The sequence below is a fragment of the Natator depressus genome, chromosome 8 (assembly GCF_965152275.1).
Source record: "Natator depressus isolate rNatDep1 chromosome 8, rNatDep2.hap1, whole genome shotgun sequence".
In the NCBI taxonomy this organism is placed as follows: Eukaryota; Metazoa; Chordata; order Testudines; family Cheloniidae; genus Natator; species Natator depressus.
The window spans coordinates 85,726,108-85,831,969 of NC_134241.1; the positions used below are offsets into that span (position 1 = coordinate 85,726,108).

At 43.0% G+C, this 105,862-nt stretch overlaps 1 protein-coding gene and 1 pseudogene across 1 annotated transcript; one reads left to right on the top strand and one right to left on the bottom strand.

Annotated features, from left to right (window-relative positions):
• The first annotated feature begins 3,369 nt into the window (after window positions 1–3,369).
• On the top strand, window positions 3,370–3,900 carry LOC141993020 (tubulin alpha chain-like; annotated as a pseudogene).
• A 51,072-nt stretch (window positions 3,901–54,972) lies between these two features.
• CTH (cystathionine gamma-lyase) lies at window positions 54,973–97,783 on the bottom strand. The gene is made up of 12 exons (XM_074961541.1): window positions 97,567–97,783; window positions 92,436–92,517; window positions 91,874–91,969; window positions 82,000–82,109; window positions 81,128–81,259; window positions 78,838–78,895; window positions 77,120–77,197; window positions 74,317–74,469; window positions 73,937–74,058; window positions 72,071–72,123; window positions 62,905–63,043; window positions 54,973–55,894 (listed from the first exon to the last, which is right to left on the bottom strand). Exons 1-12 carry the CDS (start codon window positions 97,732–97,734, stop codon window positions 55,868–55,870), a joined length of 1,218 nt encoding a protein of 405 aa, XP_074817642.1. The 5' UTR covers window positions 97,735–97,783; the 3' UTR covers window positions 54,973–55,867.
• Window positions 97,784–105,862: the final 8,079 nt, after the last annotated feature.

The following is a 105,862-nucleotide window of genomic DNA, read 5'->3' on the forward strand; positions in this document are numbered from 1 at the left end:
GGGATTGAGACTAAATTAAGATGAACAACTAGTGGGTGAAACACATGGTGGGAGTCAGGGAGATAGCTGGAGGGTAACAGTGCTAAGAACACAAGAAAGATTAATTAGAAATCCTTATTGGCCTGCTGCCAACACCAGCTGAGGTGGAAGAAGTTGGGATTATGGCATCATCCTTGCTCCTCCTGGAATCAGTCTTCTGGGGCTGTTAGTCCTGGTGGCTGCACTAACTACTCCCCCCAGCCCTACATTCCCTAGTGCTACAGCCAGATTTTGGCTGCCCCCTTCAAAGATGTACTGGGGCGGGGCGGGGCGGGGGGGTAAAGGGCTCCCCTTATCTTTTCCAGCTTGCCCCAGGTAAACCATCATCTGGTCCATAAAGGGGAAATGATCATTACTTTTTCCATGGGGAAAATAAATCACTCACATTATTGATAAACTCAAAAACAATATACTTGTTTCGTAAGATGTGAATTTCTTCCACACTCACAAACATGTTAGAATGAAAAATTCTTGTTTTGGAAATTATTTCACTGGGTTCCTTTATCTGGGGGGACCTGTCACTGTGCACAGGAAATAATGAAAATAAATCCCATGGCGTTTATAAAATGGTGTCATGCAAAAGGTGGGCCCTAAATACATTTGTACAATTAAAGCTGACAAGACCCAGGAGGAGAAAAGATGAGAAAATGAAGAGGTGGATTGAATCTTTGTTTCGCAGACAGTTAAGTGTTACTTTTTTACACCTATGAAGAGCAAAAACCATATACATTCAGTCTGAATGGTTTTTATTTTAGAATAAAGGAACCATAAGAGTCAAATCTCTGTGACAGAACACAGGGCATCCTAACACCCTACAGCACTTTACTTCATAAAAATGGAAGTTGACCCTACAGACAGCAGGCTCCATAAAGTGCTAAGATGTTGAATGCTGAAAACAGTTACACAGCTACATATAGAACAGTTAGTCTATGAGGCTCGCTTAAATCAATACTGGTTAAAGAGATATTTGATATGCAATAGTCAAATATAGTAATGCAGCAAAGCCCTTTAAAATGCATCTTTGATATGGTAGTAAGCCACATGTTCAAAATACATTTCCATTACCCCAAAAGTTAAAATAGAAAGTCACTCAAAATGAACGTCAGTGGAAACTGCCAAGTTTCATATGACTGTGACAAAGCTTCAAATTTCACATGATTTTGGTGGAACCCATAATGTACAGAAATGGACACATATTCATTGGAAAGTTTAGTGAACCTTTCAGCACTGAGTTACAAGTTTGTCACAAAATCAGAAACCAGGTGAGCTGTATATTGTTAGGGGTTTTGTGTAGCAAGAGGCATGAACCACAAAGATCCAAATATGGATTTCCCTAAAATTTACATCCAAGGTTTTGGCTCAGGCTGCTGTAGGAGACAGAGGACAAGAGCTAAGTTCAGAACTAGAGAAGTCCCTCAGAGTTAAAAGTAGGTCAGCGCAGGACACTGGAGGTTTGGTTCTGGCACATCTAGGGTTTGTTGCAAATATTTTGTACTGCCCCAGTTTCTCTTTTAACAAGATATTTGTATTGCCAAGATTCATAGATACCAAGGCCAGAAGGGACCATTGTGATCATCTAGTCTGACCTCCAGGTCATAGAACTTCCCCGAAATAATTCCTAAAACATATCCCCACGTTGTTGTTGGTTTTTTGAGTCACTGTTTTCCAAGACAGAGTCCTCCCATCCTGCAAGTATGATGTGCATTTTTTTGTTCCTAGATGTATACATTCACATTTAGCCATATTAAAAACATATTGTTTGCTTGTGCCCAGCTTACAAATTGATCCAGATTGCTCTGTATCGGTGACTTTGAGTACTTCATTATTTAGCACTCTCCCAATTTTGGGGTCATCTGCAGAGGCTCGTTCACCCGCACATCTACCAATGTGATATATGCCATCATGTGCCAGCAATGCCCCTCTGCCATGTACATTGGCCAAACCGGACAGTCTCTACGTAAAAGAATAAATGGACACAAATCAGATGTCAAGAATTAGAACATTCAAAAACCAGTCGGAGAACACTTCAATCTCTTTGGTCACTCGATTACAGACCTAAAAGTCACAATGTTACAACAAAAAAAACTTCAAAAACAGACTCCAATGAGAGACTGCTGAATTGGAATTAATTTGCAAACTGGACACCATTAAATTAGGCTTCAATCAAGACTGGGAGTGGATGTGTCATTACACAAAGTAAAACTATTTCCCCCATGTTTAATCCCCCACATACACACTGTTCCTCACACGTTCTTGTCAACTGCTGGAAATGGCCCACCTTGATGATCACTACAAAAGGTTTCCCCCGCTCCTCCCTTCCCCCGCTCTCCTGCTGGTAATAGCTCACCTTAAGTGATCACTCTTGTTACAGTGTGTATGGTAACACCCATTGTTTCATGTTCTCTGTGTATATAAAATCCCCCTACTGTATTTTCCACTGCATGCATCCAATAAAGTGAGCTGTAGCTCAAGAAAGCTTATGCTCAAATAAATTTGTTAGTCTCTAAGGTGCCACAAGTACTCCTTTTCTTTTTGAAAACTTTCAGTTATGTTTTCTTCCAGGTCATTGATAAAAATGTTAAAAAGAAAGTCAAGAATTGATCCCTGCAAGACCCCACTAAAAATACTCCCACTCAAATGATTCCCCATTTATAGTTACATTTTAAGATCTAGCAGACAGTTTTTAATTCATTTAATGTGGGCCATATTAAATTGGTTAGTCTCTAAGGTGCCACAAGTACTCCTTTTCTTTTTGTGAATACAGACTAACACGGCTGTTACTCTGAAACCTGTCATTAATTTTATATCATTCTAGGATTCGGGTTCTGTTTTTCTTAATCAAAATGTCACGTGGTACCAAGTCAAATGCTTTACAGAAATCTAAATATATTCCATGAATACTATTACCTTTGTCAACCAATTTTAATCTCATCTAAAGAAAAAAGTTAGTTTTTCAGGATCTATTGTCCATAAGCACTTGTTGATGAGAATTAATTATCTTACCTTCCTTTAATTCTTTATTAATTGAGTCCCATATCAGCTGCTCCATTATCTTTTCCAAGATCAATAGACTGACAAGCCTATAATTAGCCAGGTCATCCTGTTTATCCTTTTTAAGTATTGGGACAACATTAGCTTTCTTCCAGTCTTTTGGAACTTTCCCTGTGTTCCAAGACTTGACAAAACAAAACAAAACAAAACAAACATTAATGATCCAGCAAGCTCCTCCAGCAGCTTTTTTAAAATTCTTGGATGCACTTTATCTGGACCTGCTGGTAGCAGCTGTTTAAACATCCTCCTGAGATACTAGTGGAACAGAAAAGGTAAGTCATGTCCTCCATCACCACCTCCATCTGATTTTATGGTGCCCTGAATGTTCCAGACCAACTTGGTGCCCTACCCCCATATGCACTTCCCTCTGGCCATCTATGCCTTAGTCATCTCTGCTGAGAAAGTTTACCAAGAGCATCTGACTGTAGCAGAGATCACAAATGCTTGCTTTGAGCCAGCCAACCAGATGGCAAATTGTGACCCTCACCACAGCAAATACATGGCCTGCAGCCTGTTGTACCGTGGTGATACAGGTCCCAAAGATGTCAGTACTGCTATTGCCACCATATATGCCACCATCAAGACCAAGCATAGCATCCAGTTTGTGGACTGGTGCCTAACAGGCTTCAAGGTTGGAATCAACTGTTAGTGACCTGCCCAAGGTGCAGCAGGCTCTGTGTATGCTGAACACCACAGCTGTTGTGGAGGCCTAGGCTCATCTGAGCCACAAGTTTGACCAGAGGTATTCCAAGTATGCCTTTTTTCCACTGGTAATTAGGGGAGCGTATGGAAGGAGGAGAGTTCTTTTAGTAAGTAATATAGCTAGGTATGTTTTAGATTATGATTTCTTTAAATGGCTGAGAAAAGAACTGTGCTGAATAGAATGACTATTCCTGTCTGTGTGTCTTTTTTGTAATTTAAGGTTTTGCCTAGAGGGATTCTCTATGTTTTGAATCTAATTACCCTGTAAGGTATCTACCATCCTGATTTTACAGAGGTGATTCCTTTACTTCTATTAGAAGTCTTGTAAGAAAACTGAATGCTTTTTCATTGTTCTAAGATCCAAGGGTTTGGGTCTGTGGTTACCTATGCAAATTGGTGAGGATTTTTACCAAACCTTTCCTAGGAAGTGGGGTGCAAGGGTTGGGAGGATTTTGGGGGGAAAGACGTGTCCAAACCACGTTTTCCCAGTAATCCCAGTTAAAGTTTGGTGGTGGCAGTGGAAATTCCAAGGGCAAAGGGTAAAATTAATTTGTACCTTGGGGAAGTTTTAACCTAAGCTGGTAAAAGTAAGCTTAGGACGTTTTCATGCAGGTCCCCACATCTATACCCTAGAGTTCAGAGTGGGGAAGGAACCTTGACAAGGCACTTAGCTACTTCTTATGATTGTCTGAATGAAGGATGGCTATCACACCCACCAGCAACCAGGTTTCACCTAACCTCTATTATAACAATACGTGCTCTTTGATTTATGGTGCTCAAGAGACAAGATGCTGCATGAGGCACCAGCCATAATTTCCTTAAGATCTTCTTCCTAAGCCAAGCTAGAGTGAAAGTGTTGCTTAGATCTCTAAGGACAGAGTTAAAAAACTAGATGAACCTAGATTAAATGATCTCAGGGTAAAACTAATTTAGATGCTTTCTCAACTTGAGCCTTTTTAGTCCACTACATAGAGTTTACTGGATGCCTTGCAATATAATAAAATAAAAGGGCTTCCACGTGTTGGTGAATTAAATGGCCAGTTGCAAAACCTATTTCCTAGGAACTGAGATTTATTTATTACATTGTGACCTTATTCAGAAGGCCAAATTGTTACTTAATTTTAAGCCATTCTTAAAGCAAAAAAAAATCTGATGCCCATTTTCGGGAAGATAGTAAAAGATCAGTGCACCTAAATATTTCATGGCTGTGGAGAATTATTGTTTCATTATCTGTTTCAGAGACTCCTTATAGTAATTTCCATCTCCTTTATTAACAGAATCAATAAAAACGGTTCTGTGTAGGTAGAAAAATCGCCTGGGTCCCACTTACATGAATGTAGACAGTTAATGACTACCAGTTCTTATTTTGCCCTTTATAGCCCCTTACATTTCATGACTGGATTATCTAGATTAGGTATATCCTTACCTGGGTAGCTCATGTGAACAATACCTTTTAGAAAATAATGGAACAGATGGCACTGTTCCCAATAAGAGTGGCACTACCCTTTATGAAGAACAGATGTGTAACTGAACAAACACCACACTTAAATTGCATAGTGACTGACACCAGAAGGATTTGAAAAGCTATTTCAAAGCTCTTGAAGGAGGATACATTAGCCACACTACTCACCAGTCTTTTGTGCTTCAAAATCGTGCCATGGTCTTTTGTTTTGACTACATTTTTGAAATATGGCACAAGTTAAAATTAAACCTTGGTAATAAATGGTACTATTCATTCTTTTGAGACTCTGGAGAAGTTGTCATTAATTTAATTGGGCCAAATGGGCAAGTAAATGGGAATTTTGCTTGAAGAAAGAAAGTTAGCTAAGGATTTCAAGATTCAACCCATATCATAGAAATGTAGGTCTGGAAGGAGCTTCAAGAGGTCATCTAGTCCACCCCCCTCGTGTTGAGGCAGGACCAACTATACCTAGGCCATCTGTGATAGGGGTTTGTCTAACCTGTTTTTAAAAACCCTCAATGATGAGGATTCATCAACCTCCCTTGGAAGCCTATTCCAGGGCTTAACTATCCTTAGAGTAGATATTAAGAAAAATTTCTAACTTGAAATCTCCTTTGCAGCAGACTAAGCCCATTACTTCTTGTCCTACCTTCAATGAACGCAGAGAAAAAAATAGTCACCATCCTCTTTATAACAGCCCTTCATACATTTGAGGCTGTATGTCCATCCTCAATCATTTCTTCTCTAGACTAAACATGGCCAGTTCTTTCAACTTTTCCTCACAGGTCATGTTTTCTAAATGTCTTTTTGTTGTTACTTTCCTCTGGACTCTCTTCAGTTTTGTCCACATCTTTCTTAAAGTATAGTGCCCATTTCTGGACACCATACTCTAGCTGACAGACCCATCTGAGTGTATTGTGTGGCCAGGTATCTGGATAGAGTTGGTCATGCATGGTGTTATGTCTTGTGGTTTCTAGAAAAGCAACTTTTAAAAAAAATAATAATGTGGCCACATTCTGGTTTCAGAATACATCTGCATCACTAACACTAAACTGAGAGGGAGCTACAAAGGCATATCGGAAGACAAACTACTGGTGTGTCTTATCCCCATGAGCTTTACTGTACCTTTCTCTGAACCATCTGGTTCTGGACACTGTCTGAAATAGGATAAACTAGAAGAATCAAATCTGACTGTATAACCAATTTCTAAGACTAACTTTTTAATTTAGTCACCAACCAACCAGAATTCAACTACTTTGGGGGCTTTACTTCAGCTTGATTCATTAGCACAATTAGATTTGCTGTTACGGAATTCATGAGGGTCTCTGATTCTATTCTGCTTTGGGAACCAAAATAAAAGTAGGATCAAATCATGCAATTACAATCAAAATCTATAGAGAATAGATGCCTGCTTTATTTGATGCAGGAGAAGCTGAAAGTGGTACAACAGCAAGATAGTCAGGGACGAGACCAACTAGGACCAGCTGCTGGCCTGCTCCCTAACTGTGCTGCTAGGCAACCAGTAAGCCCAGCTGCACGGTCTCTCAGGCTGGTCCCAGCTCCTGATCTGCTGCTGGTTTAGCATTCCTGCCTATCAGCCTAGTTTCCACAGCAGTTCAGAGGTTGCTCAACGGATACCATGCCTGCAGCTGTGCTTGCCCTTGCTCCTGCTCATTTCAGCCCCCACTCTCCTCTGGTTTCAGACTTCTGGCTGTGATCCCCACCCCACCCCACCCCACCCCGGTTTGCCTCTGGCTTAAAACTCTGGTTGACCCTCTGATTCTGGCATTCCACTTCTGTTTCTCCAGTACTAATCCCCTGGTCTGCCTGTGGCTTACAACTACAGTTTACTCCCCGCACCCTAGCACTTGGTTTTTGCCCCCTCCAGTACTGGTCCTAGGCTCATTTCCTGGATTCTGCCCACCCTGGACCCAGTTCTAACTGGCAGGCTGAACTCTTGCCACCTGGGCCATGGGCAGTCAGGCCTAGTGGTGAAGGCAACAAAGATTTAGAACTACTACTTATGAACTCTTTCAGATGCTGGATAGTGAACAGGGCAATGATACTGAAATGCAGTGAGTTTTCCAAGTTATGTAATATGCTCTAATGCACCTGCTCTCATTTCTGACCCATCTCAAAATCTCCCAATTTTCTTACAAGGAATTCATGGGAAAGATGGTGGTCCCTGACTTATCATGAATGGTTGAAAAACACCACATATGCTTTCTACCAGAGAGGTAATTTAGTGGGTAGGTGAGGGAGGGGGAGAACCAAAGATGTTGTACTATATTTTTAACTTCCTATCTGCTTGAATTTCCAGATATTGCAGTTCTAACCACAATTAAAATACACAGGGGTGAACAGTTGAGAAGAAAACATGTCAAATGGGGCTTCAAGCTAGCTAGACCTCAGTGTTTAAGTCTTTGGGAAAGATTTCATTCTCGGAATTAAAACTATTTCAATAGAATTCTATGAAAATACCAGCAATTAGAACCTAGGGTAGTTAAGACAGTACAGAGCCTACTGTACCTAGGGTTGTCAACTGTCTAAGCACACAAACCCAAATACCCTTGCCCCACCCCTGGGCTGAGGCCCCGCTCCTTCATCGAGGCCTGTCCCACTCACTCCATCCCCCCTCCCTCCGTCGCTCACTCTCCCCCACCCTCACTCACTTTCCCCAGGCTGGGGCAAGGGGTTGGGGTGCAGGCTCTGGACTGGGGCCCGAGGGGTTCAGAGTGTGGGGGGGGGGCCTCTGGGCTGAGGCAGGGGTTTGGGGTGCAAGAGGGGCTGAGGGCTCTGGCACAGCGAGGCTAAGGCAGGCTCCTTGTCTGCCCTGGCCCAGCGCCACTCCCAGAAGTGGCTGGCATGTCCCTGCAGCCCTGGGGAGGCAGGGGTCTCTGCGTGCTGCCCGCACCCCAAGCATCAACTCCGCAGCTCCCATTGCCCAGGAACTGCGGCCAGTGGAAGCTCCGGGGGCAGAGCCTACCTTGCTGCACCACCGACTGGGAGCTGCCCCAGGTAAGCAGGGCCAGGGGGCTCCAAGCGTTGCTCCCTCCGTGCGCCACGCCCAGAAGCAGCCAGCACATCCCTACAGCCCCTGAGGGGGGGCGGGCAGGGAGCTCCAGGCACCGCCCCCACAGTTCTGATTGGCTGCACTTCCTGGACAATGGGAGTTGTGGAGTCAGCACTCGTGGCATGGGCAGACCCGTGTCCCCCCGTGCCCCCCAAGGGCCACTTCTGGAAGCAGTGCAGAGCCAGGGCAGGCAAGGAGCCTGCCTTATCCCCGCCAGACTTTTAGTAGCTTAAAATCTCCCGGTTTGGCTTCAGTAGCCTCCGGGAGATAGAGCCTGATTCTGGGAGACTCCCAGCAAAACCGGGAGGGTTGGCAACCCTAATTGTACCAAGTGCTAACAAACAGATTGAATTCCCTAATCTTAAGTATTTGGGGAAGGACGAGGGCTGTTTAAGGGGAACATCGGAGTAGTCCAAACAGGAAGTTTCCCCATGCCTAACACTTCTGTCATATTAATCACCTTGCAACCATTAATGGAAGTAAAATGTATGTCTACTCCTGCCAGCTTTAATGTTACCCTTGTGAAACATGTACGGTCTTTCAAAATAATTTTGAAGTCCTCAAGTAGTAGTTTTGTTAATAAATGTGTCACAGGCAAAACAGAACAGTCATCCTCTTACAAGACACATACAGAAATAGAAACACTACAGAAAATATAACTTGATAAAGAACTTTTCTAGTCCAAGGTAAAATTAGAAGAGAACCATACCACACTCTGATCTGTTTCACATTATAGGATTCAGTTCCACAATTTAGATAGAATTCTGTTTCTCAGAGACATACTATACTAGCGATTATATATAATCCCATACTGATTTCTTTGTTCTGAATTAAATGCATTTATAGAAACTTTGTGTTTAAACCTAGGACATATCTGAGGTTTTTGTTCCAGTTATTTCATTCAGCAGCCCTCTTTCTTGATTATTTATCTCATTTTAAGCCAGCAGCATTCTACATACTTCAAAGCTGTTCTTTGATGGCTGCTGAAAAATGGTTCACAAGATAATTTTATATTTGTGTTTGACAGAGAAAAAAATTACATGACAAAAAGCAACTCAGTAAATCAGTGAGAATAAGCCAAAAGGAAAACGAAAATACCTCCCTACAAGTATGAACTTAATTACTACTAGAAAGAAGTAGCAGAAAATGTTTCCACAGATGTTATTTTGAATGCAGATTTCAATTTGACCACATCTGCGACCCTTTCATGTTTACATGCTGCGAACATTCCTTTGCTTGAGTTTTCCTGCTGTGAAAACTCATGAAAAGCTTGTTTTAAATCCAAGTGCTTGAATAGTTGCTGAACACCTTTTTTTAAATTGTATATTCAGTTGTAATATTCAAAAGTACACGTTTCACATTGTGCTTGTTAATGACCTACACAACTCATCTAATCCAGGTACAGAAATGTAACATGATTTGTGTACAATCCCTGATAAAGACTGGAGTTACGGTTGAGTACATAGCAATAACAAAGGATAAAAATATTACAGGGGTGTTGTAGTTATCCCCAACACCCATTACAAACTCAGGAAATTCAGCATTAATGGTTAAGCTTAAAAGTTGGGCAGCCGATTAATTGCAGTTAACTTTCGCACTTTTAAACAATAGAATACCAATTGAAATTTATTAAATATTTTCAGATGTTTTTCTACATTTTCAAATATATTGATTTCTATTACAACACAGACTACAAAGTGCACAGTGCTCACTTTATATTATTTTTATTACAAATATTTGCACTGTAAAAATGATATAGTATTTTTCAATTCACCCCATACAAGTACTGTAGTGCAATCTCTTTATCATGAAAGTTAAACTTAGAAGTGTAGACTTTTTTCTGTTACATAACTTCTCTCAAAAACAAAACATTGTAAAACTTTAGTGCCTACAAGTCCACTCAGTCCTACTTCTTGTTCAGCCAATTGCTAAGACAAACAAGTTTGTTTACATTTACAGGAGATGCTGCTGCCTGCTTATTTACAGTGTCACCTGAAAGTGAAAACAGGCCTTTGCATGGCACTTTTGTAGCCAGCATTGCAAGATATTTATGTGCCAGATATGCTAAACATTCGTATGCCCCTTCATGCTTCGGCCACCATTCCAAAGGACATGCTTCCATGCTGATGATGCTCATTAAAAAAATAATGTGTTAATTAAATTTGTGACTGAACTCCTCGGGGGAGCCGAAGACATACAGTTCTCCATTTTACCTGCATTCTGCCATATATTTCATCTTATAGTGTCTTGGATGATGACCCAGCACATGTTCGTTTTAAGAACACTTTCACAGCAGATTTGACAAAATGCAAAGAAGATACCTATATGAGATTTCTAAAAATAGCTACAGTACTCAACCCAAGGTTTAAGAATCTGAAGAGGCTTCCAAAATCTGAGAGGAATGAGGTGTGGAGCATGCTTTCAAATGTCTTAAAAGAGCAACACTCCAATGCAGAAACTACAGAACCCGAACCACCAAAAAATAAAATCAACCTTCTGCTGGTGGCATCTGACTCAGATGATGAAAATGAACATGCATCGGTCCACTCTGCTTTGGATTGTTATTGAGCAGAACCCATCATCAGTACGGACACATGTCCTATGGAGTGGTGGTTGAAGATGAAGGGGCATATGAATCTTTAGTGCATCTGGCATCTAAATATCTTGCGACGCCAGTTACAACAGTGCCATGCGAACGCCTGTTCTCGCTTTCAGGTGACATTGTAAACAAGACGTAGGCAGTATTATCTCCTGCAAATTGTAACCAAACTTGTTTGTTTGAGCAATTGGCTGAAGTAGGACTGAGTGGACTTGAAGGTTCTAAAGTTTTACATTGTTTTATTTTTCAATGCAGTTTTTTACATAAATTCTACATTTGTAAGTTCAACTTTCATGACAAAGAGATTGCACTACAGTACTTGTATTAAGTGAATTGAAAAATACTATTTCTATTGAAAAATACTATCTTTTGTTATTTACAGAGAAAGTATTTGTAATAAAAATTAATAAAGTGAGAACTGTACACTTTGTATTCTGTGTTATAATTTAAATATATTTGAAAATGTAGAAAACATCCAAAAATATTTAAATAAATGGTATTCTATTGTTGTTTAATCACACGATTAATTTTTTTAATCGCTTGACAAGCCTACTTAAAAGAAATCCAAACAAGTTAAGATATGGAAATGCACAGTTAAGGGCTAAATAGTCTGACAACAGTATGGTGTGTGTCCTTTGCCAGTTGGCATAAAGAGGCAGTTACTGAACAATCTACTCATGCTACGTTCCCCCTAATGAAGCAGAGACACTTGTAAAAACTTACAGTGAAAACAGTTTCCAGTGTGCAGAGTCACCTGTCCAACAACTGTGTTGACAGCAAAGAGTGAAATTTCGGTGCAAAGTGCGGAGCACTTTCTGAGGGTGTCTAACACCTCACTGGATTGGCCACTTAATGAGCAGAGTTTCTGTTGCTCCCATTGACATGGATGGTAAAATTCCCAGTCTGAGTAGCTGGTATGAAACTGGAACTTAAATCACATGGGCCAATCCTGAAATATTTACTCATCAGATTCTCCATTGACTTTAGTAATAAATGAAGTCTAGGATTTTTAAAGGAATCCAAGGAAATTAAGGTTCCCAATTCCCTTGGGAGTTGGGCACGGAACTTTATTAGGCAACTCTGAAAATCCTAGCCCAAGTTATTTGTTTCAGGGTCTCTTTCGTAGAGATTGCACAACACATACAGGTCACTTATTCAAGGCATGCGGGTGTGAGGGAGAGGGTGGAGTGTTTCCGCACGATTTCTTCCACATTTGAGGTCAAATGCTGCATGCCTTACTCATATAGTTACTTACTGAAGTTAATGGGACTACTTGTTTTCTAGATTTGCAAAATGCCTCATTCTCCAGAATAAAGCATCTCTTGGGACAGAACTGACTTGCATTTTGCTGGTACTGTCCCGGATTTCAAGAAATACTGATAATCCCCCAATGACTTAATCCATTGCAGGCCAGCTGGAACTGATGATTAAACTCAAACTAAGGAATGATAATATCTACATAGCTCCCTAATTCTCCATAGAAGAGAGAATAAAGGAGGGTAAATATACATGAATCTAAATTAATAAGAGCTGGACCTCTCCTGCAATCCTTTTTCACATGCAAAATCTTTTCTTGTATGTCTGTTTCTTTTTGAGTTTAGACATATACAAATAGCAGAGTATGTATAAGGCCTCTATTACCATAGTATCTGAGCACTTCACAATCTTAAACATATTTATTTATTGTCACAACTCCACTGTAAGGTAGTGAAACACTTTTATCTGCATCTTACAGATTGGGAACTGAGGCCCAGAGAAGCTAACTGGCTTGTCTTAGGTCACACACAAAGTCTCTAGCAGAGCAGGGACTTGAACCCAGGTCACCCAAGTAGTAGAGTAGTGCCCTAACCATTGTACCTCCCTTCCTTGACAAGTTAGTAATATTCAGATCCCTATGTGAAGTGACATCTTTACTTCATCCTATCCTCACAAATAAAAGATAAATTTATTTTGGACATTAACTGAAGAGAGACAATAATAGATGTTGAGAATCAGTCTAGCAGGGTGAGTCTTGACACTCTATGCAAAACCACCATCTGCAAAGATGTATGTGAACATGTGCAATTCCCTAGCATTGTGTGCTTTATATGTTTTTGAGTTCTGTTCAGAATTAATAGTATTTTGAAATACAGCTGTAAAAACAGCTTTATGTAATACGGAGGAAGGCAGCTACCTTCTCCAGCTAACTGTACCTTCCCCCCTTGTAATTTTATTGAATTGAATATTAGCCATTTCCATAGAATGTATTTCCCTCTGAACACTGCAGTAGTCTTTTATCACTTGGAATTTATCTGAAGTATAATATCTGAAAGAGCATTTTAGCAGAACATTCAGACAAACCATTACATTAATCATTGGTTCAGGTACAGGTGTACATTAGTTAAATCTAATCTGCAACTACAAACACTTATGTGCTAATTAATCATGGTTACTTGGTTATTGCATAGTGTCACTACAGGGCAGAGTTATGGGTGTTTGGGTGCACTTAACTGTGCATTTAGAGACAAACAATTTCTGCAAGTGCCCAGTGAACAGAACTGGATGCTGCAGAAAGACGTACCTGAGGTTCACTGATTGATATCTGCAAGGCAAGGTTAAGACAGGCAGAGTCTTGAGGAGTTGGCTAGTGAGGTGGATAGACTATGGTGCCCAGCAGCCGTCTCACAGAGTAAGCTCCAGCAAAACTCTCTCTCTCTCTCTCTCTCTAAGAGGTGGCTCAGGGTTCCCAGAGGAGAACCCCACAGTAACAGATAGTAAAGAAATGAGCTGCAGAAGGGCCATGATGCTGTGCTGCAGTGGGCTACTCTAACCTGTTCAGTTTTTTTTCCCCCACCAGACCACGTTCTCTCTTCCTCTATCACTAGGTAACTTCATACATTTCATGGGGTTTTACAGAGTTTATATTTTAGGCGACTGTATTAAGATCTATAAACAGGAGAACAAACAAACTGCCTTTTTTAATATAAAGCAGACCATAAATTGGAATATTGTCCTAGATTCACATGGCCATTTCTACCAAGCAACTGCAGTCCTTGACTCTGTTTTCTCTGTAAAGTATCTTAAACTAATTATTACATGGTTCTGGGAAATTGGCAGAGTCCCCTGCTACCCATCAACTGGCATGACACTCCTTTGTACATTGAGGGAGCAGAAGGATTTATAGTATGAAACACTTGCCTTGCCAGAACAGCTCCAATAACGTAACAAAGTTCACGCAGTACTCAATCACTTAGAGCTCAGTCATGAGCCTGGCTGCCACACCTTTGTAGGAGAGCAAGGGGCTTTAGGGGGAACTACCCACATCAGACCCAGTATGAGTGGGAGAACAGCTGTCTCTGGGCTGAAACTCCCCTTCCCATGCCGGTGGGCAGCAATGGAGAATAAGAAGAACTTTCTATGGTAATTAAGTGCCTAAATACCTTTGAGGATCTGGGCCTTTGTGCTTTGGAGTCCAGAGCCCAGCCAGTGCAGCTGACCTGGCACAAAAGGAAGAAATAAGCTTGGGGGCTGGTGCAGCTTACTTCTCCTGTGGAGCAATAGGGAAGCTAGGAGCAAACTGAAACTGGAGTTACAACTCTGTCCTTGCGCTGCCCCTGACTTGCAGAGTGCCCAGAGGGAATTCCTGACCACTTTCAATAGCACTGATGATGATTAGATATTCTGAGATCTCTTTAAGTCACCTGCTTCTAACTACCCAATTAGCCCATAATGACCACAGCAATGTTTTGAAGAGAGCCAAAAACCAGAATGACTAAGACTAATGTAATTGTAATAAAAGAGAATCTATGGCATTAGTTACTGGCTCTGCATAGTGTATTTTTTAGTTTTGATTTTCTAAAAAGAACTAAAGTCAAATCTGTTGGTAAAATGCACTTGTTCTTCATGTCTAAAAAGGAATACATGTACAAGCACCAATCCTGGAGGGATAAAAAATACTTACTTCCTGAGAGGGATAAAAATCCAAAAAGAGAGAGAGACTAATTGTTACAACACCCAAGTAGCTATAGTTCACAGCTTTCAGTCAAGGGTATCGGTAAATGATCCCAATAAACTGTCATACATTTTTTTCAACTGAAATCATTAAGACACTTTTCCTAAATTCTGTTTCCTCCCCTCCATCATTTGAGCATTTGTTACAGTGTGCTTGACTGTGAACTAGCATCCACTCTAAGTTGTATGTGCAATTAGGACATATATAGCTCCTGGGCAAGGTGAATGTAAGAGTTTAGCACATAAGAAATTAGGGTTGCCAACCATCCAGGATTGTCCTGGAGTCTCCAGGAATTAAAGATTATGTCATGTGATGAAACCTCCAGGAATACGTCCAACCAAAACTGGCGACCCTGTAAGAAATTAAAAGAGCAAGAGCCAGTTTTTCTCTGTCATTGGAAATCACCTAGCACATTTTGGACAGTACAAAAATAAGTACAGCACATGCAAATGAATTATTTTAAACTTTTACCACATTACAAGCAGGCATCCAGTATTTATATTTTGACTAGATGCATTCTAAACGTCTACCCTTATGATAAGTAAGGAATATTTTCAAGTGTAGTTAATTCTACAATAGAATGAAAATATTGCGGTGTTAAATGTTGTACAATTTCCTTCTTACAAAACCACCCAAAATTAAACTCAATGAAAACCCCAAAAGGGTGTTTAAGAAAGTCATATGAACACCTTTGCAAGCAGCAATCATGTCTACGGTTATGGAAGAGAATGGCATAGATCCTAATACGCCATTTGGCACCAAAAGTGAATTTCTGCTTACCCACTTAGTAACAAATTAATGCATCAGGAGAGAGATCTAGATGAAAATTTAATCATTCTGGTGTTTAATCATTTGAAAAAAATCTATTTTAATAGATTATCTAGATTACTCCCCCTCCAAATTAGCACTGTTACCCTATTCTCTACATGTTGTTAATAATCTCCACCTTTACATTGTTATTGCAGATGGATTATTATATTTTTTTTAATCCCTCACAGGTCATTGTAGCAAGGTAATCACATTTTTCTCTGTTCTCTAAGGCCCCAATACTGCAATCTGATTGATAACCTAGCTCCTGCAGCCTAATGAAATCCTATTACAGTTTATGGGGCTCCAAATGGGCATAAGGTCCTGTGCTAATGGATCAGATTGCATAATCACAGTTTAATGTATCAACTTCTCTTTATATAATGAAATGCCAGAAAGAGGTGTTGTATTCAATGTCGTTGTGGTTATGTTGGTCCCAGGATATTAGAGAGACAAGATGGGTGAGGTAATATCCTTTTATTAGTCCATCTTCTGTTGGTGAGAGAGACACAAGAGCTCTGTATTAGCTCAAAAGCTTGTCTCTCACAAGCAGAAAGTGGTCCAATAAAATATTACCTCACCCACCTTGTATCTCTTGTTCTACATGGGATACAGCGTATGTGTACACTACAATTAGACACCCACGGCTGGGCCATGACTGGGGCTTGTGGGGTTCAGGGACCATTTAATCGCGGGGTCCTAGACCCCCAGCCCAAACACCTACCCGCAACTAAACAGTCCCTTAGCCCAAGCTCTGTGAGCCCCAGTCAGCTGGGCCAGCTGTGGGTTAATTGCAGATTAGACATACTAAATGTATATTTGTCACCTCAAATTAGAGCCTCTGTATCTAGCTAACAAACGATGAAAAGCAGTTGGGAAGGGGAAAGGTCCAACGGCCCCAATGCTGCTGCTGCTGCTGTCAGGGAGAAATAGGAGAACAAGCAAGTAGCAGTTCTCTAGTCAATGAAAAAGCAGAGAGGGGGCAGACAAACAGGCTGCCTACATTGCAGCTGGGAGCAAGCTTCCCAGCCCAGATAGACAGACATGCTAGCTCAACTCAAGCTAGCAAGCTAAAAATAAGAGCAATTATTTGGTGTGACTGTGGTAAGGGAAAATTGAATGTACAGTCTGCTACATGGTTAAGAAATCTGACACATCTTCCCCTCTCCCTGAATCAAGGAGGAGTTAGTATATACATCAGAGAGAATATGTATGATAGGAAAAGATAAGATATTCTAGCCCTGTGTATCTCTTGCTTTGTTTCTCTTCCTGAAGTGGTCCCCACCCTTCCAAACAATGCGACTTAAGTGACCCATCACAGCTTGAAGAACAAATTCAGAATATCCAAAGAAGTACTTCCTACAAGCAAGTTTGCAAAAACCATATAGACCCAAGTATGTTTTTAGAAGCCACTGATAAAGTGTCAGACTGTGACCAGATGTTCTGCATCTGCAGGAGGCCAATCCTGGGGAGGGTATGAGAAGCCAGACACGTGCCTTATACTCTGACCGAGCAACTGCAGAACTGCTTTCTCCATGTACCCCTGGGCACAAGATAGCCAAAAGGTGACTGGAAAGGTCAGAGAGAAGGCAATGCACAAGGTGGAGGTTATTGCACCCCCTAAAGGGGTGTGGATATTGACCCATTCCCTCTGCATGCCAGGAGCCTTTGGGAGGTATTAGAAGTCTCCTTGTGGCAAGGTTGAGCCCACAAATCTGAATTTAAAAAAAAAAATCTCAGAGATATCCTATGGAATTCCACATAGCATTTAAAAATCCTCAGATCTCCACCCTTGAAATTCAATCCCCCCCCTCCTGGAGATGGCACGTATATCATGGCACTTTAATAGTCTGGAAATTGGAAATGTGTTTTATTCTTGCATTCTGATTACTTTTTGCAATAGTACCACAAACAAGCTTTTCCCCAAAGTCCCCTGGGGTGTCCTCGTTTCCTTGGAGCCTAGACTTCAGATATTAAAGCTCATCATCTTTAACAAGATTACCAGCATTATGGAATACATGCAGCTGGACTGGATATCTACACAGAAATAACTAAACTTCTCAAAGGCCTTTCTCAGCATGTACTAGGAAATGTATAAACCTGAGAGAGATTCCATGGTTGTTTCAACAAATGTTCCAGAGCATGGGGTCTTTCAATTATGTCATACTCAAAGATACAGGCAGGCAAATGATTCTAAAAAAAATCTTGGTCATTTACTTGAAATAGACTAATTTATTTAGGGAATATTTTTCTAACCAGTCTTACCCACAGATATATGCACTTCTCTGTTTAATATATCCATACTATGGCCCTGCACAAAATCAGGGCCTATGGGACTCTACATGGGCTGATTTCATTTCAGGATTAAGGTCTAACAACGTTCATGTTCGTAAACAGCTCTTATTCTATTCAACCCCATGCTCTGGGTGTCCCTAAGCCTCTGACTGCAAGATGCTTGGACTGGACAACAGGAGATGGATCACTAGACATTGCCCTGTTCTATTCATTCCCTTTGAAGCATCTGACATTGGCTACTACCAGAAGACGAGATACTGGGCTAGATGGATCATTGGCCAGACCATTCTTATGTTCTTATTAGACAGTGAAAATAAACCTGTTATTTTTCCATCAAAAAAGAGGAAGCATGTACTTTCAGGCTGCATGCCTTACTTATGATTGTTGATATATTTAATGAACAGAAAAAATATAAAGTCTCCATGAGGAGCACACTGTGTCAGCCATCTTGAATTGACACACACGGAGAACTGCTACAGGCAGGGCAGGGGGCCCACTTTACTCATAGGCCTTATCTGCACTAGGATTTGGAAGGTGTTAGCTAATACATGTGTAAGCAGAGTCAGAATGAGCTCTACCCTGACGTCTGGTGGTGAGCTGTGGAAAAGGACTTCGGGGGCTGATCTCGTTTGCATGGGCACACCCACCCTGCCTAGCATGATGGACTGCTTGCCCAAATGGTCACTTTGGCTGCTGTGGGATCCCCAGTCTCTTTGTTGTTGGGGCAGGAGTAATAAAGCGCTGTTATCCTGGTTATGTGAATCAAGGACAGTAGAACTGTACTTGGCATTATATGACAGAGGGAACTCGCCCTCAACTAAGTAGCACTCGCTAGGCAAGGGTCATGGGTTCCAAAACCCAGTGAATTGAGAGAGGCTGAGAACAGGTATGTACATCTGGCAGTTTGGGCCCTTCTCCTGTGACTGTATAACAACAGAGTTAATTTGGGTTCCATTAGGAGTCTTGTTACATACTGCAGAGCTGAAATCACTGATACCTAGTTCTAAGCATTAGGCCTACTTTGGGCTAGTGGTGCACCAGCACTGAGGCTCCCCTACTACCAGCTAAAAATCACTGAGAGCTGAAATCACTAAGAGCTGTGTTAAGGGGGCGGGGCAAAGACAAGTTGGTGAGCAGACAGCAGGATAGCTAGCAGAATGGAGCGGATAGCAGGGCAGCTGGTAAAGAGGCTGGCGGTGAAGACTGCAGCAGAACCCCATGGAGAGGTGTAGCACTCAGCCATCAACCTCAGCAGCAGAGCATGTAAGATGTCCCCCGTGCCTCCCTCCACTTCCACCCACGCTGGGAGGTAAACTCTGCAGATGAACTTCTGGGGTGGGGCTGCACTACCCAAGGAGAGAAACTGGAGTGACTATTGGGTTGCTGGACTTAAGATCCTGAGGGGAAAAAGGACACTGCCAAACTTACCTGGGGGTGGCTCTTTTGCTCATGGTTGGTGTTATGAATCCTGTGTGTGGTGTTTCCCTAACATAATGCCACATTGTTTCCCTCCTTTATTAAAAGGCTTTTGCTACACTCAGACTCTGTGCTTGCGAGAGGGGAAGTATTGCCTCTTAGAGGCACCCAGGGGGGTGGTATGTAATTGTTCCAGGTCACTGGGTGGGGGCTCGAGCCAGTTTTGCATTGTGTTATTGAAATGGAACCCTTAGATACTGAACCCGTCCCTTGTTGCTGCCAACTCTGACAGGCAGAAGGGTTACACATGCTAGCAGTCTCATGTAGACAAGGCATTGTGCCTTAAACACATAATGTAGGATTGAGATATGGGGAGTCAAAGCTTGAATTTGACCAGTTTAATATATGCTACAGGCACACTGCTAACATCTTCTAAATTCTAATCTAGACAAGGCCATGAAGATTCAATACATAGATACATACATACACCACAGTACCCTAGGAAAAACAATTCAACTGTTACTAACCAGCTTTCAATTCACAGAACCAGTTATTCGATATACACTGATAAATGAGTGTTTGGGCACTACCTGGAAACAAAGGATTAAAAGTAAAGAGGAGTCTGAGTTGCAAAGTTTGGAGCTAGATCCAAATCTGAACATCCACAAACTCTCAAGTTGTTTGGACTCAGAGACCTCCCCAATTGGAATGATACACACAGGGCCAGATTAACTCAAGTGTGGGCCCAGGGCTATTAGATTTTGTGGGGCCCCTGTATACAAGTCTTTCCTGAGAGGGAGTTTGGTGCAGGAGGGGGCTAGGGCAGGGGTTTGGGATGCAGAAGAGAGTGCAGGGTCTGGGAGGGAGTTTGGTGCAGAGTGTTGGGGTACAGGAGAGGGTGAGGAATGTGGGCTCTGGGAGGGAGTTTGGGTGCAAGAGGGGATTCTGAGCTGGGGCAGAGCCTTGAGATACAGGAGGGGATGCGAGGTGCAGACTCTGGCCGGGACGTGCTTATCACAGGCGGCTCCCTGATGGCAGCGCAGCAGGGCTCAAGCAGGCTGCCTGCCTGCCAGCCATAGCCCCAAGCTGCTCCCAGAAGCGGCTGGCTGCTAGCACGTCAATGCACCCTTGAGGGGAGGGGAAAGAGTGTGTCTCCATGCACTGCCCACAAGCGCCACTAGGGACAGTGCTGGGGGCAGGGGCAGTATGCAGAGCTGGTCCCTGCCAGGGGACGCAGAGTTGTATCAGCAGCCAGCCACTTCCAGGAGCAGGGTGGGGCTCCGGCATGCAGCCAGCCAGCCTGAGCCCTGAGACTTTTAGTAGCCTGGAGTTGACGATCACTGCTTGGGATTTATTTTTGCGGGGGTGGCAGGTCCTTGGGCTGCAGCCCCTAAAGCCCCCGCCTTAATCCGGCCCTGGATACACACACATTCTTGGCTCATTTTTTCTAGTTATTGTGGGAAATTCAGTCAATCATTCTTTCCAAATGTATTTAAAAAAACAACCCTAACAGTACACTTTGGAAACGGTCCAAATTTGCTTACGCTAGCAGAAAGCACAGCATTAAGGCTGGCTGCTAGTCTGCATTTTTATACATACCAAGGCTCAGCTGTAACAATCCATCAGAAAAAATGACAACTTCTGGTTAATTTAACAGGGAGTTCTGTACAGATGAAAGGGAGGAACCAATGGAACTGCCTTAAACCAGACACGATACTGTAGACAAGAGTCATGTGAATGTACCAATACTTTATCCTGACCTGTGGTTTCAACACCTCTGCTGTTCTAATCGTGGGCAGAAGCTCAAGACACCATTGGTACTGAATTGTGTGGTGGGTTTATAATGTACCTAAATGGAGGACTAGTGTCCAGTCTTGCAAGGTCCCAAGCATCCTCAACACCCACTGAATTGAGTCCAGCTCATCGTAGAACTGAAGTGAAGTCAGTGGAAGTTTTGCCTGAGTGAGGACTAAAAGGTCTGGATCCTGCAAAAATGAGGAGTGCCTGCAACTCCTATTGAAATCACTGAGAGCTGGTAGGGATAAGTACCTCCATGGTTATGTCTACACTGAAGCTAGGAGCATGCCTCTCAATACACATAGACTCACACTAGTTTAGCTCAAGCTAGAATGCTAAGAACAGCAGTGTAGATGTTACCACGCTGGCAGCTCGGGGTAGCCACCCAAGGTCATACGTGGGGGGGTAGGGAAGGGGGGGTCGGATCTGAGCACAGGTAGCTAGACTGAGCCATTGGTGGTGCCACAACATCCACATTGCTATTTTTAGCAAACTTACTCAAGCTGGCCTAGCATGAGTCTGTCTACCTGGGCTGGGAGGCTCATTCACTCCGTGGCACAGTGCAGATATACCTAGGAGGGCTCCGAGTCTTGGCTGCACCCAGACAGACCCAGATTGCCTTAGAATATCAGCAGTCCATTGCCAAGCCTCTGTTGGTGCTTTGTAAAGTGCTGCATGTGTTTAGAGAGGTTTGTAAACTATCAGTAAATGTAGCTGGTGGAGACAAAAAACTACAATTTGAGGGGAAAGGACCCTTTGTGTTCTGCAGAGCAACCTGGAAAATCCTCCCCAAGCATGAGCTATGAAACTGAGAAATAACATTTTTCGTTATAATTGGCATTGCTGAACTTCTGATCTCATTGATGACAACCTGCCATACTGGACCTGTCACATGAGTTGGTAAAAACAGTTTCCTTTCTGCTGGATGAGTGATTTAACAGCAGAGAGAACAGCTGCCAGTGTGAATGTTCAGACACACAGTTTATAAGATGCGTGCGGTATTTATTTGCACTGCAAGGGCACATTTTTCGAGCTGATCTCTGTCTTTATATTCAGGCCTGCCGACAGGGGAGGGGAGGGGAAGGAGAAAGGGGGCAATTGCCCAGAGGCCCAGGCACTTTAAAAAGGCCTGGGAGCCCTGGGCCCTTTTAAATTGCCCAGGCAGGCCACAGGGCTCCTAGGCACGTGCGGGATGGTATCAGTGGCAGCGAAGGCAGACGGGCAGGCATGCGGAAGCCCTGGTTGCGTTAGCTCTCAAGGGTGGGGGTGCTGCTCAGGAAGAATCATAGAATATCAGGGTTGGAAGGGACCTCAGGAGGTCATCTAGTCCAACCCCCTGCTCAAAGCAGGACCAATCCCCAATCAAATCATCCCAGCCAGGGCTTTGTCAAGCCTGACCTTAAAAACTTCCAAGGAAGGAAATTCTACCACCTCCCTAGGTAACGCATTCCAGTGTTTCACCACCCTCCTAGTGAAAAAGTTTTTCCTAATATCCAGCCTAAACCTCCCCCACTGCAACTTGAGACCATTACTCCTTGTCCTGTCCTGGGTAGCTCTTTTTCATTAGTGCTATGCCATTTCTTTAGCCATTATACTTTACTGCTGGTTCCCTGTGTATAATGATTGTGCTATTAAATCAGTTGTCAGGAGCACCTGGAGGGTGAAACAAGCTGCTCTTGTGGTCTTATCAATTTAAACAAACAAGTCAGTCATCAGCCATCCCATCAGATTACATCAGCAGTTTTCAAGAGCTCTCACTCCCTGGCTGAAGCCTTGGATCTGGGGAGTCATTCTATTCTCTTGTAGACTTTGTTCAGACATAGCAGCCTGGCAGCCTCCATTCCCCCTACAACTAAGGTTGCTGATTGCAGTGATTAGGTCTTAAATACTTCCAGACCTATTCAATCTCCAGTCCTCTAGGTGTTTCTGCAGCTCAGGAGAGATCAAGATAGTCCAGCCCTCCCCACATGACCCAAGAGATAGAGAATCAGTGTGGGAAGATCTCCTAGGAGGACATATTCAGCAACACTTTGCAAATGCAGACTTTGAACTATCAAGTTATGCTAGCTAAAATATGGTTTTAGGGCTCTGGTATTAGACCAACTGCCTGGACAGGCTATGAATGTGGTTAAAGCTGTGATCTCTGAAGATCAAGGGGGAACATGCTTGCAAAGGTGCTCTGTCAACCCATCTCTACCATCTGCTGTGCTGGCGCCATTACTTCAGGATTAGACTAGATCACCAAGGTCAGGTCACAATCCAATGCCTCTGGACCCAGACGACCAAACTTCACCTAATATCCTGGAACTGAGAAGAGTCTATCGGGGCTGCCAGTCATCCCTGCCTTGCCTGAAGGGCGTCCGTTTCCAGCATCCAGTGGACAATATAACACTACTGCCTTGTGCTACAGCAGCCAGCAGGTTGAGATCTATCTGTGACCTCAGAGGGCTACCACATTTTGGTGCTGCTGTGTTAAATCACATTGCACCCACAGCTCTCCCTCCTCCAGAGACACAGAGAACAGCCCTGGCAGAAAGCTGCCCATCACGAGTGGTCCCTGGGAGGAGTCAGCAGCCAGCACTGTTCCCAAGGCAGAAAGCCAGCCACAGATACCAGGCCAGTTCCGCTCCAAGAGCTCAGGGTCTGCAATGTATTCACTGCGGCTTTCCTCTAATTATTTTCATTCTCAGGGTCCTGGCAATGGCCAGACAGGACAGAGCCAAAGTGCTGCTCTTTGCCCCAGCTTTATAGCCCCAGCTGCCTAATCTGCTGGATTTCTTGTCCCAAAGGTGAAGCTGGACTGTGCACCCAACCCCAGATCTCTGAGTCTGAGTCTGGCTCCTGGACAGTTGACCAGCCTGGGCTGAGGTTGCCTACCAGAAGTCTCTGAGGTGGGAGAGGTTTTCCATCAGATCCTCTATTCCCTTCATTCAGGACTATCTGCTTCACCCCGAGGTAATCTGGCCTCTTGCTCAAGGTAGGATTTCAGCCTTCTGCCATGTCCTCTCAATTACAGAGATAATATTCTGATTTCATGTGTTTCCTCCTGCTCCAGAACCACCTCAATCCCAGGACATAAATCTGACACTCCCCAAATTAATGGAGCCTCCCTCCCCCGAGCCATTGTCAGGAAATTCAAAGCGGCTGTTGCCCCAGACAGGATTACGCTCCTGGACCGTGAATGGCCTTTCCCACGACGTTTCCATTTTATGGGCCTGGAGCGCCTTTAAGACCATGACCTGGTCCCCTACTTTGAAGGAATGCCCCCTGGCATGTTTCTCATACCAGGCTTTTTGCTCTTTTTGAGCATCCTGTGGGTTTTCTTTAGCAAGAGCTAAAGAGGTTTGGAGGATGTTTTGTAGGTTGGTTACAAAGTCCAGAATGTTAGTTCCTGGAGAAGGTGTAAACCCCTCCCATTGCTGCTTCACCAACTGTAATGGCCCCTTAACCTCGCGGCCTTATACAAGTTCAAATGGTGAAAACCCTGAACTGGGATGTGGTACAACTCTGTAGGCAAAGAGCAACTGCTGCAACTCTAGGTCCCAATTATTGGAGTGCTCATTTATGAATTTATGTATCATGGCCTCCAAAGTCCCATTAAATTTCTCCACCAGGTCATTTGTTTGATGATGGTAAGGGGTGGCAACCAAGTGATTCACCCCATGAGCTTCCCAAAGGCTTTCCATAGTTCCTGCCAGGAAATTAGTTCCTGCATCTGTGAGGATGTTGGAGGGCCAACCTACCCTGGCAAAAATGTCTTAGTGCCTGGCACACACTTTTAGCCCTGGTGTTGCTTAGAGCTACCGCTTCCAGCCATTGGGTGGCAAAATCCATGAAAGTCAGGACTGCTTTCCTCTGGGTGTCTTTTTCAGAAAAGGACCCAGAATATCCACAGCTACTTGCTGAAATGGAACCTCAATGATGGGGAGTGGCTGGAGAGGGGCTTTGACCTGGTCTTGGGGTTTTCCCACTCTTTGGCATACCTCACAAGACCGGACGTAGATAGAAACATCCTTGCCCATTCCCTCCCAGTGGAATGACCTCCCCAAACGGTCTTTGGTCCTGTTCACCACCGCATGGCCACTAGGATGATTGTGGGCTAAGCTCAAGAGCTTGACCCGGTACTTAGTTGGAACTACCAACTGTCTGAGGATGCCAGTTTTCCTGGTGTCCACCAGAAAGAATTTGGTCCTCTTTCTACAACAAACCTGGATCGATTAGAAGAGCTGAGAGGTGGTGGGTTGCCCCATGCTGCCGTCCAAGCTCTCTGGAGGTGTTCATCTGCTTCCTGTTTGGTCTTGAACTGTTCCCTTGATGCTGGAGACATCAGTTCCTCATTGGATTGTGGACCTAGGCTTGGTCCCTCTGGAAGCGATGTAGGGGATGGGGCTGTTTCCGTTGACTGTGAACCACTCTCTGCTGGTGCTCTATGTTGGGGTTCAGGCTCTGGCTGAGCCTCTCGTGTCGGGTTATCGGCTGCTGCCGGTTCAGGTTCGGTGGGGCTCTCTGGTGTTGGGGTTGCAAGTACTGGATTCAGGGCTGGCAATGGGTCTGGTGCTGGTGGTTCCGCCAGTTCTGGGTCTGGGACTGGCTCTGTCTGGGTCTCTGGGACTGGATCTGCTACTGCTGTTGCAGACGTTGGCCGGGGTCTGGGTAGAACCCCTCTGACTGGGTCCTGGTAGAAGTTTCCAGAACAGAGATAGGAGTGATGGCTTGCTTAGCCTGGCTGCGAGTGACCATTCCCACCCTCGTGGCTAGCTTCACATGATTGGCCAAGTCTTCCCCCAACAGCATTGGGATGGGATAATCATCAGACTGCAAAAGTCCACATTCCTGACCAGCCCTTGTACTGGACAGGCAACTTGGCTGTAGGCAAATTGAAAGAGTTGGACTAGAAGGGTGGCATTGTCACTTGGATCTCTGGATCGATTAAATTGGGGTCCACTAAGGAAGCACGGATAGCCGACACTTGCGCTCCGGTGTCCCTCCATGTGGTGACCTTCTTCCCACCCACCCACCCAGTTTCCCTCTGCTCCAAGGGTATCTGGGAGGTATCTGGGCCTGAGGACCTCTGGTGTGATTCCGGTTCAATGAACTGTAATCTGTTGGGGTTCTTGGGGCAGTTGGCCTTCACATGCCCCAGCTCGTTACATTTAAAACATCATCCAGCTGACGGGTCACTGGGGCGAGGTGGGTTGCTGAAGAACGCTGTGGCAGGATGATAAGGTGTCTGAAGTATTCCTTGGATGTGTAGTTGGGGCCTTGGGCTGCCCCCGGTAGTAGGGGGTGGTCTGAGGGTGTCCCTTCGGGTATCCACTCCAACTGTGAGCAGGGTTGTTCCTCTCTCCTCCCTCCACCTGTTTTGTTCTGGCTTGCCTCACCTCTCTGGCGGTCTGGGACTGCTCATATTGATCTGCATAAGAAGCAAGACTTTCTGCTGAGTCCATTTCCTTATCCCATAAACACTGTTTTATTTCCTCCTTGGACATATTCAGGAATTGCTGCTAAGCTATCAAATCACACATTCCATTAAAGCTAGTGACCCCCCTTCCTTGGGCCCATTTATCTAACAGATCCTTCATCTGATCAACAGATCCACATTACTTAGTCCAGGCCCTCTCTTAAGGGTTCGAAATTTTACTCTGTACGTTTCAGACGTAATTTAAAATTGCTTTAAAACCAAATCCTTGAACTTATTATAGTCAGAAGCCTCATCAATAGGCATCTTATTGAATATGTCCAGAGCTCTTCCATTTAATTTTTTGACCAATGTGGTCATCTTGTGAGCTTCAGGAATTTTATGGAGAGTGCACAGTCTCTCAAAGGTGAGAAAATATTCAGCAATATCACTGGATTCATCATACTGTGGACATAGTCGCTCACATTTGTGGATTGTTGGGGAAGGATTCTTAGGGTTATCCAGTAGATTCCACTCAGCCCTTACCTTCTCCATCTCCAGTGCATGCTTCCTCTCTTTTTCCTTCTCCTCCAGTTATTTTTCCCTTGCCTCCATAGCTCCCCTGTGGGCAGCCTCTAGGGCTTTTTCTGCCTCTTTCGCAGCCTCCAATCTGGTTAACTCCAATTTGTGTTGTGCCTTGGTTTGACATGTTTGCCTCTCTGTTTTTAACTAAACTTTACACCCGAGAGTTAGAAATAAAAAAACAAAACAAAAAACGTATATATATATAAAAAATGAGAGAGAGAGAGAGAGGTTGTGCTGTAACTGGATACCTATGTTCTCTGATAGTGATTGTCAGCCTACAGAAAAATCCTTAAAAAAAAACAAACACCACACACAACACCTTTATCTCCAGGCAATAGACAGAAAACCCCTCTAGTTTTTTTTGGGGGGGTAGGGTGGGGGGGGGGAGGTTGTTTGTTTTCTTTACCTAAGAGCAACATCAACTTCAGGTCTGTGAAGACTTGTGAATTTCCCTGCAGGAGGTTAACTACCTTGCCTTTAGGTAGAGAAAACTCCGGCTCACAAAAGACAATTACCTTTTGTCTTTGCTCTGGCCCCCAAGCAGAGACAAAAAAACCTCTAACTGCTTTCAGCTTAAAACCTGCTTACCAGCAGCCCAAAGGAAAAAAAATATTTCTTTTTAAAAAAATCTGTGCTTCTGGTTCAAAAAATCTCAAATTAATCTCAAAATGATTTCAAGTTAATCGCACCGCTCTGCCACCATGTCAAGGTTCCTTCCCCACTCTGAACTCTAGGGTACAGATGTGGGGACCTGCATGAAAAACCCCATAAGCTTATTATTACTAGCTTAGGTTAAAACTTCCCCAAGGTACAAACTGTTTTATCTTTTGCCCCTGAACTTTATTGCTGCCACCACCAAGCGTCTAACAAATGTATAACAAGGAAAGAGCCCGCTTGGAAATGTCTTCCCCGCCCCGCCCCACCCCCAAAAATCCTCCCAAACCCTCCACCCCCTTTCCTGGGGCAAGGCTTGATAAAAATCCTCACCAATTTGCATAGGTGAACACAGACCCAAACTCTTGGATCTTAAGAACAATGAAAAAGCAATCAAGTTCTTAAAAGAAGAATTTTAATTGAAGAAAAAAAGTAAAAGAATCACCTCTGTAAAATCAGGATGGTAAATACCTTACAGGGTAATCAGATTCAAAACATAGAGAATCCCTCTAGGCAAAACCTTAAGTGACAAAAAGACACAAAAACTGGAATATACATTCCATTCAGCACAACTTATTTTATCAGCCATTTAAACAAAACAGAATCTAATGCATATCTAACTAGATTGCTTATTAACCCTTTACAGGAGTTCTGACCTGCATTCCTGCTCTGGTCCCAGCAAAAGCAACACACACACACACACACACAGGGAACCATCACAAATCTGCCTTCCAAGGACCACTCAAGTCCTGGAGTAGGAAGTGGACTGCAGGCTTGGCTGGGGCCACACCACACACAGCACTTTGGAGCCCGCCCCCCCAGCTTTGAAAGTATCTTGTCTCCTCATTGGTCATTTTGGTCAGGTGCCAGCAAGGTTATCCTAGCTTCTTAACCCTTTACAAGTGAAAGGGTTTTTCCTCTGGCCAGGAGGGATTTAAATGTGGTTACCCTTCCCTTTATATTTATGACAGGGTCCAAGACTGAGCTAGGTAAGTTTATGGAGGGGATGGTATGATGGGACTGCCTACAATGGCATGTGGACCATCGGCCACTGCCAGGAGAAAAAATTCCCAACGGCTGGAGATGGGACACTAGATGAGAGCAGCCCTGAGTTATTACAGAGAATTCTTTTCCAGATATCTGCCTGGCAGATCTTGCCCACGTGCTCAGGGTCTAACTGATTGCCATATTTGGGGTCAAGAAGGAATTTTCCCCCCAGGTCAGATTGGCAGAGACACTGGGGGTGTTTTTTGCCTTCCTCTGCAGCATGGAACACAGGTCACTTGCAGGTTTCAACTAGTGTAAGTGTCAGATTCTCTGTAACTTGACGTCTTTAAAACGCCAGAGGTTAGGGATCTATTACAAGAGTGGGTGGGTGAGGTTGTGGCCTGCAACGTGCAGGAGGTCAGACTAGAAGATTATGATGATCCCTTCTGACCTTAAAGTCTATGAATCTTAGTGGAGGTGGAAGGGACCATTGGTCCTTGTAACCAGGAATCCCCAATGTCCCTATCCTCCTTTTCCAAAAAAGTTAGCGTTTCGTTCTCTAGCTAGCACCAACCAGCTGAGCAGACGAGTTAAACAGCAGGCTAGTGACTACATATATATACCCATAGGGCTACCCCACTACTAATCCTTCCATATAATTACTGTGCCCTCAAACTAGCCCTGTCCTGTATGAGCCAGGTCCAGATGGAGTTAGGCACTCATTGATTCCAGGCAGTTCTGCAAGGGGCAAACCTGCCACCATGTTCAAGCAGTTACTGATCCAGCCAAAACTGGTGCTGACATTTTACTCACAAGGGCACAGAAAGGGAGTGGAAAGACAAGAGCACAAAAGATTACAGACCTCAAGAAGAGGAGAGAAAAATGGAGAAGAGCAAGAAATAAGGCAACATTCAAAGCAGGAGATTTTAAATAAATCTAAGACAGCAGATACAAGGTGGACTATAAATGGGATGGAACTGGAAAGCAGAAAACAAAAGAACAGGGGTGAAAGTAAGTTGAATGACTTGCTGGTACTCTGGAGCCAGCTCTGGCCCCCAGAAGGGGCAGGGCCTAGGGCAGAAGGGGCGGGGTTGAGGGGGTCAGAGGCAGCCCCAGCCCACCCTGTAAGGTAAGTGCCCCCCCCCACCGGGGTAGCAGCAGCAGCCCAGGGCTCCGGGGACTATTTAAAGGGCCCATGGCTCCCCTGTTTCTACCGCCCCAGTCCTTTAAATAGCTGCCAGAGCCCTGCAGCCACTACCCCAGGGCTCCAGCAGCGGGGTTCTGGAGGCAATTTAAAGGGCCTGGGGCTCCAGCCACTGCTGGGAGCCCCAGGCCCTTTAAATTTCCCCCTAGGGAAGCTGGGCTGCCCCAGTACAGTGCACCGGCTCTTGCCGGTACGCAGTACCAGGGCGTACCGGCTTACTTTCACCTCTGCAAAAGAGTAAACGCAGCCATCTTCCACCATGCTCTTCACAGTAATAACATGGCCTGTTCTATCTGGAAAAGGGAAGGGTGGCTTGATTGAAGGGCGGGATGGTGGGGAAGAGAAATGAGCAGCCACCATTGTCTCTCTCAGACCCCAGTGCCAAATCTTGTCCATACACACCTCTCTGAACTCCCACCAGAACTACATTATAGCACCATCAGCATTACTGCAAAGGCCATCTGGGCAGTGTGAGGGCGTGGCCATTGCCCAGCACCCAGCCCCGCTCCACTCTGGCTGGGGTTCTGCAGAAGGTGCTGTGAAGGTTCAGCAGGCATCACTGCTCCTGCAGGTCTCCCCCAGTGGCTCTGGTAGGGCTCTGCTGGCCTCCCTCCTCCAGTGGCAAAAGGTCTCTTACCACTGCTACTGGTACTGTCCCCCCCCTTCATCCTGCAGTGAGACAATGGCTGGGAAAGCCACAGTCTACCCTACATGGTCTATTAATTCACTCATGTTTGGAATGTTCTCCTCAGGTAACAGTGATGGAGACTATAAGTACTGAGACAGACAAATAGACAAGGATTATTTCACTCCCCTCTGGAATACAGACAGGATCCTCATCCCATGTTAATAAGACACTTGTATGGTGTAATAGCTGAACTGTGTTTTACATTTTAAAGAGAAATTAAAATGTGTTGCTTAATAGAGCAAGAGACTAAAATTCAGGACTGTTGGACTGAGATCCTCAGGCCAGGTAAAACATACAGAGTAGCATAAAGGTGCTCTACAAGCCCCCTTTCCATCTGGGGAAGAAGTCCTCTGGAGCTGGCACTGCCAAAAGACGGTCACAAATCTGCCTTCCAAGGACCACTCAAGTCCTGGAGTAGGAAGTGGACTGCAGGCTTGGCTGGGGCCACACCACACACAGCACTTTGGAGTCCACTAGATCCATAGGTCTGCGGGGAGGCCACTCTAATTTAGGCGTAACCCTAGGGTCTGGTCTAAATTAAGCCAGGAGCCTATCAGCTCCTGGAGCAGCCGAGGATACAATGGTGGCTTAAAACTACCTTAGCCTCTCCTCTCCCTGGGCTGCAAATTCTGTGCTGTGTCTTAGATGTCTTATTCCTGGACTCTTTTCTAATTGACTCACGGTTCTGTCACTCAATTGCTCAATGCCTCGGTTTACCTATCTGTACATTAATACTTACCTCATGATTGTGGTGAGACACTGATGCACTGAGATTCTTGAACGAACGAACAGTGGTGTCCCTTAAAAGCTTGACAACTGCCTTAAATAGATTTTGCAGCTGAATAATTTCACTATTTGCAGTGTTCAGTACATTTCCTGTAGTACTCTGTGGATAGAAGGGAATACTGGTGATACTGAGCTAAGCTTATCTAAGGTAAAACTGACAAATTAAGAGGCATAGCTGGATTATTGTATTATGTAGGCTTGTGCTTTCAAGAGTCATAGTGGTGGTGATTTTTCTAATAGAAGAGGATACATGGAAGAATGAAAATTGCATGTTAAACAGGATATTGCAGACAATGGGAAAGTTAGAGCACAGACTAACTCAAATTTGTGAAACTGATTTCACAAAGTCATAACTGCAGTAGTTATTAGCCTGCATGGCGATGAACTAGCATCTGCTCAACCAGAGCTAATATCTTTATGTTAAGACAATTAAATCATAAATATTCTGGATACCTGAACGGCCATTTCCAAAACTGTGCCCTGGTGAAGACTTAGATTAGTAGGGAAAAGAATGTATCTTCATATTTCTACTTTAACAGCCTAGGGGTGACAGTCAATGGCCAGCCTGCAAATCCTAGGAGGCTTTGAAATGGAAAATCTGTACTGTAGTGTTTGACAGCCACTATATAAATAAGTTCTGCTTAATTATGACAAATAGTCTTTGTATTTCTATTATAGAAACTTTCCTATGAGTAAAGCTGGAAGCTTTTAAGAACTGTATCTGACTAACATGGTAGAACATTTGGCTGCATTCAGGCTTAAAAACAAAAACCGCACTTTTAAAAAAAGGTTACTATTGTGACACCAGCTGACAAAAGCCAAAAATCCTCAGGTTAGCTAAGGATGAGGTGGGAAGGGGATGAGGGAGCGTGCTCACTTGCTGCCAGTAGTGTAGTCGAGGATAAACTAGTTTACCCACATCTCATTTGGGGAGCCTGAAGCTTTTAAAAAAAAAAAAAAAAAGTGGGTAACCTAAACTAAGCCACTACATCCCTGCTATGTATAACGCTGCAGGCTGAGAGCCAGGTTGTGACTAGTCCTTGTATAGTCTCACCCTCCTCTGCCATGCACCCTGCAAGAGGGATAGTCTCTGCCTTTAGGGGAGCAGAGGAACTGGAGGAGACACACACCCCAAAGGGCTATGGACCTTCACTTTCCGCAGAGGGAAAGTCTAAAAGGTATTGTGCACCTCTGGGGCACATTCCTTCTCAAGATCCCTGCTGGGATGCTGCTGTCCTGAACTATCCCTTGCTCAAAGATGTGTCTTAAAAGCAATGAAGTGCCTTGAGATATCTTGGGATGTTAATGGCACCAATAAGCTGTTGGCCAACCTCCAGGCAAGCTTGTAAAAAGGGCCAACAGAACTACATGAAAGTGTTTAATCTAAGTGAAACCAGCATTTTTGGGTGGGAAGGTTCTTCCCTCCTTCAAAGACCAAGAAGGACTAGTAGATGTTCTTTCTGAAGTCACTCAGACCTTCAGCCTAAAGCAGTCAGCTTGAGAGCAACAGGGGGAGCTGCTTCTTCTACATTGTGAAGAAGGGCCAGCAGTTTGAAAATGACTTGCTTAGGTATTACTCAGCTATGATTTTAAGTGTGTCTATAATATTACTTGACAAGTCACACAGATGGCAGTTCATTTGCTGTGCAGTCTACTCACTTTTATAGTTCAATTATGTCTCTGCATTTTTGTTCTGTGCTGTAACCTGCTACTACTGCTCTTAGTTCGGTCTGTCCCAGGAAGCAAGAAACCAACCCTTTATAGGCCATCCACCTTAACTTGAATTTTCAGGGACCTGATGCTTTCTACTTTGGGCATTAAATTTCTGGCTCAAGCTTTTTCCAAATGTTTGGCAAAATTTAGGCAACAGCTTTTCCCCCAACCAGCATACCCAGTCTCACAGCCAGCATGGAGATCGATCACTAAGAAGGGAGGCACAGGCATCAGGACCCTCCCCATGTTGTAGGGTTCCTGCACCTTGAGGCAGAATGCACCAATGTTGTCCGAATAACTAATAAACATTAACACCAACATTTTCAAGAGTATTTACTGATTTTGGTTGCTTGATTAGAGATACCTTGGGTCTGATTGCCAGAAGAGTTAGGCACCCATAGCTCCCTCCTGGATCTCAACTCGAGCTGGGGAAGGCTCAACATTTCTGAAAAATCAAGACCTGTGTGCCTTAAGTTTAGCACCAAAGAACAGTGAAACTCCAAATTAGGAGCTAACCCATATTTTGAGAAGTGTTTACACAGGCAAGTAGATGTGTGGATGGAAGGGCATGGTAGGTAGGGTGGACCAGTCAGCAAGTGTGAAAAATCAGGACGATTTTTTACATTGGCTGTCTGGTCATCCTACCTACAATGGTAATAGGAGCCTATATAAGAAAAAGCCCTGAAAATCGGGACTGTCCCTATTAAAAAAAAAAAAAAAAAAAGAAGAAGACATCTGGTCACCCAAATTGTAGGTCACTTACCAACCACCAGGCCTTAAAGATCACCCAGATAGCATATTTAGACATGTGTTTCTCATACATTTTACTTCGCTGGAAAACAGAGTGTGCTTGGAAACTGAGCGAATGTATTTATGAAACAAAATGCAACTTTCTGAGGAACAAAGCTGGAAAACCACATTTTAACCAGCTGCACCAAGGCAGGTTCATTAATACCACTGGAGACATGCAGGTATAATTAAGAGAGTATGTAAACTTTTTTTTCTTTTTAAACCTCAGTGCATTTCTCAGAAAGACTTCAGAATGCATCAGCTAATACATATTTCACCAGCAGATGCTGAATAACTAGCTAAACCCTTTTGCAGGAATTGTCAAACCTTGTAAATTTCACTTCATCTCCAGTGTTATTAGGATATCTATTAATGTTTGTTTCCTTAAAGCAGAGCCATTTTATTTGCTTTTACTTCTAAGTTCAGCCACGTGCGACTATTTTCATAGAAACAAATGGAGTCCCAGAGCATGACTGAATTAAATAAAGACTACATGCACAAGAGAACTGCTCCATTAAGTGTGGTACAATCTGTGATTCCAGATGTGCAAGATGCTGCTAGAGAAATAAAGTTCTAAAGTTGAAGCAAATGTGAAATAAGTTAGTTCACGGTTTATCTACTGAACTCCCTCTAGAAGGAGATCACCACAGAATCTTTAATTAGCCTTTTTTTAAAAAAAATTATATATATTTCGTCCCTCCTTTGAAGTCTTCCTTATGCTTCCTGGTTCACTGTAGATATCCCAGAATACATCATTACGTCTGTAACATCACATGTGATAACATAAAACTCATTGCAAGCAACATAATTTGCTATGTCACATATTTTGGGATATGTTCAGCAAACCAGGAAGTATCAAAAGGGTTTTCTAGAGGTGGGGGAGGAGGAAGGTTGGTTGGTTGGTTTTTTAGTTTGAATTCAACATTTAAACAAAGTTCTGCACTTAATGTCTCCAGCAGGCTGAGTGTCATTTTAGCGTTAGAGTTCACAAGTAAGGGAGTTTCCATGTCATGTACCTTAGGCCATTGAAGACTGACACAGATTTTCAGGGGACAGTGATTATTTCTGATTCAGTTGAAATATTGCACTTTAAAGATTCTGCTGCCAAGTGGGAGATCATGGCATTTGCAACAGCTAGATCTGGACATGGTATTGATGATAGTAATGGACTGTAACTGATGGAAAGTATCAGTGAGCTGTCCCAGAGCAGAACAGGGTGTTTTTGTTTTTGTTTTAAAAACTATACAGAGTTTAAAGAAAGTGTGATGAGAGAAGTTGTGTTACCATTTTTCTTACGTTAGTTGGCAGGTAAATTAGGACATTAAGAATCCGTTTAAATTCTACTATAAAAATCAACTTTCAATGGCTTTGTACCTTAGATGGCTTCTGAAAACATCTCCTTGTTTATTAAAGTTGACAATTCCCCATCATTTTTCCATAGGGACCAGGACTGGTCCCACTGAAGCCAATGGAAGTTTTACCTTTGACTGCAATGGGAACAGGCTTAGGCCCAACATTAGACCAGTATTTCATGTGTTAAAAATAACTAGTGACCAATTTATTGAGAATGTAGATACTGGGATCTACCTTTTCCCAATAGAAGCAGTGTATGTAAAGGAAGCCACATTTAGAAAAAAAGATAGCAGCCAAACTCTTAAGAAACACATCATACATTTCACAATAGAGATCCTGTAAAAATGGAAATCCATACCAAATGCAGCCAGTTATTCTGTCTCATATATGGGTGTAGAGGAGGAAGTTGCAATAATCTTTGCTCTTTCATAAGAAAATCACTTACTGGTAGATCAACAGAATGTTGATTACAGATTAGAGCTATAACTCCCGCAGAACTCAATTAAGAGTTTCCACAGGTCCTTGTTTTGCTGGCAGGGAGCTAGGAAACTGTTAGTGGTTTCTAAGTGAATGGTAGTGACCACTAATGAAGTTTAGAACTTCACTGCTGTACAAGTATTGGATTATGTGCCAGAATGACTTTCTTGAGCTCAGTCTTATGAGCAGCAGGGCTTGTGTGCCAAGATATCGAAAACAGAAAAAAAAAAAAAATAGGACACTGTAGTCTAATAGTATGTGTATACTAGCATGCATGATGCACAGGAATTATGATGGAAAGCCAGGGCAGAGCTGCAATGTACTGAGGAAGTGTGTCCTAACAGCAGGAGTGAAAGTAAGTCGAGCGACTTACCGGTACTCTGGGGCCAGCTCTGGCCCCCGGAAGGGGCGGGGCCTGGGGCGGAGTTGAGGGGGTCAGAGCCAGCCCCAGCCCACCCTGTAAGGTAAGTGCCCCCCCACCGGGGTAGCAGCAGCAGCCCAGGGCTCTGGGGGCAATTTAAAGGGCCTGGGGCTCCCCTCTTCTGCCGCCCTGGCCCTTTAAATAGCCGCCAGAGCCCTGGACTAGTGGCGGCGAGGCTCCAGTGGCTATTTAAAGGGCCCAGGCGGTAGAAGCAGGGGAGCCCGAGGCCCTTTAAATAGCTGCTGGAGCCGCTACCCCAGGGCTCCAGCAGTGGGGCTCTGGAGGCAATTTAAAGGGCCTGGGGCTCCAGCCACTGCTGGGAGCCCCAGGCCTTTTAAATTGCCCCCTAGGGAAGCTAGGCTGCCCCAGTACGGTGCACCAGCTCTTGCCGGTACACTGTACCGGGGCATACCGGTTTACTTTCACCTCTGCCTAACAGTACTCTGGGTATGGTCGGTATGAGCTGAAACACCAGAAAGAGCAGGAAGATTTGCTTCTGGAATTCATCACCCACCTCTACAAGAACACTGCTCCAGAGCTCTTTTGATAGCATCATGTTTTTGACTGCTAGTCCAGAGACAAAACTGCAGTGGTTAAGAACCCTAAATTCTGCAAGTACATTTTTTCCAAAAGAGAAAAACCTTGATTTCCCTCCTCTTCACCTCAACAAAACAAGGATTCTCTGCTTGGTACAGAATGAGTCTTAGATGGCCAGATTAAATCCTGCTACCATGAAATTAACAGGACAACAGGTGCTAAACAATTACTATTAAAAAAAATCAAAACAAAAAGAGACCAAGAAGAATATTTATAAGTTATCTAGGTTACATTTGGCAGTCAGATATGAAACCGGAGCACTAGCTGTAGTGAGCCCGTAATGCCACAGCCATTATGGAATAATTCTGTAGAGCAGACATAGGTTTAAATAAATTTCCAATTAAACAGGGATCTTTTGAGCATTAAACATTGCCACACAATTATGAATGGCAGTTCTAGTAAAGATACAACAACAAAGACTTAATGACAGAAGCACGGAAGAATTTTACCACTTAAATGGTTTCCACTTTTGCCTAGGAAATTCCATGGTTCATTTCTCAGGTGTTCGCAAATTTTATCATGATTTACTGTCACACTGGCTAATGATGGATGGTCAGATGGTTCTTGGGCATTGCCTAGATGTGCAAAGTGGTAGCAGGATGGGTTGAAGAAGCCAGATCCCTTCACAGAAGACAAGCCCAGTCACAGGCTGGGGGTGCTTCCTGCCCTGAAGAGTTTATGATCAGATGCCCCAATCCTGTAAGTTACTCCGCTCCTACATCACCTTGCAGGATCAGGGCCTAGATAGAAGACAACTGAGAAAGTCCCAGGCTTGCTTTTATCTCTCAATAGCAATCTTCAAAGAACAAGTACTTTGTGTATTACTTTTGCCTCCTTTACAGACTTGATTTATAGTTTAATGTCATTTCCTAACTTTACCAGCTCCTTCCAGTTACTACATGCAAATAATCTATAATACACAACTTCTGAACTTGGTGTTGTAATGAAATTTCATTTCAAACACTTTGTGTTGAATTTGGAAACGTTGATCAAGGACATTTCTATGAATAAAGGATAATAGGGGTGGGAGGGGAAATCAATAGAGTTACTAGTTCCTGATCTCCATGGGGGTGGGAGTGGGAGAAAAAAAAAAAACAAAAAACAAACACACACACAAACACCACACACAAAAACAAGTGTCTCTCTCTTAACTGGGAGAGTAGGGTTTTCCAGCTCTTCTGCACCACCTAGGGGTACATTTTATTTTATTTTATTTTTAAGGTCATGCCAGTGGTTTTCAACCTTTTTTCATCTGAGACCCCTAAAAGATTTCAAATGGAGGTGCAGAGAATCAGACCCCTTTGGAAATCTTAGTCTGCAGACTCCAGGGGTCCATGGATCACAGTGCTATCCTGATCTGTGTCATTTTCTTATATGGATGTGTATACAGGTAGTTTTATGGTTTCTTAAAAAATGCCCATATCCATGACAACTCAGTGTTACATTAAGCTGTGCTGTCCATATTAGCTATGGCACTGAGAGACTTAAAAGACTCTTTTCTGTCTCATTCCATATTTCAAAAAAATCAGAAGGACCGCATTACAAGTGTATTTGCGACTCCAAAATAGAGTCATGAAGAACAAACAAACAAACCCAAACAAACACACAAGTCACTGATCAGTATAAATATAGAAAGTTGTTTTCATTAGCATGAGACCATTTAACAGCTCATATCATGGAATCATGACAGACTGTTCACCACTTTTTTTTTTTTTTTTTTTTTTTTTTTAAAAAGGCAAAGATATAAACCACCACACACACACACTTAGGTCCTGATTCTGATCTCATCCGGTAGATGGTCTCACCAGATAGCGAGCAAGGTCAGCTATAGTGCATGCATTTTTTTCAAGTTACCATTAATGCATGCATGCAGAAGTAGCCAAGATGATTATTAGACTCAGTTTAGTTTTTCCAAAACAGTTCCTCCCCCATAATTGTAGATAATCAGAATTCTAGGTAGAAGTGTATCAGAGTGCTCAGGAACAGAGCTACGTGGAGCTAAGAACCCATAATGCCTAGATATGGGTACCTTTTGTATTCGATTTTCACCTTTATAACACAGCATGGAACCAATGCAGCAAAACACATGTTTACTTGCAATCTACGAAACTACTCACATGCTTAAAGCTAAGCCTATGCTTTGCTGGATCATAGTCCATATGCACATCTATTTGACAATCTTCAAGTGCAAATAAAATGACGATATCCTTGTGATCTGTATATGGTTTGTACTCCTTGACTTTGTATCCTGCAGATTTTTTCTGCTGCCACCACACCAGTTTTCTCCCACCACCTCCCTGACTTACCTTCTCTTTATAACACATGGCTTGATCTGTTGAAGTCTAAGATCCCATATACAACTCATGCAAGCATTCACTCATTTCCAGACCAGTGAGCCTGTTACCCATCCTCTAACACCCCTCCATGGCTACAGGCCTGGTCTGCTCTGACTTTTATTTTGCAGCATTATCAGGCACTAACTACTGTGTGTTGTAGGAGATTTGTATGAACATGTGTCAAAAATATAAAGGGAAGGGTAAACACCTTTAAATCCCTCCTTGCCAAAGGAAAAACCATTTTCACCTGTAAAGGGTTAAGAAGCTAGGATAACCTTGCTGGCACCTGACCAAAATGACCAATGAGGAGACAAGATACTTTCAAAGCGGGGGGGGGGGGGGGGGAGAACCAAAGGCTCTCTCTGTCTGTGTGTTGCTTTTGCCAGGATCAGAGCAGGAATGCAGGTCAGAACTCCTGTAAAGGGCTAATAAGCAATCTAGTTAGATATGCAATAGATTCTGTTTTGTTTAAATGGCTGATAAAATAAGTTGTGCTGAATGGAATGTATATTCCGGTTTTTGTGTCTTTTTGTAACTTGAGGTTTTGCCTAGAGGGATTCTCTATGTTTTGAATCTGATTACCCTGTAAGGTATTTACCATCCTGATTTTACAGAGGTGATTCTTTTACTTTTTTTCTTCAATTAAAATTCTTCTTTTAAGAACTTGATTGCTTTTTCATTGTTCTTACGATCCAAGGGTTTGGGTCTGTGTTCACCTATGCAAATTGGTGAGGATTTTTATCAAACCTTCCCCAGGAAAGGGGGTGGAGGGTTTGGGAGGATTTTGGGGGGGAGGGGGTGGGGAAGACGTTTCCAAGCGGGCTCTTTCCCTGTTATACATTTGTTAGACGCTTGGTGGTGGCAGCAATAAAGTCCAGGGGCAAAAGATAAAATAGTTTGTACCTTGGGGAAGTTTTAACCTAAAGCTGGTAAAAATAAGCTTATGGGGTTTTTCATGCAGGTCCCCACATCTGTACCCTAGAGTTCAGAGTGGGGAAGGAACCTTGACAACATGTAATACAATTAACTTGTATTGTATAAAAATTAAAGAGATTGATGAGCTTCACCTGTGATCACATCAGAGTTCAGTAGGTGAGCCAACGGACTGTTCACGGATGGAGGCGAGGGATGAAAGCAATAGAGGAACATCTGACTTTCCTTTACAGCAATGGAGTACTTGTGGCACCTTAGAGACTAACCCATGCTCAAATAAATTGGTTAGTCTCTAAGGTGCCACAAGTACTCCTTTTCTTTTTGCAAATACAGACTAACACGGCTGTTACTCTGAAACTTTACAGCAATAATAGTCAAGGCTTCAGATCAATGCAGAGAACTCAAACTGGCAAGATTCATTTTCATCAAAAAGTGAATATTAACTAGCTTTAATAGTTACAAAAAATAAAGACAAAACCACCCCAAAATAAAAGGAAGCTAAAGCATCTAGCTGTACAGCTGGAATCTGTAATCTGCATTCACTGGGTTCATTATACACTTAGGTTGGGTTGTCACAGGCACCAAAGATGCCCCAAACCCTTTGATTCTCCCAACTCCTTAGGAAATCCCAGGCTTACAGATCCTCCATAAAAAAAAGCATCCCTAGAGATAGATCATAGTGCCATATAAGTAATATTTAGGATTAGCTCCTACAATATCCCATAATGCTAGTGCTCCAGCTAGTATCATGATCAGTCTTGTGTACCAGGCTTGCCTCACCCCTGTGATAACAGCAATGAGCACTAGCGTCACACTGTTGAGCCTGCAGCACTGGAGAAATGGTCCTAGCTTGGGGCAGCAGCCATTCCAGCACTGAGCTAGAGATTCCAATCCACAGACTGGAGTAGCCTGACAGGTTTTTAACCTTCTGATACAATTAGGTGGGCCTGCCCTAGTGCTAGTGCATTGGAAGAAATTTCCCAAAAGTCAGCGGAATAGGCAAGGCATTGAGGGCTAGACTGCAGGACATACAGCAAGTGAACAGACTCACGTGGTACAACCCATTCTCCATAACAACTGCATTGTAGTTCTGTAGCAAGCCCTGCTAGGCTGAGGTCACTTTGCAGGCACCCTGCCTCAGTTTCCCTTCTTCCTGGGCTCCCCAATAAAATCCATATACAGGCATCTTTCTGTGCAAACACTTGCCCAGAGCCTGGGTTTAGTCAAAACTGCATACAAAATTCCAAGTCCCAAAACAGATTCCACAAGGTCCAACTCAATTCTCTGCTTTTAGTAGGTCATTTCTAGCCCTACCTGGCTCAAGTCTGGTTTCCCTGGTGTCCCAAAGTCCTCTACTGCCATCAAAACTCTGCAGCTTTACTCTGCCACCTGTCCGTTTATAAGGCTCAAGTGCCTTCCCTTAAATCCAATTAGGCAGCAGGTAATTGGTCACAGGTACACTGCTTTTTAAAGGAGCCAGTCACCCTTCTGATCATAAACTGCTGTTTCTTCATCTTGTGCTTAAATGGCCCCTTGAGCAAAGTTAAACACATTCTTAAGTACTTGCCTGAATAGGGATAATTTACTGAACTAGGTCAAGAGTTTCCTGTAGTCCCTCTAGGTATGTCAACACTGCAATTAAACCCCTATGGCTGGCCTGCATCAGCTGACTGGGGCTATAAAACTTCAGGGTAGATGTCCGGTCTTGGGCTGGAACCCAGGCTCTGGGATCCCACAACAGGAGATGGTCCCAAAGCCCAGGTCTGGACATATACACTGCAGTTTATAGACCCACAGCCCAAGTCAACTGACACAGACCAGAACAGGTGTTTAATTGCAGCATAGACATACCTCTGAGAAGATGTTTGGCCTTCCAGTCCCCCATCCTGCCTTGATGCTTCACCCTCACCCCTGTGAAAAGCCTCAGCAACGAGCTAGGTACTAGAAAGCAAAGCAGGAGCCACTTGAAATTGTCACTGTGACACTGCCCCTTCTTTTCTGCACTCTTTTCTCTTCGCCATTTCTGCCTCCACTGCTGTGGTGGAGGCCGTACAGCTTTATGTACCCTGCACAGACAACACCCTGATGGTGCACACCACCACCACTGACATTTTTCTCTTCCAACCTCCTTTGGCCCATTTCACCCCCACAGGAGCGTGTTTATAGTGGTTTGGTTTGCTTTGGCTCAGTCCCTATAACACAGCAATTAAACTGGGTCTTTCTTCAGCTCCAGAAAGATATACAGCCAACAAGACTGGTGCTTATGAAATAACCCAGAGCAGTTCCTGATACATGCTTTACAGTATATATTTTAATTCAGTAAATATTATTTCATTGTAGCATAGTCTACTCACTCCGGACACACACCACTATGGCAGGACATGGTGTAGTGACTCTCCTCCTCCTTTGGTACTTCCTGCCTCAGCCACTTTGGTTTTGCAGCAGTCTGCCTCTTCCTGTGATTTGGCCCTCTTACCAGTCTACTTTTAGTCCAACCCCTTCTAGAGAAGCCTCAGTCTACCACATCATTGATCTGCTAACATCAGATGTTCAGGCCAACTTCAAGCTTTTTGGGCCTGCCAGGGTCCCTTGGCTCCAGGGTCTACACACTTCAGGCAGGGGAACACAGGCCTGACCTCCATTTTGGGAGCCAAACCAGGGACCGTGTCTGAAGCAGAAGAGGTTGGTTTACTTCAGACACTCTGATGTATCCCTGGGCTACTCCCTAGCATGGCCTGCAGCTAGGCCTTCCTCATAGTCTCTTCCCTAGATGACATATTTGCAAGTCCCAAAACAAAAGGGAAACAAACTAACTATGAAGACCAAAAAAATAAAAAGTCCTGCACCAGGCCTACCTGCCCTAAGGAGGCTCAGACACTTTGGAGTCTCTAGGCTCTAGCACCAAATGGTCTACACAGGCAACTTCAAGGCAGTATCTAGCACCAGTGAATTAGCTCAAGAGGTCTACTCCCTCACCTAATCAGCCATGAGTGAGCTGGGCTTTTCCTTTTTTACATCTCCTCCCTCCAGGCTTGACACCTTGCTTAGGTGTAACAGGGTGGGGCTGATTGGGCCCACAGGCTCTCATTAACCCATTCATTCAGGTTTTCCTCGTTAACCCCTTCAGGTGTAGGGTCCGTATACCCCAGCACACTCATAGTGTATGGATATGGGATGAGATGGAGTCCATGTGAATTGGGAATTTGCTTATTTTTTAGTAGCACCTAGGAACAGCAAAAGGAGATCTATTGTTGCAACTTGGTCTAGACTGCTTTTAATTAGTCAGGAGGCAGAGTTAGATAGAAGGGCCGATAGGGAGAGCAGTCTGGAAGATGGTTTGACTACTGTTTTGATCACCATCACTCCTTTGAAAGTGTTTTTCTCTATTAGTATTTTGTTATGGAAATCCAAGTGGAGGTTCTTCCATGGAAAATTCTTTTTGCACAATCTTTGTAATTTAAAGAGGTAGAAACAGATTTCATTTTGAAAAAACATTGTTTCAATCCTCTTCTCTTTTCATCCTGGAGGGTCAAACTGGATGATGTGGTCTTTTGGGCCTCTATAATACTATTAGCTATGAACCCAATTAATCTCTGAGCCATTAGCAGTTATCTTTGAGAACTCGTGGAGGACAGGAGAGATACCCAAGGACTGCAAAAGGGTAAATTTAGTACCTAGCTATAAAAAGGGGAATGAGGACAACCCAGGGAATTCTACATGTCAACTTAACTTCGGTACCCAGAAAAATAATAGAGCAAATAATCAATCTATCAATTTCTAGATCCCTAGAAGAAAATAAGGTGATAAGTAACAGTCAACATGGATTTGTCAAGAACAAATAATGTCATACCAATCTAATATCCTTCTTTGGCAGGGTAAAAAGTCTTTTGGATGGGGGGAAGCAGTAAATGTGATATGTCTCAAGTTTAGTAAGGCTGTCTCACATGACTATCTCATAAACAAACTAGAGAAATATAGCCTAGATGAACTTACTATAAGGTGGATGCACAACTGGCTGGAAGACTGTCATCAGGGAGTATTCTCAATGGTTCACAATTGAGCTGGAAGGGCATATCAAGTGCTGTCCTACAGGGATCTATCCTGTGTCTGGATCTATTCAATATCTTCATAAATGATTTAGATAATGGCATAGAGAGTACACTTATAAAAAAAGTTTGCAGAAGATACCAAGCTTGGAGGGGTGGCAAGTGCTTTGGAGGACAGTTTTAGAATTCAAAATGATCTTGACAAACTGGAGAAATGGTCTGAAACAAATATGATAAAATTCAATAAGGACAAATACAAAGTACTACACTTAGGAAGGAAAAATCAGGTACACCAGTGGTTCTCAAACTATTGTACTGGTGACCCTTTTTACATAGCAAGCCTCTGAGTGTGACCCCCCCCTTATAAATTAAAAAACACTTGTTTATATAGTTAACACCATTATAAATGCTGGAGGCAAAGCAGGGTTTGGGGTGACGGCTGACAGCTCGTGGCCCCCCCATGTAATAACCTCACAACCCCGTGAGGGGTCCCAACCCCCAGTTTGAGAACCCCAGAGGTACACACTTACAAAATGGTAGGGTGACCAGATGGCCTGTTTTTAAAGGGACAGTCCCATTTTGGGGGACTTTTTCTTATAGAGGTGCCTATTACCCCCTACCCCCGTCCTGTTTTTTCCCGGTTTCTATCTGGTAACCCTACAAAATGGGAAATGACTGCCTAAGAAGGAATACTGCAGAAAGGGATCTGGAAGTTACAGTGGATCAGAAATTAAATATTAGTCAACAACATAATACTGGTTTCATAGTAGCAGCCGTGTTAGTCTGTATCCGCAAAAGGAAAAGGAGTACTTGTGGCACTTTAGAGACTAACAAATTTATCTGAGCATAAGCTTCCGTGAGCTACATAATACTGTTGCAAAAGAAGCAAACATTATTCTGGGAAGTATTAGCAGGAGTGTTGTAAGCAAGACACAAGAAGTAATTCTTCCTCTCTACTCAACACTGATACGACCACATCTGGAGTATTATGTCCAGTTTTGGGCACCACAGGTTGGGAAAGATGTGAACAAATTGGAGAAAGTCCAGCAGAGAGCAACGAAAATTATTAAAAGGTCTACAAAACATGACCTACAAAGAAAGATTGAAAAAAAAAGGTTTGTTTAGTCTGGAGAAGAGAAGACTAAGGGGAGATATGATAACAGTCTTCAAGTACCTAAAAGGTTGGTATATAAAGAAGGGTGATAAGTTGTTCTCCTTAATCACCAAGGACAGGAGAAGAAGTAATGGGCTTAAATTGCAGCAAGGGAGATTTAGGTTAGATATTAGGAAAAACTTCCTAACCGTAAGGGTAGTTAAACCCTGAAACAAATTACCTAGGGAGGTTGTAGAATCTCTGTCACTGGAGGTTTTTAAGAACAGGTTATGAACACCTGTCAGGGATGGTCTAGATAATACTTAGTCCTGCCTCAGTGCAGGACTAGGGTGACCTATTGAGGTCCCTTCCAGTCCTACATTTCTATGATTCTATGCTGTGTGCATGTTTAGATAGATTTTTGATATACACAGAAGGGAGTGCCATTCAAAAACAAAATCAGCATTTACTGCACCAATTGACATGATTGCAATATTTATATTCCGTATTCTTACAGCAGCATGGGAAAATACTGTTAATACTTCCATAAATGTAAGTTACGGGGGCAGTCAATGGTGTCTTTTAAAAGTGCCCAATTACTCCATTGAATATATTCATGTGTTTACCACACACACGCACGTGCACACAGACACACACACATATATTATAGAAAGATGAACAGTGGAGGAAACGTGCACCAAATGTTTCAGGAATGTTTGCTGCTGCTATGGAAACCTTTTCCCTACTCACTGCTCTGTTGTACGGGATCTATCAGAGTTAACAGCAAGTCCCATTTCCTCTCCATTGTGAAACAAGAGCAATTATAAAACCAGGGCATTTATCTAGCATTCTTTCCATGTACTGGGAAACACGATGTTATGGTACTAGATAGAAAATACAAATATAACAGTTGCTTTAATAACAAGCTGCTAAATGTTCTGGAAAGTGTGAAATCAATTGAATCATTTATGCATACAACGGCGGCAGAGTTTAGGGGAAAAGCTGTCTTTTCTGTTAAGGCTTCATTACCCCTTACATGCCTCACCAAAAAATTCAAAAATAAAGCTATTTGTTGTTTTAGCCTTTGTTGCTCAGAACAAGCAAATATAACACGTCACTAAGAAAAGATAGAAAATGACTTAAGTGCAGGTTAACTCTCCTCCCCTCCTTACTCTGCACCAGCTTGTTATGTGAATTTGCATACTTACTCCTACAGTGATTAGATGCTTATTGACACCCCCCAACATCCCAAATTCCACTGGCTCTGTTGCTAGCCAGTTCATTTTCTGGATGTCACTGGAGCACTCAAAGTAGCAGATGACCTGCTGAAAACCCCACCATATGTACCTGCTGGGAAATATGTTTAATTAGAATGAAAGAGAGATGGGGAGCCCACCTCAGTCAGGCCAGAAACACTAAGATTAACGCTTATGGTTTCCATTATCAAAGGAGCTGAACACACCAGCCCCAATCCAATAAATCACATTTGGGCTAAACTTAAGCACATGAACAGTCCCACTGAAATCAAAGCTAACCAAAGCAAAGTGATTAAGTGCTTTTCTGGACCAAAGCTAGAGTTCTCAGCACCTTGCAGGATTGAACCCTATGCTCACAAACTCACTGTCCAGATCCATTACTCAAACTCTAGGTAATTTCTTTTGAATTATCACAGAAGTTAGAGATGGAAAGGCCAATCAGAAGCCCCCTGCCAGTACCAGCTTGTTCCCTCTGCACATTTGCTAGTGTTTTGTCCTGTCTAATTTTAAATATGGGGCTTTCACTAGTTCTCACGAGTAACTATTTCACAGCCGCATACAGCTCAGCAGCTGGATGATTTTCCCTACTTAGCCTTAATGACCCCACGTCATCCCTTGCTCCTGTAATTATATATCTGTCTTCTACTTTGGAGATTACACCTTCTAAATAACTAGATTCATCCATTCTCTCCTGAGTTATGGCTTAGCAAAACACCTATTTTGCTCTTCTAGGGCCTGCTCCTGCTCCCAACAAAGTTAATAAGAATTTCCCCATCTGCTTCTAAGTGGGGGTGGGAGGGACTGGATCCTTAATCTTTCCTTATGAACCATTTCCTCTAGTCATCTTGTTTCTCTTCTCTGATCTGCATGCAGTCTGTGTATCTTGCAAAACAAAGCAAGTAAGGGTCAGCACATTACCGCACTGTCCCAGGAATAGAGCAGGGCCCAGGCTGTAATTCTGAGAGTATGCTTCCCAGAACAATGAAGGGAGTGTTTTGTAGGTGGCTGGCTGAGTGCCTGTTTGAATTATTATTTTTGCTGCTGAGGTTTTATTGTATTATTAATTATGTGTCTAGAGCCTTATATAGTCATCTTTATTATTATTGAAATTTACATACATAAATTAATTAAATAGCTCTATTCAGAGTCACAATTCAGACCCAACAAGAGGGAAGTAATCTGTGCCAATCCCTTTTCCTGGCACAGTTTATTTCCCTTGCCATGCTATTTAGTGTGTATTGAAGGGTTGAGCTAAGGCTCTGCCCACTCCCCACCCACCTACCTAGGAGGCAGAGTAGCAGCCCAGCAGCAGCTGATTACCCCCATCCAGAGTCTGGTGATATGGGTAGTCCATGCAGAGGAGCCAAGAGGCTTCTTACATCCCTGCATGGGCACATAGCAAGGCTGACCAGCAAGCCCTAGGACTTAGCAGTACAGTTGTGTGCTTTGAATCATGAAGTACCTTTCCTTAATGCTCCTTTGGTGAGGGAAATGTTTGTTACTATAGCGCTTCTCTCTTCTAAAAAGTACTTTAACTTGGAGTGGGATATTTCTGTTATCTGCTTTGGCCAGCACTAACTTCATCTAATTACATTAAGCGTACATAATATGTATCGTAATAAGCCCTTTTAGGAAAGGTCATTCTATCTCAACACATATATCAACCATTCTTTATACCTGTTTAGAAAATAGAAATTAGGACCAACACAACTTTAGTTGCATCTGAATTAAGAGAAATCCATTTTTGGTACCATATGTTAGCAGCAGCCATTTCCTAAGCTTTCAGGAACAAGCAGCCATTTGTTCTGTCAGTTGTTAAACTCCACTTGCTGAGACAGTAGCTTTTGAGAAGTTAATCTACTGCTTGGATGATAACTTGGCAAAGTTTAACAGCATGGAATGACTTCCGGAAAAGAAATAAAACAGCAACTCAAATGAAGGAGAAAATTAAATGAGCACTCCTTGTAACACCAGGAGTAGATTCTATTGTTCTAGTCCTTTTCTTCTTTTCCCTTTTTTATTCCTTTCCCTACTTCTTCATCTGTTCTTTTACTCTGTTGTTCTCATTTTGTAAGGGTATACAAAAACATAAGATAGGTAAATTTTAAGACTAGATGTTCATGATGGTCCCTTTTTTCCCTTGGAATCTATGGTATGCTGATCTTAAAATGTTGTTTGAAAATGTGGAAGCCCGGAGGCTCTTTGTGCTTTTGTGCATATTTACTGTATATTTGTTCTGTATGGTTTATATGACAACATTCCTTTAAAGCCTATCAATAGCCTCCAATGCTAAATGCCTTTTTAAATTATTCAGTATAAAATTTTGTGCTATATTCATTTGAGCAACTTGTGTATATATACATATGCATATATATATACACACACACAGAGATATATTTATGTATACACATATATATCATCTTTAGCATATTATCCATGTTTGGAGGAAAAACTAAAGAACTATTAATATAAAAGTAATCAAATCCACTAGTAGATCACAGGAAACAGTAAAGCGTGGTTTAACCTGGAAAAGTAACTCTAAAAATTAATTGAAAAAAATTCAATAGATTAATTTTGTTGTATCTGCTGACTTTATTGACAAATGTTCTTTTTACTCCTATTAGCCTTCCAAAGTTATCACAGGCCTGAAAGTGAGCTGGACTCTATTGCTTAGGGTCCATCATCAACAGAAGTGTTTATTATGTTCCAGTCCATTATCCCCATTGAAGGAAATGAGACTGTATAGGTGTTGTGGCAGGCACAGTTTGAAGACAATAGGGTTGCACTGCTGTAACTAGAATCAAATTTGGCCTGCGGAGCTTTGTTACTAGTGATGTGTGAGAAGAAAAAACTCCACTAGACTTTCCAGTCTCAGAGGGATTTTGCTGGACTGGCTATTATCAAGATGTGTCTTTACTTCTAAGCATTTGATCTGCTAATAATTGAGACTCAATAAAATGATGCCATGTTTTGAAACACCTTTCAAAGTTGAACCACACTTTAAGTTGCTTCGTAAAAGACTACACTCAATACCAGAAACAATTTACAGCACTCAAAAGCAAAGTGTAGATATGCAGCACTCAGAGACTGGTATTCCCAATACAGGTCTGTAGCCTGGAGGCATGGCCTCACTCAGAGAGTGACAGGAGGGACCACAACATGCCCCCTGGTGGGCCAAACCAGGAGAACCACATCTGCCCCGCCAGAAGCAGAAGGGCGGGACAGGAAGGGGAAGTACAAAAGGTGGGCCCTACAGCTCAGCTGTGGTGGTGTCATTATAGGAGATGGATGTATTCTACTTATAGAGGAGCTGTTGGGGCTACTTCTTGAGGCCTGACTAGAGCTCCTGGTACTGCTGCTGATGAGTTGCTGGGTCTCCCTAGGCTATTGGCTGAATGAGAAGCAGCTGCTTGTGGACTGGTCAGAGCTCCCTGAGATGACAGATGTGGGTACACCTGAAGGAGAGAGTAGGAAGCACCTCAGGGAAACCAGGAACAGTCTGGTTGGGAGCTGACCTGATACAAGGTCAGTGTGTTGTGGGTGGATCCCTGCTAACTCAATGGCAGACTACTCTGCCACTGGGCTGGGGCATGGTGGAGTTGGGTGGGCCCATGTTCCCCCTGCCACTCCACCCCTGGGATGGCAGTATCCCCCTCCTTAGGCCAGGGAGCCTGTGCTCCTCTGACCATACCTGAGCCCCATACACTGCTTAGCTGCTCTGCCATGATTGTGGGCCAGGGCCCACTCATTGCTTTGCTGCCCTGCCTGGGGCTCATAGACTGCCATACTGTTCTGCCTGGCTGGAGGATTGGAGCACTAGAGGAAGCTAATTCTTCCTTTTGAGCTCACCTTTACAGGTATGTGATAGTGAGGTGGCATGGCCTCTCTGAGTGACAGGGAGAGACAGCCATATAGCATACAAGGTCAATTTGTCTTCATATGCCCCAAAGTAACTTTAATAATGTCCACAGTATTATGTAAAATGCAGATCAGCTTGAGTACAATCTCCATACAGTGGACTAGTTTGACCCATAGTTCTTGGATGGTATTGTAGAAGTTAAGTTTCTAAAGGTTTTTCTTTTTTCTTTAATACACTTCTAAGGTCAAGAGTGAGGCTGTTAGTACTAGTTGTGTCTTCTTCAAGTTGCCATTTAAATGGTGAATCCTTTTCCAAACAGATTATTTTTGTAGACACCATACTGAGGCTGAAAGTTAAATCCATAAATGGTCTAGTGTCCAGATAACTCAAACATTTACTGTTGTGATAAAAGATTGAGTTGTATTTATATGCTAGCAGCAGAAAAGCACTCAGTCTCAGCCATATGGCTTTGAGGATCTTTGGAGAATTTACTAGATGCTTTGCTATAAAACACCTGGCATAAATTCTCACTGTTTGTACACATTTCCCATACTTCAATACTGTATATTCTAGAAACAAGTATTTTATTATGTTATGAAGAGTTGTTAAACACTTGCTTTACTGCAGCACTAGAAGCTTATAAATCAAGTCATTAATTTTAAAGGTTCCCAGTACATTGATTGCTAAACAAACAGCAGGATGTTTAAGCCTTTGCTGCCTTTGCATCCCAGTGTGCTGCAAAACATTTCACACACTCCCTTTGCTACACAGCCCTTGTTATTTCAAACCTGTTGTCTCTGTCCCCCCCTACAAAGAGCATCTTAGAACTTGCCTTCTCTCCAGCTGTAGATGGGGCTCAGGTGTGCTCTAGGTACACTGATGATTTAACACCATTTCAGGTACCTCCCTACAGAAGCTGGATTTCAACAACCACTTGCCTGAAGGATAGAGGCTTCCAGAATTTCTAGTGCACATCAGCTGAAAACATGTTAAGTGTTTTCTTCCAGGCTCTGTTTAAATGGGATACTTTAGTGGAGGAAAACAGGATGCTTTGTATTCTTATATAGACATACTTAGGCTCCAATTCTACAAATGTTTGTGCACATACTTAACTACTGTGAGTAGTTGCATTGAGATCAATGAAACAACTCATGGTAAAACTAAGCATGTGTGTAAGAGTTTGTAGGATTGGGGTATTGGCTTGCAAGCTTCTTCTGTGTTTGTATATTGCCTAGCACAGTGGGGGCATACTCCATGATTGGATAGACAATGCAATAATTTGTATTATAGTTTGTCATAGCTGCTCATGGAGTCATGACCTAAACACAGTCTCCTAACAGAATGCAGGAAACCACTGTGCTATACGCCTATTAAGAATGAAAATGCATACTATAGAGCTTAAGCTAGGAGGGACCATTAAATCCTCTAGATTGACCTCCTGTGTATCAGAGTCCCTTAAATTTCACCCAGTTACTCCTGTATTCAGTCCAATAATTTGTGATTGACTAAAACATTTCTTCCAGAAAGGCATCCAGTCTTGATCTGAAGAAATGAAAAAATAGAGAATCCACCACTTCCGTTGGTTGTTTCTTCCAATGGTTCATCACCTTCACTGGGGGACTTTTTTTGCCTCATTTCCAATTTGAGTTTCTCTGGCTTCAGCTTCCAGCCATTGGTTCTTATGCCTTTCTCTACTAGATTAAAGAGCCTGTTCATACCCAGGAAGTTCTTGCTATGAAGGTATAATCAAGACACCTCTCAATCTTCTTTTTCATAAGGTAAACATATTGAGCTCTTTAAGTATCTCACTGTAAAGCGTCTTCTCCGGCCCTTGAATAATTTTTGTGGCTCAACATGGAGCAGGTGAAGACCAAATCAAGCTTAATTTCTGCTGTAAATGCTTCACTCTTATGATTCTAAACCTCCTCACATGCCATTTATTCCCTTGCAGTGGCAGAGTATATTACCCAACCCCTGCAATTCATTCTGCATGGATGGACCCTGCATAGAATTTCATGGCACCATGTGTAGGCACATGGGCCTACGATAGTAATTGCATTCATTTATGTATCCTGTGCTTAGATGCTATACTGCTACTATGAAAACATATGAAATTATGGACATATATAGGAAGTAAAACTTCTGCCTAGGGAAAGGGGCAGTTGTGGATAGTTTTTATACACATTGAATTAACAAGGTGTGTTGAGGCATTGCTTATGTTGATTCCCTTCCCCCTAATTTTTGTATCTGTCTTTAAAGACTGTAAGTTCTTGTACGTCTGTAGTGTCTGGCACATGTTAGGTGTTACTGTTACTCCTGGGGGAATTCTGCACGTGCAAAGAATTTGTTTCCCCGCTGATTCATTTGCCTGCAGAAAAATGACTTCTGGCAGGGAAGCCACAAAAGCAGTCATGCAACTCTCCCCAGCAATATGTTTCAGGTGCCCAGGGCAGCTAGCAGAGAGGTAAATCACTGTGGGGCACAGGTGGGATTGGGGAAGACCTGGCTGGTGGCTCCTACCTTGCACCAGGCTCAGCTTCTAGTCCCTGCTGGGCTTGGGGGAGACAGAACTTCCTCTTTCCACTGCATGCCATTTGGCACTGGGTCAGACCTACCCCCAGATTTCTCCCCTGCTTGCAGGAAGCTCTGCAAACTCCTCGCCCATCCCCATGTGCTTCCTGCACCCATAGCTCCTCAGCTGCAGGGAGAGATTCCTGTACAGGGAGCTGCTCCCCCATCTGTACATCCAGTCCCTCTTGCACCTTGATTTTTTTTTTCCCCCAATAAGCCCCACTACTCCTGGACCACCCTCACAAGCTGACCACACCTGGATCTTCCCACCCCAAACAGCTGCACCTGGATCCCAACTTCATTGAGCCCCATTCCCCCCCAGCATCTGGGCCCCCCACACTCAGACCTCCCTGAGCATCTGGGCCCCAACCACTTTCACCTGGGCCCCCCTGCAGAGTCCCATTATCATTGCACCCAGAACCCCACAAGCCCCTGTCCATCTGGATTCCCCCCACTGAGCTGCCCTCACCCAGATTGCCCCACACAGAACTTACTGAACTCACACCTGGATTCCCTCCACACTTGGCTCCTGCTTTGCAGGCAGGCACCTAGTACAGAGGGACAGGGCTCTGTGGTGTCTCTGGGGCAGGCCCAGTCCTTGCACTGTGTCAGGGTTGCATACAACCTCACCACTGAGTTTACAGCCCAGGATAGGGGGGCTGCACAGTGATCTCCCACCTCTGTGCAGCCAGTGGCCTGTGTTTCCACAGTGCTATGCTGGAGACACTTTTTTTTTTTTTTTTTGGACCAATAAAATTTGCAGAATTTTAAAATTTTTGGCACAGAATGCCCTCAAGACTAAAATTAGCAGAATAACTTTACTGGCAAGGACCTGCTAGGTTCCTTATACAAGTCCAGAGGAGATGTATACAGGAAGGACATAATTTATCTAAATGCTACAGTAACAGGCACCCTCAAATACTTTGATTGTGAAAGGTGAGTGAACAGAAAGGAGAGATGGCTTGTACTATTTCTAGCAGATCAGCTGAAGGGCATGATGACCAAAGGATGAGTGTGCTCTCTGAGGAAAGGACAGCAACAATGAGAACCCTGTTAGTAGGACCAAAGTTTCTTCCCTTTCTGTACAGAATGTAGTGCAGCCTCTGACAGGCCATGCTTTCTATCTCTGAAAGTAATGGTTTTCACTTCTGATGTCATCCAGCTTGCAACGTACTTTAGAGATTCACACATGGTTTAAAAAGTATAGCAAATGCAGGGAATCTTTTAGAGTTCCAGTACCTGAAGGGAAACTGGCTTTTTCCTTAGCAATTGCAGCTGTGCTGCCAAAATGTGCAATTCTCATCTGTTGGGAGTTGATAACCAAAAATCAGTACAAGCATTACTTAACCATCTTCATCTCTACACTCCACAACCATTACCCTACCTTATGTAAGTGCAGCAACTGTTCATACAAATCAGTTAGTTATTCTCATTAGGGGTGTGTGAGAAATGTTTCCCTCTTTCATCGCTCCCCAGAGAACACTCTTCCCACCCCCCACGTACCTCAAGGAAACTCTGGGAATAACCCACCCATGTTTGTAATATCTCAAAAGGTCAAGAAAATATAGGCCACTTCAGTGGATTATTTAGCAGGGATACTGCATAAGAAAGGATGCCAGTAAATAGACTTGGCAATTTCAAAAATTTTTTTCTTAAACTAGTTTAGCTGCTTTCTGCTAAAGGTAAGCTTTTATTTGGAAAAAACCTAGCTACCTTCTAAAAGGTAAATGTTAATCTACTCACAATATGGGAATGCATCAGAATAAACCCTTCTCCATCCTAACTTCCAACATCTTGTCAAGCCATAGTGAGGACTCAGGTGTGAGATTTCAATAAAAATATTAAATGACAACCTAGTAAAATCGGTAAGAGCTTACCTCTATAAAAAGGCTGCACTGATCAAAACATTAGCTTTGTGCCATTCATTTTATTCACTAATGTTTCACTTACAATTCATACAGAACATTTTAAACAATAAGAATGTTAAATAGTGGGTTTTAAAAGGCCAGAGAACCAGTATGTGGTGTAATAGGTTTTTTTAAAAAAAAAAGTCTAAATTTCATTTGATTTGTGAAAACTGTTTAATGTTTTTAAAATTATTGTAGTCTGACAAATGATCCATTTAATTTCCCCTTTCATTAAATTATCCACTTTAGAAATTAAAGCGCACAAACAAATTCTATCTTGGTAAGACAGGAGTTAAGACTGAAACTGTTCTCAAATATAACCCATTCCATTAAAAATTTCAGACTAAATCCTGCTTATCTTGCCTGTCAAATCATCTTCAGAAAATTACAGTATCAGGTAGGACTTTTAAATTTTCAGTGTTGCACAATATAAAACCAGATTTGATATTCTCATTCAAAAAGTGTTTGATCCTACACCATTCAAAATCTACCTTCAGTTAGATATGTGATTTTAAAAAAAAAATCCTACGGTATGGATGATGGAAAAAACAGGCTGTACCTACATAACTGCAGCATGTACTCACCACTGTACAGCATAACACCCTATTTTTAATATTGAGATCTGGATGTAATACTCTTGCATGTACATCACAGCTGCTCTCAGATCAACAAGCTTTTCTCAGAAAGAGTGATGTTTCAAGTCATAAGAGCAGGAAGAACAAGAGGATGACACCTCTGAAAGCATAAGTTTTGTGCATAAGTTTGACCCATGTTGAGTCACTGGAGAGTGAAGCTAAAAAAAGATTGCTTAGGTATCTAAAGTTTGATTGAATATAAGTTTAGTGTGTGGGTTTTTTTCCTTAAACCCTTCACTTTCAAAGGCAAATCTGAAGAAACTTATCAGTGGCTTAGCTTTTCATTTAATCTTCTTTGGGTGTCTTAGCTGTGTAGTGATCAGCTTCCAATTTCAGGTCTTAGATTCCTAGTTGCGAACCATATGCTCTGGGACCTGCAGTAACAGAAGACAAGCATGATATAATTATATTGTAGTGTTCTCTAGTATTGCAGAGCTCTTTATTTTAGCACAAAGAGAAGCTGGCCATATATTAGCAATAGATATATTCATGCTCCTAGAAGGCCTTTGCAGATAAGTTTGGCTACATGCCTGTTGCAAAAAGTGCTCAGAAAACTTCAATTCTGGCTAGTTTCTCAAATCTGCAACTATACCATATGTTTTACAGAGAATATTTTCAGTTGTATAGTACAGTAATTCATGCTATTTTAAATCTGTTACAATTATTGCAGAGTTCATATGTCATCAAACCATGTCATGTTGCACACATGGAAAAGTGATCCTCTCTCTACCCCAAGTTTCTTGGTTGTTTTTATGCACTTTTTACTACACCAATAGCATGGTGCTGTGGGTGGGGAGCAGAGATGCAAGACAGTGCATGGGTCTAGTCCTTGTTTTGCCAGTGACTTGCTGTATTGAGGCAAGTAACTTCTCCATTGGCCTGCTCCAAAGACCAGGCTCAAGGTCTTCCACAAGCACCTCCCTGTGGCTCAACCCCCCAGACTGACTACACTCTGCTCTTTTAGGAGGCCCAGTTGTCCATTAAACTACCATCTGATACCCATAGTTACACTTCCTCAGGCTGAGAAGCAGCTAATTAATTATGGTGCAGTGGGGCTGGCTCATCTCCCCTTAAAAGGGCCAGCCACCTAGTGACAACAGGTTTCAATTATTTGCTGAATGGGGGCCTGAGTCCACAGGCTCAGTTAGGAGCACATCTGTCTCCTTCCACTCCTCTGCCCACAACAGACAGGAGGAGACAGGCATCCTCCAGAATATATGAATGTTCTGAGGCTCAGAAGGAGGTGGATCAGTTTAAAGTCTGAGTAAAGATAAAGCGAGGGTGGGCATGGAAGGCCAATACCATGGTACTATGGACTACCAAATCAGGAAGAGGAGGTGAACGAGGCATTTCTAGATCAAAAAATCCAAAACACAAGACCTGGTTCTAACGGAGGACCCAGACATCTGTTGGAAAAGTACTACAGTAAAATGCAAAAAATTCCAATATGAATCTTGGAGTGTGTTAGGGACAACTTATTATTTCCTCCACTGTCTGAAATAAGGAGTGGTAGCCAGATAAGACTGGCTTTTGACTAACAGAACAATTAGTTGTGAAACCTGAAGATGGAATGCAATTTGGGTAAAGGAAGGGGTGAGAGCGGTAGAATAAAGTTAATGGTGTTTGTCTGTTTTTAAAAAAAGAACAAACAAAAAAAGCCCCCTGAGAATTAGTAGGTAAGTTTTCCAGGGGGAAGAAGAGATCTAAGGAGAAAAAGGGAGTTCAGGAGAACTGGCAGTTTCTCAAAGAGACAAGTTAAAGTCACAACAGCAAACTATCCCAATACAAGGGAAAGATCGGAAGAACTGCAAGAGACCAATGTGGCTGCATCAGGAGCACTTGAATTACACTGAGGAGTAGCCAGGATTCCAGATCACAGGAGATGCAGGGGCCCAGGTACTTGTGGACACCCCAGAGAGATTGCAGTCGCTGCCTGAGGAGCCCAGAGACTCCCAAGACACCATGACTTCAACTGCAAGAGTCATGGTAGGAAGTAGCCCAGGGAGGGACTAGCCAGTGTCCTGGCAGCAATCTGCATGTTGCAGGCTGATTCCCCGCTGACTTAATGGTGAACCCATTCACCATTACCAGGGCCCTGAGCTGGGGTGGCCCACCAAACCAGCTCCCATTAACTCTAGCCATTAGGCTGCACTTCCCCACAGCCAAGGGGAACCCTACTGACTTTGGCCATTAGGCCATGTGTCTCCGCAGCCTAAGGGAGTCCTACTGACTTTGGCTGTTGGGCCAAGCTTCCCTGCAATCCAGGGGAGTCCTATTAGCTTTAACTACAGGCATACCCTGCCCTTACCCTACCCCCAGGGGGATGGGGTGTACTGGCCCCACAACAAGGGCAAATACAGTAACTCCTCACTTAATGTTGTAGTTATATTCCTGAAAAATGAGACTTTAAGCGAATCTAATTTCCCCATAAGAATTAATATAAATGGGGGGGAAGGGGACTAGGTTCCAGGGAAAAATTTTCTTGCTAGACAAAAGACACATGCAGTATAAGTTTTAAACAAACAATTTAATAGAGACACAGCAATGATGATTGTGAAGCTTGGTTGAGGTGGTGGAGTCAGAGGGTGGAATATTTCCCAGGGAATGCCTTACTAGTAAATGATCTAGCAATTGCCTGAAACCTCAAGGGTTAACTCGTTGTTGCAGCCTCACACTCTACAAGGTAGCAGGAATGGATGGAAGGGAGATGGCATGGCAGAAGAGAGACTCACTCTGTGTGTGAGAGAGAAAGGTGTGTATTTTCCCCTTTAAGTACGCTGACACCACTCTTAAGTACACTACCTCCTTAAAAGAAAAGGAGTACTTGTGGCACCTTAGAGACTAACCAATTTATTTGAGCATAAGCTTTCATGGGCTAAAACACTTCACTTTAGTCTCTAAGGTGCCACAAGTACTCCTTTTCTTTTTGTGGATACAGACTAACACAGCTGCTACTCTGAAACTACCTTGTTAATCAGCAAGCTGAGACCACTGCAGCTGCTGCCAGGGACTCCCTTTGTCCTGAGCCCTGTTGTGTGGTCCCCCTGATCTATGGAGGTGGGGTAAGCAGGGTCCAGGGGGAGGGGGACACCCTGACCTAAGATGCCCTCCCCCCCGCACCCAGCAGGCTCTGGAAAGCAGCTCCAAGGCAGAGGGCAGGAGCAGCACATGGCAGTGGGGGGAGGGACAGCTGAACTGATGGCAATTGATAGCCTGCTGGGTGGCTGCTGCACAGGGAACTTAGGGGAGTGGGGAGCTGATGGGGGGGGGGGGGGGGGCTGCCGGTCCACCCTGGTTCCAAGCCCCCACCAGCTAGCTGCAACATGCTGCTCTTCCTGCAAGCAGTGGACAAAGCAGGCAGCTGCCAAATGACATTATAAGGGAGCATTGCACAACTTTAAAAGAGCATGTTCCCTAACTGATCAGCAAAGTAACAATGAAACAAGGTTAACCGGGACTACTTTAAGTGAGGCATTACTGTATTGTACCTATCTTTTAAAAAAAACAAAAAAACAACCAAGGCCATTATAGAGCAGTCATCCTAACTTTGAAATCTGGAAAGATATTTGAACAAATCAATTTGTAAGCACCTAGAGTATAATAGGGTTTAAGTAATAGCCAACATAACTTGTCAAAAACAAATCATGCCAAACCAACCTCATTGACAGGGTTGCTAGCCTTAATGGCTAGGGGGGAAGTAGTAGGTGTGACATTTTGATTTTTAGTAAGGTTTCTGACCCAGTCCCACAAAAACTAGGGAATGTGGTTTAGATTAAATTACTATAAACTGGGTGCATAACTGGTTGAAAGACCATACTCAGAGTAGCTACCAATGGTTCTCTGTCAAACAGGGAGGATGTATCTAGTGGGGTTCTGCAAGGGTCAGTCCTGGGTCTGGTACTAATCAACTTTTTCATTAATTACTTGGATAACAGAGTGGGGAGCATTCTTACAATTTGCAGGTGACACCAAGCTGGGATTGGTTGCGACCACTATGGTGGACAGGATTAGAATTCAAGACAAGCTTGACAAATTGGACAACTGGTATGAAATAAAGAAGAAATTCAATGAAGGCATGTGCAAAGCATTACACTTAGGAAGGAAAAATCAAATGCATAACTACAAAATGGGGAATAACTGTCTAGGCAGTGGTAGTAGTGCAGTAAAAGATCTGGGCGCTATAGTGGATCTCAAATTGAATGACCCAGCAATGTGATTCAGTTGCAAAAAAGGCTAATATTCTGGGGTGTATTAACAGGAAATCCTATATGTAAGACACAGGATGGAACTGTTCCGTTCTATTCCACACTGGAGAGGTCTCAGCTGGAGTAGTGTTCAGTTCTGGATGCCATACTTTAAGAAAGATATGGATACACAAGAGAGAGTCCAGAGGAGAGAGCAACAAAAACGTTACAAAGTTTAGGAAAACCTTTCCTCATAGATCAGGTTAAGCTGGATATGTCTAGTCTTGAAGATTGAGGGTAGGGTGACCAGATGTCCTATTTTTATAAGCACAGTCCTGTTTTGGGACTCTCTTATAGGTACCTATTACATCCCACCCCTTGTCCCATTTTTTCCACAGTTGCTATCTGGTCACCCTAATTGAGGGGGACCTGATAAGACACCAAATATGATAAGGGAACTTATAAAGAGGATGGTGGTCAATGGTCCTACTTTCAGTAAACATGGAGAACAAGTAGTAGTTGGCTTAATCTGCATCAAGGGAGATTTAAGTTTTCCATTAGGGAAAAAACTAAGTACAGGATATTCAAGCACTGGAACAGGCTTCTAAGGGAGGTTGTTAGGACCCTGGTCATTAGAGGTTTTTATGAATAGATTAGACCAGAGGTTCTCAAACTGTGGGTTGTGACTCTGTTTTGATGTGTTTCAGAGTAGCAGCCATGTTAGTCTGTATCTGCAAAAAGAAAAAGAGTACTTGTGGCACCTTAGAGACTAACATTTATTTGAGCATAACCTTTCGTGAGCTACAGCTGACTTCATCGGACACATGCAGTGGAAAATTTTATATACACAATATGAAACAATGGGTGTTACCATACACACTGTAACAAGAGTGATCAACTAACGTGAGCTATTACCAGCAGAAGAGAAGAAAAACCTTTTGTAGTGATAATCAACGTGGGCCATTTCCAGCAGTTGACAAGAATGTGTGAGGAGCACTAGGGGGGAAAAAAACATGGGGAAATAGTTTTTTACTTTGTATAAAGACACATCCACTCCCAGTCTTTATTGAAGCCTAATTTAATGGTGTCCAGTTTGCAAATTAATTCCAATTCAGCAGTCTCTTGTTGGAGTCTGTTTTTTGAAGGTGTGTTGTTGTTATGTTGTGACTTTTAGGTCTGTAATCAAGTGACCAGAGAGATTGAAGTGTTCTCAGACTGGTTTTTGAATGTTGTTCTTTACGTCTGATTTGGGTCCATTCTTTTATGTAGAGACTATCCGGTTTGGCCAATGTACATGGCAGAGGGGCATTGCTGGCACACAATGGCATATCACATTGGTAGATGTGCAGGTGAATGAGCCTCTGATAGTATGGCTGACGTGATTAGGCCCTATGATGGTGGCCCCTGAATAGATATGTGGACAGAGTTGGCAACGGACTTTGTTGCAAGGATAGATGTGTGGTTGCTGGTGAGCATTTGCTTCAGGTTGGGGGGGCTGTCTGTAAGCAAGGACTGGCCTGTCTCCCAAGATCTGTGAGAGTGATGGGTCATTCTTCAGGATAGGTTGTAGATCCTTGATGATGTGCTGGAGAGGCTTTAGTTGGGGGCTGAAGGTGACGGCTAGTGGCGTTCTGTTACTTTCTTTTCTGGGCCTGTCCTGTAGTAGGTAACTTCTGGGTACTCTTCTGGCTCTGTCAATGTGTTTCTTCACTTCAGCAGGTGGGTAGTGTAGTTTTAAGAATGCTTGATAGAGATCTTGTAGGTGTTTGTCTCTGTCTGAGGGGTTGGAGTAAATGCAGTTGTATCGTAGAAGTTGGCTGTAGACAATGGATCGTGTGGTCTGGATGAAAGCTGGAGGCATGTAGGTAAGTACAGTGTGTATGGTAACACCCATTGTTTCATGTTCTCTGTATATAAAATCTTCCTACTGTATTTTCCACTGCACGCATCCGATGAAGTGAGCTGTAGCTCACGAAAGCTTATGCTCAAATTAGTTAGTCTCTAAGGTGCCACAAGTACTCCTTTTCTGTTTTGATGTGGTCAGCAGGGCTGAAAGTAGGGGGTCACTTTTTTCCAACTAAGGGGGGTCATGATTTTTCCTAAGTCCAAATGGCATCACCAGCACAAAGTTTGATAAACACTGGACTAAACAAACACCTGTCAGGGATGGTCTAAGTCTCCTTCATCCTGCTTCAGCACAGGGAGCTGGACTAGATGACCTTCTGAGGTCCCTTCCAGCCCCACGCTTCTATGATTTGCTACTCCATAGGATAGGAGAGTAAAGGTGTCACGGCATGCCATCCTAAGAGCTGTGTGTTTCCTATGTTGTAGCAATGTGAGACAAAACAGACCAGCTGGTTCCGCCTGTGCACCATAACACAAAATGCAATATTAGGACTTCATGCTGCAATTTTTTTTAATTATGCACCTCCAGATTGTTTCTCCAACTCAAAGATAAGTGTCTCTGCTTTAGATTAGGCAGTTATGCCTGGTCTGTTCTATTAGGAGAGCTTGCAGAGAACTCTATTTGTTGAGAGCAGGTGTCATTCACCATGCCAACCATGCAATGGAGAGTACAATTTTGTGCAAGTTCATAGAAGAAAGACATTTATCAATTGCTGTTGCCTTTTTTCCTTCTGTGTGTTTTTAGAGGACCTATGCTGAAGGAATGCAAATGGCATGATATTGCAAAAAAAAAAAAAAATCTTAAATTTCTTTAAAAGACCTCTGGGGGTATGTAAGGTTTGAACTTTTCATAGACCTTAATTTTCAAGAGTTAAGAATAAATTCATTAGCCTAAACAAAAAAAAGTTACCAGCCAATTATTTCCTGCATTAGATTACTTTGCAGGGAGAAGCCATTGTCCTTATTAGAAGTGCATAAACTTGTTAACCACTTCTTTGCCTAAGAATTACCAATCATAAGTCATTTCTATTCCTGCCAGCTTCTATTTATAAATTTTTTTAACAGGATGTTGCAGAGGATATGTAAACAGGATACTAATCATGGAAATTCAAAAACCCAAAATGCAGTCAGATTTAAAATATTAAACTAAGAAGTAAGATGATAGGTTTTGTCATTTATCTGATTTAAGATAAATGGTGAATGATCCCATACACCATTAGTTTGAAAAGCAATAAGTAAAATGCAAGGGGAAAATCACTTATTAACAAGAAGCACTAAAGTATTAGATGACTTACTGCTACTTTCAAAGCTTGCTCCACATCGTCCAGTATATCTTGTGCATCCTCCAAACCAATTGACAGGCGAATCAAAGTATCATTGATCCCAAGAACCTCTCTCTCTTCTTCAGGAACTGAAGCGTGAGTCATAATGGCCCTGAAAGAAAAGAAAAATAATCTCTGCAGACCCCATTAGGGGTTTTATTAAATAACTAATTTAGCTGGCTTTTACCGGTCAGCTCTGTAGGAGTGGTGACTATTTTCTGAACAGTAGTTTTGTGATATTCTCTACTTAATCTACACGTCAAAAGCCCAGATCCTCAGATTGTGCAAACTAGCATAGCTCCAATTAAGTCAATGGGGCATCAGCTAGAGTAAATCTACGTAGTTCGCTTGACTTCACTGGTTTGTATTAGCTGAGAATCTGGTACAATATTGCCTGACTATAAGTGCTAAAGAAAAACAGTGGGTACTTGGGACACTGTAGCTCTAAGTTTTCATCTGGAAAAGGAAGCAAAATCCTATACTACTTTCTTTCAACCTTTCTATTGTATTTATATTTTTCTAAACATGTGATTCTAAAAGTTTTCCTGGTGGAACTGGATATCTGTTTAAAGATTATGTTTTGAAGGTAAACGCAAAGAAAACTGAGGTTATGCAAGTAAGGAAGGTAGAAGAACTATTGAGTGAAGTTTCAGGAGAGAAGCTGAATCGGAAAGGTATACTTAGTCCAGTGGAGACAGACCTGGAAAACTGAACATAAAAACCCAATGCTCATGGGTGGCAGGAGTATTGTGAGACCAACAATTAAGTTACAAACCGAGAAGAAAAAGTATATGCTGCATGTGTTGGTCCTTGCCTGATCTATGGTTTGGAAATTGTGCGTCTTACAGAGAAGGAAGAAAAGATACAAGTAGTAGAAAATGATATGCTGAGGAGAATGGAAGGCTAGAGGAGGGTAGACAGAGTAAAGCATGGAAGAAATTAGGAGGAAGATGAACTTGGGACTCTCAATGACCAGCTGGAGAGTGCAAGTTTGAGGTGGGCTGGACATATAAATAAGCATGGAAGGAAAAATGACCAGCAAAGAGAGAATGGCAGGAACAGGTCAGCAAGAAAGGAGGTAAAGATCAAGGATATGATGGAAAGACTGTTGTGACACACTGCTAGACAGAATTAAGAATCCTGCAGGATAATGACCCAAATTCAACCTTTAGGGCAGGGGTGGGCAAACTTTTTGGCCTAAGGGCCACATCGGGGTTCCAAAACTGTATGGAGGGCCGGGTAGGGAAGGCTGTGCCTCCCCTAACAACCTGGTCCTCACCCCCATCCACCCTCTCCCACTTCCCACCCCCTGACTACCCCCTCAGAACCTTGGACCCATCCAACCCCCCCCCCCCCCCCGGACTGCCCCTGGGATCTCCTGCTCCTTATCCACCCCCCTGACTCCCCACCCCCTTACCATACTGCTCAGAGCAGCAGGACTGACATCTGTGCTGCCTGGCCAGAGCCACCCATGCTGCCCAGCAGGAGCTCGCAGCCCTGCCACCCAGAGTGCTGGTGGTACAGCAAGCTGAGGCTGCAGGGGAGGGCGGATGGCAGGGGAGGGGCCGGGGACTACTCTCCCTGGCCAGGAACTCAAGGGCTGGGCAGGATGGTCCGTAGTTTGCCCACCTCTGCTTTAGGGACATATTCGTAGACTATTTTTGTGTTCACATATTGTTAGAGGTTAATGTAACCAAACAGTTCCTGTCTATGCTGTATTCTATTAATTCAGAGATCAAAGGGTGAGCCTACATTTACGTGAACTGTAAATATAGTGATATTACTGTATTGATCTCTTTGAAGAATATAGCAAATCACCTGCAAATGGTGGAAAACAGGCACTTGCCTTATGTTAATCCATCTAACTAATTACCGGTGATGCTTAGGAAATAGGTCTACTTCAGTCTCAATTACCTATTGTTCACCTAACAATTCTGAGCTGTCAAGAGAAGGCCTGGAACTGTAGTTAAACAAATGAAAAGGATCAGGACCCAAGGGTGGTTTGTTGGGGGGGGCGGGGGCTTTAAATCTCTGATCCGCTTGATGCGTTATGCAGGGGAAGCTTGAGTCATGGGACTGGAGATGTGTCTTACCTGGATCACCCTGAATATGAATATTGGACTATAGCCTATGGACTAACTGATAGAACTCTTTGCAACTACAGTACTCACCATCTCTAGTATACCTACGTCTGTATGTATACTGATCTTTTAACCAATACTTTAAAAAACAAAAACTACTTTAGTTAAGAATTGGCCATAAGCATGTATTTGGGTAAGATCTGAAATATTCATTAACCTGGGAGGTAATGCTTCCGATCCTTTGGGATTGGTAGAATGTTAAGATTTTTTCAGTAATCCCATCATATTTGACTTGGGTGACTGGGTAGAAGCCCAAGGCTGGGTTGCCAAAAGGGAACTGTGTTTTGGCTTCTAGGTAACTAGTAAGGTATTACAGAAATTGTTTTGTGCTGGCTTGGTAAATCTAAGTTTTGGAATATTCACCAGTTTTGGGGATTATCTGCCCTAACTGAATAAACACAGTATGGTTCCCCTGGGACCCTGGTCACAACTGTCAAGAGGTTTGAAGAGAAAAAGGATTGGAACTCCAAGGCCTACAAACTTGTGCCATGGACCAGGAGGAGTGAAAGAATTGTGGGCAACGCCGATCCCATGTAAACTAGAAAAGGAGTCAAGAAGCGAAGTGAATTCAACAAACTTTCCTAGATATTCAAAAGTGGGTCACATAGGAAATAGTTCATGAGGGCTTCTCTTCAAGCAACTAATCAGCAAGTTTCTTCTACCTTAAGGCTAGAGCTTTACAGACTCAGTATTGCCTTTATGTACAGAGCGATATCTCCAATTGACTTAAGTGGGAGCTCATCCCAGATGCAAGGGGCAGAAGAGGACAAGGGTATACACATGCAGAGAATGGCCAATTTTTCTTTTGTATTCTCCTCACCCCAAACTGACTGACAGACCATATTACATTCTTTTCACTACTGGCTGCAGTAGCTATGGCATTAGCAGAGAAGCACAGGTCGTGAAAGACTCAATAGCCATTTTATCTTTAAAGTCTTCAGATAAGCATTACATGATACTAGATCATTCTGGGAAGTGTTTTTACAATCCCTCTGTTAAAATACAAAGTTCACTGGGTATGAAAAACAGGTGCACTTAATTTTGTGTGCTGAGTATGCCCTCTTGTGTAAGCAGTTAGAATAGCAGACATTTTTTACACTAGTAAAACTGAAGGACAAGTGCAGTAGAACCTCAAAGATAAAAACACAAGTTATGCACTGACCAGTCAAAGGGACACCCTGTGAAACTGGAAATAACCAAATTTCCCCTCAAAACAAAAACAAAAAAAACCCAACCAAGTACTGTGCCTGTACTGCATCTTAAACGTAGGCATATCAGGGCTGCCTGTCGCCATATGTGGGGCAGCCACTTACAGCTACAAAGTGAAGATGCTGGGGCTGCCACCCCAAGCAGCCAGAGCCAGAAGACCAGGATCTGTGCAGGATCTGTGCGGCTTTCACCCCCCTCTTCCCTGGCTAGGAGGGGGAACCTGCTGTTTTTACCTCCCCTCTCCCAGCCAGAAGGGTGACAAGCTTGCCAATTCAGTCTGCCCCTGAGAAAGAATCTGCCTGCAAGGAAGCTGCCATCACTGAGGAGGGAGCTCAGAAGCTACTGGAGCCTGGCCTGCAGTGTCAGCTGCTGGAGCCCAAACTACACTTTGTTCAGAGTTACAGACAGCTTCCATTCCCAAGGTGTCTGTAACCCTGAGGTTCTGCTGTACATGATGTGGATTTAGCGAATCCATTGTCCATACTTTCATTTGTGGCTCAGACTCCCACTTTGAAGAAGGCAGGCCAAAGAACAATAGTGGGCTGCAAAAAAGCCAATGATGATGCTGTGGAAGAAACTGAAGGATATTCCTTGGATTTATGGTGGCTGAGGGAGCGGTTCTTCAGTTTCAGTTGATCCAAATGCCAGTAACATAACCATCTTCAGCCCATGACACAATAAAATGTATTATTTTTGAGGGAGGAATTTTGTTTTCACTTCACTCACCATTTTACTAACGCTGCTAGTTTCTAAAGTTAAGGATAAGAGGCAGAGATTAAATACTCTCTAGGTGAGATTCGGGGAGGCAAAGGTGATTTTGTGCCCTTCCAAGCCCCTGAGGCCTGTGTAAGTTACACCAGCTTTCCAGGGCTACCCTGTGGGTCACAGCACCACTCAGAATCTCCACAGTGCTGTGTGCACTGCAGCTCATTATGCCCTGTGGTGGATTTAGAGCTGCCTGTAATAGTTCGTCTGTGGTATTTTGAACTGATATCTGCTGTATGCAGATAGTGCGAATCAGAGTTTTGTCAGGAAATGTACCCAGAAAGGGGAGGTGTGGTTCTTCATACTCACATCTTTCCGCAAAGACTTGGACAATGCAGAGCAATTTACTCCAAAGCCTTGGCTCAGCCCCCACTTGCTGGGCCTGCCAGACCAGTTCCACCAGGAGGGACTCAGCCCCTTTGAGAGGGCAGGGGTCAAACAGCCTCAAAAGGGTTTAACCACACAGGTACTCCTTTGAGGGAATCTGACAGTTAAGGGGGAGGCTGACCCAGACATTGCTGGGGAGCTAATTGACCCTTGGGCTCCAGGGGTCAGGGCTCTCTCTACCTCTAGGTAAGATAGATATGCACATAGATTGTTTTTAAAAAAATCCCCTCTCATATCCTATGCTGCATTCCTACTGTTAAGATTAAATAATACTTTGTTTTATGAAGGCTGCGTGGGGTCACTATATTCACCATTGATCACATCTCATGAAGGGAAGAACAGCAGGTCGCCAAAACCCAGTTGGATCTACTGATCAGTCATGCAGGGCTGGTGCAACCACTAGGCAAATTAGGTGACCGCCTAGGGCGCCAAGTGGTTGGGGGCAGACAAAATCGCGCTCCGGGGAGGCGGAGGTGCACGGGGAAGGCTGCCTGCAGCAAGTAACAGCGGGGGGGCATGAAGTGGAACTGCTCCCTGCCTCTGCTCTGCCTCCTCCCCAAGCATGCCACCCTGCTCTGCTTCTCTGCCTCCCAGCCTTGTGGGGCTGGGGGGGAAACGACTGCCACAGGGCTGCTGCAGGGGGGAGGGGGGGCAGCAGGTGCAAGGTGGAAGTTTTGCCTAGGGTGTGAAACATCCTTGCACCAGCCCTGCAGTCATGTCTGGTATCCAGGGCACTGAGAGTGGAAGAATTAGGGAATTCCACCACACAAGGGTTAAAGACTTGAGACCTAACATATGGACGGTGTGCATTAAGAAGCCCAAAAGAGGGAACAGATATAAAGCTAGCTCTGAACTGTGACACTCCCCTCCTGCTCCATGCCCAACCCTGCCACCTACAGCAGGACTTAGGCAGGAATGCTTCGAAGCAGAAGGGCAGTACCCCATACCTGCAAGAGATTTCTAGCAGGCTGGGGTGGCTTGGGTGGGCAGCAAGGCTGCACTCTGCTCCTTTGCAGCTAAGGAGGGCATTCATTCAAGTGCCTTTAACAGCACAATATGTATGCTAAACTTAAAGGCTTTGTTTAAATTTGTTAGCATATGTATTGCTGTTTTACATTGGTCATGAGTCCTCGAGAGGGGAGGATGGAATGTGTTTTATTTAAAACAGCGTTTTTGATTCTTTTTCTCCTCATTGGTCTGAATTATTCATGCCATTAGAGGACTGCCTCTGCTTTGTACTGGCCAGAGGATGTTTGGATTCTGACGTCAGCCTAGTTCTACAGCCTGACAGGAATCCGTGGTGTTAGCTCCAGTGTAATTAAACAGAATTCTTCTTTGCAGCCAAATTTGTCTAACAAGCAGCAAACCAAAGAAAACAAATGCCTCATTTTCCAGCTTTGTGGATGAGAGAACTACAAGGGAAGATTATAATGCTGGACACTGACAGCCTTAAACCAGCTGCCTCAGGAATCTGCCAAAAACTTTGCTGAAAATATATTCCTCATCTTAGCAATGGTGCTAAGACTTATCCCACATCTGTCCACCTTTATTCAAATGAAGCTCCTAATCTCACAGCTCAGGCATTGTCCATTTTACAGGGAACAATTTACAAATTTGGAACCTAATCCTGTAAACCAGAGGTGGGCAAACTACAGCCTGCAGGACCATCCTGCCTGGCCCTTGAGCTCCTGGCCAAGGAGGCTAGGCCCCAGCCCCTCCCCGCTGTCCTCCCTCCCTTGCAGCCTCACCTCACTGCAGCGTGGCTGGCTCCAGCTGGGCCGTGCAGCTGCAAGCTTCTGCCGCTCAGAGCGGCATGGGGGGGGGGGGGTGAAGAGCAGGGGTGTGTGAACGGGGGTTGGATAGGGGGTGGGGTTCCAGGGGATGGTTGGATGGGTCAGGAGTTTTGAGGGGGGCAGGCAGGAGGCAGGAAGTGGGCCAGGCTGTTTGGGGAGGCACAGCCTTCCCTACCTGCCCCCCCCCAATACAGTTTCACAACCCCAATGTGGCCCTCAGGCCAAAAAGTTTGCCCACCCCTGCTGTAAGACCCTAATCATTTGATCAATCCCATTAAAAACAATGGGACTATTTGCATGACTATGGACCACTTCTGTGATAAGTTTCAGGAGTCTGTTCCTATAAAGGAAGTTGAATTTCCCCCCCCCCTTTGAAATACAATGTTTGGGTACAATAGCATAATGCAGTTTGGGATACATTCTACTTAAAATTTGTCTTTTAAATAAGTCATACATACGCTGAAATGGCTCCTCATCCAACTCCCATATAAAACAGACTGACTACTACATATTTGGGGGGAAAAAAGTGAGGAGTTAAGCATGTTGATGTTTGTATATACAAAAACACCCCTTTCATCACTGCCCTGGAAAAATACAGTTGAACTTAATTTTCTATGGAATTTGAAGAAAGTTTAACAGCCCCAATTGTTTTGTGTTAATCAGTGTGGACCTGAAAAAAATTACGCGCCTTTTGAGAGAAAAGAATCAGGCCACACTTACTGGAAAATAATAGTAATAATAATAATAAAAAAATCCTTGCAACTGGTTCAGAAGAGTGCTACAAGACACACGCATAATATCCTCTCCAGCCTCTGCTCATGAGAATGTGGGAGGGTTTGACCAGCAAAATAATAATAAAGTCTCAAAGAGGATTCACAGATTTGCAAAGCTAAAAAACCTTGTGCTTTAAACCACCTCAAATCACATAACTCTTTAAATGTTCATAAACCTGGTAACTGCAAAGGAACAGTGAAGCTCATTAACCTGAATGTGTGCCAGTATGTCATCACTGACTTGGCTCAGTCACACCTGAACAGCTAAAAATTAACAGACATATCACTGGCTCCATCTCTGTTACATAAGAGAATAAAACTCCAGTGGGGCATGGCGCTGGCACATAGGGTCTCAGGTACGTGATGTGATTTTTCAGAATCTCTCTTGGGAATAGTCATGTACATGAAATAGCTGGTACTTACGATTATGCTATTTCTATGCATGTATATTCAGCTTGGTATCTGAAGTTATGAATATTAGCTATGTTTACTACATGTTTGCTCCTGTGGTAATGCCCACAAGGTATTTAGCCAGCATGTGAAGGGACAAGTCAAGTTGAATGGCCCATTAAGGAATACTTAGCTCACAATGGACCCTGGAAAATGCCTGTCTACACTTAATAGACTTTTCCTGTGAACATTCTAACTACACAATGGATGGGGGTGATGGACACGTAACTTGCCCATGCGATTCCAAATACCACCTTTCACAGTGAGAACAAAATTTCCTTTCACTTTTCAGAAGCTAAAAGACCCTGGAAACATCTCCATTTTGCTTCTTTCCTGCTCCAGCCTCTGCTCCCATTAGTATATGTTCATAGCCCATTCTAACCAAGGGACTGAGAACTTTAGAGTAATCTGGAGCCTTGATATTCCTTGATCCTTTGCAGATGGACTTATGAGTTGGATATGATACAGAGACTGTTCTAGCCTCATTGATTGCTGGTTTCTCCCTTGCACTGGACAAATATCAGATGTCTGCTGACTTTCGCACGTGAGTCAGCAGCCTTTGATACCTGTGGCATAAGCAACATAGCCCTTGCTTGAGTGGTTTTGTTCTTTCCTCTCCAACTGTCAAAGCCTGTTCCCATTGAACTCAATAGCAAAACTCCTTTTGATTTCAAGGGAACAGGATTTGGCCCCAAGAGATCAGAGAATGTGATTTTGATTAGTTGCTTATCTGTCCAGAAATATTTCTCATGCATGTTCTGCCAGGCTGATTCTGATTGCCCCTCCTGTATGTCATGTGGAGGAAAATAATAAAACAATTTGGGCTGTAGTTCTATCAAGATACAAATGACATACACAGTTCTATGCCTCTTTTCCATCAAACCCAGATGCCACAGCTTCTTTGTTGTCCTAGTGCCTGGCGGAGAGCAATACTTAGATACAGGCAAGCTGGCAGAATCTTAGTTTGGACATAAGGGAGGCACTGATAGTGTGTTAAGGGAAAGTAGGGTGATTATCCCTCTCTCATTTAAGAAGTTTTCAATCTGTTTAACAGATGCAGTTGTAAAATTTTAGATAGGTAAGCGGGGTGTTGGAGGGGATTGGGAGAGTGTAGGGGCCCTGGGCTGGGCAAGGAGGAGTCAGAGGGCCATGTGGGAAGGTCACGTGCCCCCCCTTGCGTCCCTCCCATGAGTGCAGTACTGGCAAAAAATGATTTCTACTTGCACTACTGCTTAGAAGGCAGCCTTATGGCCATCTTCCACAATGCCTAAAATAGGGGAATTCTCCATCAGCCAGAATCAGGGCTTTTAGGGGCACTTTATGGTAGGTGAAGAAATCATGGGAAGGTCTTGGAGACAGTATACTCTACCATTCAAAGCAAGAGTCTTCCATTGTTTAAATTTCTAAAATAAGATCACATCACTGCTCATTTCCTGACCAGCCATAAAATGCTCATGATATAAAAATTAGCTCTATGGTGCTTGGTCACAAAGTGAAACATCCAAATTTTAAATACTACGCAGTTTCAAGATGGCCACAAAATCCAATGGAAGCTTTTCTTCCACAGTATGTGCAATTTAAGAATGTTTCATCTTAAATCTCTACTGGAAGACTGACTTACGGATGTTCTGCTAGGCTTTCATATCCTCCCAGACTCTCAGCCAGCGCAAAAAGCTATAGTGGGAAATACAAAAGTTCACTTTGAAACAAAGAGGATTTAAAATAGCCACATTGTAGAGAAAAAGGCAATTACGTCTTATAATTTACTTAATTTTGAAGTGGAATTCACTGAACTAGAAAACCACAAAAAAAACCCCAAACTTTCATACCATGGAAAAAATACTGGATGCAACAATTGGTATGTAGTTTACTAGGAAAAAGTTACTGGGTCTGCAAACATTAGCCTTAACTTGCCTAAAGAAGAGAAGGAAGAGAAAGTAAGCAACTTAAGGCAGAAATTTTTGTCAGGGCTAACCAGGGTGCACTCTTGACCTTTAAATATAGTCAGAGTGGGGATAGGGTCAATCTCTGGAAAAAAAAATAAGAACAGAACTAAAAAACTTTAAATTGAAATTACTCCCTCCTCTCTCTTTACCCTATCCCTCTCCTGTCCTATTAATTCTTCTAGTTTCACATACCCCTATACTTTCTGGGCCCAATCAAGGGCAGAACTGATGGAACACTGTTTCAGAGGTATTTTGCTTGTGTTTGCAGTCTTACTAGAAACAGAAAAGTCATGAGATTCTTTTCTCACAAGATTACTCATATGATTTTGCAAACCCAGAAGTTTGGAGGAGAATCCAAACTGCTGTGCACTTAACAGAATTCAGTCGTTGATCCTTGGAGGAATGGATTCCTCCACGCATTAAAGGTCTTCCCTAATCACTGCTCTTTAATCATAGATATGTTCTTGCACTAGATGACAAAAGGCTCTCCACATACTCTGCTGCATTCAGAAACTAGATGTGTGTCTGCTGAGGGTGCTACAGCTGCTGTCAGGATCAGCATGCTTGCTATTGTTCCTCTTCCACATTTAGGAGTAATCCACTCCTTGTATATCCAGACAGTCTCTTTTAGAAAACACCTCTTTCCTTAAGCATCAGCCCAACAACTGATTAGCTAGGACACTGAAGGGCTGGAGGTGAAAACACTCAGAAGGAGGTGAATCCTCGATTCTGGAATTTGCTTCCCCCTATTATACCAACAGAGGCAGAGAGGACTGACCTTCCAGGACAGGATGAAAGGCTCATTTTTATACTCAAACCTTCGTTTGTGGGATGTTATCTGATTATGTTAAATTTCAGTTGTGATTTTATTTGGGGAGTGAGGGCCAGTGGTGTTGGGATGGTATGGGAGGAAGAGAAATCCTTAATCTGACTGTCAATTGAGATACTAATTGGTTCCGTTTTAAAAAATTTACCCAAACATGTCCAGAGAACAATAGCCATGAAAAAGTTAAAAGACGAAGTTTAAGAAAAAGGGAGCTAAACAATGCTCATGTTAAGAGAACACCTGTCAGGTGATCTGCCTGAAAGAGGCAGCACTACCTTTTGGAAAGTGGATCATGAAGAAGTCTCAAAAGGCATTTTCTATTGTCAAGTATTTTAAAGTGTTCTGGCATTGTTACATCAGCAACAGCTCTTCTGCTTTTAAATTGCATTAACAGTTGTCAGAAGATATGCAAATACTTTTAGTAGCAACACATGGTTTAAACTAGCTATATAAGCCCCAGCTATAATTGTAAACACTTCAAATGGGCTGATATTTCCTTTTCTTCCTTTTCATTAGTGTCCCATCTCATAATGATCCATTATTTAGATTGTGGTACCACCCAAATATATTAGAAGCTTCCCAAACTCATAGGAAGATAGTCCTTGCTTTGAAGGTAACCACTTCCTCTTTCACCACACTACCAGAACCCTAACTAACTCAGTCACAATCAGGTTCTCTTACAGAATTAGTTTACATTCATTTGAAGGGAAATTACCTTTAAATTCTTGAGAAAGATTTCAGCATGTTCAAGGTTTCCTTTAATGTAAAAGGTGACCATCCCAGGACAGCCAGTGGACTGACGCTTCATTAGCTTATGCTGAGGATGCGAGGGCAGTCCTGAAATTAGTCACATACTGTATAAGCTGTTTTATTCAGACTGTTAAAATTGCATTAAAGAGCAAGCCACGCTAAGGCACATAAAAAGCAACCCTCAAGTGTTAAGCAGCATAGAATCAGCTGCAAGATAAATGCCTATGCCAAAGTAACTTACATCCATAGAATTTGATTTGTATCAGCAACACTTAGGAATGCAGTATCCTATATCAAACAGAGCCAGAACAAAAATTTCTTCTCTTCAGAAATCCTGCAACTTACCAGGATAAATGACTTTTTCTACCCGGGGATTTGATTCAAGGTACTGAGCAACAGCCAGTGCATTGTGGAAATGCTGCTTCATCCGGATCTGCAGTGTCTTTAAACCCCGATTGCAAAGGTAACAGTCAAAAGGAGATGGAACTGCTCCAAGGGCTATGAAATAACACAATATTAAAAAACAAAACAAAACCTCTTCTGCCTTATTGAATAAGTTCTTAGTTTAGAAACTGACCCCTGATGTTAACAGATGCAATTCCCATTGATTTCTATGGGAACTTTTCCTGTTTATACCAGGGTGGAATTTGGCCCTATATCTGGAAACTCAAACATAGTACTTAGACTATTTTTAGTGTGGTATCAAACTTTAAAAGAAGATAAGGGAGAGAGAGAGAGAAAAAAATACATGTGTTTGTATATCCCTCCCACCCCCCCCCCCCCCCCGCCCAAGATAAAAGAATCAGGCAGGAGCTAAAACACTGAAGACTCAGGGATGAATCTTATCAGACATAAGGCACTCCCTCAGATTACTTTGTTTAGACTTACATGAGGCAGGGAGAATACAAAAAGTGTTCTTTATTCAATGGATAAAAATGAATTCATAAAAATACACAGATGACAGAAAATATGCAGCTGCCAAAACATAAAAGATTCCTAATTTATCATACAAAAAATCAGATGTGTGCACGCTGAGTGATATGGTCAAGGGTCTAAAGGAAAACTAATTAAAAAATGAACACCAGCTACAGAGTTTATTAATTATATGCCTCCTTTTACACACACACACACACACACACACACACACACACAGAGAAGCCAATCCCATTACAACATGTAAGGAGATATTTTTCAGGGTACTAAGGAGGAGAAAACTAATATTTAAATAAGTTTAGAAAGGTACCATCCTGGCAGCCCTGCAGCCACAAGTCCTCTGTTTATCCATAGAACAGATACTGCTTCAATCCTAATCTGAAAGGACTACCTCCAACAGATGAGGGCAGTTATTAATGGTTTGTAGTACAGTGGGGCTAGAGGCTCAATTCTGTTGGCACTGTACAAACACACAGTAAGAGACAGCATGCTTTGTCAGGCAGGAACTATCTAGGGCCCTGATCCTGCAAAGGACTTATACACATGCCTATTTTTATATGCTGAGTACTCCCATTGACGTCAGTGGGACTACTCACAGAGCCTAAAAGTTAAGCATGCATGCAAGTCTTTCCAGGATCTGAATCTCATTTAAGGCGTTTCTATATTCAGTCCTTGGTCATGGCTGAACTGGTCCCCATTAAAAAGGTAATTATGATGGGTCAAAAAACAAAAACAAAAAAAAAATCCAAACCACAAACATCTTTGTGTGACAGACTAAAAATATCCTGGACAAACCTTATGGAATTAAGATAAATTTTAAAGTAAAACCTTATTGAATTGGGGTTAATACCATTAGGGTCCATTGTATTAAATATGTAATTGTGTGTCTGTTGTTATGGAACTGTATGTACAGTAGGGGGTTGCAAATGTAATTCCTCCACTATCAGCCCTTTGAGGCCACTCCCCTGGCAGGGTGCACATATACTCATTCAAACGGATTCTCCAAGACCAACAGACAAAGAAAGGGTTTTTGGATAAATAGCCTGCTTTCAAATTGGCTCAAGGCCTTCTTTCTGATCCAGCAAATGGACAGGGCCCTAATCCTTAGGGAAGGATTGGAAGGACTTGGCCTACTGAGGCACCATTAGACTGGGTGTCTGTTCTGAGCTGAAGCTGTGATTAACTTGAAATATCAAGAAACCCCTCGGGTGGAGTATTGAAGATCCTGTATTAGGGCTGGGATGATCACTGGTAAGCTTAGTAGTATGCGTTTTTATTGTTTTTAATATGTTTTGTCTGCAGCGCTTTTACCTTAAGAATAAAATAGGCTGTGCGATAAGTTATGACTGATCAGTCTCTGTAGAGAACGCAAGCAAGAGTGCAAGGGCAGCCTGTCTCTGCTAGGGATAACACAGTGAAGGCAGGAAACAGTGCAGCCTGGAAATACGCCAGTAAGAAGTGGGTGAGACATGGGTGTCTACAAAAGAAAGGCAATGGCTAGGGAGCTGGAAGCCTGAGAGTAGTTGCCCTTGCTGGATCAGACGTGCAACTGCCCTGAGCTGTGACACCTGGCAATAAACTGACACTATCCACTCATTTCATATAGGCCCATAGATGACTCGGGATGAATTTAAACACATGAGGTGAAGTCCTGGACCCATTGAACTCAATGGAAGTTGTCATTGATTTCAATGGAGGTTCTCACCCCTCGTCTAAGGAACAGAGGCTTGTATAGAAGCCTTTACTAATCTCCTGGGACATCCAGACCCTCATAATTAAAAGGACAATTAACCACTCTCTTTGCTTCCTGTTCTGACACTTGAAAATAATAGTATGAAAATCTTTCCATGTATAAGCAGTATAAATAGTGAATTAAACAGAGTTTTCATCAGCATATTTCAAAGCACTTTACAAAGGCGATCAGTATCATTTATCCCCATTTTACTGCTTGGGAAACCGAGGCACACAGAAACAACATGACTTCGCCACCAACCTCCTGGGTAGACTTGTAGGAGACAGGAATAGAACCCAGATCTGAGTGCCAATGCAGTGATATGGACACTAGGCCACAGTCCATCCCATTTAAACTCTTGGGTCATATTTGTAGCCTAAATACATGGATTTCATATATGTAAATACACCAAATGCTTTCTGCTGTGTACAAGCATACCTGGATCCAATAAGTTTTAAAGAATTTCCTGTATTGGCTACTTACCATTTTGTAAGAATTTGAGCCTTTCATAGAGATCATCACCATTTAGTGAAACCAATCCCATTACAACATCACTGTGCCCTGAAGATAAAAGAAGAGCATTAAATTGTTAACTTGTTTGTATACAGGAAGCTTTCAATATATAAAGAGTTAGGGGGGTGTTTTCTTGGTGCTGCTACTACATATTTCCTTTTCTGTTTTTGCAGTTCAAGACATCGGATATTTCTCCTCACTGCTTCCGTCATCTATGCACTGACATTCAAGCCAAGATCCAGATTATCCTCCTCCAAGATCATGGTTACTCTATGCTCTGTAGCTGCTGGCAGGGCCTGCTGGTATAGTGGAACAGTTGGTATTTTCCATCTTCTCAGAATACCTAACATTTGTGACACCCCTGCTCTCTACTTGCCAGAAAACAGGTAAAAACCACCAGCACCTAACACTTCCATCTAGCAGTTCATGTGTTGCTATGGAGCAGACACAACAGTAGATACTGCTCTTAGCCAGTTTTAGTGATAGTGGCCACTACACGTTAGTGGCTTCTGTTCACTTTAACAAAGCTTGATTTTTTTTCATAACCAGTGTTTATAGAGCGTTTATAGAGGAGTCCAGCTGCATGACCCTATATGTATCTGAATGACAGGCTGTCGGTCTTGTAAGGAAGTACAGAGCTATTTTTCTGACTCATCCTGGAAATCAGATCATTAGCTCCATTCAGGAATATAAAGGACCCTTTGCTGTACTACTGATTGATCTCTTTAGCTCAGAGAAGCCCTTGAAATTGCCAGAATACACTCTCTGCGGTGAGAGAAACAAACAAACAATCTCTCACCTCCAGTAACGTCCCCTGGTAGCTGAGGGGTTGTCTACCAGCTTTGTACCAGCTACTGCAGCCCCAGCCAGCAATCCATCTGAGAATCACTGACTGATGCACTCACTTTACTGAGCTGCCTGCAGTTGCTGGCTGGGGAGTGGCCCAACCTGAGTGTGGGTAGGGGGACACTGCTGAAGGACATAGTGGGTGGGATGCATAGCTGGAGGACCTGCAGAGCAGAAGAGGGTTTGTAAATGAGAGGCAGGGATTTAGAAGGGGATATCCATGATCTAAAGGGATACACTGGCTGAGGGAGCTGTCAGAGCTAAGAGCTATCAAGGAAGACAGCAGTCAGAGTTCACACCATCTGTTGTGAAAGTGTTTTCCACCCATAGCAGCACCCAGTTTATTAAGCTTCCACTGACTAATTTACCCCTACACATTTCAGGAGCTAATGCCAGTCACTTGTGGCTTTCCACTCAGCATTTCTGCACATGGACATAAGGTGCTTTTCAATCAGTTGAGGGTCATTACAACCAACGGCTCTCGGTAACACAGACAAGAGAGAAAAAGGCAGAAGGTTCTGGAGGGAGAAATCCTAGTCACCTTGCTCAGGAAAGAGCTTAGGTTTGAAAGTATAGTCCTGTTTTAGAGCTTTGCTATTTTAACTAAATAAAGACAAATCAGTTGGAGAATATCTGTTGGGTATGCACTGTGGTCAGGAACTGGGTAGAGAAACCACCCACTTATAGGTTTCCTCATAGCAAGGATTTCTGGGAGCTCTTTAGACAGATATGGAGAACAAAGAGCATAAAGCAGCAACAGAAAATGATATTTTATGGCAGTTATTATTGGTTTTAAACAAAACCAAGAGAGCATTTGAGCTATGTAATATTCAGACGCTTACCATTCATGTATTTGGTTGCTGAATACATACAAATATCTGCCCCAAGAGACAGAGGACGCTAAAATAGAATAAAAATAGAAGATCTGATTTAACATTCTTTCACCATTTTCAATCACAAACTACTCTCACCTCATCCCACAGAAAGCAGAAATTTGGTGATCAAAAACAGAAGACTCAGGTAACAGACACATGGGCTGGGAGTTTCAAAAGCACTGTCTATCTCCTATTGACTTCAGTGGGAGAAGAGTTAAGGCAATGCAATGCAGAGCACTTCCCAAAATCCTACCCCTAGTTTTTAAAATTTTATTTCCATTTACAGAATGCATCTACCAGACAGCTTGTAGGCACATACAGAATAGTAACCACTTCAACATTCTTACAACCTAATCAATGTTAACTGCACATACAAAATAACTTCCCCTGCCAATCAAAACCCTGAGCCTCTTCGAAGAAAACCCAGGTAACCAGGCCAATTTGTTCACTGCATTTTTTTTTTACATTTGTGTCTGGCTTTGTCTTTCACCTTAATGACACTGCCTCAGGAAAATTGAAGAGTTTAGAGCAGGAGCAACTGACAAACAAAATTCTTCACATTTGCGTAAGTTTTCAAATTGCTCTTCCAAGGAAAGAGTAATTGGAAATGACAAGACAAACAGCTGCTTTCTCTAACAAATGATCTGATTTTACATCAGTCATTAAATTACAGACTGCAAATTATTACTCTTTAACCCTTATACTGTGTATGTTCAGTGTGTTAAAAGGCCAATGTAGTTAATAGATTCAGAACAAAAGAAGGGAGAAAAGCTTGCTCTCAGATTATGTACGGAAGTTTGGATGGTCTTGCTGTCATCTCTGACTAGTGGAATAGTAATGAAAGCACTAGTGCTTTCTTCTATATGCAACATATTGAAGTAATAATAAATTCATGGGGATAGTTACCCTCTTAGCATACTGTTCCAGTAGCAAAACTTCAAGTGTTTAATATATTACCTTTTAATACCTGTCAGACAATCCTACAGAGTTAATAATTGAAACAGATTTTCTCTTGTGATCAAGTTAACAGACATACTAGCTAGACAAGTTATTGAATACATTGCTCCTTCAACACATTTCCATACCGAGTCTTGCAGAAGCAACTCGGAGCCAAATTAGAAAAAAAGATCACTAAACTTTTTTCAAACTAGGGCCCCAACTCAAAAGCACACACTTAAACCTTAAGTACTTGCTTATATTCTTTGATGAACTAGTGCTTAAGGAAGAATATGAGGTATTACCTTGACATTGCCAAATCTTACAGCTTTGTATTTGTGCAGATCTACTTTAATCACATACAAATCTTTTATTTTGTAGCGCCTCCTAAATTTATGAAGAAAGTAAAAAGCAAACCAAAAACGTGACAATTCTGGTTCCCCAAATGCAGTAAATTAATCTAATTTTCATTAAATCTGATAAGTGCATGTGTGTGGCTTTAGCATGAACTGGAAACTATACTTTGTCTGAATCTTGTTCACTATACCTCAGGATTTTTTTAACTTGAAAAATTATTTCCTGCTGCCTATGTTTCTACTGCACACATGGAAAAAATAGGGGAGCTTTCTGTGGCCAAAATAATAAGCACCAAAATTACCACAAATAATAACTAAAGACTGTGTAGCTGAGAGGCTAAAGGGTTTTTTCTATATTTCTAAGATACTGTGTTCAAATACGTTGAGGTTATAGTGTTAAAATATTTTGTTAACTTGTTCTCCAAATCAAATGAGATTACAGATTTACATTTTTTAAAAGAAAACAATTAAAAACACAGTGTAAGGCCCAGAAAGGTGTCCTAGATTAAAAAACAAACAAGACAGGAGAAGAATTCAGTCTTATAAAGAGGAGTTAACTATAAAAGCAACCAAATCAGAAAATCCATTTAAAGGTCACGTTAAGTCACAGTTAAAGAAGGTAGAAAATTAGCTTCACCACTGTGCTAGTGCCTTAGATAATTGTTTTGATTTAGTGCAATCATTAACTAATTTGCCTCTGTTTTAATAGATCTCACATCTTTATATGGCTAGCTGGTTCTTTTTCCAATTCATTCTTTAAATGGTGTAAAGTGCTTTGGATGAGATCTGTATTAGTTAAAGAGCCAATTGTGCATCCACTTTTCAGCGTGAAAGCTTTAAAACAAAGCTGAGGCCAAGAGCACTTCTTCACTGGTCATCCCTTCTGCCATTAGAAGTAATTAAAAAAGATAAATAAATCACTGTGTACCAACATTCCCATGATTTCAGACACCCAGTCAGCTTACCTGGAAATATGCTGACATAAAAGTGTTGTCTACTACTAAAATAATGTCTTTATGTTTATGGATGACATCTGCACAGCCTTGAATATCAATTATCTTCAGGGTGGGATTTGTGGGAGTTTCAAGCCAAACAAGCTGTAATTTTTCAATGAACAGAAATCATTAGTTTTAGATACATTGTGTATTTTACAGGTACCATCACCTATAACTTTCTTTTTTTTAAGAAGACACTTTTTCCTTTTCTTCTTTTGCATATATTCTGAAGAGAGCACCAGAATGACAGCCTCACATTCTTACATCTGGGCCTGATGCTATGGATCTCACTCACACACACACACTCCTTTCTTAGAATTCCTTTAGCAACAGCTTTACTAATATAATAGTGAATTTTTCTTCATATTTTGAAGAAAAGCTCGTAAAAATCATTAGCTGTATTTAATATTAGTTTGCCAAATGCCATGTTCCCATCCAGCTGTGAAAAGTGTCATTACTAAAAAAAAAAAAAAAAAAAAAAAAAAAAAAAAAAAAAGAACCCCATGAAAAAGCAGCCTTTAACCATTAACAGAGTCAACAGCAAAACCTTCCCTCCTCAACTCAGAAGCCCCTTTATAACATTCACCTCTGAACAAACATTTATTACTAGCCCAGTAAAAAAAAATATCCCTCTCTGCATGGCCCCTGAAGTGTTCTGAATTTGCCATCCAAATGCAGAGTGTTCCCAAGAAGAGACTTCAGAACTTTTAAGATCTGTGTTTATGCTTTCTGCCATAAATAAAAACCTGTCCTAAGAACTGCTACATAGTTTGTAAAAGGAACAAAAAACAAAATCATTCAAGACACACTGCAAATGGAATTCAGGAGTATTCTTCCATTACCTTTGTATCTGGTGTGATTGCAGCCTCCAGGCATTCCAATTTGCTACAGTCAACAAAAGTAATCTTCAGACCCATTTTGGAGGCTACCTTCCTGAAATATCTGTTTGTACCTAAGACAGGAGGAACATTGTACTATGAAAGATATGCTTCTGCTTTACACTTATAAGAGGGGAGAAATATTTCATGAACACTAGAGCACACTCACTTATTTTCATTTTATGGGTAAGAAAGGCTTGGGAGGAAGACAAAGGCAGGATGCTTTACGCAAAAATTAGACTAGTAATTTTGTATTTTTAAAGTATGTTTTAGTGACTGGATGGGCTATTCCCTTCCTGTATGCAATTCAAGCTGGCATTTCCCCCTTTTCTCTTGACTTGCCATCAGATGATTTGTGCCAAAGCTGCGTAAAAACTTGTAGAAAAAATAGTTAACAATAATTCCAATAAGAAAAAGGAGTACTTGTGGCACCTTAGAGACTAACCAATTTATTTGAGCATGAGCTTTCGTGAGCTACAGCTCACTTCATCGGAGGCATACTGTGGAAATTGCAGAAGACATTATTATATACACAGACACCATGAACCAATACCTCCTCCCACCCCACTCTCCTGCTGGTAATAGCTTATCTAAAGTGATCATCAAGATGGGCCATTTCCAGCACAAATCCAGGTTCTCTCACCCTCCGTCCCCCCCCCCCAAAAGACAAACTCACTCTCTTGCTGGTAATAGCCCATCCAAAGTGATCACTCTCTTCACCTTGTCTATGATAATCAAGGTGGGCCATTTCCTGCAGAAATCCAGGTTCTCTCACCCCCCTCCAAAAGCCACACACACAAACTCACTCTCCTGCTGGTAATAGCCTATCCAAAGTGACCACTCTCCTTACAACGTGGGCCATTTCCAGCACAAATCCAGGTTCTCTCACCCCCCCTCCCCCAACACACACACACAAACTCACTCTCCTGCTGGCAAGGAGAGTGAGTGTGTGTGTGTGTGTGTTGGGGGGGGGGTGAGAAAACCTGGATTTGTGCTGGAAATGGCCCACCTTGATTTTCATGCACGTTGTAAGGAGAGTGGTCACTTTGGATAGGCTATTACCAGCAGGAGAGTGAGTTTGTGTGTGTGGCTTTTGGAGGGGGGTGAGAGAACCTGGATTTCTGCAGGAAATGGCCCACCTTGATTATCATAGACAAGGTGAAGAGAGTGGTCACTTTGGATGGGCTATTACCAGCAAGAGAGTGAGTTTGTCTGTGGGGGGACGGAGGGTGAGAAAACCTAGATTTGTGCTGGAAATGGCCCATCTTGATGATCACTTTAGATAAGCTATTACCAGCAGGAGAGTGGGGTGGGAGGAGGTATTGGTTCATGGTGTCTGTGTATATAATAATGTCTTCTGCAATTTCCACAGTATGCATCCGATGAAGTGAGCTGTAGCTCACAAAAGCTCATGCTCAAATAAATTGGTTAGTCTCTAAGGTGCCACAAGTACTCCTTTTCTTTTTGCGAATACAGACTAACACGGCTGTTACTCTGAAACCAATAATTCCAATGCCAACCAAGTAACTATGTACAGAAGACCTTGAATTATATGGTAACTTATCCAAAGCATGTGTTGACCCTTGACTGACACGCCATCCAGGGTGGGCAGAATTGTGGGAGACTGTGCTAGCAGAAAGGAAATCATTGGGTAAGAAATTTTCTGTTCTGCAGCCCACTGTCTCCCACAATTCTGCTATGCATGCAAAGCAGTGACCAGGACCAGAGAGGGATAACAGAACACACATACACACACCCCCCAAAGGAAACAAAAAGACCTCTCCCTTTTACAAGATTGCTCAAACAACATGTTTATTACCGGACCACCACCTTTAAGACCTTCCTGCCAAAGGAGCCCTCTGCAGAAGACAAAGTCCACTCTGTAGCATCTGACAAAGGTTTTAGTCAATGATCATATTGCTGCTTTGCAGATCTCTGTGGTGCAAGCACATGCTCTTTTGGCCCATGAGGTCACCATAGATGTTGTGGAGAGCGCCTTGATTCCTTCTGGTACAGGAACATTATGTATTGTTGAGGTATACAATGCAGCCAGCCAATCTGATCCATCTAGCAAGGGAGAGCTTGGAGACTCTGAGTCCTAGAGTTTGGCTGGAAGGAGACAAACAGGATGCCTGACTCCTCATGGACTCCGTATGCTTGATGTAAATCTTTTGTGCTCTTCTAACATCCAAAGTGTGCCACAGCTTCACAGTGGGGTGCTGTGGCTTTGGACAGAATGAAGGGAGGGCAATCTTTCGTGAGGCATGGAAAGGAAAGTTCACCTTTGGCAAGAAAGTATCTGGAGTTTTTAGCACCACCTTGTCATCATGAAACATGCAGTAAGGTTTCTGCATAGATAAAGCTGCCAGTTCTGAAACTCATAGGGCAGATGTGATGGCCACCAGAAAACAGGTTTTGATGGAAAGATAGTATGACGACGCAGAAGTCAGGGGTTCAACAAGGATGAGTGGTTAGGGCTTTCAACACCAGTGGTGGATCCCATTTAGGGAAGGTCAGTCCGACCGCCAGTCTGACTGCTCTGAGAAGCCTGGAAACTTGAAGGTTCTCAGCCAGGGAACCTGAAGATTCTGGGAACAGTACACTACAGAGGGCTAATTCCTTATCCACCTCTTGAAGGAAGTCTAGAATAAGTGCAATCCCCTGATCTTTTGGGTTTGCTCTGTGCTCAACATCAAAGGCTGAATTTAGTCCAAATTAGGCTTTTAGAATGCAAGCTCTCCTACAGGAGAGCTAAGTCTCCTGTCTCTTCTGAAGATAGGGAAGTGTTAGCTGTGCTCGGCCTTTCAGTAGCCAGGCTGCTAGATGAAGACAGTCTGGGTCCAGATGAAGGAATGGTCCTTCATAAAGGATGTTGGGCCTCACTGGTAGGTGCAATAGTGGTTCCGGCTGTAATTCTATCAGGTCAGAGAACCAGAGTCTCCTTGGTCAGTGTGGCGTTATCACTTTTTCTTCTTCTTGCCTTATCTTATGGATCACTTTCCTTAGGAGAGGAAAGGGTGGAAAGTGTATAGCAGGTCTTAAAGCCATCTGTGTGACAAAGCATCTATCCCCATAGCCTTGGGATCTGCTTCCCTGGTGAAGTATTTCAGCCACTTTGCATTCTTGTGATTGGCAAACAAGTCAGCTGGAGGGAGACTGAACTGCGAGAGGAGGTTTAAGATTTTCTGGCTTACGCAACATTTCAAGTTGCTAACAGTGGGCCTGCTGAGCAAGTCTACCTTTTGGTTCAGTTCCCTCTTATGTGATTTGCCTTGAAGAAAGGAGAGTTGCTTCTGCCCACTCCATTTTCTCTATCACTTCCACTTGTAAAGCACTGCATCTGGTCCCTCCTTGGTTCTTAATGTATGCATTCACGGTCATATTGTTGGACTGGACCAGGATGTGATTTTCTTCTGAGATTCCAGAGCTACCTAGAAGAGCTAATTTGACTGCCCTGAATTCCAAGAGACTGATCTGTTTTTTTTTTCCCCCCTAGAGCTCCAGATGTCCTTTACTGTTCTGGGTCCTAGATGTGATCCCCATTCCGCTACGCAGGCACTGGTGGTGAGGATCTGAGGGTTTGAAAAGCACGTGGAATGACTCCAGCTGACATTTTCCCAGACTGTCCTCCACTTCAAGACGTCGATGACATTACCTCAAGTTGAATGCACTCTGAGGAGTGGTTCCATCCTTTCAGAAGAAAAGCCTGAAGACACTGGATATGTGATCTCACCCATTGGGGTGATCCCTATGCATGCGACCAGGAGGCCCAGTGGCTGAAGGCGCTGAGCAATAGTTGGGCACCTGCACTTGACCAGTGTGGATATCAGATTCCGATGAGATACCAAATGGAAATGTTTGACACTGGTTGTGACCTGTGCCATAAGCAAATCTCAGAAGCCTGGAATGGGCATACTAGAATGCGGAGGTATGAGTCTGCCAAATCCACTGAGGTTTGGAAGTTCCCTTGAAACAGACGTCATTATCAAAGCTAGGCTCTCCATCTGAAACTTTGTTTTCTTCATCCATTTGTTGAGCCTTTTGAAATCAAGGATGGCTCTAATTCTTCCTGTGCCCTTCTGAACAGTGACGAAAACAGAGTAAAACCCTGAAAAGCATTCCTTTGGGGAAATCCTATCACTCCCATGTTCATAGGTAGAAGATCTCATTCTGGAACAACTTGCGCTTGGCAGGATCCAAGGTGACTGGAAACTAGAGGAAGGGGTGTGGTGGAGCCCTTATCTCAAGAGAGTAACTCTGGCATGTTCTCTCTCAAATCCACTTGTTTATGGTTGAACTAATCCATTGGTCTTGAAAACAGTACATCCTGTCTCCAAAGCTCAGGTCTGGGCCAAGGTACATTTGTTCATTGTGATACCGAAGATGGAGGTTTTCCCCTCACTCCTCAGTTCCAAGGTTTTTCCTTACATATCTGTTGTCTTTTCTCTGGAACCTCCATAAAGAAAATGGATGAAAGGAGTGTCTCTGTCTCCATGTGAGTTTGTAGTCCCTTCTTAAGAGCATTAAGTGGAGAAGGAAGGGATTGATTGATTTTACCTGCATTTTCAGCCACTATCTTATCCAACTTTTCTCCAATGAAAAGAGATCCTGTGAATTTAGAGAAGCAAAGGGCTTGTTTGAAGGGAGTAATTACTTTATAGGGATAAAGCCATGCCTCCTGGCCACAGAGCTAGATGCCATGGCACAAAACTGCATAGCATGAATTGACACAAATGCTGTTGCTATAGAGATTTTCATAATTATAGAATTAAAGTTGGTTTGGTTTCTGCCCTTAAGAGCTTTACATTATTCCAGCCATGACACTGTGGCTCGAGCAAAGCAAGTGGCTGCCAGAGATGCTCCAAGGGTGTCTGAGGAAGCACTGAAGTCCCTTCTGAGGGTGGCTTCCACCTTCCTATCCATTGGATCTTTGGGAAAGAAGTCTTCTTTGGTTGGAATAACCATATCCCTTGCTAGAGATGTTACTGCAGCATTGACTTTAGGCATGTCAGTGATAGCATTTTTTGACTCCTGGAGCTTGTAGAATCTGAGCGTGTACTTGTTTAAGTGATTACCCTTTTCAGGAGCTTCCCACTCCTTCCTCATTATTTCCTCAAGGATACATACAGAAGAATCGAGAGGATTTAGCAGGCAGTATTTGCTCTGAAGCTTTGTCCTCATGGGCCTGCTTAGGTTTGATTTGTATAGTGGAGACAACTTTTTCCACGTCTTCAAAACTTCCCGGGGACAGGGGGGACGGACCACACACAAAAAAACCCATACTTTTGTTGCATTTTATCAGTGTCTTGCTCAGAAACAAAGTCTGATAGTTCTCTTTCCTTGGTAGAGAAGGAAGACAAAATACTTTTGGGGCTCTCTTATCCTTTTTGATCTTTACTTTTTCAAGAGATGGGAGGGGAGAAGAGCAGTGGGGCACGTGCTTTTCAGGCTTGACCAGCCAGCTATGCCCTGGGCAGAGTCTTTTGCGGCTAGCCTTGCATAGGCCCTTGACAGTGCTGGAAACTTCTCCCTTGGGAGTCCTCCCCCACAGGCTCCCACTCCCCCACGTTGGGGGATGGGGACTCATTGCCAGAGTGTCCTGACTCAAGCTGAAAGGGAAAGGGGATGAATTGTGAGCCCAGATTCTTTCCCCAGAGTATTCTGGACCCATTTCAGGACTGAGGTGGGGGGGGGAGAGGGTGGGCAACGGTAGCCCTGCTACAGACTTATCCTCATTATTTTGAATTGCCCCAGGATTTACCCCACTGGGCTGGCTGAATGAAGTCCTCCTGGTCCTTAGAGCCTCTCCCAGTTCTGCTCTAGGTCGCCTCATAAGGCTTTTCTGTGGTACAGTCACGGCTTCCTGGGGAGATCAGGTCCCAACATGTCTGGCTGGCTAAATGCTCCGTGCCCTCAGCTGGCTGACCCTTGCACTGGTAGATTAGGCAGCGCATAATTCACCCTCCATGGAGCCTGCTAAAGTTGCCTCCCAGATGGAGCAACATCTGGACTTAGCTCTGTATTTGCATGGCTGTTCTGCCATCTCTGAAAGGAGGCAGAAGAGCTCAGCAGGGAGACACTGAAGCTGAGACTCTCTGCAGCTTTGCTGCTGCACTGCTGAATACCTGGTCCAAGAGAAGGAGAAGAAAAACAAAGAAGGCTGTTCACTGCTACCTGAAAATGAAGAAAATAAAAAGGCAGAGGAAAGGTCAGGAGAAAAGAGAACCACAACAACTGACTGCTACCAGGGAAGTAGAAAATCTGGTGGCAGCCAGAGAAAGGGGGTGGGAGTGCTGCAGCTTTGAACTGCCTCTGGAACTGCACACAGGAGGTGACTAGCTCATACATAGCAAAATTATGGGAGATGCTGGGCTGCAGAGTGTTGTATTTTCAAACAGTGCTGTAGATGTAATGGGAGACCATTGGGGCTATTGTTTCATATAAATTTCTTAAGTACTTTTTATTTTGTAATATTACATTAGTCTCTCCTAAAGGAAGATGAAAGTCAGGATTGAAAGTAAATCTTTTTACTGGTCCCAACGTGCACACCCATAGTGGTTTCCAACTTGAGACCTGAAAAGAGGAGGGAAAAAAAACAAAAAACAAAAAACCAGAAGGCTAGAATACCACTCTCTCCCCCCACATACACAACACGCTCCCTGTCACACTCCACCCCACCCCCATTTGAAAAGCAGGTTGCAGCCACTTGCATGCTGGGATAGCTTCCACAATGCACTGCTCTCTGTGGCCGTTGCAAGAGCAGCTAATGTGGCCACGCCAATGTGGACAGATTGCAGCACTTTCCCTACTGTGCTCTACAAAGGCTGGTTTAACTCAAAGCACTCTACATCTGCAAGTGTACCCATGCCCTGAGTTTGCCTGTTTCCTCCCTTCCCTACAGCCCCTGGCAGTTCTACTCTCCACATCATCTTTCATACCCCTACCTGTCCTAATTCTCCTCACAGTCATGTGTTTCTACCATGCAGCCTCAGAGTGGCCACCTGTTTCAGAGTCTATTTAGTAGGCTTAACTAAGAATTTAGGCGGGAAAGGAAGAAGCAGGAAGAGAGATTACAATTGTTATATTTCTTGTCTATTCCATTAGTCGGTGGTGACAAAAGCAAGGAGACGGATATTCCCCTAAGCTTCTTCCTTTGGTATGTTTCAGTTAAGCTCTTCTATAATTCTTTCACAGGAAATGTTGAGAGAGAACAGAAAACAAAAGTAATTATCTGATTTTTACAACATGCATCTGAAAACACCAAGCCTTGATAATTTACTGTCTGAATTAAAAATAAATGCATGGATAACCGTATGGATCTCATTCCCTTGAAGCACTAACTTATTTAGCCACCAACAGCATGAAAGAGGCACAGTCAGTTTGAAATCTAGTTTTTGTTTTTCTTTAAATCACGTAAAAGGACATTACAGATACTGCACCTCGCCCTGAATCCACAGTGGGGACAATTTTTGATTATATTTATCTGATCATTTATCTGTTTTTCAAAAAACATTTTTCTCTTCCCATTGCTGTGCAAAAGACCCATACAGAGTGCAGTCCAATGCACAGAGAAACAAACTGAAAACAGAGAAATTACTTTTCTGATCTTTCTTGAGGGAATCTTAGGCATCCCTTGTAATAACAGTGGGGTTAAAAAAAAAAAATCTGACAAATGCCATTTTTACATTGATGCCTCTCTTTAAGAAAGCTGCATCAGTACAAAAAGGTTTATGGTCTGATACTCAAAGGTGCTGCAAACAAATTCCACTAAAGTGCATTGCAGCTGAGCACCTCCCAAAAAAAGGCCTAGATTTTCTTCCAGAGTAACCCCACCAAATTTTTATTCTAGTCTACTATTCTACCTTAATTAGGGTTCATTTGCCAGTGTATGAGCTCATTAACTCGGAGGTTTAGCCACAAAACCTACAGCGATGACCAAGTGCTGTTGGCATATCCAGTGTAATTTTTTATTTAATTTTTTTTAAACACTGGAAATAACCAATTTAAAGAGAGATGTCAATCTCACCAAGGCAATTTTGATGTCCATGTAGAGAATGGGTTTTCTGAGTCAACTTGGGATCACATAAGCATCTGACATTTAACTCTTGGATTCCTTTTGGCTCCATACACATAAATAGACTCTCTTTAAATAGAGATAATAGAGAGAGATAAATATCTCATAAATAGATAGATCTTATTTCTGGGTTGGGAATGTGAGGATCATACCCTTGTCATGCTATCGTTATGTTTTTCAGGTGGAGATCAAGGCTCATTTTTGTTCTCATCAGGGTAGAAGACTTTTTTCCATTTATTCTGTCTGGGAAAGTAAGGGACCAGGTTGGATTGTATACTTCTGTGGAGAAATACTCTACAGCCAGCAGCCTACTTTACTGATGGCCGGTTAGGACATTATGATGATTTATCATCTTCTGACACACTGGTTCCTTAGTAACCCCCCCTTTTTAAAGCTATTCCCACAGGTCATCCTGGTATATGGATGACCTGTTTGTAACAGCAGCCAATAGAGGCTAGATGGCAGGGGTCAGTATCCCCAGTGGTCACTGTTGAAAGGCTAGAGCCTGAAAGATGGTAGTCTGGAGCATTTAAGTCTCGGGCAATGCTGGTTTTGGTAGTGGAGAAGTAAATGCCACCAATTCCTCTGTAAATTTAAGTCAGCAACACTGTTTCATGTACTGGCCAGCCAGGTAAATCTAAGTGGCTTGGAAAATAAGTCAACATTTTTTTTTACTATGAGAAACTGCTTTGTGGATAATGGAGGGCAAGGTGCTGAATTCCTTCAAACATACTGTCCAGCTCTTGCTCAAGAAAACATCTTCACAAATATTGCCAGTGGTTGGCCTTTCCCTAACCTTTCCTTTGCTGAAGAGGTAGCTAATCAACTCTGGTGGCATCTGGACACCTCTGCTTTTTTTCAATTTAGTTCAAGACCTGTATATGATATGGAGGCTATATTAGCTAGACTGATTATCTCCTTGTAGTGATGAACAACCAAAGGTCAGCTGTTGACCATGCTGATTATTCTAGCTCTCTCTGCAGACCGTGAAACAGGAATCTTGAGGTAGTATTTACTTTCTCAAAGACTCTGGCAGAAGTGGACAAGGTCACACTTCCATTAATATATTCTTTCCTCTGAAAGTTCCCAGAGTAATATGAACAATTCTCTACCATATGGAGGCTCAATAAGGATGTGTCACCCCTCCCCCATGTAAGGCTCCATAAGGATGCATCACCACTCCTGTTCACATTTGTGAGGCCTCTAGAGAAGATCACAAGAGAACATGGGCTGCAATGTTATCAATATATGGAGAACTCACAGCTCAAACAGACTCAGACAAAGCTTCCACAGTCCCTGGTAAAGATAATAGTTTGGAATGAGAGTTGTCTGAAACTCAATCCAGACAGGATTGAGGTGATGCTGGTGAGCAGAACAGGTAATCTAGAGGAAATGACAGAGATGATGTTTTTTTGTTTTGTTTTTTGGAACACTGGCAATCTGGGGCCATTTTGGATCTTTAGCAGCTACTGGATTCCTAAGCAGAATCAACATTTATCTGTGCACAGCTAAATGGGTTGGGACTTTTCCTCTCAGAAGCAGACATCACCAGTTAGCCACACCTTTTGAGTTCTCCAGCTTAAACGAGTGCAACCATTCTAGAAACATTCACATCTCCACCTTTGGCCAATGAAGTCACAAAGCAATGGTCTGTTATTACAGAAGACTTTTCATTGCATGAAGTATTCTTTCCAATTATTTAATATATTTAAGAGGTGTACAGCTAACACAGTTAAGACCTAACATATATTGGTGCTTACTTACCTCCATAAACATCATCCATACAGATAACAGTGTCTCCCACCTTTAACAAATGTGCAATATTCACAGTAGCCGCTAAGCCTGAAGCATAAGCTAAACCTAGAACAGAAAAAAGAATCACTGTGGCAGAGAACAAAGACACATTTATATTTTATAGAGAGATGTCTTTACATCATGTTATGAACATAAAATTTCTGTCACCCCCATTTTCCTGTTTAGTGTCAATGTTTTATAAAGGGCCAGATTCTGCCACTCTTACTTAAACCGAATAGTATGTTACTGCATGAGTAGGTCCACTGAACTGCAGAGTGGAGTTGATATTTATGTACTAACCATTGTTAGCATTTTTGATTAAAGAATATTAATTCAGGTATATGCTAAGAAAAAAGATCAGACCAGTGAAGAAGCTGACACTTGAAGTAAATGCTGACAGCAAAAGCTGAGTTAAATGATTTACTGTTAGTGGTCAAACTCCAGTGCTCCAACCCTCTTAGGATACTTTTACTGTAGTCCACTCTGAAGATACACACGCTGACATTTCTTAATGACAATGCTGAGAGCTTACAGTACTTGGCTCCATCCAGTGCTGCTACAGCCTTTTCCAGGCAATTCCGAGTCGGATTTCCACTACGGCTATATTCAAAACCCTGTGATGAAAATAAGATACAAAAACAACAGTAAGCGTTGGGGATTTTGGAGGAGGTGCTGTACAATAATATAGTTAGTTAAACTTGTACTGACAATCACCTGTCTTAAAATTTGGTAAAATCCTAGACCATCCAAGAGATCCATATTCCTAACACTAAGTTATGCATCCAAAAAATAGCCACCTGCTATCACAAATTGTTGTAGACCCCCCCCCCCCGCACACAGGGATCCAATACCTGTTGCTTGTCAGAACAGAAGACAACCTATTTGCAGTCAAACTAAGCATTCTCATATGCTCTAGTAAGTCATTTCTCTGAGAGAAAACCTAATTTCGCTGGTAAGGTTTTAATATGTCCTGTTATATTTTGTTGATAATTAGTCTCACATTGAAAGACTACTTTTACTAAAAGGGGCTTCTATAGTTCAATTCCAAGCATTAACATTTATCCCTCCATTTTGGGAGCTGAAGCTAGAGCTTCAATTGTGTAAATTTGTACAGCTCCACAGATTTCATGTAGCTATGCTAATTTACATCAACTAAGAATCTAGCCTGTATGTCTAAGTCACATGCAACTTTTAAAAAGTAAGGGTTAGTATGGGAAATCTGGATGCAGTGTGTGCTCATTAAAGTACAGGCTGTATTATAAACGAAGATAAAATTTTACAATAAATTAATTTGCTACCATTTTAAAAATAACTCCGTTTTTTGCCACCAGCTGATTTTAATAATCTTATTCTAGCAATAATTTTATGAGACTCCCTCATGGACATTCAAATAGGACATAATAATCTCTCTGGTACTTTGCAAAGTGTCCAAGCACTTTAACTCCAGTTGACCTCAATGGGAGGCAATCAGTATTTCAGGCCCAGGCTCAAATATTGCATAATTGGGGCTTGATCCTGCATCCATTGAAGTTAACGGTAAAGCTCCTACTGGCTTCAAATGGTGAAAGATCAGGTCCTGAATCCTGTTCCACAATTCTGGAATGCAGTGCTGTCCCAAGTCTTCAGCAATGCATGAGTGTCACACAGGGATGCCAAAATGTATAATTGGTAGTCACATGAGCTGCTTCAGAACAAATGTTTACCTATCTGCAATAATAAACTGAACTGAATCCAAAACCTCCAGGGCTAATCAAAGGGAAAGATGAGCTTCCCTTTTAACACACACAATACTCTGCCAGTTGCAAGGCAGGTGCTGCAGAAAGCTTGTCAGTAGATATTAAAAGCCACCAAGTCAGTCTGAAAAATTATGATCCTCAAAAGGACAAGTATTTTCTTGGCACAAGTCATCCTAAATTCCAACTGGCATGTTGGGAAGACCTTCACTGGTGCAATAAGCCCAACAGCCCTGAAAGGGGCATTGGAGCTCTGTCTAAAGAAAAAAGAAAAAAGAAAAGGAGTACTTGTGGCACCTTAGAGACTAACCAGTTTATTTGAGCATGAGCTTTCGTGAGCTACAGCTCACTTCATCGGATGCATAGCATATCGTGGAAACTGCAGAAGACATTATATACACACATTATATATATATATAGAGTGAGTTTGTGTGTGTGGTTTTTGGAGGGGGTGTGTGTGTGTGGGGGGGAGGGGTGGTGAGAAAACCTGGATTAGTGCTGGAAATGACCCACCTTGATTATCATGCGCATTATAAAGAGAGGTTTCAAAGAGGGATGGGCTATTACCAGCAGGAGAGAGAGTTTGTATGTGTGTCTGTGGGGGGGGGGGGGGGAAAGAGTGAGAAAACCTTGATTTGTGCTGGAAATGGCCTTCCTTGATGATCACTTTAGATAAGCTGTTAGCAGCAGGACAGTGGGGTGGGAGGAAGTTTTGTTTCATGGTCTCTGTGTGTATATAATGTCTTCTGCAGTTTCCACGATATGCTATGCATCCGATGAAGTGAGCTGTAGCTCACGAAAGCTCATGCTCAAATAAACTGGTTAGTCTCTAAGGTGCCACAAGTACTCCTTTTCTTTTTTCTTTTTACAAATACAGACTAACACGGCTGTTACTCTGAAACCTGTCTAAAGAAACTCAACAGGGGGAAAGGAAAAAAAAAAAAAGAAGAAGTGGGGGTGGGGGAGAGTCTGGTTAAGTATTCTGATATCTTTCTAGTTTCAGAATCCCTGTATAAAGAGATTCTTCATCCTGTTCTGGATTCTGATACAAGCTTGCACAAGGTAAGGAAGTTATCTTTGAACCTGCAGTAAGAATGTGGCTCAGAAAGTTGGATAAAAACCATATTCCATTAGCTCTCCTGTATTTCTCTTCTCCAATTGACTGTAAACAGCTTGTGATTATTTGCTATTTTAACTCAAATTTGGCAAATAATTATTGGTTTGTTACTCATTCACAAGTATTTGATATTTAAATTCTGTCAGGAGGACAGTGAGAGAACACACTGATCACATGGTACGTTTCCATTCCTTAGTTAAATAAGGGTAATGCTTAGAATCAGGGTTTTGGTGACGAGCGGCGGGGAGGATATCACATTTATGAATTCAAAAGTTTATTTTTCACAATTATTGCCCAAAGTCTGCTTAAAATTCTTAGTTTCCACAAAAATTTCTGCCAGTATTCTCTATTATATTTATGGAAAGCGAGCAGCAAATGTTTGCTAACATTGTTGGAAGACAGGATACTGGGCTAGATGGACCTGTGGTCTGACCCAGCAGGGCCATTCTTATATTCTAATTGAAACAAATTAATTTAACAATACGGAAGAGGTTTTCCTGTGGTTGTTGTTTATTACAGTATGGACCCAGATTACATTCTGCTATCAAATTTCAGCTGAAGTAGTATTCTGCTTGCCCGTAGACCACGTGATAAATGACAGAACATTCATCTGGCTATCAGTTTCCTGATGTCAAAAGCACTTCGGGGAATCTACACCAACATATCTACAGAGAGTCAAAGGCACAAAGAAGAGGAGTTAGGTACTCAACTCCACTGACTTTTAGTTTGTCTTTGAAAATTTCCCTCAGAGGCTGTATGTTTTTTCAGATCGTGGGGAAACCTCTACGTGGAGGGAAAAGATTGATGTTGCTGGCTTCATTTGTTTACTTAAGTTAGTACTAGGGAGGGATAGTAATATTTGGACCTGCACACATGGGTCATTTTTTTAAAATGACTATTGATTTAGGGTGCTTAATCTGAGACATCTTAGAGGGCTCTGATTTTCAGGGGGCAGGTACTCAGCACTTGTTTAAAGTCAGGCCCCTTCAATGTGTCTCAAGCTGGGCATCCAAAACATCACTAATCAGGTAAAGATCTTGGCTCCTAATCAATGGCATTTCAGTCTCTGAATTCTGCCAGCAGGCATTGTTTCCTTTCAGCCTATAGTACAACCCCTTCTCTAGCATAATTTGTAGTTTATGGAGTATTGCATTGCTTTTTGCTCTGCTCTGCAGTATGACCACTTTTTAGTAGTGTTACAGTTAAGAGAAACTGTAAGGACCATAGAGACTAACAAATTTATTTGAGCATAAGCTTTCGTGAGCTACAGCTCACTTCATCGGATGCGTCATGCTGTAGCTCACGAAAGCTTATGCTCAAATAAATTTGTTAGTCTCTAAGGTGCCACAAGTACTCCTTTTCTTTTTGCGAATACAGACTAACACGGCTGCTACTCTGAAACCTGTAAGGACCATATATCCATGCCTACAAACTATCAAGGAACTTTTTCTATTACTCTTCTCCCATACTAATACTACCGGGAAATCAGACTGAAGGCAGAAATACAGTCTAATGACCTGATTCTGATCCACATTCAGCTAATTGTGGAAGAAATTAAGGCTCCAAGCTGACTAGTCTCAGAGGAAAACAAGTTTGCCTTCTCTTGACTCATGCTACAATTCTGCGCTAACGAAGCAGAAACAAGGGAGGGAATTATGTTTTTCTTCCAGCCTGTTTTGCCTTTTTACTTAGGGCTTCTCTACACAGGGAGAAAATCCAAAGTAGCCGTTGCGCACTAGCTATTCTGCATAACCCCGCCCCCCGCCATGTGGATACCCTTACTGAGCACTGAAAGTGCCCCTGTGCCTATTAACATACTTCCAATCTGAATTAAGTTAAGCTAAACTACCTAAGGGTACACTTAATGCACAGTAAGGGTGTCCACACAGAGAGATAGGGTAAGAATGTAAAGTACACTACCTACTCTACACTAACTTACTGCACACTACCTCCCTCGGGCAGCCAAGCCCCTTCTTTCACCATTCTGACATTGCTAGACTTTCATGCATTAAATGGTTAAAGAGTCAAAAACTTTATTAAGCATTATAAATGTTGATTTTTAAATGCATAACATGTCTCTGCACTGAGTATTTAATGACGGATATGCTGCTTTGGACAGGTGCTATTTGGGCAGCTGCCACCTGGTTTATGAAACTTCCAAGCTGTGTTTTATATAAAGTGCAGTGGCAAAGGATTTCTGTTCTATGGTATCCCCTGGAATCTCTAGAGTTAAAAATGAGTCTGCATTTCCACTCTCGACCTTTTTGTGATAGAGAGGAGGATTATTTACACCAATCATAGAGAATTTTTGTTTTTGGTTGAAACTTGGCATACTGGAAAGCGCCTTCTCCAGGGAAAATAAGTTTGTTTTGCAATTTTGCAAAATAGAAAATTGTTGGGACTTTTTAAAAACTCTTCAGCTGTAAATAGTTTGCTGCTTTACATCCTTTTTGTGCCCCGAAACTGGATTTAAAAAAAACACACCACTATTTCCAGTCTGAATGGACAGGAAACAAATTGGTTTCCCTTACAAATGTGCGTGTGTTTACATATGCATAATTTGTGTAAGGGTCAGAGCTGGACCTACAGGGATGCACGTTTCTGCTTTAGAGGGGAGTAAACCTTCTACCCCACCGCATTTCCGTACAGGTGAAGAGAGCCTTTGAAACCCTCTGTTCCATTCCTCTCATCTAAAACAAAGCATCCGTGACCCGCTCGCTCCTGCCCACCGCGCTTTCTCTCGCTCAGTCCCCACGTTTCCCTTCGCTCCGCATCACCCCTTCCACTCCTCCCTCGCAGGAGTCCCCACTCACGCAGTGCTGGCCGGGCGCCTGCTGCTTGAAGGTGGTGGAAAGAGAAATGGGGGGCACCACGGCCATGGAGGTCCATTGCTCCGGCTCCTGCCCAACGTGGATGGCCTGAGTGGCGAAGTGCTCGAAGGGCGGCAGGAAGCCCTGGGACCCGTCCTCAGCTTTCTCCATGGGGAGCTGTGGCGGCAGGAGGACCGAGGAAAGCGGCTGGTGTTGGCGGCTGCGGGGATAGGAAGCAGGGCTGGCTCAGGCGGTAGGTGCAGCCGTCCGCTGTAATAGACCGTGCCAGCAGCCGCGAGTGCCTGCAAGCCAGCAGCTCCGCCTTGCATTGCACAAAGCGGCTGGGGGCGGAGACCAGGCCGGGCGTCGCCGCCTGAGCCTGTCCCTCATTGGCGCAGGATGGAGGGCGTTGTGGCGTACCCCCGCTGGGTGCTGACCTTGGGAGGCCCTGGCCTCTGGGGAGCCGGGCGGAGACCGGCGGGAGCTGACGTGCCTCTAAAGCTGCCCAAGGAAGCACTGCTGCTCCACTGGCATTCGCGGCCCATGAACAGGCGTTTGCATGCATAAAACGAGAACTTGCCAGGGCGACAGCGGTGTAGGCCCAGGCCACAGACACTCCCTGGGGATAACACAGTAATAGTCGCTTTCGGATCCATTGCACCGTCTTACTGTTCCATACCACTTGAGGGATCCCAAAGCACCTTACCCACACTATAACCGGGGTAGAAAGGGGAGTGGAGTGCAGAACTCCCCTGGCTCTGCTAATGCACAAAGTCCGCACCTGGCCCTGGTTTGGTGAAGCAGAGTGCTCCTTCCTCCTGGCTTGGTGCTCTCAGAGTTTGCCCTCCTCTTTCAGTTTATTTTAACCACTCTGTATCTACAGCACCCTTGAAGTGCAGCTGGCTCTGGGGCAGAAGGAGGCCGTCCAGCTGACCATAGCAATCCTCAACACCTTTCTTTCTGCACAACATCTCTAATACACAGTCTTTCCTATCCATAGCTAAAATTCTTGGCCAGGTTCTCATCATCTTATGTGGTTATCGCTACAGCAGCCTTTTCTCTAGCCTTGACAAATGCAGTGTTGCCCCACTTGTATCCAGTCAGCATGCTGCTGCAAAGATAATTCTGCAGACTTGCTGCTTTGAATATATCACCCCTCTCTTTGCATCTGTCCACTAGCTCCCCCTCCTCCGTGTGTCAAACAGAACTACTTGTCTTCACCTTCAGTGCCCTTCACAGCCTCTCTCTCCTTCACCACTGAGATAGCAACTCCTTGCCTCCAACTGGCCAATGATGCCAGCCTCCATCACCCACCAGTTACATTTTCACACAAGCACCTTTGTGCTTCTTCCCATGCTGCTATACTTAAGAGAACTTCCCATGAATATCCATAAAGCTACCTCATTGTCCTCTTCTAAATCCCTCCTTAAAATGCGCCTTTTCCGTGGTGCCTACAAACAAACTTTACAGCAGTTTGGCTGTTGGCATGCTGACCCAATTGCCAGTCATGCTGACTAATACTGTTTTATTGTTTCCTTGTACTTTCCCATCTATTTTTATCCAGCAGTTGTCTCGTCTTATATTTAGATTGTAAGCTTTTTGGGGCAGGGACTCTGCTTCTGTTCCATGTTTGTACAGTGCCTAGCACATTGGGATCTTGGTGCATGAGTAGGGGTTATGGGCACCATGATCATATAAAAAATAATAATAATTGGGGAGGATTGTGGCCAAAGACACCAGGGTAAAATACTGTGCTTAGGAAAAAGCATGTGATCTTTTTGGTGACTATGCAGAACAGACCCTATTTATTCATAGTGTCATATTTAAAAAAATAAATAAATAAAAGCCCTGATCTCTTGTAAGAAATCTAACCCCACCCTTTGCATTCACACAGCATGCAACGCAATGTAACTATTGCAGGAGAAGGAAGGGATGAATCAGTCCTTCTGTAATTTGAACCTATGATTCTAGATGGTAGTTGTTTCTCATTGAGCATTGACAATATACTTTGTACAGTTCCGGTGTTTCTACTGGGATCTGAAAATCTTCCTTCCTCATCATTTAGCCTCCACTCTATTTTTCCTGCTTTTTAGGTTTCCTTGCACCTTTAGCAAGTAGACATCTTTTAATCAGTGTTTACTAATTCCACAGCATCAAAGATGTACGTAATGATTTATATAACATGTAACTTAGATATGGGATTGACTTAAAGAGTTTACAGTCTAAACTGGGTGCCTGCAATATAAACAATAAAAGAAAGAGATACGGCAATGAGGATATAGAATCATAGTCAGGAAAAAGGCAAAACTTGAGAGTGGGGGATGGGACAAATGGAATATTAATATCCCTTTGTATCATTTAATTCACACACACACACAGAGCGCAAAAGGTACTTTTACCAGTAAGAATATATTACTGCTTGTTTTCATTGTATCCATTTCCCTAAATATCTTTTTTATCCATGAAAGTTTGTCACCAAACTTTTAACCTAGTTACAAAACATGGCTCTGGGCCAATCTACAGTGCAAATGAGGACCATTGTCTTGATTCTCCTCTCACTTACACTGGAGTAAATCCATGGTGTAGAACAAATGTGAAAGGAAATTCTGGCTTGTGTTTTTAACAAGGTTGGGGGAAATGAGCGGACTTTTCTCTGACATTAATAGTCATGACCTTATTTCTGTGAATAGGGGTTCTTAGAGAAAAAACTAACTCAGCTAGTTTGTACAGTAATGTGCAGGATGGTTTTGCCACAGAACTGTAAAAAAAGATACAGTAGAGCTCTGTATTGGTAGAGTTGCTGTTTATTGTCATGGCTGACAATTCTGAGTAGCATTACCCTTTTAAATATTGGGCCCTATCCAGCTAAAAGGAGGTTGAATGATTACTGGCTCTAGGAAGAATGTGTACCTTTCTAGCCCAACCCACATCCCCAGGTTCAGCCTGTGACGCCCTTTAATCCTATCATTGTATATGGCAATCTGGCCCCTAGGATGACACTGAAGTCCTCCCCAAACATGTTCAGTGAGCCCCCTAATGTCCTACTGTGAGACTATGCTTTCCTTCACTGACTGAATATCAGTTATTTGAGGAAGAAATTTGAAGGAGCCATGACCAAACTTATTGGGCGCTTCCTGCTTGAAAGCTAGCAGTTCAGTTTCACAGGTTAGCAAGGGAGAGGAAGAAAGATGCTTAGGTGGTCTGAAGTGTATCTCTCTGCTCCACTCCAAAGGTAAGCAGGGTGCCCAATGACTTCCCCTCCCCAACAGACAGTACATCTTCCACATAGCATGGTACAATATAGAAGATAAACTATACAAGTGCACTGGGAGTATGCCTCATTAATGGGGGAGGATATGAGATCCTACCAAACACAGAGTTCCTAGGAAGTGGTTTCATATTATTTTAATATTCTAGGTCCATAAACCAAGCATAGGCCCATACATACACAAATGCTCTACAACTGCAGAAGAATGAGCTTACGAACCAAGTAAAATATGAAGCATTCATTTGCGTGAGCTTCTCTCTCCCAGGCTGCTATGCAACTCACTGCCTGAGCTTAGAAGGAGGCTGTTTTTGTTTTACGGCATTAGCAGCTGGCTCACCTTTCTAATGAATGCCTCAGCTTGCTACAGAGTCAGTCTTCTTCTCTTTGTGTGACTCAGAAAAATGAAACTATTTCATGCTGCAGCTGATCTATTATTATAGGTGGATTACATCAGAACATTTATATTGAAGGTTACAAAAGGGTTTCTATTCCAAGACCCTTTTCGAGTACTTAGAACTTTCTCCAGTTTTTATTTTTCATGATGAATTTTCAATCTTTGGTCTCAATATTTCTTGGCGAAGTTTGAAAAGAGTGGGAGACAACTGCCGCCACATGTTTGTCATTATAAACATTTCCTTCTCCCCCCTGCCCACCTCAACAGCAGATGGTAGGAACTTGAGATGTAGGAAGGACTTAGGTAGTACCTAGGTCACAAATATGTTTTTCAGTGGTCAGGAGAAAATCTTTTTACATTTTGTCAAAATCTAAGAGTTAAAAAAACATGCTTTGCATGGTTACTTTTATGAATAGGACACCAGAAGAAGCGATCGATTCCACATTCCTTGAACATGCGAAACTCCTACTAATTTCATTAGATCATAGGCAGACCCTTGATTTGTTCCTTTACTGTCACTCTTATATTGTGAGAGGCCTGGGTGGGTAGACTGAGGTCAAGGAGAAAATAAAATTCCATTTCTTCCATGTAGAATCTCGTTCCCTACCTCCAGTTTGACACATCACCATATCACATTATTTTGTTTCTGTTCTTGGAGGGATTCCATAGGGCCTTCTTGAAATATACAGGATCACCTTTAGCATGGTAACTCCTTTCACAGACTCCAATAACCTAATATTTGGTTCTCCACATTTTTCATTCTATGGTACACCAGAAGAGGCTCTGTCCTGGTTCCATGGACTACAGTTTGAGCAACCTCAGAACAAGGAGAATTCTTAGCAAATACAAATATTTATAAACAAACAGCTTCAGAAACAGTGACAGCCCCAAAGGAAAGGAGAGAGTTATATAACACTTCTTCTTAAGAAGGATCCTGGAGTTTTGTCAGTTCTAATTTCTTTATTACCTGATTTTGCTCAAGCTTAATTTTCTCCAGCTGTTATTCTTTCTCCTCTTGAGAAATATGTCTCATCTGTATCAAGTCAATCACTGTGAACATTAAGACAAAATATAATTAAATTTTTTAGATCAGGCTGGTCTAGCTAGTTCCATTTACTATCCTCAGGGGGTTAGTTTTGTGTTTTTCTGTGCCTGGGAGGAAGCAGGTGGGAGGGTAGCATATCTCGTTACATATTTTCAGATAAGGAGGCTTCCAATATTTCAGTAGGAAGGTTTTATTTTTGAGCTTAAATATTATTATTAATTGGATTGGTAATAAAAAGAAATCCAGATACACTAATGAAATAATTTAGTTGTTCTTCTCTTGCTTTGGATTTTGTGCAATTTTTCTTTTACCTCTTTATTCTTGCCTGCCTTTCGCTCCCTACCTTGTTTTGGTGCATTTCCCCAGATCTCTTCAATTATTTTCACATTTCCCTACTGGCTCTTACTTTCAAACTTTTCTACCATCTCCCCCATCCAGCTCTTTGGTCAGAGAGATGGTTGCTGTGATACAGAGTATCTTACAAAATTCCATATCGTCTTACTTTCTTCCTCCATCCTATGGGCCTTGCATTATAGCTACCATCCTACCAGTCAAAAAGAGCTGGATGCTACTCCTTGAGTCAGCTAGAGGAGCTCTATAAGAAAGCCACGAGGTACTCTCTCCCTTACGGCTTGGTGTACTGTCCCTTTAGAGCTTGGTCCCAAATGAATATGCAAAAACACTGATGACCAGTGCAGCTCCCTGTCCTTTTGTCAGTCTTCTCTCTGTAGTCTAATTGTGTGTCTCTCTCCCCACCTTACCTCCTTGTTTAGTTTATCTTCCTCAGTCTGATTTTAGCCATGATAGATTAGCCACTGGGCCAATGGGGCCCATGCCCAGGGGCCCCAGCCAATTGGGGCACCCCAGTGCATCACGCTCCTGCCAAGGTGCATGGTCAGGGCACAGGGGCTTCCCCTGCTCTCCCCAACCCCACTCCTCAGCAGGAGTGCCAAGCATGAGGGTGGGGCAAGCCCCTGTGCCCCGATGCCATTTCCCCAGCAGGAGTGCCAGAGAGAGGTGTGGGAGGGGACTGCAGGTGCAAGAGGTGGGGAGGGGCCCCCACTTGCTGTGGCCCAGGGCCCCACAAGCCCCTAATCCACCTTTGGATTTTAGGATTTATTATTGCTGCTGCTCCTGTTGGGAACTCTGGTTGGGAAGCACTGTTTTAAAAATAAATAAAATTGTTGAAGGGAGGTGGGGGCTCTGACATGTAGGAAAACGTGTGACTGATAAATTTAAATTCCTGCTTAGGGTGTGTCACAGATTGACAGTGGCCCTTTTAGAGGGAAGAAGCCAGTGCACCTATGACTGGTCACTTGAACCTCAATCAGGCTTAACAGACGGCACTTGGACCTCAAAGGAAAGGCTAGTAGAGAACTGTCTGAAGGAGAACAGTAACTGTGAGCTGCTAGTGAGGAGCTTAGAGAAAAGTTGTGAGAACTGACCAAAGTTAGGTACACTCAAGAAGTGGCCCACTAGGAAAAGAGAAAGATCCAGCTTGGTCCATGTAACAGGGCAAGACTCACCCTGCAGTACCTCCCGTCAGTCATCCTGGGAATTAGCTTTTTTCACCTGGAGTGCCCTCTGCAGGCTAGTGCCTCGCTGCTGCTGGCCCCCATGTCCCTCCTGGACCCATGCCTCTTGTCCTCGGGCGCTGCCCCCTGGCAGTACACCTGCTCTCAGGGTCTCCCCACCCAGGGGAACCCCCACCCACTATCCCCACCTTGCCTCAGTGACTACTGCTAGTCACCAGCTAGCCCCCTTTCACTGGAGCCAACTGCAGTCTGTATAAGCTAATCATCACAGGCAAGGGGGGTTTGGACTGGCTGCCTCCGCCTACCCTGGGCTGCACCCTTGCACTTTTCTGGCCTTTGACAAGGCTACAACCTGAGGCTTTTCCTCAGGTACTCTGTTCAGCTTCCTAACAGCCAAGCCCTTTGACAGAGACTGTCTGCTCCTGGTCCACTGCCCTCTTTTAAGGGGCAGCTGGGCCCTGCTTGGGGTGTGGCCACAGCTGAGGCTGCTTCTCCATTCAGTCTTCCCCAGCCACAGCCCTCCCCTGGGGCTGCTTTTAACCAATCTGTACAGGAGCGGGTGACTACCCCGCTACAGTCAGGAAAAGCTGAGCCTAGAAGCAAGATTATTGTTGCAGGAGGGTGGATTCCCAGGCAGGGAGGGCTGGAGGAATGTCACACTGTAGCAGGGGGAGCCCTCTGGGGGAGTCAGGGGCAGACCTGAGTGAAGGGCTGTGGGAAAAGTGAGAGGACAGGGAGACCTAGATACTGGGTCCCTGGATCAGGGACAAAAGAAACTGGGACCAAAGTGCTGTTATTGACTCTCAAGTGGATGACCTACAGAAGGGATAGAAAAAAACAACTGTTGTATCTTTGAATATTTGTTGTGGAAATTAGAAAATGGTTTTATTACAAGGTTTTTGGGTAATTTTTGCACTGATATATATAAATAATGTCCTTAGATGGGCTTTGTATCAGGCACTATGGGAAACTATGTTCTTTTCATTGGCAAACAGCAGAGGAAACTGAGGCAGACACATCTGCTATTGTCTAGCCTACTGCTGAAGAGCACCCCGGTGGTGGCTGCTTTTCCCTGGGTGTATGTGGTTTATGTTTTTTATAAACTTGCTCTAGGGACTTCCATAGGTCAGCTTATAATTATGCATTTATGCATATACTAAATTTATCTCTATTTAAGTTGTAAAACAAGTTTTACCATATTTTTTTAAATAAAAGAATGGATCTGATAATTAAAAAAAAGAGGAAAAACCTTAAAGGGAAAAAACGTAATTTAGCATAGCTTCCAATCACTGGCTCTAAATCAGCCCCAAATTGGTGGTGTGGTTGTTGAAGTGGAACACAGTGTGCCCCCCTCTCTTGGCTGAGGGGAATGTGGACAGTTATGTTCTGCAAATGTCAAGTATAAGGGGGTAGCCGTGTTAGTCTGTATCCACAAAAGACAACAGATTAGTCTTAGATGCCACCAGACTCCTTGTTGTTCTGCAAATGTAGCAAGAAAAAGGGAGCCAAACCAAGGTTTTTCAGAAGAGGTTAGACAAACACCTCTCAGGAGCACTGTTCCCTTTAAGCTGTGCACATATGTGCACGCACACAGATCCTAAACCCCACACACAGAGCGAAACACCGCATGCACAAAAAATGAAATACTACATCGGAGCCAGGCTGAAATATCATTTACGGGTGACTTTTGAGATTGTTCGCCCGCCATCTATCAACACAGCCAGATTCTACTACCTGGCAAGAGGAGGAAAGGGAAAGAAACTTAAATTTCCTTTTTCTAAGTATTTAAAAATGACATAAAATAACATGGTGTAAAACTATTATCACAAATTGCAAATCAAAACTTTTTAAATGTATAAGCATTTTACTTGCTTGGGTGCATTTACCGCATAGCGCACAAATTTGAACTCTGCTTCAAAAATTTGCATAGAAGAAATTTTTTGCACACATGGCCTGTCAAAAATTAGAGGGAACACTGCTCAGGAGGGACTATGTATAAGTGGATCAGGCCTTGTTGAGTGCAGGAAACTGGACTGGCTGACGTACTGAGGTCCCTT

What these genes read in the sequence shown, in the direction of transcription:
- CTH (XM_074961541.1), bottom strand. Translation starts at nt 97,734, where the DNA reads ATGGAGAAAGCTGAGGACGGGTCCCAGGGCTTCCTGCCGCCCTTCGAG. An exon ending in TTATGTCAGCATATTTCCAG is followed by an intron (nt 78,896 to 81,127) that starts GTAAGCTGACTG and finishes ATTCTATTTTAG; the next exon opens with CGTCCTCTGTCTCTTGGGGC. An exon ending in TCTTTCTCAAGAATTTAAAG is followed by an intron (nt 72,124 to 73,936) that starts GTAATTTCCCTT and finishes TTCCCACTATAG; the next exon opens with CTTTTTGCGCTGGCTGAGAG.